Genomic DNA, 136,811 nt, shown 5'->3' with positions numbered 1-136,811 from the left:
TTAAATTACCAAGTTTTTAAGTGGTAGAGATTTTGGAGAGAACAAAACTCTGAAAAGAGAGCAAAAAATATCCACTAAATTAATTATAACTGAGACAAACATGTATGGAAAATGTAGACTATATATGTCTTATGTAAGTTTTTTTAATTAAAAAAAATGTTTTTAGCTGCACCCAAGTCATGCAGAAGTTCCTGGGCCAGGGATTGAAACTGTACCACAGCAGCGACCATAGCTACCGCAGTGACAAGGCTGGATCCTTAACCTGCTGAGCCATAAGAGAACTCCAATATATATTTTTATTTTTTTAATTTTTTTCTTTTTTGGCCACCTTGCAGCATATGGAGTTCCTGGGCCAGGGATTAGATCTGAGCCACACTCGCAATCCAGCCACAACTCTGCAGCCGGATCCTTTAACCCACTGTGCTGGGTTGGGATCAAACCTGCATCCTGGTGCTATAGAGATGCCACTGTTCCCTTTGTACTCCAAGATATATATTTTTAAATTAAAAAAAATATATATATATATTTTGTCTTTTTACCTCTTCTAGGGCTGCTTCCCACAGCATATGGAGGTTCCCAGGCTAGGGGTCTAATCAGAGCTGTAGCTGCCGGCCTACGCCGCAGCAGTGCTGGATCCGAGCCAAGTCTGCAACCTACAACACAGTTCACGGCAACACTGGATGCCTAACCCACTGAGCAAGGCCAGGGCTCGAACCCACAACCTCATGGTTCCTAGTCGGATTCGATAACCACTGCGCCACAACGGGAAACCCATAAAATATATAATTTAAAAGGTAGAGACCAGGAGTTCCCCTGGTGGTTCAGTGGGTTAACAATCTAGTATTGTCGCTGCTGTGGCTCCAGTCACTGCCTTGGTACAGGGTCAATCCCTGGTCTGGGCACATCAGCATGCCATGGGCATGGCCAAAAATATAGAATAAAGATAAAACTGAAAAGTAAAGACAAGGAGTTCCTAATGTGGCTCAGCAGGTTAAGAACCCGACATAGTCTCTGTGAGGATATAGGTTCTATCCCTGGTCTCACTCAGTGGGTTAAGGATCCAGCGGTGCTGCAAGCTGTGGCATAGGTCACAGATGTGACTTGGATCTGGCATTTACTGTGGCTGTGGTGTGGGCCAGCAGCTGTAGCTTCGATTCGACCTCTAGTCCAGGAATTTCCATGTGCTGCAGTTGTGGCTATAAAAAGAAAAAAAGAAAAAAATGTTGAGATCATATATCATAACTGTTTTTTAAAATTTATTTTTATTTTTAATTAATTAATGAATTTTATTACATTTATAGTTATACAATGATCATCACAACCTGATTTTATAGCATTTCCATCCTAAATCCCTAGCGCATCCCCCATGCCCCACCCTGTCTCATTTGGAAACTATAAGTTTTTCAAAGTCTGTGAGTCAGTATCTGTTCTGCAAAGAAGTTCATTGTGTCCTTTTTTCAGATTCCACATGTAAGTGATAGCATTGGATGTTGGTGTCTCATTGACTGACTGACTTCACTCAGCATGATAGTTTCTAGGTCCATCCATGTTGCTGCAAATGCCGTTACTTCTTTCCTTTTAATGGCTGAGTAAGATTCTATTGTGTATATGTACCACATCTTCTTTATCCATTCTTCTATCGATGGACATTTAGGTTGTTTCCATGTCTTGGCTCTTGTAAATAGTGCTGCAATGAACATTGGAGTACATGTGTCTTTTCGAGTCATGGTTTTCTCTGGGTAGATGCCCAGGAGTGGGATTGTTGGATCAAATGGTAATTCCATTTTTAGTTTTCTGAGGAATCTCCATACTGTTTTCCACAGTGGTTGCACCAATTTACCTTCCCAGAACAGTTCCCTGTTCTCCACACTCTCTCCAGCATTTATTGTTTGCAGACTTTTTGATGATGGCCATTCTGGCCAGTGTAGAGGGGTACCTCATCGTGGTTTTGATTTGCATTTCTCTAATAATTAGTGATGTTGAGCATTTTTTCATGTGTTTTTTTGGCCATCTGTATGTCTTTGGAGAATTGTCTGTTTAGATCTTCTGCCCATTTTTTGATGGGATTGTTTGTTTTTTTGGTATTGAGCTGTAGAAGGTGTTTATAACTTTTGGAGATTAATTCCTTGTCAGTCACTTCATTTGCAAATATTTTCTCCCTTTCTGTGAGTTGTCTTTTTGTTTTGTTTTGTTTAAGGTTTCCTTTGCTGTACAAAAACTTTTAAGTTTTTTGTTGTTGTTGTCTTTTCGCCTTTTCTAGGGCTGCTCCTGCAGCATATGGAGGTTCCCAGGCTAGGGGTCCAGTCGGAGCTGTAGCCACCGGCCTACGCCAGAGCCACAGCAATGGGGGGATCCGAACCGTGTCTGGGACCCACACCACAGCTCATGGCAACACTGGATCCTTAACCCACTAAGCGAGGGCAGGGATCGAACCCACGACCTCATGGTTCCTAGTCGGATTCGTTAACCTCTGCACCACAACGGGAACTCCTTAAAATAGTTTTATTGAGACTAAATCACATACCATACAAGTCACCTATTTAGAGTGTATGATTCAATGGTTTCTGGAATATTACATTATCACTTTAAAAAAAAAATCACATCAAATAATATGTAACATAAAACATGCCAGGGGAGTTCCCGTCATGGCACAGTGGTTAACGAATCCGACTAGGAACCATGGGGTTGCGGGTTTGATCCCTGGCCTTGCTCAGTGGGTTAAGGATCCGGAGTTGCCGTGAGCTGTGGTGTGAGTCACAGACATCCTGCGTTGCTGTGGCTCTGGCGTAGGCCGGTGGCTACAGCTCCGACTGGACCCCTAGCCTGGAACCTCCATATGCTGCAGGAGCAGCCATGGAAAAGGCAAAAAGACAAAAAAAAACAAACAAAACAAACAAAACAAAACAAAACAAAAAAAACCATGCCGTTTTAACCACTTACAGCAGCACCCATTCTTCATATTATTTTTAATTTAATTTAATTTTATTTATTTATTTTTTTATTTTAAATGATTTTTAATTTTTTCCATTATAGCTGGTTTACGGTACTCTGGGTATTATTTTTTTAATCAGCCCTATGGAGTGAGTCTCTTAAATCTGACATTCAGGATAAAGATGTCTTTCTCCCGAGTTTCCTAGGTATTTATGATCTTTTCTTGGCCTCCTGCCCATCTCTCTGGAATGCCCTGTTCTTGGGGACCTGCTGGAAGTCTCCGGATCACGGTTATTAAGCCCTTCCCAGCAAAGCCCTGCGAGCCACTGCCTGTGTTTCCAGCTTCGCGTGATGCAGCCCAGATCCCCATCCTGGGAAGTAGGTCAGGGTTTCAGTTCATGGTCTACTTCCGAGGACTCTGGGAATCGTGGAGAGGATGGTGAAGAAAACAGCTTGGGAACCACCAGGCAAGAAGCATTGTCAGCCGTGGCGGGCAGGGGGGAGTGGTCAGCAGCTGGTTCTCCATCCCCCAGCCCAGGCCCCCTGCTCACAGCTTCTGCCCGAATGTCTGCCCTGCGCCTCCTGCTCCCCCATGTGGGCAGGGATGTGCAAAGCCTTCCTGCAAGCGGACTGTGTTTTCGTGGTCTAGGCCAGGCTATCCTTGAACCATCAGGCCCTTGGAGCCAGAGCTCGGTGCGACCCTGAGGTGATTCTCTGGGGCTCCTACCCATGGCCCCTGCTCCGTGCCCACTGAAATCTTGGTGGCTTAAAACCACACAGATTGATTCTCTCCCAGCCCTGAGGTTAGAGGCCAACTTGGGCCTCACCCAGGCCGGGCAGGGCTGATACTTCGGAGGTTCCAGAGGAGACTCGGATCCTTCTTTTCCAGTTTCTGGAGGTGCTGCATCCCTGGCTGGGGCCGCCTCCTCCATCCTCACAGCCAGCAGTGCAGCATCTCCCATTTCTCTTTCTCTGCCTCCTTCTTGTGAGGACCTTCACCATGGGAGATGACACGTCCACAGGTCCTGGGACCAGGGTGGGGACAGTGAGGTGGGGACGGTCTTTGTTTGGGCTCTCAGTACCCTGTGGCCTTGAGACAAACTATATAAAAGGCTTGGAGTTCTCTTTGAGGCTCAGTGGTAATGAACCTGACTAGTATCCATGAGGATGCGGGTTCGATCCCTGGCCTCACTCAGTGGGTTAAGGATGCTGCGTTGCTATAGCTGGCAGCTGCAGCTCTGATTGGACCCGTAGCCCTGGGAACATCCACATGCTGCAGGTGCAGCCGTAAAAGAAAAAAGGAACCCAGGTATTGACTTTTATTGCTGCTGCAGAGGACATGCCCCTCACTCTCGTCCCTCCCTCACGGCATCAGGTGAGAGCCGAATGGGCACTGTCATGAGTTTTCTGTGTGGCTTTTCCAGGTGGCTGCGGAGAATAAGGCCCAGGGGCTGTGTAGCTTGGGGTCTGGGACCCAGGCCTTCCCACGCTCTGACCACACACACACACACACACACACACACACACACACACGGCACCCAGTCTCCCCTTGGACCCACAGTCCCTGCAACTCTACACCCATTTCTCAAAGCAAACTCACTTTTTTCCTTGCTTGGTCGTAAGTTTTAGATCGTAGAGGGCTTTAGACTTAGCACCAAATCACGAAGGGAATTGGGACCCCCTACCACACATCCACATCCGCTCCCCTCGTGCACTGCACTTGTCACAGCCCATGAGCCTGACACATCCTTCACCGATACCTATGCTTTGTCCATGTGGGGCCCCTGTGACATCCTGGCCGCCCATTTCCCTGGGCCCTTCTCCGCTGTGATGGTTCCTCCGGCTCCTCCGCTGGGTCTGGTGCCCTGGTCAGCGGGGGACGGGTGGGGAGTTTGCAGACGAGCCCCAGTGGGGGTTGGCCGGGTGTTTCTCATGGTTATCAGCCGGGGAGGTGGCTCTGGGGAGGAGCCCTCAGCCCACACCCGTCTCCACTTCTGTGAAGTCGGTTCGCACCTCCCGCTCTCGTGCACTTGGGTCCTGGGGAGGTTTCAGGACCCTCAGCAGCACTGCCGGTGTACTCTGTGTCGTCGGTAACCTAGCCCTTCCACTTTCTAAAACTATTTCATTGTGGAATGATGTATGTTTTATGCCTATTGTATGACCTTTAAAAATGAAAGGATACCCCCTGTATCGGTAATCCTAAATGAAATGTCTACCTTGTCCTGCTTTTGAACTTAAAAGGGAATCACATTCCGGAAAAAAAAGAAAAAATTAAAGGAACACCTGAGACCCCAGAATCTGAAAACAAAAAAATAACATTTTTGTGTCCTTAACTCAAGTGTTTGGTCACTTATATTTAAAAAAAAAAAAGTGTGCCCTTTCTTGGATTTCAGAAGGAAATACTTCTTTTAATCGCTGGTGGCTTCTTTCTAAGTGATTTTAAAGGAAATTGTGCGTTCTTTTTTTTTTTTTTTTTTTTCTTTGTATGTTCTTTTAAACTGAAAGCGGCAGTGCCTCGGCTGAGACAACTTTAATAGAAATTTACCCACGGTCGTGGGTCTCACGGGAGGCAATCTGCCCCCAGGGGACACTGGTGATGTCTGGGACGTCCATGGTTGTCACAACGGGGGGAGGGGCTCCTGCACTGAGCAGGGAGGGTGTTCCACCCACACCCCCCAGCGCCCTGATGGCCCCCATTAGAGGGTGACCGCAGATGTTGGGGGAAGACCCTGCTCTCGCCTGACAGAGGAGCCCCCAGGTGGGGGGTCTGTGTCTGAATGTCCCTTTTTTATGAGGTAACATCGTGTCGGACAAGAACCCCCTGACAGCACCTGTCACGACCCTGCCCCCACACAAGGTCATGTTGCATGTGCATGTGGGGTCTGAGTGGAGCCCTCCCACCACCCTCTTTGTGCACCGGTGTCTGCTGCCCCCAGAGCCTGTCTCCACCTAGTCAGGGTTGTTGGGATTCCAGCCCCATCCTCCGCGGGCACCTTTGTGTCAGACTGTGGGTTCAGGAGGCGGGAGCAGCACTTAAAAGCTTCCTTTCAACTCACCACCTCATCCCTGGTACGGGCACCGTTTTCCGAGCACTGGGAGGGCACCATCCTGCCGCCATGGCCTTTTATCTCCTGAACAGCCTGCAGCCAACCGGTCCCTGCCCCCAGATTCCAGACGGGGCACCTGGTGGGACAGGCACCTGGTGGGAGCCCTGCAAACCCCTGCCCTGGTCCCTGAAGCCAGCATGGGGAGTGGCGGGTCACTGCCCCAACACATTGCCCCCCAGGGCACAGCTGCCACCCCCCACACAACCCTACCATGGGGTCCCTGAGGGCTGCGTTTTCAGAATGGCGTGTTTCACTTGCTTCCAGAACCTTTGGCTGCCAGTAGAATATTAACGCCCTCCTTCGTTCTAACAAGGACACAGCACTGTCTCCCGTGTGGGCAACTCCAGCCCTGACTCAGGTTTGCAGAAACACTGCGTGCTGTGGGGTTTCTCGATACATGACAAAGCTCTGTCCCCACAGAGCTGGGTGCCCTCAGGAACACCTGAGTCCAGGGCCCCAGCTCCTCACACCCCCATCTGGGCAGACGTCCTGGGAACCATGAGGTCGGGAGGAACCTGGCGGGAGCCAGGGCTGCAAGGAGGCCCCCAAGTATCCTGGGCAGATGGGAATGGGTCCTGACTTGAGCCGGGTATGAGGGCGATGCAAAATCAGGAACAGTGCAGCCTCTAGGAGGAAGGACGAGCCTGATGAGGGGGCTCAGAGGCCTTCCACCCAGTGTGTGGTCACACAGGCACCTGCCTGCCTCTGGCCACTGCAGCCCCACCAGCTTGGAGAGAATGATTTCTGGAGCGTTGCCTTCATTTTTGTTGTTTAATGCATTTTTAAACTCTTTACTTCAAATAATTATAGAGTCACAGAAAGTGCAAAGAAATGCACTGGCATTCCCATACCTACCAGAACACCCTTCACCTAGCCTCCCCCAGCAGTGACCTCTTGTAACTAAGGCCACCTAGAGACTGCATTACCTAGGTTCTGGAGCACCTGAATAGTAACTAGACCCCAGGGTAAGCAGATAGTTAAGTAATCAGATTCACTAGATTACTAGAGCGCCTGGATAGTAACTAGATCCCAGACACCCAGATGTCAGGGTAACCAGATAGCGAATCCCCTGCCCAGAAGAGCATCAAATCCAGGCTGCTGCCGCTGGCACAACCCAGAAGCCCGTTTGGATCCCGCCAGTTCCACACAGGCCATTTGGTCCCATGTGCAGTTGAGAATTGCAGCTCCTGCAGTCAAGCTGCAGGAGGAATCGGCCCCTACCGGGAGGCCCACCTTCTCCCAGCCCTGCCTCCCCTCCTGCAGCTTGGGGACAAGGCAATTACTGTAGGGGCAGCAGCACAATTAAGAATATAGCAAACGCTCTTCGTGTCCGAAAAGTTTATTTCTCTCATCTTGCTTCTGTTTCCCTCATTCCCTTATATTCTGATGAACGGCACGGTGAGAGCAGGTATCTGAGCATAGGACTTTCAGACAACCGAGAAGAAAGGGAGTGTTTATGGAAACATTCTTATTATCTTGTACACCGGAGTAGTGTGTGCTGGGGAGCAGTGGGGTGATGACCACGCAGAGGGCATGGGCCACTGACGTGCAAACACCCTGAAGGGGTCCGAGGGCCCTCATAGTGGGAGCTGGTGGGAGCCGGTCAGCACAGGGACCTGCGGCTGGAGAGGGGTGCATGAGGGGCTGTGAATACTGCCACCGCCGCCGCCGCGCACCCCTCTTCCCCACCAGAAACTCGGCTGTTCCTCCAGCTTTGGTCACTGGGATGCGCAGTCAGGGGGTTTTAAATTTTTTATCAAACAGTTTCACATTTAGAGAATGAAATTCTGAGCGATGGAGAGACCGACACCTCCTGGCGTTGTCCCACTTCGTTCTAGTAAGATGGTAAAGTGAAGCCATCTGCTCCTTATCAGAAGAATTAAAAGCCGAAACACGCCCCGGTTCATGTCATAAGCAGACCCATGAACCGTGGCAAGTACAAAATAGGAGTCAACTGAAATACTAAATGCTTGCGGTTTTCACCTCTTAACCAGATCCATGACGGCCTGTTCTGTGCAATGACAGGTGTGTATGGACTCGGACAACAGCACCCAAGCTTCAGAATGGCCCCAGTGTCGGGGGTGGGGGTGGAAGTGGTGTGGAGGACGGGAGTGAGTGTTTAACGGGAACAGGGTTTCGATTTGGGAAGATGGAAAGCTCTGGAGCTGATGGTGGGGATGGCCGTACAATAGTGTAACCGTGCTTAGTGCCACTGAGCTGTGCATTTAGATGGTAAATTTAGATCATGCGTGTTTTACCACAATTTGGGGGGGGTACACCCTCGGCTCTCAGAAGGTCCTGGGTCAGGGAATCAAACCTGTGCCGCAGCAGTGACTGGAGCCACAGTGGTGATAATGCCGGATCCTTTAAGCGCTAGGCCACCAGGAAACCCTTTACCACAATTTTTGAAAACCTCCCCCATGTGAGAATTGGACACAAACAACCCTTTGAATCTACTTGAATCCACAGTATGGAACCGAGGTGCCCCTGCCTGCTGAGATACAGGTGACAGTCACCCAGATGCCAGGGCCCAGCCTAGAGAGAGGAGCCAGATCCTGCACACAGTGCTTCTGGAGCCTTTATGCAGCCATGGGTCCTGAGTGGCTGCCCAGGGGCTGCTGAGGTTCTCGGGGACTTGGCGGAATCCTTATTTCTGCCCATTGTGTCTTGGGTGGAGCAGAAGCAGGGTTGCAGTGACCCTGAGAAATCTGGATTCTTGGTGCCCCGTGAAGCACTGGCATGGACCCTGGGGGGACCGGACGGGGGTGGTCGGCAGAGTGTCCGTGTGGACGGATGAGCTTCAGACAAAGAAGAAACTTACTGCCTGGAACAATGTGAGATAATATGATAGAGGACCTTGAAGAAAACAAATAAAAGACGGTGGTAGATTACCCACGTCTGGGAGAAGAACAAGGAAACAGAAAAAAGGAGGAAAACAAATCCTCGCAGCGGCGCTTTTTTGAAATGCAGATGACACTGTGCAGCCTGCCCTGAGATGCCTAATAGTTAAAATGAAAGGCTTTTTTAAAAAAATCAAAGGCAAACAGGATGGAAACTCAACGGGGCCTAATCCCTGACTCTTTGTTGAAGAGACACTGCAGCGCACCGCCCTTTCCTGGTCTGGGGGCCGGGAGCTCGGGAGTGGAGGACGCAGCGGGCGGGAGAACAAGTGAGGGGCCCCAGCGGGTCACGTTCCTGGCAGGGTGTCTGTCGCCCCCTGATCCGAACAGTGAGCACACCGGGCAGCGTCCCACACGGTGTGGGAAAGGCTGGCTTGAAGGGATGAATTTAGAGGGGAAAAAAAAAATGTTTTCTGCAGTAAAATATACATAACATAAAATGTACCAATTTTAAGTGCATAGCGCAGTGGCATTAAGCATATCCGCACTGTCACATGACCATCCCCACCATCATCTCCAGGACTTTCCCATCTTCCCAAACTGAGACTCTGTCCCCATGAAACAATGACTCCCCCTCCCCTCCTTCAGCCCCTGCCCCACCATCTCCTGCCTGTCTCGGTGGATCTGACTCCTCTAGGGACCTCCTGGGAGTGGCATCAGACAGTCTTTGTCCTTCTGTGTCTGGCTTCTCTCACTGAGCTCAGTCCTCAAGGTCCATCCACGTTGGAGCAGGTGTCAGAACCTCCTTCCTTTGTAAGGCTGAATAACATTCCAGTGTGCGGATGGACCACATTGTGTTTGTCCATCATCCGTCGATGGACACTTGGGTCGTGTTCCCCTTTGGGCTGTTGTTCATGCGCCCATGAACACGGGTGTGCAAACATCTCTTTGAATCCTCGCTTTCCCTTCTTTTGAGGATGTACCCAGGAGTGGGATTGCTGGAGCATATGGTGATTCTATGTTTAAATTTGTGAGGACACTGCAGACTGCTTCACAGCAGCTGCCCCTTTTTACATTCCTACCAGCCATGCATGAAGTTTCTGATTTCATTACATCCACATCAACTCAATATTTCCTCTTTTTATTGTTGTTTAATACTTGCCACCCTAATTAATGTGAGATGGTGTCTTTGAACTGTGTTCTTTTTATTTTTTTTTTGGCTTTTTAGGGCCACACCCAAGGCATTTGGAAGTTTCCCTGCCAGGGGTTGAATTGGAGCTGTAGCTGCCGGCCTACACTACAGCCACAGCAACGCAGGATCTGATCTGTGTCTGCGACCTACACCACAGCTCATGATGAGATTGGATCTTTAACCCACTGAGCGGGGCCAGGGATCGAACCTGCATCCTCATGCACTGGTTGGGTTCGTTACCACTGAGCCATGACAGGAACTCCTGAACTGTGTTCTTAATATTATCACCATGCTTTCATATTTTTGGCATTTATGAAGGTGGGTTGGGAATACATAAAATGAGGACTATAAAGCGTGGTTAGATTTCTTCCTATTCCATTGTCCACAACAGCAATTTTTTCCAAAGGCTTAAAACTCTACACAAGGATTCTCTCGTAGTCCTGCAGGTCAGGAGACTAACGTGGGTCTCATGGGGTAAAAATCCAGGTGTGGGCAGGGCTGCATTTCTTCCTTGAGGCTCCAGGGGAGAGTCTGTTTCCTTGCCTCTTCTGGCTTCTATCAGTGCCTGCCTCCTCCACCAGCAACACCCCTTATCTCTTCCAGGCCAGCAGTAGCTTGAGCAGCTACATGTATGATGATCTCTGTTGTGTTTGGGAAACTGGGCCAGGCACTCCAGCTGCTGCATCGTTGGCGCTTCACTGATGTGCTGGTCAGGGGCCAAGACAGGCCCCCAGGTACCAAGTCCTGAGCCCAGAAAAGAGTGACCTTTCTTGTGCCAAGTGCACATGGCTGGTTACTGAGCTGCATGGCTGGACCTGGCTTGGGTCTCTGGGAGGAAGGTCTGGGGCGAAGACGAAAATGAAGTTCTATTCATCAGGGAGATGGCAGTGGAGGGAGAAAAGATGGGATGGGCTGACATTGGGAGCAGGCAAGACTGTCCTGGGAGTGCCACCTGACCCCTGGGTCCTCCCCTCCCCCTGCTGTGCCCCCCACCCCACCGGCCACAGCCCCATCCAAAGGCCAATGCTGACCGCTAGGGGAAGTTCTGGTAGAAATCTGCCTCTGCCAGGCTTCCTTCTCCCTTCTTTTGTTCAGGTGCCAGGTGGTGAACACACACTGGGTACAGGCTCATGGCCAGTCCTGAGACACCCCAGGGATCAGGCTAGGCCAGGCAGGGCTCCTTCTGGGCCTGCTGCAGGAATGCAATTAGTCCATGGCCAAGGGCCTCACCTGAGGGGGATTCTGCTCCCTTGGGACCCTGGGCCATGTCTGGGGACATCTGGGGTTGTCACAACTGAGGGTGCCCCTGGGCATCAAAGGGGTAGGGGCTAAGGAGGCTGCTCCACCCGCCCCAGAGCCCAAGATCCCCCACCCTCACCCTAGAGAATGACCAGCCTCAGCATCAGCAGTGCAAGGGGGAGACCATGCTCTGGCTTTAAAGCTGGTCCATGAACCATGGGGTCAGCGTGGAAAAGGCACCCGGCTCCTTACAGTTGTCAGTGGAGCCCTGGTTGAGGCCTGAAGGCCAAGTGAGGAGTCTGGGCTCCCAGGGCAGCTGTAGGGGCGGGGATGGGGGTGAACCGGTGTGGCAAAGAGCAGTTAGTACAGCAGCGCTTGAAGACCCAGCAGACGGGGATCAGGGAAGAGCTAGCAATGGTCTTGACATTTTTTGCTTTCTTGGTCTTTTTAAAAACAGCAACAGGAAGTTAACGTCATCATCGTTCAGCGGTAACAATCCCCGACTAGGATCCATGAGAATGCGGATTCAATCGGTGGGTTGAGGATTGGCCTTGCTGGGAGCTGCGGCATAGGTCGCAGACACAGCTTAGATCCCAAATTGCTGTGGCTGTAGTGTAGGGCAGCTGCAGCTCTGATGCAACCCCTAGCCTGGGAACTTTCATATGCCATGAGTGCGGCCCTAAAAAGGAAGGAAAAAAAAAAAAAAGGCAATATAAGAGTTGCACTGTGGTGGAGGCAGTTAAGGATCCGTTGTTGTCCCTGCAGCAGCCTGGGTTTGATGCTGTCTCGAGTTCAACCTCTGGCCCAGGACCTTCCATATGCTGCAGGTGCAGCCAAAAAAAAGACAATACAGGAGTTCCTGCTGTGGCTCAGCAGGTTAAGGACCTGACCTTGACTCCATGAGGATGTGGGTTTGATCCCTGGCCTCGCCCAGTGGGATAAGGATCTGGTGTTGCCACAAGCTGTGGTGTAGGTCGCAAATGTGGCTTGGATCCACTGTTGCTGTGGCTGTGGTGTAGGCTGGCAGCTGCAGCTCCAATTCAACCCCTAGCCTAGGAACTTCCATATGCTGCAAGTGTGGCCTTAAAAAGAAAAAAAAAAAAAAAGACAATACAGAAATAATACAGGCCTAGGGCAACCAGACAAACCGCAGGCACATGATGGAAGCCACCAGGCCTCTCCTCTAGTATGTCTCTGTGCCCACGTCTGGCCATGTCACCATCAGATGAGCTGGCAGGTTAGGGTTTGCTGTCTTTATTAGTAGCCTGGCCCTCTTTGGGTCCTGTGAATTGCAGGCACCTTCCAGAGCCACATGAATGTTCATCTTTGTCAGACACAGGTGTCCTGCAGGCCTCTTGAGTGTTGGCTGGGGCCTGGGTGGCCAGCTCTGGGCTGGGGCCGGGCAGGCTAGTTCTCTGCTTCAGCTGAGCAGGTCTAGCTCCTCCAGGGTCTGGCCAAAACTGCCTGGTGGAGGGCCGAGCCTACAAGCAGGAGGTGGGGGTCCCTGACTCCCTGCTCTGCCTGTTCTGGGGCTGTCAGTCTGTCTTGCTCTCCTGGGTCCCCACCTCCCCAGCCTCCCCCTCCCAAACTACAGCTGTTTGCTCCTGCAGAGGAGTTTAGCACTCTCTCTGTGGACCTTTTATCTCCTGTCCTCAGGGACTCCCTCACTGTCCCCTAGTACTAATTAAGGTATTTTCCTAAACAAGCCCACTTGCATCTCTAAAATGCGTTCTGGTGCCAGCCAGTAAGATGAATCTTTCCCCATCCATCCTCTGTGATACCGTAACGAATGACATGCTGTCCCTCGTCCGTAGGAGGTCAGTGTCTGGGGGACACATGTAGGCAAAAAATTACATTACAGCATAAACTGGCCAGGCTCTGCAAGGTGGCGCTGTCATGAGAAACAGCCCGTGGCCCAGCATCTCTGAACTGCCAAGGTCCATGTCTCATGGGCGCTAATGGGACTGGGTCCAGCATTGCTGCCCCAGAGTTCCCATCATGGTGCAGAGGAAACAAATCCAACTAGGAACCATGAGGTTGTGGGTTCGATCCCTGGCCTCACTCAGTGGGTTAAGGATCCGACGTTGCCAGGGACTTCGGTGTAGATCGCAGATGTGGCTCGGATCTGACATTGCTGTGGCTGTGGCTGTGGCTGTGGTGAAGGCCAGCGGCTACAGCTCCGATTACACCCCTAGCCTGGGAACCTCCATATGCTACAGGTGCAGCCCTAAAAATGCAATTAAAAAAATCATTGCTGCCCCCAAATTCATATCCACCCAGAACCTAGAAGGCAAGCTTATTTGGAAATAGGGTCTTTGCCTATGTAATTGGTTGAGATGGGGTCCTAATGGATTAGGCCCTAAATCCAATGACTGGTGTTCTTATAAGAAGAGGAGGACTCCTGTGGCTCAGCAGTTTATGGAGCTAGCACTGTCACTGCAGTGGCTCCAGCTGCTGTGGTGGTGAAGGTTCAGTCCTTGGCCTGGGAACTTCTGCATGTCACTGGTGAGGTCAAAACAAACTAATAATAATAATAATAAAGAAGAGGAGACACAGGGACATTCAGCAGGGAAAAGGCCATGGGAAGATGGAGGCAGAGGGAAGGGGAGAGACGTGCGGGGCAGATTCCTGCTCAGGCCCACAAAAGCAAGCAGCCCAGGCCCCACCTTGACCTCTGAGGTCTCCAGAAGTGTGAGGGGACAGACATCATAGTTGGCAGCCATGGGAACTCATCTACCAGCCGTCCACTATGTGTAGACATGTGGAGACATCACCTGTGTGTCGCCAGCCAGCATGAGGAGCAGAGCTGGTTCCCAGGGTGGACAGAAAGGGGACGAGAGGACAGGTGTGCCAGCCATGGCGCCCTGCTCACATTGCCTCAGCCAAAGCAAGTGCCCCAACCATGTCTGCATGGAGTCAGGTGGAAGAACCAGCTCCCGGGCCGGGGTCCCAGGGAGGGTTTCAGGAAACTTAGCGGAGTTGGAGGGCGAGGTGTCTAGAGAGAGGACGGCAGCCGGGGAAGGGCACTTGGGAAGGAATGCCACCTCAGTGCCAAGGGATGCCTGTGCACAGTCTTCTGCCGTGATGCAGCCAGTTACCACAAACGGTGGCTTAAAGCATAGCATCTGAGAGTTGTAGGAAGCTAGGCCTGTGGGGTTGGGTGTCCTGTGCGGGTCACCTGCTGGTAATCCAGATGTCAGCTGGGGCCGCGTTGCAGCAGAAGCTGGGGCCTTTTCCAAGCTCATGGGCTGTTGGCAGAATTCCTTTCCTGGCAGCTGCCCAACTCGTGGCATCTTCCTTCTCCACGTACCACAGCAGAGCCTCTGCAACCTCAGGAGTAACCTGGTCTCCTGCCTCTCCCCGCATGGCCAGGCCCACCCAGGAAAATCTCCCTTCTGATTAACAGCAGGTCAACTGCTTAGGGACCTGTATTCCATGGGGAACGTCCCTTTGCCAGAGTGTCACAGGGTCAAGACGTGATGCCATCACATTGCAGGTCCTACCTACACTCAAGGGCTTGAGCCATTGGAGACCAGCTGGGTGTTCTGTCTGCCACACAGACACTGACAGCGGGTGGGGTGGAGTGGGGTGGGGTGGGTGGGGTGGGTGGAGGCTGGGGTGGGGGCACAACAGCTGGAGGTGTGGCTCCTGACTGCTGGAACCTGGGCTTTTAGTAGGAGCAATTTGAGGGGTGCAGGTGCCCTTCTCATTAGGTTTTTTCTTGGCTCCCCTGAGTCACAGCACCTGCCTTTCCTCTATCTTATGTGCTGTGGGTAAGGGTCCTAATGCTGATCTGAGTAGTTGCACAGGGGTGAGGTGAGTGCAGGCGTTGTCCTGTGACAGTTTGCCAGCTGTCCTCCAAAATACATTCTCCCTCAAATAGAAGAACCTCATTTTTTTGGTCTTTTTAGGGCTGCACCCATAGCATACAGAGGTTCCCAGGTAAGGGGTTGACGTAACCCACAGCTCACAGCAATGCAGGATCCTTAACCCACTGAGCGAGGCCAGGGATGGAAACTGCGTCCTCATGGATGCTAGTCAGATTCGTTTCTGCTGAGCCATGACAGGACCTCCAGAAGAACCTTATTCTTATTTTTCTTTTTTAAAACATTTTATTGAAGGATAGTTGATTTACAATGTTGTCTTAATTTCTGGTGTACAGTGAAGTGATTCAGTTATACATATAAATACATTCCTCCCCACTTTTTTGTATTTTTTAGGGCCTCACCAATGGCATATGGAGGTTCCCAGGCTAGGGAACAAATCGGAGCTGTAGCTGCTGGCCTATACCACAGCCACAGCAATGCAGGATCCAAACTGTGTCTGCGAACTACACCATAGCTCACAGCAATGCCAGATCCTTATCCCACTGAGTGAGGCCAGGGATCGAACCTGTGTCCTCATGGATACTATTCAGATTCATTACTCCATGTATATACATTCTTTTTTCATCTTTTCCATGGTGGTGCACCACAGGATATTAATACGTTTCCCTTTGCTATATAGTAGGACCTTGTTGTTTATCCATTCTATAAGTAATACTTTGCATCTGCTAATCCCAAATTCCCAATCCTTCCCTCTCCACTCCTCCCTGGCAACCACAAGTCTGGAAGAACCCCATCCTTTTTTTTTTTTTTTTCTTTGCTGCACCCATGACATGCAGAAGTTCCCAGAATTCTTCCAGACTTGTGGTTGCCAAGGAGGAAGAGGGGTGGAGAGGGAAAGATTGAGAATTTGGGATTAGCAGATAAACCCAAGCCATGCCAAATCCTTAACCCACTGCACCACAAGGGAACTCCTGGAAGAATTCCATTCTTCTTCTTTTTTTTTTTTTTTTTTTTGTCTTTTTGTCTTTTCTAGGGCCGCACCCGTTGCATATGGAGGTTCTCAGGCTAGGTGTATAATCGGAGCTATAGCTGGCAGCCTACGCCAGAGCCACAGCAATGCCAGATCTGAGCCGCATCTGCGATCTACACCACAGCTCACGGCAGATCCCCAACCCACTGAGCAAGGCCAGGGATTGAACCCACAATCTCATTGTTCCTAGTCGGATTCGTTAACCACCGAACCACGACGGGAACACCAAGAATTCCATTCTTGATTGGGCACATGGCCCCCAGAATGAAGACAACTCTTCCAAGTGTTCCCCCTGTGGCACAAGGGGCTCAGCAGTGTCTCTGGAGCACTGGGATGCAGGTTTTATTCCTGGCCCAGCACAGTAGGTTAAGGATTCAGCATTGATGCAGTTGCAGTCAGTGTAGGTTGCAAGTGTGGCTTGGATCTGATCCCTGGACTTTGAACTCCATATGCCATGGGGCGGACAAAAAGGAAAAAAATAACAACAGCAACAACTCTCCCAGCCTGCCTGCAGCTAGGCATAGCTGGGTGGGTACACTTTGACCCATGAGATGGGGGCAGACATGGTCCATCCAGGATCTAGGTGACTCAGGCTCTCCCCCGTAACTTGGTCCCCTGCAGTGGGCAGATGGGCCTTGCACCCTCATCTCTGGAAACTGTATATGTCACATGAGATGGCAAAGGGGACTCTGGAGATGGGACAGAGGTTAGGGACTTTAAGATGGAGAGATTGTCTGGCCCGTTCACAGCAGGGAACACTCAGTAACAAAAAGGAGGCAGTCCTGGTCCACACCAGGGCTCGGAGGCCTCTCCTGGGAACCGTGCCGAGTGGGAGAAATGCAGCTGCAAAGGCTCCAAACTGCATGTTTGCATCTACTGAACATTCTCAGGATACAGAGACAGAGAAGAGTTTAGTGGTGGGGGTGAGGCATGGGGATGGGGCCTGGAGGAAGCTTTGTGGGGACTGAAATGCCCTGTATCTTGACTGGTGGTTACAGGCATCTACATACAAGGCACATCAGCTCAGAAGTCCATACACACACACACACTGCTCCCATGTCAGTGTCCTGGCCTGGATACCATACCATAGCTACAGGAAACATCACCATTGCAGGAAGCTGGGTGATATGTACAAGGGACCTCTCCGTACTAACTTTTGCAAATTTCTGTGAACCTATAATTATTTCAATATAGTAAATTAGGAAAAAAAAAACCTTCCTGGGGCATGCCCAAGTACTGAAGGAGGGAGTTCCCATTGTGGCTCAGTAGGTTAAGGACCTGACACAGTGTCCACGAGGATGTGGGTTTGATCCCTGGCCTCGCTCAGTGGGTTAAGGATCCAGTGTTTCTGCAAGCTGCAGGATAGGTCGCAAATGCGCCTTGAATTGGCATTGCAGTAGCTGTGGCATAAATGTAGGCTGGCAGCTACAGCTGCAATTTGAAGCCTAGCCTGGGAACTTCCATATGTGGCAGGTGCAGCCGTAAAGAAAAAAAGGAAAAAGGAAAAAAAAGCACTGAGGGACTCCTCCGTGTCCTGCCACTCCCACCTGGGTCCTGGCCTCACAAAGCTTCACTCAGTTCCCAGACATGCTGCGCCTCCTGCCACCCTAGGACCTTTGCACAGTTCTCTGAGCTCTGAAAGCTTTCTCCCATCCCATTCAGACATCAGGCTTTAAGGTTAGATGTTATTTCCTTGCTCCCCACCCCCGCTCACTCCCCACCCCTCCCACCAGAGAAGGTTGTCTCTTTATTATTCTCAGAGCTCCAGGCACTTCTGTATCACATTCATCAGAACCTGTATTTAACAGTCTGCACTCTGGAGCAGGACTTCCTGTTTCAAATCTTAGCTCTACCTTAGACAAGTGACTTGCCTGTTTCTATCGCAGTTTCTTGTCTGTAAAATGGCGTGCTGGTCCTCAGTGAATCCCGTCTTCAGTGTAATCCTCTCCCCTTACATCTGAGAGGGCCTGTGACTCACTCTTTATCAAGAGAATAAGGTGGAGGAGTTCCATGGTGGCTGAGCAGGTTAAAGATCTGGTGTTGTCACCGCAGTGGCTCGGGTTGCTGCTGTTTCTCGGATCTGATCCCTGGCCTGGGAACTCCAAATGCTGTAGGGTGGCCAAAAAAAACAAACCAAACAAAACAAAACTGGCAGTGTCCATTGCTGTGCTTTTTTCAAAAAAAATTAAATTATTATTATTACTAAAGTACAGTTGATTTAAATGTTTCTTCAAGTTCAGCTGTACAGCAAAGTGACGCCATCGCACACATACAGTAGGGCCCCATTCATTCAAAATATAAGAGTCTGCATCCAAAAAACCCCCAAAAGGCCCATCCATCCCACTCCCTCCCATTTCCCCCCCAAGAGCCCCGAGTCTGCTCTCCTTGGTCATGATCTTTTCCTGTTTTTTTTTTTTTTTAGATAGGATCCTCTGTTACATATGTCACAAATAAGTGATATCATATGGTATTTGTCTTTTTCTTTCTGGCTTACTTCACTTAGTATGAGAGTCTCTAGTTCCATCCATGTTGCTGTAAATGGCATTCATTTGTCTTTTTCATGGCTGAGTAATATTCCATTGTATATATGTACCACATCTTAATCTATTCATCTGCCGATGGACATTTAGGTTGTTTCCCTGTCTTGGCTATTGTGAATAGTGCTGCAATGAACATAGGGGTTCACTTATCTTTTTCAAGGAAAGTTTTATCCAGATACATGCCCACTAAGTGTAGATCATATGGTAGTTCTATACTTGTAGTTTTCTGAGGTACGTCCATATTGTTTTCCATAGTGGTTGAACTCATTTCCATTCCCACCAACAGTGGAGGTGGGTACCTTTTCTCCCACACCCTCTCCAGCATTTGTTATTTGTTGACTTGTTAATGATCACTGTTGTGCTCTCGAGAGACTTGAGCGGCCTTGTGAGCCAGGAGAGGCTTCTGGGGAAGCAGGAATGTGGAGGGGACAGCCCTGAGAGCACTTGGAGATGCAAACCCGATAGGCCCATGCTCCTGCTGACCAGTGAACTCAATACAAGCACAGGTGTGGCCACTGGTGAGACCAGAAGAACCAGGCAGTGGCAGCCAGGGAAGACTGCAAGACTGTGAGCAAATGGCATTGGCTCTCTTAGCTCATGGGCTTTGTGGTACTTTTTTGTACAGTGAGAGCCAAAACAATAGGGCCAATTACCTACCACACTGACCTTTTAAGGTTCTTGCACTAAATAATTATAAAGCTCTTAGCGTAGCCAGCATAGAGTGTGTCAGTGGTAATTGTGATTTTATTATTTTATTTATCTAATTTTTTTAGGGCTACACATGTGGCATATGAAAGTTCCCAGGCTCGGGGTTGAATCAGAGCTGCAACTGCTGGTCTACACTACAGCCACAGCAATCCTGGATCCAACTACACCATGGATCTTCCAAGATCATGCGGATCTTCCAATTACACCATGGCTCACAGAATGCTGGATCCTTAACCCACTAAGCAAGGCCAGGGTTCTAACCCGAGTCCTCATGGATCCTAGTCAGGGTTCTTTACCGCCAAGCTACAATGGAACTCCTATTTTAATTTTTTTATGAATGTAGTTGATTTACAATGTTGTCTTCATAGTTGCGATTTTATTAAACGTCTTCTCCATCAGGCTGAGTTCCCTGAGTGCTATTTTCCTCCCTGTTGTATGCCCAGTTCCTGTCACCAACCAGTCACTCAAATATTTGTTTAAAGAATAAATCTGTACCCCAAATCATCAAGATTCACAGTTGCACAAAAGGGTCTACTTCTAAAGCAGCACAAGTGACTGGCAGAGTTGCCGAGAGAACATCCTTTAACAAGATCCATCCTTCTTGGAAGCCTGTTATGGCTTTAATTAAAATTTTCCTCTGCTTGTAAAAACGGGGGAAATTTTTTTCTCCTCTTCCACTGGAAATGCATCATAACCATTTCTCTCTTGTTACTTAAGACATTTTTAAAAATAGCATCCACCGTCTTTTAGCTCACTGCACCTCTATTGCACATACAGTGGACTTGGGATTTTTTTCCACGATGTAAATGCTGCTGCCGAAAACACTGCTGCACACACATCTTTGTGCCCATCCGATTATATCCTTATGATAAATCTCTGCAAGTGGAAATTGCGGGGTTGGAGGGTCTGAAACACTTTCAAGGCATCTGACAGATATTGTCAAGTTGCTTTCCAGAAAGGTACCAATTCACATGTCCCAGCAGCCCCGAATTATGGCTGCCCATCTCCCACCCTGTGCTGCGCCTGGGCCTGATGATTTCTTTCATCTTTGTTAATTTGATGATGGGTAAAAGCGTATTAAGTTTGTCACTGAACCATGAACCAAACCAAAGATGAAAATGTATTTACACATAAACACCTAGTGAGTCAGCGTGAACCAGAACTCAATCTGGATTTTCATTCTTTTTTTTTTTTCAGTTGTGCCCGTGGTATGTGAAAGTTTCCCAGGCAGGGATCGAACCTGTGCCACAGCAACAATTCAAGCCACAGGAGGGACAACACTGGATACCTAACCCACCGAACCACAAGGGAAGTCCTGGATGTTCTTTTGTTTTTTTCTGGTTATGCCTGTGGCATGCCGAAGTTTCTGAGTCAGGGATTGAACCCCATCCACAGCAGAGACCTGAGTCACAGCAACAGCAGTGACAAAGCCAGTTCTTTCTTTTTCTTTCTTTTTTTTTCTTCTTCTTTTTTTTTTTTTTTTTTTTTTTTTTTTTGCTTTTTAGGGCTGCACCTGCGGCATATGGAGGGTCCCAGGCTGGGGGGGGGTCCAATCGGTGCTACATCTGCTGGCCTACGCCACAGCCACAGCCACGCAGGACCCGAGCTGCGTCTGTGACCTACACCACAGCTCATGGCAACACCAGATCCTTAGCCCACAGAGCGAGGCCTGGCCTCATGGATCCTAGTCCGGTTTGTTTCCACTGTGCCATGACAGGAGCTCCACAACACCACTTCTTACCAACCACACCACCAGGGAATGCCATGCTTTTCTAAAACGATGGAAATGGAAGGTTCCCAGTGTGGCTCAGCAGGTTAAGGACCTGACAATTGCTCTGAGGAGGTGGGTTCCATCCCTGGCCTCTCTGTGGGTTAAGGACCTGGCATTGCTGTGGCTGTGGCACAGGTGTGCAGTCATGCCTCTGATTTGATCTCTATTCCAGGAACTTCCATATGCCACAGCTGCGGCTGTAAAAAGAATTAAAAAAAAAACAGGAGTTCCCATCATGGCTCAGCAGAAAGGAATCTGACTACCATCCATGAGGACACAGGTTTGAGCCCTGGCCTCGCTCAGTGGATAAGGATCCAGCATTGCTATGAGCGATGGTCAGCTATGGTGTAGGTCGCAGACCCAGATCAGATCCCACGTTGCTATGGTGTGGGCGGGCAGCTGCAGCTCTGATTCATCTCCTAGCCTGGGAACCTCCATGTGCCTCAGGTGCAGCACTAAAAAATGTAACACGCACACACAAGAAGAAAAAAACAAAAACCGATGGAAGTAGGGCATCAAAATCTCATGTGAACTGAGACTCTAAGGTGTTGTTATCCACCTGGGGCCAAAACTGGGCGCCCCACTGGACACCTCGGTCCCCGAACTCTGGGCCCTTTGGACAAGCCTTGTGTGACCCAGAAACTTCACCATGCAGGCCGAAGGAGAGGCTGCACTCCCACTCCTGACCCCCAATTCTGCTTTCCATCACTTCCGGGGCGGCCAGGGGCGCAGGGAAAACACTCTGACGTGGGATCTCCCTGGCGCACTCCGTCTGCAAACCGACTCCGCACGAGCCACCGCAGTGGCAAAGGCGCGGCCAGCGGTTCCTGCTTCCCAGGTCACCGCCCACCGAAGTGGGCTATTGGCAAAACACCGCGGAAGGTTCTGGAAGGCTCTCGAGGCTTCCCTAGGGGCCGGGTGAGGCGGGGCGGAGACAGAGGGCAGCGCGGGCTTCACGGGCACGGGCAGGGGCCCGCGGGCGCACACGTGAACCTGCAGGACACAGCCACAGTCCTCGCCGCCCACCTCGCGCCCGTCAGTCAGTCTCGCGCGCGCCCGCGCACCCCCGCGCGTTCTCTCGTCACTTTGCTCCCCGCCGGGCGGAAGGGGCAGGGCCGCGGCGCTGGCGCTGGCGCCCATTGGTCAGAGGCGTGGGTGGGACTTGCGGCGCCAGGCTGGCTCCGCCCCCGGCCCGCGGGAGCGGCGGCGGCGGCGGCGGTGGCGGCGGTGGTGGAGGAGGTGGTGAGCGCGGGCGGGAGCGGGCGGCGGGGCCTGGGGCGGCGCGGGTGCGACCGCCGTTGGGCCGCTGCGGCCTCCTCGCCCTCCGCGCTGAGCTCCAGGGACGCCGCGTTGTGGAGGCCGGGTGCCCGGTGAGCCCGGCGGGCTGCGCCCTTCGGGTCGGCCGGGCGGGGGCAGAGGCGGCGGGGCCGGGCTTGGGGGGAGGGGCGGACCCCGAAAGAGGCTCTGTCGCGGGAGAGAGCCTCTGTTTATTGAATCCTCTTTTGCTCTCTCGTACCTGAATCTCTTTTCTGTTTGAACATCCCCTTCTGTCCCCGAACCCCATCTCAGCTCCCTGAACCCCACCTCTGTTCCCCGAGTCTCTCCTTTGCTGTCTGAACCCATTCTTTGATACCTGAACCACCATCTCTGCTCCCTGAATCCTCTCCTCTCATCCCTGCACCTTCTCCTCTTCTGCCTGAACCCCACCTCTGCTCCTTGGATCTTTCTTCTGCTACCTGAATCCCACTTCTCCTCCCTGAATGTCTCCTTTGCTGTCTGAACCCCTCCTCTGCTCCCTGAACCCCCACCTCTGCTGCCTGAATTGCTCTCTGCTGTCTCTTCTTCTGCTTGAACCCATCTCTACTTCCTGAATCTGCTGCCTTAACCCCTTCTCTGTCTCTACATTCCACCTCTGCTGCCTGAACTCCCTTCCTCTGCTAACTGGGCACACCCCCTCCCGCTGTGGTGAACCCCACTTTGCACAGATGAACCCCCCCACCTTTTCTTTTCTGTCAACAGCTAGATCAGCCTTCCCGATTGATGTCACGAACGGTCTGCAGCTGTCCCCGTCCTTTCTGGGACACAGCAGCCAGAAGAGCAGTCACTTTCCTCCAATTTTATTTTATTTTTTTGCACCGTGGTCAAATGTTAAGTCTCTCGTAACGAGGGAGGCTTGTAAGCGTTGATTGTTTAAAAACACCTCTTGTGCTGAGGACAGAGGCGGGCCTTTAGCACAGACATTATTTATTCAGGAGCCTTTTAAAAATAATCCAGACGGAGCCTTCGGGAGGGAACTTGGCTGTATTTTATCGATGAAAATAATCTAGGCGCTTTTCTAGTACCAAAGCCAGTCATTTCTTTTTGGCATTGAGCCCCTCAGTGCAAGATGATGGAATTGAACCATCTACTTGAGGACCCCCCCCCCCAACCTTTGCCCTTGAGAGTTATATCTGCCTTGAAATCGAAAGCAAACGATGTTGTAAACCACCGTGCACATTTTGTTGCAGGGCACATCGCGTCAGACCTTCAAGTACTTTGTTTGTGCCAAATCATTACCACTTGCCACATGAGTCTAAATCATGACGGATGCCAAGTATGTCCTCTGCAAATGGAAAGAGCGATTATGGCCTGCAAAGGTGACAGCCATTATTCTGTAATTTCAGGAATTAGAAATGACTTTCGGCTGACAAGTAAAATCTTTATCAGGAAATACCTAGGAGTTGCTTCAGTGAAATAATTGAGTCTGAACAGTTGGCGCTGCTATCTGTTGGCACTGATTCTCATTCCCCATTTAATGGGGTTTTGGTCGAGTGCTTACAAGGTTACACTTCCGGAAGTCAGTCTCTCTCTTTTTTTTTTCCACCCAGAAAAAAAATTCTTTAACAGAGTCAGCTATAAAAAGGCATGTAAGACTAACTGAAGGAAATCTCTGGCAAGGCGCCCTGAGAGTAAATAACAGGAGTATCTTGGGGAGCTTTTCCAGCAACGCCGTAGGCAGAGTGCCAGAGTGCGCAGCAAAATCCTGGGTTCTGGTCTGTGTCTGCTACTGCCCTCGTGCCTCAGTTTCCATACTTCTGAAGCTAGCTCACTTGTATACTTTAAAAGTCAATCAGCTATTGCATTTGTGTTTATGTGTGGCCACTGCATCTTGCTTTGGGTCAGCAGTTTGTTGTGTCTTAGTTACATTTTTTTTTTTTTTTAAATGTAGGTCTTGGCCGGAACTGAGAAATCAGCAAAAAATAAGAGAAAAAAGAATATTTTCCTAAACGTTCAGATACTCTCCTTAGACAAAAAGTTAAGTGTTGTGTTTTTGTTTTGTTTTTTTGTCTTTTTAGGGTTGTACCTGCGGCATATGGAATTTCCCAGGCTAGGGGTCGAATCAGAGCTGCAGCTGCCCATCTACACCATAGCCACAGCAACTCGGAATCCAAGCTGCGTCTGCGACCTACACCACAGCTCAGGGCAACCCCAGATCCTTAGCTCACTGAGTGAGGCCAGGGATCAAACCAGAGTCCTAATGGATATTGGTTGGGTTTGGGTTCCTTAACTGCTGAATCACGATGGGAACTCCCTCATGTTGTGTTTTTGTAATACTGTATATTTTTTTTCCATGTGGGATTTCTGATACCACCCCCCCACACACCCACTTCCAAAAAAAAAAAGGGAAGTTTTCTTTTAAGGGCTTCTTATCCCTTTAGTTCCTGGAAGTGCTAATAACAGCCGTAAGAGGAAAACTGGTTTTATTTCACATATGTTTGAGAAATTGAAGATCTTTGCAAGGTATTGTGTGTGATCTACAGAGAGATCAGTATAAAAGCGGAGTAAATACAGGAGCTCCCTGGTGGCTCAGCGGGTGAAGGATCTGGCGTTGTCAATGCTGTGGCACAGGTTTTTGCCCTGGCCCTGGCCCTCCCCCCCCCCAAAAAAATGGCGTAAATATAAATTATATACTAGGTGAATGGTTGCTGGGGTTCAGGTGGGGATGTTTCCTTCCCACAGATTTATTTCTGTTTCTTTTTTCCAGAAACTAGTGTGACAGCCCCATGAGTCTTGGAATGTTTGATGTTTGAGCCTGTCCTTCTAACAGGAAGCTGTCCTTTAGCATTCAGACAGCAAATGCGTGGGCATGGGTGTGGGGTAGCTTTATATTGTGATCTGGGTTGTCCTTCACTTGAAGGACATAGGTCACCAGGCACCACTGGAATGCCCAGGTCCTGTGTGACTACTGAAAATTCCCAGTTCTAAATGAAGAATAAAACCTGGTCAGCTCCCCTTCCAGCTTCCCTGCGTCCCCATCCCTCTCTCTGCAGAGCTGCTTGCTTGGACGCCTGCTTAGTCCTCAGCTCACACTTTCCCTGAGGCTGGGAAGGTAATTGAATACTCGAGTTTAAAAGGAAAGCACATCCTTTTAAACTAAAACACACCTGCTGGGCTGTAAACAGCTTCTAGTGACATTATCATCTACTCTGAAAATGTAACAAAGGAGTTATTTGTGCAGTTGAAAGTGGGATTTGCCTCATAAGAGTCACAATTTGAATTCATTTTTACTCTAAAATCCAGCCAACCTTTTTTTGTCTTAAAAGGGGAAGGGGAAAAAAAATAAAACCCTCCACATTCACCAGAGTCCTTGCTGCCTCTAACCTCAGGCGTGCGAATTCCTTGTTGGCTGTGACTTTTGGTTTAAGTGTAAGGGTGTGGAGGAAGAAAATGAATCTCATTCTTTTGTCATCTCCAGAAAAACAAGTTTGAAAACATCTTGATGGCGTCTAACGGCCGTTTCTGTCCCTGCAGAATTAAGGTAATGAACAAGAGGGCCAAGATCCTGGAGAAGTCTCACATTGAAAGCATTGCCTCCTCTTTAGGTAAGAGCGTGTTTTCACATAACCGGCAGCTTTCCACAGTCAGAGGCAGCTTGGGAGGACGCTGAGACGCTGCTCTCGTGGGGGGAGGGAGTGTACCCCATTCACCGGTTTTTCCCTGAGCCGAAGAACCAGGAGCATCTGCTTTCTTCAGCCTTTGTAGAATTTGTCCCTGGAGCCCACACTGTTCTTGACTCCTGGGGTGGCCTGCAGGGCATGCAGAGTGGGTGTGCAGCCCTGAGCGACAGGGGGAGGGTGTTCAGTCTCTGTCTCTCTCTCTTTCGCGTTTGTTTGTTTGTTTGTTTGTTTGTTTGTTTTTGCTTCTTACATAGTAAGACTGTGAAATAATTCTGTTGCTGGTGCAGTCTCTGTCCCGAGGTTTGAGATTGCCGTCCAGTGTGGATCTAAACTCCATTGCCGAGCCCCAGGGGAGAAAGCTACTACCCACCGTAGTGTGCAGGCTGCCAGCTTGGGAGCGGAGCCCTGTGACTCCTGCTCCACTGCACTCGACTTGGCCCTAGCCTGGCACACGGCCCCTGTGAGGCAGACCCAGACAGGCGAGTGCTTTCTCTCCGCAGCAGGGGCACGCTCATCCCGCATGCAGGGAACTCTTTCTGTCTAGGGACAAGCTGGCCCAGAATTCCTTCCAGCAGTGATGCAGAGTAGGGCCCGTCTCCCTGTGCCTCTGGAGGGAACGGTGGTGGTTCCCGGCTGTTTAGGTGGTGTTGGCTGCCAGCCCTGGACCACGGTCATTGCTCCTGCAGATTGTGGTATAGTGGGAAGCTGGGTGTCTGTTAATATTAAACAGGAAAATACCATGTTGATTGAGGTATTACGCCCGCTGAGCTATGATACTGCCTCCATCATCTTGTTCAAACAGATAGTGCCATGCCTGTGTGTGGCAATGAATGAATAAAACTGTTGGCAGCGGGGAGGTCAGGCTGAGAGTTCCAGGGCCTGGTCCTGTTTTCTGCTTTGAAATGCCCTTGCAGAGCAGTGTGGACATTTGCCTGGCCCACAAAGAGCCTTTGCGCTGGGCCGGTCCTCACCCCACTCCCCCCCCCCCCCAACCCGGGAGGGGAGTGTACTGCCTGCCGGGTCTTTATTGAGCTGGCCTGGGTTTTGATGGACCCTGATTGAATTTGAAACTGTAAAGCTGAGAGGATTTGAGAAACATCTGAATACATTGTGCTGGTGGCTTTGTTGTGTAACTTGGAGGAGTTTATCATTGTCACCCAATCAGGGTAGGGTCATTCACTTTTCTCTTTGGGAAAATGCAGCCTTGCAGCCCTGACCCAGTGGCTGGTGTTGGATAGCCAGGCTCCTGTCCTGGAAAGATGAAGGTGGGGACACGGTGGCCTCCAGGCCCTCGGTGCCGGACCCCGATGTCAGGGCTTTGTTCCCTCTTCTCTAGCCTCTGAGAGCGCAGTGCTGGCCGCACCCCTAGAGGAGCTGGCCTACCGGCGCGCACTTCGAGTGGCCCTGGACGTGCTGAATGAGAGGAGCTATTTGCAGGAAGAAAGCACTTCGAGGGAAGAAAGGGCCACTGTGTCTCCGAGTGAGAAGCCTGCGGAACCAGCCCCTTCACCCTACGGCCCCAGCCCCACACCTTCGCTGCTCGAGGATGCATTGGGCTGTCGCAGAGCCCAGAGGAGGGAGCGCCTGCACCAGAGGCTCTCGGGGCCGACTCCTCTTGAGAAGGACCCCACATGCCAAGTGGACCACAAGGACGGGCTTGGGCGCGGTGGATGCCCACCTGCCCCCGCACTCTCCTCAGCTGACGGTGGACCCAGAAGATCCCGGGAGAACTGGACGACCCCAAGTAAAAGGGGTAGAAGCCCAGCCCAGGAGGCCAGCTTCAGTCAGAACAGGCTTCTGGTATCAGAGGAGAACAAGGCCCTGTGTTCACCTCCCAGAGCTGGGGAGGAGGGTACCCTGGGCAGCCCTGCCACGCTTCTGTCCCCGGGACCTGTGGCCTACCCTCATGCCCGAAGCCCAGATACCCGCAGCCCAGATGGCAGCACTGTTCGGCTGGGCCCCGCAGAGGACTTTGGAAACGACCATCTCCTGGACGAAGGTAAAGGTGCTGGACAGGGGAAGCCCACAGTCAGCTGGGACGGACACTGAGCGTCTAACCAGATCCTAACGCGATCATTGAACACAGATCCCTTCCGTCCTTTTTGTTTGTCTCCCCTTTGGGTTAAAGCTTCTCCCACTGACTCCAAATCATGGTGTTTTTATTTTGTTTGGCACCAGAGGGAGTGGAGCAGACATGCGGAGGCTTTGTGGCCCTGCCGAGGCTGCATCTGCTCCCCCAAGGATTAAGTCCTTTATGCTGCGTTATCGCGGGGCCTGTGGTAATGCACCCCTGGTAAACAGGCAGGAATCTCAGAAGCGATTAACTCACTGAAGAGGCTCCTGACTTTTTAAGGATTCCTGTGTGGGTGTATTTTTGTGTGGCTCCAGCCATGCGCTCTGATTCTCTCACAGCAGCGTTAGTTTTGAAATGCTAATTCAGAAACTAATCTCTGCTCCTGCCTCACTCCTGCGTTCCTGCCTCCTTCTGCCCATCTCTCGAGGGTCCACCTCACCAAGGCCCCCTTGCTGTTTTCCCCAGGGAGGGTGGCTGCCCGCCACCTTGGCTGCCCGCAAATCTGAGGGCGCGTGAGTAGGGAACCCCCCCAACCCTGTTCCTCCTGCTTCTGTCAGCCCCTCTCTTCTGCTCTTTTTCTCTCATCAATGTGCTTTCCTCACACGCTCCCTGCCCTAGTGTGGCTGTGTAACTTTGTGCTCGTGCTCATGCATCGTGAGCTGCTTTCCTGGGGTCAGTCCCCAGGATCACGAGGGTGATGGTCTGGTCTCCGCTGTTGGCAGCCCGTCAGTCTTCTGAGGAGTCGGTAGAGTTGAATTCCGTCAGGTCTATCCTGGAGGAGGACGAGGAGGATGAAGAGCCCCCTAGGATCCTCCTGTATCACGGTGAGGCCCCAGGAGCCCTGGGCGCACTCCCGGTGGTGCTGCCCGCGGCTTTGGGGGGAGGTTTCCCGCTGCCTGGAGAGTCCTGGGTTCTGTGTCTGGAGGACAGTTCCGCAGAGAGGAGCCCATGGGCTGAGCGGGCCAGCCCCAAAACCCTGCTTCCTGCCTGCGTCCTGCTGCTCCCAGGGGGCTGAGGGTACCGAGTGAGTAGATGTGCTCTGTCCGGATGTGCTCTGTCGCCATCACTTGGGTGTGGCCTGACGCTGCTTCAGGACTGTGTCCCAGGAGGCAGGGTCTCCCGCCCCCATGTGTGCGCATTGCACCCCCAGGTGCAGCATTGGGCCCCACGGTCCTGCCCCGCAGGTCCGATGCAGCGGGCCAAACAACCAGACGAACCAGCTACAGAAAGTTGGTTTTGAACTAAGCCCTTCAGAGCTGGGTCCATTGTCAGACTCACTTTTTAACCATTTAGTGTAATGTGGTCTGGTTTGGGCGTTTTTTTGTTTTGTTGTTGTTGTTTTTGATCTCTTCATTGTGAAAGAATTAGATATTCGCAGGGCATTGCACAGCCAGTCCAGGGCGGCCTGCGGGTCCCCTCCGACTCTCTCTGCGCAACCATGTCCTGGGCGTTTCCCATGGCTCTGCTGGTCATTCCTGGTGGTGACTGGTCATCATGCACTGAGAGTGATGGGTGTTCGCTCACCAAGCCGTTCCTATCCTTTGGGTGTCTGGACGTTTCCACGCCTGGAGGCTGCAGCATGTGGGCTCTGGGGAGTGACGGTGGCATCGGCTCCCAGGGACTTACTGGGCAACGAGAAAGACACCGCGCCTCCTTGTGAAGGGTGTTTATGTCCTCATTGCCACCTGGGGTTGGTCACCTCAGCGCCGAGACCCTAGCACTGGCTTTTTTCTCTCAGTTTTGTCTTCCATATGGTTTTGGTTTTTCAGTGTTTCCTGGCTGGGCCCTGAGTCGGCTGTCTGTGCCTGTGACCCATTGTCCTTGGGGTGCCCTTATGCTCCCCTCCCCCATGTGCCACAGGCCCCCGCTCCCAGTCTCTATCCTCGCAGACCTTCCTCTTGTCTGTCAGGCGCCACAGGGCTTTTTCTTCCAGGAGACAACGGCGCCATGAACCTGAATCTTTGGTCCTGCAGCTTGTGTTACCTGATTTTGTGATATTTAAATATTAAGTATTATTTACTCATTCTGGAACGTTCTTGGTTGGGAACATAGTTAAGTCTTGTTCAGAAATAATTTGTAGTTTGGACCTGGTGTTGCTGTGGCTGTGGCGCAGGCTGGCAGCTGTAGCTCGAATTTGCCCCTGAGCCTGGCAACTTTCGCATGCTACGGGTGCAGCCATAAAAAGACAGAAAAGAAAGAAAAAAAAAATAATCTCTCATTTTCTAAAGATTACTGAAATAGTTCTCGTTCTCTCTCTCTCTCTCTCTTTTTTTTTTTTTAGCTGTGCCAGCAGCATGTGGAAATGATCCGTGCCCCAACAATGACCCAAGCCACTGCAGTGACAACACCGAGTCCTTACCTGCTGAGCCACCAGGGAACTCCTTTTTCTTGCTTTTTAAAACACCCAGTTTCTCAGACTGATGAGATTCTCAGAAATTTATCCTGGAGTTCCTGTTGTGGCACAGCAGGTTAAAAAGCTAACTAGGAGTTCCCGTCGTGGTGCAGTGGTTAACGAATCCGACTAGGAACCATGAGGTTGCGGGTTCGGTCCCTGCCCTTGCTCAGTGGGTTAACGATCCGGCGTTGCCGTGGGCTGTGGTGTAGGTTGCAGACGCGGCTCGGATACTGCGTTGCTGTGGCTCTGGCGTAGGCCAGTGGCTACAGCTCCGATTAGACCCCTAGCCTGGGAACCTCCATATGCCGCGGGAGCGGCCCAAAGAAATAGCAAAAAGACAAAAAGACAAAAAAAAAAAAAAAAAAAAAAAAGCTAACTAGTATCCATGAGGATACGGGTTTGATCCCTGGCCTTTCTTAGTAAGTTAAGAATCTGGTGTTGCTGCAAGCTGCAGTATAGGTCACAGATATGGCTTGGATCTGGCATTGCCATGGCTATGTGTAGGCCTGCAGCCACAGTTCCAATTCAGCCCCTAGCCCGGGAACTTCCATATGCCATGGGTGCAGCCGTTATTTTGTTTTATTTATTTATTTATTTATTTTAGGGCCGCACCTTCCGCATATGGAGGTTCCCAGGCTAGGGGTTGAATTGGAGCTGCGGCTGCTGGCCTGTACCACAGCCACAGTAGCATGGGATCCAAACCACATCTTTGACCTATGCTGTAGCTTGCGGCGATGCTGGATCCTTAACCCACTGAGGGAGGTTAGGGGTCACACCCACATTCTCAAGGATACTAGTCGGATTCTTAACCCGCTGAGCCACAATGGGAACTCTGTGTTTTATTTTATTTTATTTTTTTATCTTTTTAGGGCCGTACCTGCTGCATTTGGCGGTTTCCAGACTAGGGGTCCAGTTGGAACTATAGCCTCCAAATCGGAGCTGCAGCTTCTGGCCTACGCCACGGCTACAGCAACACGGAATCCGAGCTGCATCTGCCACCACAGCTTATGGCAGCATTGGATCCTTAACCCAATGAGTGAGACCAGGGAACAAACCTGCGTCTTCATGAATGCCAGTTGGGTTTGTTAATCGCTGAGCCACGACGGGAACTCCAACAAGTGCTTTCTTTATTCTGGACTAGCATGAGACTTAGAAGTTGTAGAGGTGGCACTGAGCCCCCGCCCGCCAGCACCCAGTGAGCAGACCCAGGCTCTGGTCAGCACTTAGATTCTAATGACAGGCTGGGGTGGGGACGGGTCTCAGACCTGCCCCTCGAGCTCTCGGCTCTCTTATGGGAACCACGTCAGCACCAGGCTGAGACAGCATCTCTGTAATTGTGTAGTTTGTCAAGCTGTTATGCTTGACGTTTCTCTAACTTGTCTCTTTGTTTCTTCTTTCTCTAAATTCTAGAACCGCGTTCATTTGAAGTAGGAATGTTAGTCTGGCTTAAATACCAAAAATACCCATTCTGGCCTGCCGTGGTAAGAACCCTCCTCCATCTCACTCTTGGTCAGTCGGTCCTGAATGTGAGGTCGTCCGTTCCTCAGTGTTGGGCGGTTGCCGGGGAGACAGCAGGGGCGCCCGTCCTGCAGACACGGCGCACTTACCTAAGGAGGCCTTCTGGCATAGTGGACTGCAAGGCTTTATAGGTCAGGTCGTTGCCAAGCAGACTTAGGAAGCCTGCCTCCCTAAAATGCCTGTGGTTTGCTTATTTTATTTTTGTTTTTTTTAGGGCCGCCCACAGCATGTGGAAGTTCCCAGGCTAGGGATCGAATCGGAGCTACAGCTGCCGGCCTACACCAGTCACAGTAATGTCAGATCTGAGCCCGATCTGCAACCTACACCACACCTCACGGCAGTGCCACATCCTTAACCCACTGAGTGAGGCCAGGGATTGAACCTGCAACCTCATGGTTCCTAGTTGGATTCATTTCTGCTGAGCCATGACAGGAACTCCCGGCTCATTTTAAATGTCATGCACTTTGGGCCTTTTCCCTGTCATAGCACTTTCATTCTCAGGTTGGGGTGGGGCCCTTTGTCCAAGCAGTGGCAGGTGTGTGGGGTTCCGGCCGTGCCCCCAGTGTGGTGGACACCCCTCAGCACTGCCTGGCTGCTGTCGCCCCTTCAGTCTCCTCTTTAATCCCCGCTTTGTCCTCTGTAGGCAGAGATGGGATTCTGACGGTCCTGGCTCTGGTTCTTTAATTTTTAGGAGAGAGTAAACGGGGAAGGTATTTGCCACCGTGCAGGAGCTTTTGTTGTGGTGATGAGCTTGGTCTCGTCCAGACCAGCATGGCCCCTGGCACATGACTGACTCGTTCAGGAAGGACAGGATTAAAGGGTCTGTAGGCGGAGCACAGACATGTAGGTGCAGCGCCATTTTCAAGCAGCCTCTGGACAGGTTGCAGGGGGCTGGTTACAGGGTCCCTCACCTCCCGCCCCGCCAGCACTTGCTTCCTGGAGGCACCATGTCCTCCGCCGTTGGCAGCCTTCCTCACACCTCTCCTTTTCACCAGCCTGCTGGTTGACAGGGTGCCAGTGCAGCAGAGGTGCGGAAAGCTGTGGGGAGGCCAGTTCTGAGCTCGCCTGCTTGTCCCCCAGATGAAGAGGCTCTCCAGCCAAGATGGGCAGGGATGGTGGGGCAGTGGGCCTGATCCTTGTCAAAGTGCTAAGAGCGATGTAGGTGGTTTCTGGGTGTTTCCGAGTGTTAGCTTTGTCTCTGTGTTCCCGAGCTGACTGTGCCCTTTGTCACATGCTTAATGAAGTGACGTCAGGATGGTGCCTGAAACCCACCACCTTTGGGTCCTTGACACCTTTTGTTCTTGCATTTGCCAACAGGTCAAGAGTGTCAGGCGAAGGGATAAGAAAGCAAGCGTGCTTTTTATTGAAGGAAACATGAACCCCAAAGGGAGAGGGTAATACACTCTTCTTTGTTCTTGATGAGTGCTTCCAGGGTGGGGTGATGGCTGGTGGAGGAGTACCCCTGCAGGCCCCGAAATCTGATGCCCGAAGCAAGGTCCCAGTCGGACCCTCATCGAACCCCCCGCTTCCTAGAACTGCTGCAGGAGTTGGTCACTGCAGGTGCTGAGAACAGCCTCTGCCTCAGCCTTTGTTTTGCCGCGGTTTAGTTGCCTGGTGGTCCCTGGAGTCCTGTGGTCCTGCACCATGGGGTGGAAGCGTCACCTGCCGGGCCTCGCAGACAGCCCCTGCTGCCATGGGGATGGGAGGACCAGGGACCCTCGGGCACTCCGTGACTCCCTCTGAGGAAAGGAGCTCCCAGGTCTTGAGGTGGAGTCCATTCATGTTAACCTTTTCTCTCTCTGCTTCAAGCATCACGGTGTCTCTTAGACGGCTGAAGCATTTTGATTGTAAGGAGAAGCAGGCGTTTCTGGTAAGTGAATGGTTATTGGTGCTGCTTTGAAGGCCTGGTTTGGTGGATGGTAACCGTGTCCTCCATGTGACCCTCAAAACAGTGGCAGTCTACAACCCGGTTGTGGCCGCTGCTCTGGGGACTGGTGCCCTGGGTTCTCCTAGCACCAGGGAGGGGGCTCTTGTCCCCTCCATATGGGCTTGGCTTGGAGCACAGGGTGCACCACGCTGAGGGGAGGTGACAGGGCTTCTAGCTCCTTCTGAGACCAGTGGTTCTAAGCCAGGGCCTGGGCACTGCCCACGTTGGGGAGCAGTGGACACTCTGCATGGGGCTCCTGGACCACATACCTGTGGCTCTGTGACCAGCTCTCTCATCCATGCCTTGCTCACAACCCCCTGAGAGCTGGTCTGCACTGAGTGCTGTTAACTCTGGAACACAAACCGCTGCTGGGTTGATGTGGTGGGGCCAGTCAGGCTCACTCTGAGGCCTGGTTTTCCTGGCTGCGTCAGCAGGCTCTCTGGGGTCTGTGTGGGAGATACTGTCCTGGGTGAGGGGTATCATCTGAGTTGGTTCCTCAGATTAGGGGGACACAGTGGGGCCGCCCAGGAAACCTTCTGCTGCCCACTGTTCTCAGTGCTGCCAGGCCACTGGCACAGCAGGGAGCACTGCCTCCTGGGAGTTGGTGCTGGCCTGTCCCAACAAGTCAGCAAGCCTGGCGGAGACCCCTGTGTCCTCCTCCTCCATAGCTGCCCGCCCATTTCCATCACACGCCTGTGGATTTCAGGTTAATTTCATTCATTGTCCCAGCGCAGGGGTCCTCATAGGGGTAACCACTTTGGTTTGTTGTGAGGACCATGAGGCCCAGGGTCTCTCCCCTCCAGGGCAGTACTTCTCCCGGCTGCCCCTGCTCTGTTGGGAGCAGTGGGCCTAGAGGTGTCTGCAGGTTTATTTCATGTGACCTCAAGTTTAGGGATCCATCGGCTGCACTTGGCTGTGTTCCCCACCCTCTTTTGTATGGTCTGTGGTCCTTTCAGCGCCCTCTGTGGACAAGGGAGTGGAGGACACATGTTGGAATAGCTCCCCATGGCTCCCACTGACACCCACTGTGTGGGTTTCGTTGCAGGACGAGGCCAAGGAAGACTTTGGTCAGGCCATCGGCTGGTGCGTCTCGCTCATCACCGACTACAGGGTCCGGCTCGGTACGCGGGCAGCAGCGCCCTCGCTCAGAGAGAAGGGGGACAGCAGCGTGGGGCAGAGTGCAGCCTCTTCCCACTGGCTGTCTGGCCCAGCCCCTACCAGTGTTCTCTGCACAGAGGCGGTGGGCGGGACGGGGGGAGGCAGCTGGTGGAAGCCAAAATCCTGGGTCTGAACAAAACAGTTTCTGAGTCCGAGCTGGTTTCTGCCTATCTCAAGTTCAGCTGTCAAGACTCTATAGACTGTGGTGTCGTTAGTAAAAAACCCCTGGCCTTTCTGGAGCCAGCGTATTCTCTGTGCCCCAAGTCCTCTCGCCGGGTGGTGGGGTGGGTCGCTTGGGGCCTGGACTCCAGGTCAGGGCACTTGGATGGGACCACCTGGGAAGGGATTTCCTGAGCGTCTCCTCATATGTGTGACCTGGCTTCCCCTGCCCCCCCCCCCCCCCGCAGGCTGTGGTTCTTTCACCGGCTCTTTTCTGGAATATTATGCAGCTGACATAAGTAAGTCCGCCAGAATCCTTTAAAGTGGGACCTGGAGTTCCCATCGTGGCTCAGCAGTAATGGACCTGACTAGTATCCATGAGGATGCGGGTTCAATTCCTGGCCTCACTCAGTGGGAGGGGAGCCGCTGTGGGTTTCTTCCCTGCTTTGCGTCTGGGCTGGTGGCTACCCACTCACACCTGCTGTCAGCACTGGTGGTGTTTTGTTGGCTGTACGGAGCCTTGCCTGATGCAGGGGTGTCTGGATGGTCCTTTCCTCTGCCTCCCTGTTGCTAGCAGTTGGTTGCTGGTCATTCCAGAGTTGGGCTGCATGAAATGATGCTCTTCAGTGGGGCAGGGGTGGAGGGCAGAGCTGGGGAGAGAGGCGGAGTCCTGTCTGAGGGGAACGTGGTGGTTCCTCCTGGAGCGTGGTGTCCAACCCCAGCCCTGAGTGGTACCCACAGTCACAGGAGCTTGTGCACTTCCTCTGCAGGCTACCCTGTCCGCAAGTCAATCCAGCAGGACGTCCAGGGGACCAGGTTCCCCCAGCTGAGCAGGGGGGACCTGGAGGAGCCCACAGTGGGGGGCCCGAAGGGCAGGAGGCAGGCCTGCAGGAAGGTCCTCCCTGACCGTTCGAGGGCCGCCCGGGACCGTGCCAACCAGAGGCTGGTGGAATACATCGTGAAGGCCAGGGGTGCTGAGGGCCACCTTCGGGACATCCTGAAGAACAGGAGGCCATCCAGGTGGCTGAAGACCTTCCTGAGCTCGGGGCAACATGTGACCTGCGTGGAGACTTACCTGGAGGATGATGAGCAGCTGGACCTGGTGGTGAAGTACCTGCAGGGGCTGTGCCAGGAGGCGGGCAACAGAGCTCTGGCACACACGGGTGCCGACAGGATCCGCTTTGTCCTGGATGTCCTCCTGCCCGAGGTAGGCGGCCTGAGGGACCTTCCGCACAGTATGGGTGGGGTTGGGGTCTGCAGCCGGGTCCCAGCCCTGCTTTGCCAGGGCATCGTGGAGCCAGGCCAGGTGCCTGAGTCTGCCCACAGTGTGGGGAGCTGTGGCCTTGACCCCAGTGGGTGGTTGCCTCCAGAGATGAGTTTCTCAGGGAAGGGGCTTTACCTCTGTGGAGAGCCCCTCAGCTGGGGTGAGGGTGGGCAGGGGGGCACACACATGGCTCCTCGGGCACTGCTGGGCATGTGTGGAATGTGGAAAGATACCCCAACTCAAAAATTTTAAGTTAGGTAATTGTGGAAAGTTAGAAATATATTTAAAAAATAAAACGGTGGAATTTCAGTTGTGGCACAGCGGAAGTGAATACATCTGGGACCATAAGGTTGTGGTTTCGATCCCTGGCTTTTCTCAGTGGGTTAAGGATCCGGCGTTGCTGTGAGCCTTGGTGTAGGTCACAGACGTGGCTCAGATTTAGTGTTACCCTACTGTGCGGTAGGCCAGCAGCTGTAGCTCTGATTTGACCTCAGCCTGGGAACCTCCATGTGCTGAGGGTGCAGCCCTAAAAAGCAAAAATAAGTAAATAAAAAATAAATAAAACAACGTCGTTAACTCTTCAGCGTCCATTGTTGGGCTGGAGGAATGTGCTAACATCACCAGTACCACCAGGCCCTCCTCAGGTTATTTTGGGGTACAGCCCAAACCTTTTCCATCAGTAAGTACTTTAGTGGATGTCTCTAAAACGAATAATTCCCACCCCCACCCCCCAGAGACACCAGGTGACCTCAGGGGACATCTGTGGTCATCACGACTCGGGGGAGCCTCTAGCATGGAGGGGCTGGGGCAGGGGTGTCCTTTACCCCCACAGCAACTGGACACCCCCGCGTCAACTCTGCCAAGGGGGGGCCACCCTGGTTTGAATCATGAGGACTCTAAAGTTTTTTTATTCTGTCTTTTTTTTTTTTTTTTTTGTCTTTTTGCTATTTCTTGGGCCGCTCCCGCGGCATATGGAGGTTCCCAGGCTAGGGGTCGAATCGGAGCTGTAGCCACCGGCCTACGCCAGAGCCACAGCAACGCGGGATCCGAGCCGCGTCTGCAACCTACACCACAGCTCGCGGCAATGCCGGATCGTTAACCCACTGAGCAAGGGCAGGGACCGAACCCGCAACCTCATGGTTCCTAGTCGGATTCGTTAACCACTGCGCCACGACGGGAACTCCTTTTTTTCTTTTTTTTTGTCTTTTTGCTTTTTCTAGGGCTGCTCCCACGGCATATGGAGGTTCCCAGGCTAGGGGTCTAATCAGCTGTAGCCACTGGCCTACACCACAGTCGCAGCAACTTGGGATCTGAGCCACATCTGCAACCTGCACCACAGCTCACGGCAACGCCGGGTCCTTAACCCACTGAACAAGGCCGGGGATCAAATCTGCAACCTCATGGTTCCTAGTCAGATTTGTTAACCACTGAGCCACGACGGGAACTCCCCCATCTCTTCTTTTTTTTTTTAAAGGGCCGTACTCGTAGCACATGGAGATTTCCAGGCTAGGGGTCAAATCTTCGGAGCTACAGCTGCCAGCCACAGCCACATCAGATCCACACCACATCTGTGACCTACACCACAGCTCATGGCAACGCCAGATCCTTAACCCACTGAGTGAGGCCAAGCATCAAACACACATCCTCGTAGACGCTAGTCCGGCTCTTTTCTGCCGAGGCACAACAGGAACTCCGAAAGTATTTTTTGATGTAACCACAGTCCTGTGACTCACCTGAAGCAGTTAGAAGTGATGCTTTAACATCAGACATCTATGGTGTGTTCAGATTACCACTTTGTTTTTTTTTTTCCTAGTCAATGTATGTATTTTTAAACCTGCCCCAGTTCATTTGGACGCAGCCTCTCATTCTCTGCTTTTGGTGACGTGAGCTCTCGTCTCTCATCCTAAAGAGGACCTTGTTGACCTACTTGGGAACCTCGCTGGAAGCAGAGATATGGCAGGCTGTGCTCGTGGGCCTGGGCTGCCCATGGGTCCTCTGAGCTCCCTGTGAGCCCCCGTGGCCTGGCCCGAGCCTGAGCCGCTGCCCTCTTGCAGGCCATCATCTGCGCGATTTCTGCCGTGGACTCAGTGGACTACAAGACAGCCGAGGAGAAGTACATCCGAGGACCTTCCCTCAGCTACCGGTAGGCCGCTGGCACCTGTCCCAGCCGTTGTGCTGTTGGCTGGGCCTGCGCGTTCTCCCCATGGCCCCGATGCCGTGGCTGTTTGAGGAAACAGCAAGATTAAAGCTGCAGCCGCCGCCCTGGCTGGCTGGGATGTGCTGTGATCAAGATGTTTCCCTCACATCGGTGTGGTTCGCCGCCCTTGGACTGTTGGCCTCCAGAGCCCCTAATCCCGTCTCTGGGCCAGCTGCCAGGCCGAGCAGGGAGCAGGCGGGGCCGCGTGGCAGTGACAGGCTGAAGACTCAACTAGGGCCTTAGCCTGTGGCCGCCCGGGCACAGCTTTGCTGGCCCCTCCTGGTTCAGCCTCTCAGCCCCAGGCCCGAATCCTCCCCTGGACAGGGCTCTGGGTGCTGCCCACTGGGATGCAGTGGCCACTGGAGCCTGGGCTCAGCTGAATTAGCAGAGCAGGAATGGGCATTTCCATCTCAGTCTCAGCTGTGGGCTGGGCGGCCTCCCCACCAGCACAAACGTTGTTCCGGGAGCACAAGGTTTCTGCAGGTCGATTCCTGCTTGCTCCTCTGGACTGAGGTCTCTGCAGCCCCGGCCCTGGGCCCATGGAACGATGTGCTGCACCGCAGCCGTCACTCTGCTGCCTCCGGGACATGGCTTCTCTTTGGTCCCGTTTTTGCTCCCTTCCCAGATGTGCCCACTCCTGTTCTTTCACACTGTAGTTGCTTTTAAGTGTTGTTGCGCAAACCAGTGTCATTGTACTTCTGCCCACTTGGGGCTTCTGGAACAGATTTTGTGCTGCCTCCCTTGTGGGATCTGTGAACTGCTGTGTTACTTTTACCTTGTGGGTCATCAGTTTCAGGATCACGTTCCTAGTTTCTCTCTGTCCTAAGGGGGTGGCCAGTCAATAACCGATAATGTAAATTTTTTTTATGTAGTCACTTATGGACGGTTTGATATTTCATCTTCTTTTATTTTTAGGTTTTTTTTTTTCATTGTGGTAAAATAACATAAAATGTATCATCGTAGCCATTTTTTTTTTTTTTTTTTGGTCTTTTTTTTGCTATTTCTTGGGCCGCTGCCACAGCATGTGGAGGTTCCCAGGCTAGGGGTCGAATCGGAGCTGTAGCCACCAGCCTACACCAAAGCCACAGCAACGCGGGATCTTAGCTGCTTCTGCAACCTACACCACAGCTCACCGCAACGCCAGATCGTTAACCCACTGAGCAAGGGCAGGGACCGAACCCACAACCTCATGGTTCCTAGTTGGATTTGTTAACCATGGCACCACGACGGGAACTCCCCATCCTAGCCATTTTTAAGCGCACAGCTCATTGGCATTACACATAACCCTATTGTCAGGTGACTATCCCCACTGTCCACCTACAGAACTTTCTTATCTTCCCAATCTGATTCTGTCCCCATTAAACACTTCTCTGTTAATGGTTGTTGTTTTGTTTTGTTTTTTGTCCAGGCACCATAGTATCAGTGCTGGACCCCTAACCCACTGTGCCACAAGGGAACTCCATCTAGTGTTGTTTTTTTTGTTTGTTTGTTTGTTTTTTGTTGTTGTTTTTTAAGGGCTGCACCTGATACATATGGAGGTTCCAGGCTAGGGGTCGAATCGGAGCTGTAGCCACTGGCCTACGCCACAGCCACAGCCACATCAGATCCACACCTGTGACCTACACCATGCAACATGGATTTGTTTGTTTTATCTTTTTAGGGCCACACCTGCGGCATGTGGAAATTCCTGAGTTACAGTTCCAATCAGAGCTGCAGCTGCTGTCCTGTGCCACAGCCACAGCAACATGGGATCCGAGCTGTGTCTGTGACCTACACCACAGCTCACGGCAACACCAGATCCTTAACCCACTGATCAAACCCTCATCCTCATGAATACTAGTCAGATTTGTTACCACTGAGCCATAACGGGAACTCCCTTATTCTTTTTTATGGCTGAGTAACATTACATTATATATGTACCACATCTTCTTTTTTTTTTTTTTTTTTGTCTTTTTGTCTGTGGTTGTTGTTGCTATTTCTTGGGCCGCTCCCGTGGCATATGGAGATTCCCAGGCTAGGGGTTGAATCGGAGCTGTAGCCACCGGCCTACGCCAGAGCCACAGCAACTCAGGATCCGAGCCGCGTCTGCAACCTACACCACAGCTCGCGGCAATGCCGGATCGTTAACCCACTGAGCAAGGGCAGGGACCGAACCCGCAACCTCATGGTTCCTAGTCGGATTCGTTAACCACTGCGCCACGACGGGAACTCCCATCTTCTTAATCTAATCCTGTCAGTGGACATTTAGGTTGTTTCTACATCTCAGCTGTAGTGAATAGTACTGCTATGAATATAGGGCTCATGTATCTTTAGGAATTAAAGTTGGAGTTCCCGCCGTGGCTCAATGGTTAATGAATCTGACTAGGAACCATGAGGTTGTGGGTTCGATCCCTGGCCTTGCTCAGTGGGTTAACGATCCGGCGTTGCCATGAGCTATGTTGTAGGTCACAGACGTGGCTTGGATCCCAAGTTGCTGTGGCCGTGGCATAGGCCAGCGGCTACAGCTCTGATTCGACCCCTAGCCTGGGAACCTCCATATGCCACAGGTGCGACCCTAGGAAAGACAAAAAGAAAAAAAGAATTAGAGTTTTTGTCTTTTCCAATTATTTGCCCAGGAGCGGGACTGCTGGATCATATAGTTATTTTATTGTTGGTTTTTTGAGATACCTCTGTACTGTTCTCCATAGTGGCTGCACCAATTTACATTCCCACCAACATTGAAGGAGGGTTCCCTTTTCTCCATATCCTCTGCAGCATTTGTTATTTGTAGTCTTATTAATGATGGCTATTCTTAACAGTGTGAGGTGGTACCTCATTGTAGTTTTGGTTTGCATTTTTATAACAATTAGCTTTTTTTTTGTACCTATTGGCCATCTGTGTGTCTTCTTTGGAGAAATAATGTTTAGGTCCTCTGCCCATTTTTTGATTTTTTTTTTTTTTTTTTTTTGATATTGAGCCGTAGGAGCTGTTTGTATATTTTGGAGATTAATCTCTTGTCGGTTGTATCATCTGCAAATATTTTCTCCCATTCTGTGGGTTGTCTTATCATTTTGTTCCTTTGCTGTGCAAAAGATTAAAAGGAGTTCCTGTTGTGGCTTGGCAGTAGCAAACCTGACTAGGATCCACAAGGATCCTGGTTTACTCCCTTGCCTTGCTCAGTGGGTTCAGGAGCCAGTGTTGCTGTGAGCTGTGGTGTAGGTCGAAGGTGCAGCTCGGATCCTGTGTTGCTGTGGCTATGGTGGGGGCCAGCAGTTGCAGCTCTGATTTGACCCCTAGCCTGGGACCTTCCATATGCCATGGGTGCAGCTGTAAAAGGACAGAACAAAACAAAAAAACCTTATAAATTTGATGGAATCTCATTTGTTTACTTTTGCTTTTATTTCCGTTGCTTTGGGAGACTTTATGTCTTTTAAAATGCAATTAATGACTGAAAGGAAGTTTTCTTCTTTTGTTTTTGCAGGGAAAAAGAAATATTTGATAACCAGCTCCTGGAAGAAAGGAACCGTCGGTGCTGAGGCCGGAGGAAGCTGTGTTTTGCCCCAGAGCTCTGGGGCAGGCGGGGCTCTGCCTCCGTCTGACTGCGGCTTCTCCTTTCCTGGCTCTTGTGGAAGGTACAGGTCCTAAAAGGTTTTTAAAGGACGAAAATGAATTTCTTGTGTGTGTGCTTAACATCATTACCTGTGACTGTACTCTAGGTTCATTGAAGGTGCACATTTGTTCTTTATGTTAAAAAGCATCGTATCTGACATTAAAGAGGAGCTTTAAAGACTCTAATACAAATGTACAGCCCCTGGCACATCAATGTATTTTTCCATTTGTTTCCCTCTTTTGTGTGATTGCTCCTAAGAGGACTCCTAAGTTTGTTGTGCCTCTATTTTGTTTTTGAGAAAAACCCATGTTTGAGAGAGGCAGGACCAGAGACCAGCTGCTTTCCGGTGTTCTGGCCTCTGCTGGGATTGCCGTGCAGGAGACCAAATGGACCATGATTCTTACTGGCGTCTTTCTGCTCACTCTGCGTGGGTCAGCACCCAGCCAGCTGGAGCTGTGACACCTGTGTGTGCAGCCTGGGACACAAGCTCACACCCTGGGCCTAGCACCTGCAGAAATGAGCCCTTTGTCTGGAGGCTCGAAGCACAAGATGGGTTCCCCTGATGCCCCAGGGTCCCAGGCTCAGGGCCCTGCCTTTGGAGACAGTTGTGTGCAGGCCTGGGCCCCGACGTGGTTACAGAAGTCCCGTTTTGGCCAGAGCCACCCACAGTGGGTTATTTTTCCTAAGCTGATGGGAGGTTTCATGCAGAAGGAATCAGGGACGTGAGTTGTGAGCCCTGCCCCATCCTCCTCCTCCTGGCTACACTGCTGCCCCACCGCCAGGGCTGCACCCCACGTCTAAGGAGAGACTGGCCTCCCTGAAGTCCGCACCTGACAGTTGGAGCGAGGGTCTCGTGGGAGGCACAAGGGCATGTGCCCTGAATAGAGACTGGCGTCTGAGCCTGAACGCCTTGAGTTGGAGGGCCGGGAAGGCGTGTGACATCGCTCTTGGTTTCACTTAAACCTAAATAGAGATGTCGACACGCTGGCCCAGCGGTCCTGCTGAGGTGTTCCTCCCAGGGTGGCCTGAAAGGCGTCCTTTCTGGGCTGAGCTTGGGAGGATGGCCCTACTGGCATCACCACCATGGCCTTGCACCCTTCTAGAAAGGTCCACCAACAGTGAGCCTCCTTGAAATGGGTCAGGACAGAGAGCAAGATGCTCTTGTGGGCCAGGGGTCTGCGTGGGAATAGTCTCTTATTGTAAAGTATTTTTATATATCTGTGTCCTAAGCTCTGGTTGTGGAATTGAACTTTTCAGACTGGAATTAAATGCTGTTTTGCAGCTCTGCCTGTTTTTTTCTGGGTCCTGCGGGCAGGCAACCTCGGGTGCTCTGGCCAGATGGGCTGCCCCCATGGCTGCTTCTGCAGGTTCCATCCTAAGCACCACCCCCCCCCCCCCCCCCCCCCCGTCCCCAGCCACCTGGGGAGGCGATTCCGCATCAATCAACTCAACAAAGCAGATGTCTGTAGGGTGTGCTGGGGGCTTTGCCCCTCCCCCAACCCCAGTCCTGTGCCCAGCAAGTGTCCAGTTCCCAGCTCTCACTGCCTAGGTTTTTTGTGGGTTATGAGTGGAGTTCCCTCTCTGGTGAAGTGTGTTAAGGATCCAGCCTGGTCTCTAAGGCAGCACGGGTTCGATCCCTAGGCTGGTGGAGTGGGTTAGGGATCCAGCATTGCTGCAGCTGTGGCCTAAGTCACTCTGCAACTCTGATTGGGTCCCTGACCAGGGAACTTCCATATGTTGAGGGTGTGGCCAAAAGAGGAGGGAAAAAAAACCTTCCGCCCAAGGCCACTGGGGCAGGCCATGGTGGGTTGGTGGGGGTCTGGTGATGCCCCAAATTGGCGCTGGGCAGTGTATTAGGAAGGCAGAGCAAATTGACCCGACTAGCCAGGTGAGGAATGTTCTAGAGGGGCCTGTGAGGTAGCCCCAGGCCCCCAAACCCCAGGAGGCCAATGTAGTGGGCTGCTTCTAAAGCATGAAAGGCTGGCCCATGGCTTCCACACCCCTGTCCACTACAGCCACAGCTTCCCTCCCTCTCCCCCCACACCGGGGTCGCCCCCTGGCCGTCCTGGGCTTTGCCAGCTGGAGTCACAGCTGGCTGCACCTCTCTGCATGGCCTCCCTGCTGCCCTGTGTCTTGTCCCTCCCAGGGCCTTCACCCCTGCCCTGATCACATCCTGCCACTCCCGGCCCACCCTGCCCTGAACCTCTTCCCAGCCAGACCCCAGACTCTGAGATGCTTTTCCTAAAGTCCCACATTTCTGCACAACTACTTCCTGGAACGGGGTTTTCCTTGCATAGATTTTGGCACTTTTTCAAGTTCACTTATCTAGAAAATTGACTAAAAGAAGTAATGCAGATGGAGAGAGTCTCAAATCACAGGGAAGCAAGTCTGTGTAATGTGGTCAGTCTCCCCATTCCCATGGCCAAACTCCAGCCCTTGATCCCCCTCCTGTCTTCCCTCAACCTCTCACTGGCCCTCTGGTCACTCTGTCCTGGCAGACCTGCTTCTGGTGGGCCCCTGGTTTCAGCGATCTCCTGTGCTGCCCCAGACTCTTGCCTCCCCCATCTGCTTCCTCTCCCCATCGTGCCATCAGTCTGACTACTGACCCCCTCCTAACCAGTGAGCCCGGCCCCTGGAGGCTGGAAACCTGGGGGAATTCAAGGACAGCTAGGCTGCTTTGCTGTCTCTTAAGGACTGCAGTGGCGTGTGGATCGGGGCTGTGGCATCTGCAGGCTGGTGGGGTGGGGGTGAGGGTCGGGGTGCGGGCCTCGGGACGGCTCCCAGGGGCTTGCAGGGCAAGGACCTTAGTGGAAAACAGGAACCTGAATAGAGGGGCCTAACTTGAGTTGTCCTTTAAGATAGATCCGCATTGGTCATGAATTGACATCAGTGTAAGAAGTTAACAGTAGGGGAGGCTGGGTGTGGAATAGAGGAACCGCCCCATACTATGTTTGCAACTTCTCTCTGAATCAAGCTATTCTAAACTACAAAGTTTATGTAATTAAAAAAAAAAGTCCAGCTCCACAGTATGGCCAGTTAAGGGAACTGTGAGGGGAGTCGGGTTGTGCCCTGTTCTTTTCTCCTGTGATTGTCATGGGGACGGTGACACCTCCCGGCACCCCATCTCCTCTTTTCAGGACCTCGGGCGCAGGGCTTGGCTCAGCATCCCTGCGCACCTGGCCCAGAGACAGCTTTGCTATCATCACCCGCGTTCACCAGTTCGATCCTGTTTCCCCACAGGTAAAACGGACAGAACAGGTCCCCAGCAGGACTGTCCCAATTAAACGACCTCCAAGGGGCCGGTGTTTTTGCAGACTCCGTTTTGCCAATTTAGGTGTGCAATAATGTTCGTTTTTACAGTAAGCATGGGTTCTAGTCCTACCACTTAAAAAGTATTGGAAATTGGGGTGGTGAAACGGGACGGAGGCGGGGGGCATTCGGGCTGGAATCATAGTTTTTTTTGGGCGGGGGTTACAGTTTGAGACCTTGTGCTGTTAAGTTCTCCTGCGTTGGCATAAACCAGCAGCTGAGCTCCTCATCTACAGAGTGGAGAATATTCTGAGAAGGAAAAGTCAAAATCGACCCTTTCTGGGTAAGGGAGAGCTGAGGGCAGCTGGATCAACAACGAGGCTCGTTGGGGGGCGGGGAGGCGGGTGCCAAAACACCTGCCGAAACCCGGGATCGAACCAGGGACCTTTAGATCTTCAGTCTAACGCTCTCCCAACTGAGCTATTTCGGCTGGGCGGCAGGGGTCGCCTCCGCCTCAACTCCGCCCCGTGCCGCTTTTGGCTGTCGCTCGAGCTGCCAAAGCGGGACGCGCATGCCTCGTAGGGTTGCACCTAGAAACTATTCGCAGCGCCGTCTCTGTGGCGCAATCGGTTAGCGCGTTCGGCTGTTAACCGAAAGGTTGGTGGTTCGAGCCCACCCAGGGACGGTTTTCGTTTTGTTTTGCCTCCCGAGTAAGAAAGTTGGCTAAGCTCCTGAATTTTTCCGAGATGCTCCCCGCCGCATCTCTGTTTTTTTATCCTGCGTGGGGTGTCCCGGGACGCGTGGGGGGGTGCACGGATGCGGAACGTCTCCACACAGGTTCCGGTTTCTGCGCATCGGCCGAGCCGCTTTGGGCAACGGCCCCGGATACCCGGAGCGCTACAGCGGACGGACCGTAGAGGTTGTCTGAAGGCCGAGGCCGAGATGGCGGCGCTGGCGGGTGAGCTGGTCCGGGCGGCGGGGTCGGGGTGGCGGCTCGCTCGGGGAGCCTTCTCCTCGGGGATGTGGAGGCCGGGGGTGACATAAACTCTCAGCCTCGGGAGAGCGCCAGGGTAAGGACTAAAGGGGTCCAGGCTCCGCCCGGGATGCTGCCCTTGAAGATCCCGGGAAGAGGGGGCGCGGGCTGTGCAGCCTCGGCAGACGAGGGAACTGAGGCCTGGGATGCTGCCCTTGAAGATCCCGGGAAGAGGCGGCGCGGGGTGTGCAGCCGCGATAGGCGAGGGAACTGGGGCCCAGAGAGGAGCCGCGAACGCTGGAGGTCACCCGGCCCGGCCAGGCAGAGGCGCGATCCCAGGGCACCCTGCCACTCCAGGAAGGGGACGGTCACCCGCAGAGCAGGCGTCCTGACCCGGGCTGCTTTGGGACCTTTTCCTCCTCCAATTAGAGAGTAAATGCATAGGAAGGAATCCCCAGGGTTGCAGAGGAAAGCAGTTATACTAGGAGACAGTTGTCAGGATACTGCCTTGAAGGCCGAATTCTAGCGGCTGTGTGCCTACTGCCACGATTTTGAAGGATTAAGGAGTGGGCAGGTTCCTTTACACGAAGATGGCTGCAGCCTCTATTTCACAGTTAGGAAACCACCCTCATTTCGGCATCAAACCAGCCTCGATCCCACTAATGCTGCTGTGGTTTGTCGACTACACTCAGAATTTAAGGAAAAGCCAATTTTTTGTAAGATGTTAGTAACAACAAAGAGGGTATTTCTCTTTCCTAGGCCAACTGGCCAGTCTACTGAGTCCTCACCAGCGGCCTCTTCCTAAGAATGTCTGATTCCAGAGACTAGAATTCCCTCACCTCAGAGGTGAAGGGCATTTACTGTGCCGTGAGCTTATCCAGAGCCCGAAATTTTCAGGTGGGGAAGCTGAGCTCAGAGAGGTCCAGCTCCGCACAAGAGTCTGGGGCTGCGCAGGTAACCTGGCTTCAGTGCCCAGTCTCTGAAACCCCAGAACTCCCAGCCCGGGACCTGGAGCCTCGCTGGTGGCACTGGGTTCCTTCACTTGACCAAGGCTAAGACAGAGACTGGGGGACACAGGGAGCCCTAGCATCAAGGGGGAGGCTGCACCACACATGAACATGTGAATGGAGATAGAACAGGGTGACAGGATCAAGAGGGCCTGGGGGGCTTGTATTATCCAGGCATTTGAGGCAAAACCTGGCCCATGAGAAGGGTCAGCCACATGCATGTGTGGCCAGGGTGCTCCAGGCAGAGGTAACCTCAGCAAGTGCCCTGAAGCAGGGGTGACACTGACATACCTGAGGAAAGGGGAGGGTGTGGAATATGGCTTTTCTTCTGTGGGCCGTGGGGTTTTAACGATCTGGTTCATATTCTGAAAAATCACTCTTCACTGAATGTTTGTTAAGTGGAATTTATATAGATGGAGGGTGAGAGGGAGGGTGTACCAGGCAGGGGGCCTGATGGGCAAACCCTGGGAGGCAGGACCCTCAGGCCAGTCCAGGCTTCTGGAGCTGCCCGCAACTCACTGCTGCCACCCTGTGGTTCTCTCTGCAGCTTCCGGCCTGCTGCGCCCGATCCTTGCTCTGCGGTGAGTGCCTGCCCAGGTCTCTGATCATGACCACCAGCAGTGAGGCTCTGGCTGGGAGAGCTCAGACGGGTCTGAGTGCCTCAGATGTGCAAGGGCCACTTAGCAGCACCAGGCAGGGGGCCACCTGTTGAAGGTCATGTCTCGAGTCAGAGGCAACACGGGCTGGTGCAGCCTAGATCCAGACTTGTGGCCCTAGTGCCCCAGAACTCGGTTGTTAGCTGTCGCAGGAAGGTAATCTGGGCATTGGCTTAACTGGCAGCCCCATGCAGGCTTCCTTGGGATGGGAAGGCTAGGGGCTGCCAGGCCCTCCGTGTGGACAGAGCCCAGAGATTGAACCCTGGCCCTGTGGAATCAGGGACTTGGGAACCTGAGGGGAGCGTCTTTTTTATGGAGGGGAGTCAGGGCTCTGAGGAGGGCATGGGTTTGGGCTGACTTTGTTTTGATAAGGTTTGTTTTTGGGGTTTTGGCCGAGGCACACAGAAATTCCCATCCCAGGGATCCAGTCTGCCCCATAGCTGTAACCAGGGCCACAGCAGTGACAACACTGGATCCTTAACCTGCTGAGCCACCAGGGAACTCCAAGGCTTTTTTCCTAGGAACAAAATACCTATTCACATAAAGCAAAGGGAAAATGGGGGAAATGAGAGAAGTATAAAGTGAAAACCAGGAGTTCTTGTGCCTCAGTGGGTTAAGAGCCCAATTAGTATCCATGAAGATGTGGGTCTGATCCCTGGCCTTGCTCAGTGGGTTAAGGATCCAGCACTGCCTGAGCTGTAGCGTAGGTCACAGATGTGGCTCAGGTCCCATGTTGCTGTGGCATAGGCTAGCAGCTGCAGCTCCAATTCCACCCCTAGCCTGGGAACTTCCATATGCTGCAGGTGTGGCCCTAAAAAGGAAAAAAAAAAGAATGAAAGAAAACCAGTCACCTTCTAAATCAGGGATCAGCAAACTTTTTCTGTAAAAGGGTAGATGGTAAATGTTTTTGGCTCTACCTCTGCAAAAACAGCCAGATTTCCAGGAAGTGTGTGTGTGTGTACACGTATGGCTCTGTGGCTGTGTCAATAAACTTTATTTAGGGAAATTGGCAGTGGGTGGGATTTGGGCCCTGGTCAGTTTCCCCATCCCGGCCCCAGGGTAGCTCCCTGGCCCCTCTTCACGTGTGGTCCGTCTTCCATCAGCTCCAGCATGGGCGCAGCTGTGCAGGTGCGCTTTGTCCATCCGAGTGCGGCCACGGACAGCCCAAGCAGGTGAGGCCAGCCTTTCCCTGGAACCCGTACACCCTGAAGCCCTGCCCCCCAGCACAGCTGTGGCCTGTGGCAACTTGGGTCCATCACTTGGGTCTTGTTGAGGAGGCATGTCCTGCCCCAGGCCTGGGTGTGGGGCTGCTGCAGCCTCCAGCCCCAAGGCTCCTGGAACCCACTTGGACACTCTGCAAGGCTGCTCGGGGCTGGGCGGGGCCTGTGGGGGTGGACAGCTCCCGTCTCCTGAGCTGCCTGCCTAGCTGACACCTCCCCTCGCTGTGTGTCCCTTGCCCAGTAGCCAGCCTGCTGTGTCCCAGGCCGGAGCTGTGGTCTCCAAACCCACCACACTTCCCAGCAGCCGGGGCGAGTATGTGGTGGCCAAGCTGGATGACCTCGTCAACTGGGCCCGCCGGGTAAGCCCCCACCCTATCCTCTTCGCCCTGCCTGCTGCCTGCTCACCCATGCTCACATGCGGCCGAGGAGCAGGCGGGCTCCCCGGGGTGCCCTCCCTGTGGTAGGTCCCTGTCCCCCATCAGCTCCTGGCCTGGCTCCCCACCTCTCCCTCGACCCCCAGAGAGACACCCCACCTCCCTCCCTTCATTCTCCCTGTTTTCTGTTCATCCCTATTTTCTCTTTTAACCTAAAAGTCACTTTTTAAACTAGAAATGCTGGATGAAAACAGCTCCTTCCCAGCAAATATCCAACCCCAGCCCCCAGCCCTGCCCAGCGCTAGCCATGGGGCAGTCTGCATGCTTGTGTGCTTGTCCATGTCGCCCACTAGACACGTGTCCTCTAAGGACAGTGGCTCCTTTCAGTGCCCTTGGGTGTCAGGCTGGTTAACAATCCTCCATTGACGGTCCAGTCCCAGGGCTCGGTCCCTCCAGGCCACAGCCCCACAGTGGTGATGTTTGCTGCGTCCGTGCACTGTGGGGCCCCAGCCCTGTCACCTGAATTAGGACATCTGTGGGGCAGCAGGGAGCTCAGCTAGATCCCAGGCTGGACACTGACAAGCAGAGGAGGATAGCAGGGCAGGGGATTGGGCACCCTGGGATGGGAGGAACTGTCAGAGAGCATGCAGGAGGGCTTCCTGGAAGAGGTGGTTGTGGAAACACATCCTCACGGGGGTGCTGAGCCCCAGGACCTAGCTTTGTGCCCTTTTGGCTACTGGGCACTCAGGGCAGCAAGTGCCCCTGTTGGAAGGATGACATTTAGGAGCTACTAGGTGACGTGCATTGTGTTTCTAAAACTGATTTCACTTAGTTTGGATTTTGGTTTGTCTTGGGGTCTCCTTGGTAATGTAACCGCTGGGAAGTGTTGACCCACAGGCCTAACTCACTTTGCTTTCCTATTGGGCAGACCTGGGCCGGGGCAGCAAACTCAGGCCAGTGCCAGGCATCCAGGGGGGCCTTCAGGGGCTGGAGGTCACAAGGTTGCTGTGGGAAGGGAGGCTCACATGTCCATCAAGAAAGGCTAGAAATCTGGATTTTTCTAGGTGAAATCACCTCCTTTCTTTAAACACAGTGGGCCAGTCCACTCCCTGGCTGACCACCCCGCCCTGCCCCGCAGAGCTCCCTGTGGCCCATGACCTTCGGCCTGGCCTGCTGTGCCGTGGAGATGATGCACATGGCAGCGCCACGCTACGACATGGACCGCTTTGGCGTGGTTTTCCGTGCCAGCCCACGTCAGTCTGATGTGATGATCGTGGCCGGGACGCTCACCAACAAGATGGCCCCTGCACTCCGCAAGGTGGGCCTAGCCCTGTTCCCCCAGCTCCCCACCCCCCAACACCCACCCACCCCAGGCTCCAGCCGCACACAGACCCCCGTCTCTTCCAGGTCTATGACCAGATGCCAGAGCCTCGTTATGTTGTGTCCATGGGGAGGTGAGTGCCTGGTGGGGCAGGGGCTCTAGTGACATGCTGACACGTCTCTTCTAGTCTCCCCGGTGCTTCTTTTGGATCAGAATTATCCAGAATGTGCCTTCTTGTCCAGTTACAGTCACTCCCCCACCCCAAAAGCCCAACTAGTTTGGGTCTGTTTCTCCACTTTGTGACCACATGAAGGACGCCCTGCTCTGTGGGTGCTTTGCATCCTCTTCACCATGTAGCCCACACGTTAGTTTCTTCAAATCGTTAAAAGCTGTTTGGTCACTTAGTTGTTTCCATAGAGGCAGAATTCACATACTATAAAGTTTACCCTTTCAAACAATGCAGCTCTGTGGGTTTTAGTACATTTGTGCTATTGTGCAACTTATCACCTCTGTCCAATTCGAGAACATTGCATCTCCCCAGAGAAGCCCCATCCCCATCAGCAGTCAACCCCACCCCCTCCCCAGCCCCAGCAACCAGGAACCCACTCTGTGTCTGTGGATGTGCCTGTTCTGGATGTTTCCCATCCACGGAATCCCACACTGTGTGTCCTGCCCGACCTGGTCCCACAGAAGATCTCAGGTGGCTGTTGCCTTTCTTGTGACTTCTGTGTCCCAGTCTTGCCCTTTTCTAACCACCCAGCACTTACTTGCCATTGAAGGTGGGTGCAGGTGGGGGGCAGGCAGCGAGGATGGAGGGAGGCCAGGTGGCTGGGGTAGCTCGGAGCATTCCTCATACGTGGCTCCCCTCCTCAACAGCTGTGCCAACGGAGGCGGCTACTACCACTACTCCTACTCTGTCGTGCGGGGCTGCGACCGAATCGTGCCCGTGGATATCTACGTCCCAGGTGAGCTACCCGCAACGGGAGCCCACATGGGCCCCTCGCCCAATTTATAGAATCCCCACATCCCCACTGAGACAGTCCCTCTGCCTTTTAAGAATGAACAGGGATTGGAGTTCGTGGCGCAGTGGTTAACGAATCCGACTAGGAACCATGAGGTTGCGGGTTCGATCCCTGCCCTTGCTCAGTGGGTTAACGATCCGGCGTTGCCCTGAGCTGTGGTGTAGGTTGCAGACGCGGCTCGGATCCTGAGTTGCTGTGGCTCTGGCGTAGGCCGGTGGCTACAGCTCTGATTCAACCCCTAGCCTGGGAACCTCCATATGCCGCGGGAGCGGCCCAAGAAATAGCAACAACAACAAAAGACAAAAGACCAAAAAAAAAAAAAAAAAAAAAAAAGAATGAACAGGGAGTTCCCTGGCGACTTAGCAGGTTAAGGACCTGGCATCTTCACTGCTATGGCTCTGGTTACAACTGTGGCGTGGGCTGGATCCCTGGCCCGGGACCTTCCACATGCTGCAGGTGTGGCCAAAAAGGAAAAAAAAAAAAAATGAGTAGATTGAGGTCCAAGAAAAGTGACAGCCCAGCGTTTCCGCCCGTGGAGCCTTCCCCTTCACCCAGTCCATTCTGCTCCCTCCAGCCTGCCCCCACTCCTCTCTGAGGGGCCTTACCAGCAGCCAGTGTGGCCTGGGGCCAGCAGGCAGCCTGCACTTGTCCTCTGGGGCCCCGAGCCATGTCACATGGTAGCGCATGGACAGGGCATCACAGCCCAGGAGGGGCAGCCTGGGCCTTCCCACCTGTCATCTCCTTAGCTAGTTCTCCTAGGTCTTCCCTGCAGACCTAAGGAGGGGCAGGGGGACTGAGATGCATCCTGCTCCCAGGCTGCCCGCCCACAGCCGAGGCCCTGCTCTACGGCATCCTGCAGCTGCAGAGGAAGATCAAGCGGGAGAAGAGACTGCGGATCTGGTACCGCAGGTAGTGCTGGCCATCTGGCTGCCTTGCGGTGTCTGTGTGGGCGTCATCACGAGAGGCGGTCAATAAACCTGATAAACCCACGGCCAGCGCTTGCCAGCATGGTATGGGGGCCAGGGTGGGGGTCTGGGAGGTAGGTAGGTGAGTGCTGCCGGGCAGGCTCAGTGTCTGGTGCGTGGAGACATGAAGCCCCCAAGGTGGACGGCCAGGCCTAGTGAGGCCCAGCTGGGAGCACCCACCGTGAACAAGGGGCAGGGACAGGTCCAAGCACTGGTCAAGGGTGAAGCAGACAGCACTGGGGTGACCACCTGGGCACCATGGCCCAGGGCAGATGGGAGCCAGGGTGTCTCTGTCCTGAGGCTGGAGGGGGCATTGAGTCAGGAAACAAGACACTGGACAGTCGGGGGTCGGAGTTCAGCTTGACTGGGTGGGACCAGAGGCCCTCCTAGGTGGCTTGAGGACCTGGACCTGGGGGCTGCCACCTGACCTAGTTCCACCTCCTCTGGGTACCCTAGATGCCCATGGCAGGGCGGGGAGGGCATCAGTTATTGATTGGCAGTGTCTACCCTGGGCATGCCTGAGGTCAGAGGCAGGCTGAGAGACTTGGGAGTGGAACAGCCACTGTCTCCCTGAAAGTCTGTTTAGTGGGTTTCTTTCTTTTTTTTGGAAACACAGGAGAGTAAGTGAAAACACAAATTTGTGTCCTCCCACTGATGGCCAAGCTTACTGTTAGTGTTTATTTCATCCTCAAGCCCCCAGGAGGACAGTAGTGGTGATCCCACTGCAGGGGTTGGGGAAGCTTGCTGGCCTCACGCAGCTGGTGTGGGTCTGGACAGCGACGCAAAAGGTCAGAGCCGGCGCTCCCAGCCTCGAAGGCACTGAGTTGGGGTTGGGGATCCTGCAGCCCAGAGCCCCCAGAGTGGTGTGGGCAGCTGAGCCAGAGGGCTCACTGCTTAGTGACCAGCGGTGTAATCATCTGCGGGAAGGCATAATAGCGGCAGTCGGCCGGTGGGACCAGCTCCATGACCTGTGTGCGGATGTTCTCCTGCCTGAAACCTGCCTCCAGCAGGGCTGGCACCTGCGTCTCCTGTCCAGAAGGAGGTGCCAGTCACTTCCCAGGCCCTGGGGTCCCCAGAGACACCCTGCCACCTGCCTTTCCAAGGCTTCTCGCAGGGGGCGCTCCTAGGAAAGTGCCGCAGCCAGGCCTGGCGGGGTGGGGTGGGGGGTTCCTCTCCCGGGGTCCAGATTCCTGGCTGTCAGGGCATCCCCCACACATCCTCACAGATAGAACCATGCGGTCAAAGGCCTGGGACAGAGACATCCCTGGTAGAGAAGGGCAGAGGAAGGGGATACTGGGGAGCTTGGGCTGAATCCCTGTATCCTGAAGGCACTGGGGAGCCACCGAAGGCCGCCGAGCTGGAGAGAGACCCTCCAGGTTCACAACTGGAGACTCACAGTTCCTGGGCCAGGGAAGGCGAGGGACCCCCCCCCTAGATCACAGCTGCCTCCCCACCCAAAATCGCTGCCTTAAATGGGTGGGACAGGGCAGGGACCCGCAGGGAGCACCCAGGCCCAGTCCACAGCACCTGGAACATGGTGGTGATGTCCGAGTACTTGGACTTCATCAGCTCGCCCCAGGAGGTGAGGTTGCAGTAGGTGAGGACGCCCCCTGGCTTCAGCAGGCGGAAAGCATGTTCCTGGGAGGGGGCAGTGGTCAGGAGGGAGGTGTGGGCAGAGGCATTCTCACAGGGCCTTCTGTCCTTGGACTCAAGAGAACAGCAGGTTCTCTTGAACCAGCAGGAAAGGTGCCCCCCTGGGCCGACCCCCGACCCTGGGGCTGGCGGGCGGACTCCCGTCTCACCGCAAGTGGTCCTACCCTGATGAAGTTGAACTGGTGTGTGTGCCAGGTCTCCTCAGACAGCGGGTACGTGTCATACAGGATTCCTGCTCAAGATGACAGAAACCCTGTGGTCAGGGCCAGGTGGCAGCCTCCTCAGAAGAGTGGAGGTGGCCAGCGACCCTAGGGTTTACTGTGCTGCAGCCACCTCTACTAGTCGCATTTGGCCATTCCTTGAAGTGTCCACACACCCAAGTACCAGGCCATTGTGTGTGTGTCTGAACCTGCCCCCTAGGCTCTGCCTCCCCAGTGATGCATCAAGGCACTGGGGCTTCAGAAGCAAGCAGAGGAGGGGCTGGCGGTGGAAATCCAGGCAGAGCTCTGTGCCCCCACCCAGCTCCCAGAGCCCCCTCACCATCGAAGTGACTGTCTGGCAGGGTGGGCGCCACCTCCTCCCACAGGCCTTTCAAGGGAACCACCTTGGGGCAGGGGAGGAAAGAGAGAGAATGCTGAGGGTCAGAGGAGCCCAGGATTTCCCCACCTGTTGTGAGGGAGGGGGCAGAGAGACCCCCAAGAGAAAAGACCACCTCCCCTATGACTGTGGCTGCTCCAGGTCCCCAACCTTCTCTGGGGGCAGAGCAGGGCACAGGTGGGCACCTTGTGTGGCTGCTGCTGGGCCCAGTCCTGGAGCCGCTGGAAGACGCCGTCATTGCACTCGATGATCCAGTGCTCGTCGATGGCACCCTCCTGCACCTTAGTGGCTGCGATGGCCATGCCAAACCCCACCTCCAGGACCCGGCCCCCTGGGCAGACAAAGAACCCAGGCATTACACGCCTCCCGGAATTGGGGAGGCTGCCTGGAGGAGAGGGCATAAGGGCAGGGCTTTGGCAGAGAAACATTTGCCTCAAAGACTAGACGACACAGCATAGCAGAGGTGGGGGGTGGGATAGAACACAGCAGCCCTGAGAGGGAACAGTGTTCAGGGTGGCCTGCCAGGGAAGCCACAGACTGGGCTTTGGGGCAGGCCGGTGGGGAGTGGGGGGTGGGGTCAGACCCTGGACTTTGAGCCCCAGCCCATGCTGTTTGCACTGACGGCGCTTATCTTCGATGTGGGCACTTCCCACCCCTCCTCAACAATGAAGTTAACAGAGTTTGGGCAAGGGAGTACCAAGATTCAAGGCCTGGCTGTGGAACAGGAGGGGGCAGGGGTTGATCCTCATTGGGTAAAAGGCAGAGGCGGAGAGGAACGCCCTCCCCAAGCCGGGACTCCGGTTGTGCCCATTTGCCAGATGGAAACGCAGAGGCCCAGAGGTGGCACTCCTGGCCTCCGGGCTACCTGGGGAGTCCTCAGCACCCTGTGAGCTCAGACACCCAGTGCAGGACGACCCCTGACAGCTGACTCCCGGCCTCAGCTTTCCCCGAGCTATTCTTAGCCGGTGCCCGGCTTCCCGCGACTCCTGGGCCAGAGCATTCCCCACGTGAACCTGGGTAGCACCTCGCCAGGTCGCCACCCCCGTCTCCGACCTCGCGCGGGGGGTGGGCAGCTGACTTCCGCATCTGAGGATCCATCCCCCGACCCAGACCGTTTCCATACCGGGGTCGGGGCGTCACTGCCCCAGGACAGGACGTTCTCTGGACTCGGGGAGCCTAGAGAGACCCGGGACTCCCCTGTTGCCCCCCGCGAGGAGCCCCATTTTCCAGGCGAGAAAAGAGGCACATAGAGGCTCCTATGTGCGTCGCCCGAGAGCAGGTTGGCGTCGGGTCCGAGCGGCCCCGGCTCGCCCGCCCCGCGAGGGCTACCTTTGGAGGCAGCGACGGCCGCCAGCGCGTGCATGTAGGGGGTCTCCCAGCGCTCCATCACCGGCTTGCCCAGGATCTGCAGGTGCGTGTCCGACGCGTCGTAGGCCGCGGGCGCAGCTCGCCATGCGGGGCTGCAGTTCTCGCCCGGCGCGAAGATGGGGGTCGCGGAAGGGGCGCTCATGCTCCCTGCTGGACCGCTCGCCACTGGAGCTCCGAACGCGCAGGGCTGTGTCCCTGCAGGGCCTTCTGGGCTGGGGGCGGGGCGGGGCGGGGCGGGGCGGGCCGCGAGCCGACTGCGGGGCGCCCAGAGCGGCCCCTAGCGGCCGCGGCGTGGAAGGCGGCCCGCGGTGGATCCCCGACGCCCGCGACGCCCCCTCCTCGCCGAGCCTCTGGCGCCTGGTGAGGGAAATGGCACCACCCTCAAGGTCCGCACCCTGTCTCTCTGCTGCCTCGGTGTCTTCATCACTCACCACCGCGAAAACAGCCTCCTCCTCGCTGCCGGAGCCTATGGATCTGACGATCGTCCAAGTGCTTTAGGTATTTAAAATCATTTAACCCTCAGAGGTGCTGAGGCGGGTTCTTTTAAGCCTCTTCGTTTTACAGGCGGGGAAACTAGGCTCCAGAAGCAAAGCTGACAACCTCATGGCCATGACCGCAGAGTGTGGAAACCCAGGATAAACCTCGACGACCCCCACCCTGATCACTAGGCGGACCTGCCTCTCCCCTTTTACTCCCCCAGGTGGCCTGAGACCCCAGAGGACCCCAGGGCTGGAAATGAAACGACCATCCCAGCCCTCTCGAGCCTGCCTGCGCAGCTGGAGGGTCAGCCCCTGGGGGTCAGCTGTGTCCTTTGCCTGCCACCCCTGTGACTGGCCCCCAAGCCAAGTTGGGTTGGCTCCAGGCTCTGAAATGTGACTTCTTTCCCATCTGTCTGCACAGACACCCAGCTGTGAGCCCAGAACACCATCCCTGCCAAGTGCTTTGCACAGCCCCAGGAACACATGGGGAAACTGAGGCCCTAGAGGCTGAGGTCACAGAGTTTGCCCTGAGGCAACCCTGCCCCTCTATGCCCACCTCTGGATGGCTACTCCAGACTCCTCCCCTCCCCCCTGCAGAGCTTCTGTGTCTTCCTGCCACCAGGAAGACACACTCTTCCCTCTACCTGGACGGTTCTCCTCTCTTCTGGCCTGGTTGCCTTCTCTTTCCACTTAATGCTCCAACCCACTCCAGGTCTCCTCAGGCTGGACATGGCCTGTTTGAGGCTGGTTTATCTCCGAATACCTCTCCTTGGTATTTCACTAACTGAAGGTTTTTCTTCATGGCTGTATTATCTGTTGGATGAGCTTGGCACACGGAAAATTCTTGATAAATCCTGAACACACATTGGGTCTAATATGGTCTGGATGTGACCCACTTGACTCCAGGAGACCACAGGAGGAGGCAGGATGACAGAGGCCACCAGGCACTGGGGCTGGGCTCATGCTGCTTTTTGCCTCATGTGAGTTCATGTTGCCTGGCTTCCTTACCACCACCAGCCGTCCTGGGCACTGTGGTAGGGGTCTGTAAGCATGATGCCAGTATCCTTGGGCACCCAACTCAAGTGATGCCCTGGAATGTCTGGCCTGAGATAGGAGAAGGCAGGTTGTGTGTGTAGCTATAGCTGTGTAACAGATTGCCCCGCATGTAGCTGCTGAAAACAACCTCTCAGTTTCTGTGGGTCAGGAATCCAGGTGGAGTGTAGCTGGGTCTCTGCTTCACAACCTCTGGCAACACTGCAGTTGAGGTGCCAGCCAGGGCTGAGGGCTCATCTGAAGGGTCAGCTGGGGAGGAGGCCCCTTCCAGGCTCACTCATGGCTGTTGGCTGCATTCAGTTCCTCGCCACGTGGGCCTCTCCATAGTGACAGTTTGCTCTAGCAAGGCCTGTGGATTAGAAGCCAGGTACACAGGGTTAGGGATGGCAGGAGGCCATGGATACCAAGAAGTAGGGCCACTCTTGGAGGCTGCCGCCCACACAGACACTAAGAAGAAGACTCTCCTGCAGCATTGGTACCCAGAAGATAAGGAACCTCTGGGGTCTGGTCAAGCTGCCACCTCCCAGTGGTCACCTACATGCAACCTGGACTCCATCCCTAAAAGTGGCTGAAGGAATCATGCAATCTGCCTGGTGACTCAGCCAAGGGCTCTCTGTTCCAGCTTCAGAGTTCTCTTCTCTAAAAGGTCTGACCACTTTTGCCCTGCTGATGTCTGTGAACAGATGACTCTTCATTCCTCGCGTCCACTCTTCCTGCGAGACTCTAAAGTACGCTGTTGTTATCTGCACTTCCCAGACCCGGACTCAGAGAGAGGCGGCTTTCTCAAGGACCCACAGCCCATCAGAGGCAGAAGGGATGGGAACAGGCGTATGTCTGACTTCAAACCACAGTCTTCAAAGATTTTTAAAAGGAAAGAAAATCTTTTTGTTCTGATTAGAAAGGTGACATATTTGATCAAAACCTTCCAATGTTACAGAGTTGGCAAACTCTGGCCTGGAGGTCGCACCCCCCTTTTTGTGTTTTTGGTACAGCCTATGAACCAGGAATGTTTTTTATTTTTTATTTTATTTATTTTTTGCTATTTTAGGGGCATACCCGTGGCATATGGAGGTGCCCAGGCTAGGGGTCGAATTGGAGCAACAGCTGCTGGCCTACACCACAGCCACAGCAATGCCAGATCTGAGCCATGTGTGCAACCTACACCAGAGCTCATGGCAATGCTGGATCCGTAACCCTCTGAGTGAGGCCAGGGATCGAACCTCCAACCTCATGGATCCTAGTTGGGTTCATTAACTGCTGAGCCGCAGAGGGAACTCCTATGTTTTTTTCCTTTTTTTTTAATGGTTGGAGAAAATCAAGAGACTTTTTGGAGACACATGAAGGTTATATGACAGTCACATTGCTGTGTCTGTAAATAGTTTCTAGTCACGACCGCTTGTTTACAATGGATTCTGGTGCTTTCTGGCTCCAACAACACAGAGTCATTGCTACAGAGACCTGATGGCCAGGAAAGCCAAAAATATTTACTGTGTGGCCCTGAGCAGAAAGCTTGCCAACCCCTGTTACAGAGAAACCCACTGCTCCTTCAGAGAACATGAAGGTCACCCATTTATTCAGCCCTATTGAATTCCTCACCACAAGGTGGGGGGAGCAGTCACCGGAACCCACTATGTGCTTACAGCCTATTGGGGGGATGGACAAGAGTAAGTACATGACTTAATGACAAGTCATGTGGCAGTTGTGACAGAACAAGGCCCCCTTGCCTCATGGCCAGGTATCTGCTTTATGTCCATATGGCCATATGTTTTCTGTGTAGACAGTGTTATACGTAATTACAATTGTTTTTGGTGGTGCCTGAGACATGCAGAAGTTCCCAGTCCACAGATCAAATGCATGCCACAACAGTAACCAGAGCCAAAACAGTGACAACGTTGGATCCTTAACCTGCTGATCCACCAGGAACACGGTGTAATTAAAATTTTAAATTAAAGGGAATCAAATGCCCCTCCATGTTTGTAGTAGCATTATGCATAATGGCTAAAAGGTAGGAACAACCCAAGTGTCTATCAATGGGTAATGGGTAGATGCAGTGTGGTTCCTCCACATACTGGAATATTATGCAGCCACAAAAAGGAGAGAAGCACTGACACCTGCTACCACGTGGATAGACTTTGAGAAGAGACACAGAAGGACAAATATGGTATGACTGCGATAACATCAGGCCTTTAGAGGAGTCATATTCACAGAGACAGGAAGTAGATGGTGGGGCCAGGGGCTGGAGGAGGAGGAGGAGGAGGAGTTGGTGTTTCATAGGGACAGAGTTTGGGAAGATGAGAAGGTCCTGGAGACAGAGGATGGGAATGGTTGCATGACAATTTGAATGTGCTTAATGCCACTGAGCTGCACACTTAAAAAATGGTTACAATAAGGAATTCCCAGGTGACTCAGCAGGTTAAGGATCTGTGGTGTCACTGCTGTGGCGTCGGTCAATGCTGTGGTGTGGGTTCCATCCCTGGGCCCACCCAGAAAAAAATGATTAAAACAACAAGGGAGTTCCCGTCGTGGCGCAGTGGTTAACAAATCCGACTAGGAACCATGAGGTTGCGGGTTTGATCCCTGCCCTTGCTCAGTGGGTTAACGATCCGGCGTTGCCGTGAGCTGTGATGTAGGTTGCAGATGCGGCTCGGATCCTGCGTTGCTGTGGCTCTGGCGTAGGCTGGTGGCCACAGCTCCGATTAGACCCCTAGCCTGGTAACCTCCATATGCTGCAGGAGCGGCCCAAGAAATAGCAAAAAAAAAAAAAAAAAACAAAAACTACCAAAAAGAAAAAAAAAGATTAAAAAAAGAAATTAAAAAATGGTTACAAGAATAACTTTTATGGTGAACCACACACCAAAAAAGGCCAAAACTATATTCTGTGTATGGCATTATGCCTGAACCCACATTAGGAGAAAATTCAGGAAAGTGTGCACATACCTGTTTTTGTCCCACCATTTGCCCTGAGATGGGAGGGAGGAAGTGAGTGAGGAGGAGGGAAAAACAAGCTGCCTAGTTCATCTTTTTAAAAAGATCTGAAGCAAACATGACAAAAATGCCAGCGTTTTTGTTCCAGTGGCAGGTACATGGCTGCTTGTTATTTTATCCCTGGTAGGTGTCTGTTTTGTAAAGTATATTATTTTAAACTGTTTGTGTCTGGCTTCCTTCATTTGACTGCATCCTGTGCATTTCATTCACACCCTTTGTGGTTTATTTATCCAGTCACCAATGGAGGGACATGTGGGTTGATGCCAGTTTTCTGCTCCTCTAATAATGGGGTGGGCTGTGAGCATCTTGGGGCATGTCTGTCTGTCTGCACTCAGCCCAGCATTTGGGGGTTGCTGAGCTTCCACTGTTGGAAGGATAGTGGCAGCTGGCCCCCCATTTTTGCTCACTTCCTCACTACACACCCCTCAGCTTTCCCCTAGCACACTCCTCTCCATTCACCACGTTTGCGTTCCCCCAGAGTAGGGAGCCAGCCCCCACCAAGTGTTACTGTTCTTTTCTGACCTGGAAAACTTAAGTGTCCTCCACCCCCACTCCTGGGCAAGAGAGAACACCTGCCTCATGCCACCTAAGGCCAATCCTTCCTCCTCTGCTGAGCCTCTGCTTCTCATTTGCAAGTGCAACTCATGAGTTATCCTGTTCAGAGGCTACTGTAATTGATGATATGGATGCCAAAGTGCTTTGCAAACTGTAATGTGATGGAAGGAAGGTGCATTTTAAGTGTTTTATGTGTTACTGCTTACCTATGACCTAGTTCCTTCATTCCTCACATTCATGTAATTTTATGGTGAATAAATTAATTGTCAGGCTATCAAGACGTTGAGACAGTGAGTGGAAAGTCACTAGGCAGCATGACCACTATCTGACACCACCATACAGATCAGCTTTTAATAGGGTCATTGTAGACCTGGGTTTGGCGTTCCCTGCCCATTGTAGGATATTTACCAGTCCCTGACCTCCACCCACTAGATGCTGGTAGCACCCCCTCACCCAGTGGTGACTGGCATGGCTCAGTATCCCCTGGACGAGAGGGAGGCTGAATCATTCTGGATGAAAACCACCGGTGTGGACAGATGAGGGCAGGACAATGCTTGGCACATGGCAGGGACTCAGTATGTTTTCATAATCATTGGATTTACAGCCAACTATTGGATTTGATTCCAGTTCTTCCCTTGAATGGGTGACCTTGGGCAGATAACTGAGTCTATCAGACCGTCTGTATCTTCTGGGAGACTGGGGCGGGGGTGCAGAGCGCGCAACCGAGGTGCAGGTGCAGAACTTGGCCTCTAGCGGCTCCGCGGGGGTGTGGGCGTGGCCTCAGCTCACGGCCGACACCGACAGGCCTCCGCCACCTCCCACTAGAGACTGAACAAGGAAGCCGCAGCCGCGCCTGCGCCCCGCAGTGCCTAGCCCCGAGCGCCTGGCCGCGCACGCGTCCCGCCGCGCACGCACGCACGCAGCACGCGCACGCCCTCGGGGCGGGGCCGGCGCCGCCGCCGGCGCGCAGGACTCCATTTCCCAGTGTGCCCCACTGCGACGCTAGCAGCCCTCGAGGAGAAAGGCCGACTTGCGGTTGCCGAGCTGCGGTAGCGAGGGCCCCGGCGGACGCACGCACGCACGCAAGCACGCGGGCGCACCCCTGGCCCCGCCCCCGGAGGCCCCGTGCGGGAGCGCGCCCGGGTGTGCGCAGGGCGGCGGCGCGGGCGCGGGGGCGCGCGGTGACCGTTGGCGCTGAGGGGAGGAGGCAGCGCGGCCGTCGCCGTTGCGCAGATCCGGGCCGCGGCTGTGGGGAGGGTGCTGGGGCCAGTGACCTTCCGGAGGCGGGAGCGAGCCAGGGGGCCCGGACGCCGAGCGCCGCCGCCGCCGCCGCCGCCGCCGCCGCCGCCGCCGCCATGAACAACTCGGGCGCCGACGAGATCGGGTGAGGACGCGCCGGCCCGCGCCGCTGCTTCGGCCGGCCCCCGCCCAGACCCGCCCGGCCCGTCAAGGTCACGCCGCGGGGCCGCGCCGAGCCGGCTGCTGTGGGGCAGGGGGCTGCGAAGAGCGGAGGGAACCTTGGGGGCCGGACGCCCCGCCGCCTCGTGGCCGGGCACCCCAGACAGGAAGCTAGGGTCCGAGGAGTCTTGAGGGGGAGAGCGCCTTGCTACCTCGTGGCTGGGGGTCCGGGGAGTCGGGGGAGGTGTTCAGGAGTCCTGATAACCTCGTGGCCAGAGACCTCGAATGGAAACTGGGAGTCCTGAGGGTCTGGGAGTCCTGAGGGTCCGGGCGTCCCGCCGCCTTGTGGCTGGAGACCCCGAGCGGGACCCGGGAGCCCAGGGAGTCCTAGCGGTCTCAGCGCCCCGCTGTTTCCTGGCCGGGAACCCAGAGTGGAAACCTGGGAGCCCTCGCAGTCTTTTGCCGGGGGCGGACCCCTCCTCCAAGCTAGAGTTTACGGCTTGGCTGGCGGACCCCCAGTTAGGAACCACCTTGTCTGCACCCGGGCATGCCAGGGTTTCCCTTTGGGGGCCCCGTGCTCCTGTTTCTCCTCGGGGACCTCGAAAAGAAACCCAAGGGATCCAGGGCACCCCCAGCCCGTGCACAAACTTGGCGCGTCAGCGCACGTGGCGGGCCGGGGTGCGGGGGGATCCAGTTCTGCCGCCGCCCAACTTCTCCCTCCCGGAACTCGAGCGATGGTCCCCTTCACCATCCCCTGTCCTCCTAAGTGAAGGTTTGCAAACCGAAGGCTGAAGGCCAAGGTCATGGGGCCGATCTCTGGTTGGCACTCCTCGTGCCCTGTGGTGCCCACCGTCTCAGCGCCTCCACACCACCTGATGGGTTGTTTGCAACTGTTTTTTGTTGTTGGAGCCCCTTTCTGCTTTGCCCCCAGCTAACCCCCATGGGTGTGCTTAAGATAAAGAGAAAGGGAAACGGCGGTGGACAGACAGCTTTGCTTCAGAGGTCTTTCTCTTTGGTGCAGCTATTAGAGGAGGTTTGTTATAGCTAGGTTTTCCCTTTTAATTATAGCTTTGCCTAATGCTAAACGGGCTGTAGATGAGAGAAGTGATCCCAGAGGAACCAGAAAATCCAATTCTGCTCTGGTCTAGGGGTTTGGTCTAGTTTTCTTTGCAGAGACTGGCTCCTACAGCATCAGCGTAATTTTACAGTTAAATTCTGGGAAGATGGCAAAACAGCCTGGGCTGGGTTTCCGTGGCCTTGTGTACATTTTTCAGTGGCCTTAGCTTTGAACAGATGAGGTGTTTACAAAATGCTTGATTTGGTGAGTAAGTCATTGTTTGCTGGTGGGTGGCTGGCCTCACTGAGCCCCTGCCTGGCTCCAGCTGCAGGTTATACCAGAGGACATCAAATGTGATTTGTGGCCTCCCCACTCCAAAAACCCCCTCCCACTTAGAGGACCAGAAGGAAGGCGTTTAATTCCTGGCCTGGTTTCTTTAGGAAACAGCTCCAGGCACTTGAAGGGTGAGTTGTATGCTTTGGGTAAATGACAGGCTGCAGCGTGCTTCCGATGGGAAGCTAGGAAGTAAGGAGAGAGAAAGAGCCACAGAAAAGGGGCAGAGTCTCAGGGGAGAGTCAGTGGCTTCACAGCTGCTCCACATGAACCAAGGAAGAGAGCCCTGGATTGGTGTCCCCTTGAGGAGGAGACTGCCAGATGGGGTGTCTGCCATTTCTCCCCAACAACTTGCAACAACTCCTGGGATCTAAGGCTGTCTGGAGGGTTCCACCCTCAGCACCACAGACCCACAGGCAACTAGGGGAGGCTGCACAGCAAGAAGTAGAACCAGGTTGGGGATTAGGGGCTTGCCTGGCTCTGTTCCCCTCCCCATCCTGGCAACCTGAGTAACCTGAATTTTAAAGTTGTCGATCTCAGATGTCCCAGAAACTTTATTGCTTTGTCTAAAAGAATTGACCAGTTTCAGTTTTATGTAGGAGCCTTGTTTCTGTTTGATGTTGCAAGTCCAGATTCACTTGACTTCAGTGCTCTGTGTAACTGTGCTCCTATAGTGCCTGTGACCCCGTCCAGCTCCCTGACGACAGGCCACATTGGCATTTCCTGCGAGGGGACCATAGTTGCTGACCTTGGGGTGGTCACCGTGTGTGTGTGTGTGTGTGTGTGTGTGTGTGTGTGTGTGTGTGTGTGTTGTGTGTTGTGCTTGGATGAAGTGATGGTGGTGCATGTTATTAGGATGTGACGCTCTGCGTCCTGATCCCTGATGACACCCACCCTCACCTCACACCACCTCTGCTTTGGTATCTGGTCAGCCCCTCCCAAGGCAGAGGGGCTCTTCCCCTTTCCTTGACAGGGACCCACATCTTCAGGAAGCTTGTGCCTGGGTGCTGTTCCCTTGGGTTGGGGATCTGCACTTTTGAGTTTGAGTCTTTGTTTTGTTTTTTTTTAGGTCCGCACCCATGGCATATGGAAGTTCCCAGGCTAGGGGTGAAATCAGAGCTGTAGCTGCAGGTCTGTGCAGCAGCCACAGCAACACCAGCGTCAGAGGTTTAACCCACTGAGCAAGGCCAGGGATTGAACTCACATCCTCATGGATACTAGTCGGGTTTCTTACCACTGAACCATGACTGGAACTCCCTTGAGTTTGAGTCTTTGAAGGAAAACCTGGCTTAGCGATGAGCGAGGCCTTGAGGGGAGAACAGAGTTGGTGAGACCGCTGCTAGGGGTGGTTCATGGTTTCAGTGTCCTGGTTGTCACTGTTGGCCAGATCAGAGCTGGGCTGGGTCTTGAGGGCAGTGGGACGGTAGGAGCAGCAGGTGTCACATGTGGCCTCAAGAAGTCAGGGTGCAATGGGCAGGTGTCCATCTTCCCTCCTGGGCCATTGGGCAGGACAGGCACTCACCTTGCTGGGGGCTAGGCAGCAGCCAGGGTTGTGTCCTCACTGTGGCCTTGGAAAGTCCAGAAGAGCTCCCTGATTCAGACCCTTGGTGCCTTACAGAGGCCTCTTGCTGCTCACCAGTGCTGGGGGCAGACGCTTTCGGCAGCTCCAGGCCTTGAGAGAAGTCTGAGGGAGGCTTTATCTGGCACGTGTGGTTCTGCTGGGCCACCCTGGGCTGGTGAGACTGGGACACCTGGCCGTGACTGGGGCAGGGGGAGAGCCCCAGGGCTGGGTTGGGGGAGCAGCACTGGGGAGCTGTCTCAAGGAGACAGGGACAATATAGGCAGGTGCCCAAGCAACTTCAGGAGGTGGAAGGGTCCTGAGGAGGAGCCTGTGCACCTTTCGGGGTCAGTCTCTTTCTGGGATGGTCAATTTGCAAGGGCTTTGAATACAGAGGCCCTGTGTTTGAGCTCTGACTGGGCCTGGAAGGGTGCAGACCAGGAGCACACAGCTCACTTTGCTAAGCCTGTTGTGTGGGCACCTTTTGAGGGGGGAGAGGTGATTTACTGTGGGGTAGGGATGGGGTGCTTCTCTCTGGGGCTCCTCTTTAGCATTTTGAAGGTGTCCTGAGCACTGCGGGGTGTGGAACAGCATGTGTTCCAGGGGTTGTCCATGACTTTGGGAGGTACTTTGCTTGACCTGGTGATGCACAGGCCCTCCATGTGGCAGCTGGTGGGTGGTGGCCCCTCCTCAGAGCCTCTGCCATAGGCCCTGATGGACCTTTGTAGTTCTGGCTCTAACTGTTCTCTCACAGGGCAGGGCAGACTGGGGCTTAGGAGGGTCAAGGAACGGCAAGGGTCATTCCCTGGATGGCCAAGCCAAGCAGGGAGCCGGTACTCCTGGCGAGCTGGCCCACTGCACCCCTACTTCCTGCTGTGGGGGTGCGGCATGCCTTCTCCAGCCAAGGTCTGGCAGGGGGCAGTTGTCCGTCAGAGGCCCTGGGCACCGTGGCCCTGCCTGGGGTACTGAGTGCCTGCCCCTCTCACAGCCTGGCCTGGTGTTCATGTGTTATGGGATGAGAGGTGATCTTAACTGCTGGTGGAGGGAGGTCCGGGTTGCAAGGTCAGTGAGGGGGGGCTTTGGGTGTGGCCCCCAACAGCCACCTTGGGGCTTCCTGTCTGTCACAATAGAAGGGCCCGGAAGTGGGATGGCTCCCTGACTGCAGGGTGGCAGGACCAGTGTGGCGAGGTGAGGAAGGGGCGGACACAGGCCTTTGATGGAAGGGTGCAGGCGGCCTGGGCAAGGGAACCTGCTGGAGATTGACTTTCTGGTATAAATGCCACATGGTTGCCCTAAAGTATGCAGGGCAGGAACAGAGTCATCCAAAACCAGTTTTCAGTGTCAGCAGGTGGAAGAGGGTGAGTGTTACCCAGAGCCTGGTGTCTGGGCACTTGTATAGAGCCCCTTCCAGGAGGAAGTCGGCCACCCCACTCTTGGGGTGCAGGGGTGGGGTGGGAGGCAGTGTGCTGAGAGCAGACCACCTCTTGCGGGTCCCCTGGGTGACAGAGCCTGACTCTGGGTCACCAGGTGTGGAGGAGCGTGATGGAGCCAGGAGGTCCCCTTTGGATTTGTGGGGTGTGGGGTCTTTGAGGGGCCCTGACTTCCTGCTTCAGCTGAGTGGTGGCTCTGGTCCCCTTCAGAGCAGGGCAGGGCTGGAGGGGGGAGCTGGGGTTGATCAGCTGGTCTGTTCATCTGCGTTGCCTGTGGACGCCCAGCAGTGCCTGGGGTTACCGGGCTCTGAGTGAGTCTGTCTAGGCTCCCCTGGCAGTCCCTGCCACCTTGAGTCAGTGAGGTCTCTTGAGGTCTTCTGGACCCTTTGGCCTGCGCTTTGCAGACCAGAAGCAGGAGGATAGAAAATAGAATCACGAAAAGCACCCAGGACGGCACTGGCATGGCATTTTCTCTACCCTGAGCAGTCTTCATCTAGTGGTTTATGTACGCTGAGACTCAGCAGAGCAATGACAAGGATCGGAGCACAGGTCCCTGCATCCTCTTCCCAGGGCAGGACTCAGACTCCCATGGGCCAATGTGCTCCTTTTGCCCGTGCCTCAGGTGCAGGTTACAGGGGAAGCCAGCTCCAGACACCTCTGTGGACGCTCCTATGTGTCCTATTTCTGAAAACAGGGCAGCACAGTGATAAAATCAGGAAACATGGTATCAATACCGTGTTGTACCGTCATTCCTCCACTGTGTTGTACCATCATTCCTCCACTGGGCAGATTCTGGTTTTGTCAATTTCGGGGATGATGGCATTTCTAGTTGTTTCCCCTTAATGTTTGATTTCGAAATGTAAATGAGGGCTGGAACCTGGACTGGTCAGACCAGTTCCTGCCTCCTCCACAACTGCGGCTCATGGGGGTTGGGTTGCCTAGAGGGACACCTGCTTCATGCCTGGGTCAGATACAGGTGAATTGGGGTGTTTTGGTTTTGTCTTTTGAGAATGCTTGCAATCTCTCTTCTCTGCCTGGAACTGTTTTTCCACAGCAAATTCAGTTGTGCCTGTGCTGAAGGCCTGGGTGGAGAGGCATCAGCCAGCTTCGAGCTTGCCCTCCTGGGTGTGGCCCTGGGGGAGTGGGGAATGGACAGAGGCCCCAGGCCCCAGGATCAGTGGGAGGCAGGAAGAGGCCTGGCCTGACTTGGTGCGTAGGATGTAGAGAGAGGAGGCCTGAGTGTGAGCCTTCCCCTGCTGCCCTGGTGCTGGCCCTTCTAGAGCTCCCCGACAGCTCCAGACACCCACCTTCCTTGTCCAGGGGCTCTGCAGCGCCCTGTGTGTGCGGGGGTGGGGGTGGGGTGTTGAGGTGGCAGTGGGTCCCTGTCTGGGGGCAGAGACACTGTTTCTTACACACTGAATTTCCCAGAGAGAAGGCCACAGTGGAAAAGAGCCCCCAGTCACTCCTTAAGGCATCCCAGAGACCGTTTTGTCTTGGAGCCAAGCGAGGTGTGGTTGGCTGGGAATGGGGCTAAGTTTGGGCCATGCACCAGCATCTGAGGACCCTCACTTAGCACGGGGATCCAGCTCTGAGTATGATGGCCTTGCCCCTTTTCCCTGCCTTCTCTGTCATATTGGCCCAGGGCTGGAAAAGCTGCAACACAGGGGACCTCTTGGGACATGCCAAGTGCCTCTGTCCACTTGGGCCCAGCCAGCTCGAGTGGCGGGCAGTAGGAGGGCACAGTGGGTTCTGGACGTGCCCAGCACCACGTAGACACAAGGCAGCATGACCACTAGAACTTTTCCTCTCAGACATTCTAGAGTGTCTGCCCAAATGGACAGCCCAGTCCACCCTGTTGTGGCTGAGCTCCAGGGACCTTGCCTGGGATCTGAGGGGGTCCTTACACATGACCACTGGTAGATATCCGAGGCTTGGTCCTACAAGCCTCCACCCCACCCGCCGCCTTTCTGGTTGGATGTGATTTGAGATCTGGACTTCTAATTCACAGTATTTACGAAGGTAGAAAGGGAACCTGGCTGTAACCCACCCTGGGGCCAGCATGGTGGGGGATCCCGTTGTGTCTCCTGCAGGAGCCCTTTTTCTTACTGTGGTAAAGGTCAGCATGCACGAGTGACTCTGGATGTTATAATACTCGCTCCCGCCATGTTGGCAGATCTCAGAGTCATTTTTCAATGCCTTCAACTGACAAAGCCATGCCAGGGCCATGCCCCTGGGTTACCACCTTCAGCTGGGCCAGATGGGCAGCACCTCAGGCAGAATCATCTTGACCCTCATTTTCTTGTTGAATTACAGGAAGCTCTTTGTGGGCGGTCTTGACTGGAGCACCACCCAAGGTAGGTGCGGACGGGCAGCCGGCTTGTGACCTGGCTCTTCAAGTGCATGAATTTGTTTCTTTAGTTCTGGCTCTCTGTGTTGTCTTAGTTCCTGAGGAGGGGGCTTGGGATCTGGAGTTAGCTGAGGCAGAGAGGAATGATCATTGGCTTTGGAACTTGATCTCATGTTAAGGTTTCAGGACAGGTTCCAGGGAGGAATTTGGAGGGCAGTTTCCTAGCTCGGGGTGGAGGGTGGAGCAGGCAGGGCTCAGGAAGAAGCTTGTGACAGCAGCCTGGAAGTTGAGGCGATCTGCCCTATCTCCTAGGGCCCTGCCTGCTCAACTGGACCCCTCCCTCCTCCATCATCCCCATATCAGTTGAGTGGTTGGTTTAAAGGTTACTAGTGGTGGGCTTTCCAGGTCAGGCTGCCGGGTGGGGAGCAGTGTGTGCATGCACACTGGCCTTGACCCTGCCTAACACCCTGGTGTATGTGTATGTCTCTCCCGGTCTCTGAGCAGAGACGCTGCGCAGCTACTTTTCCCAGTATGGCGAGGTCGTGGACTGCGTGATCATGAAAGACAAGACAACCAACCAGTCTCGAGGCTTTGGGTTTGTCAAGTTCAAAGACCCGAACTGCGTGGGCACTGTGCTGGCCAGCAGACCACATACCCTCGACGGCCGAAATGTGAGTGTCCGCCCCTGAATGAAGCTCTCCCTGTCTTTGGGATGGGGGAGCTTTTTAGGGCCATACCTGAGGCACATGGAAGGTCCCAGGCTAGGTTTCAGATCAGAGCTGTAGCTGCCGACCTATACACCACAGCTCATGACAACGCCAGATCCTTAATCCACTGAGTAAGGCCAGGGATTGAACCCCTATCCTAATGGATACTAGTTGGGTTTGTTACCCCTGAGCCATGGTAGAAACTCCTCTCTCTTTGGTGTGGCTCCTCAGCTCAGCTCTGTCCCCAGCTTTGGTAGTGTTTGTGTTGAGGACTGCTTTCCTGTGGGGTTTTATTTATTTTTATTTTTTATTTTTTGTCTTTTTAGGGCCACACTCGCACCATGTGGAGGTTCCGAGGCTAGGGGTTGAATTGGAGCTGTAGCTGCTGGCCACGGCCACAGCCACAGCCACGCCAGATCCAAGCCCTGTCTGCAATCTACACTACAGCTCACACCAACGCCGGATCCTTAACTCACTGAGTAAGGGCAGGGATTGAACCTGCACCCTCATGTTTACTAGTCAGATTTGTTTCCGCTGAGCCACGATGGGAACTCCTGCGGGTTGGTTTTAAAGGGTCAGGCTTAACCAGGTTAAGGATCTGGCATTGTCACTGCAGTGGCTCTGATTGCTACTGTGGTACATTCAGTCCCTGGCCTGGGAACTTCCATGTGCCATGGGTGGGAAATGGGGAAGGGTCAAGCTTGGGCTGGACTCTGGGCAGAGTGTACCCCAGGTGATCTGATGGGGCCTGGGCCCCTTTGCTGTGCTCTTGGCTGTTGCTGCTGAACTTCTTTTCGGGGGAAGATAGCTTCGTGTTCACAGATTGGCTCCTTTGAAACTTCCAACAGATCGACCCAAAGCCATGTACACCTCGTGGGATGCAGCCGGAGAGGACACGGCCGAAGGAAGGATGGGTAAGGGACTGGGGAGCTCCTCCCTGCTTGTTCCGTAGCCGGGGTGGAGGAAATATGTGCCTTTGGTATAGTGCTCTTACTCATTAAGATTGAGAGCCGCAGAGGCCTTCCCTTTTAACATTTGAGCAGCTGAAAATTGCTGAGATTTACTAGACATTGCAAGTTTTTTATCTTGTAGCCAAGAAGGTTCTTAGTAGTCTACCTTAAAAATGACAGCTTACAACCCAGTTGTCATCAAGAGCCTTCCAGTCCTCCCAAGTGGAAGGACTACCCCAGCCTGCCCAAGTGTTGAGGCACCCTCTCCGCCCCACTCACCTCTCTGCTTGGAGGCCCAGCTTCCTCAGCTCTCTACTGGCCTTTACATGTCCTGCTCTGCTGACTGTTCCCCTCCAGGGCAGTTCAAAGTCCACCTCAGGGATTTTCTGAACTATGTGTGGCCCCTGGTATTTGGCCATCTGGAACAGACCCACCCTCTGTCACCCAGAAGGCTCCTGTTCTTGAAGAATGCCCTGCTGGATAGGGCTGGGCTGGAGCCTGGGAGCCTGCATTTCTAGTAGGACTCCCATTTGTTGATGCTAGATAGGGGCCTTAGACCAAGTTTTATTTTCCAACTCTGTTATAAAGTATCAAATACAGAAAAATTAAAAGAGTAGTAGAGAGAACACCTAAATAGGCTTCCCAGAGTCAAGAGTCATTAATTGTTAGGATCAATTACCTGTACAGTCATCCCTGTACAGTATCCGCGGGACTGTTCCAAGACCCCCCCCCGAGGATGCTAGGATCCACGGATACCCAAGTCCCTTCTGTAAGCAGCATGGCATTCTCCCACATACTGTAACCCGTCTCTAGGTGATTTATAATAACCTGGTACAGTGTAAATGCTGGAAGTTGTTGGCTGGCACGTGGCAAATTCAAGTTTTGCTTTGGGAATTTTGTGGAATTTTTTTTTCCCCTCAAAATTTTTGATCTGCGTTGGTTGAATCTAAGGATGCAGAACCCAAGGCTCCAGAGGGCCAACTGTGCGTATACCCATCTCTGCCTGCATGTTCCACACCTGCCAACACACCTGCCACACCACCCTGTCCCCACACCTGAGATGCCTTCCCGGAGTCAGTGTGTCCACACAGCCAGCTGTGAGACTTGGTTTGTTCACAGGCCTGTCTTAGCTCTTCTCTTGAGACTGGGGTCCAAGCAAGGTTCAGGTTCCATGCGACTTTGATTCTCCAGTCTCAGCAGCTTCAGGAAGGCAGAGGAGCCCTAATAGCTGCACAGGCGATGGGCCTCGAGCCCTGCGTGCACCCCTACCCCCAGAGTGCCCAGAGTGCAGTCTCAGAACCCCTGTGGCTGGGGGCTGAATAGTGGGAAGAGGCGGTGTTGCAGGTTGTCCGCAGAGAGTGGGGTCTTGGCAGGGAAGGCGAAAGTGAGCCTCAGTCACTGGAACTTTGCACCATCCTCTTTAGTCTCAGTTTGCCTTGTACATGCCACCCTGATTTTCCTTCTTTGCTCCGAAAGCTCTTGGTTTCATGCCACAGAGCTCGACAGTTCTGCAGCTCTGAGTATGAGGCACTGAGCCCTGCTGTAGCCCTGGAATCTCCAGGTGCTTGGTTCTGGCCTTCAGAGGCTGCAACACCCAGCTGTGGGGAGCACCCCAAGGTCCCCATGTCACACTTCAACTAACCATCTTCTCCTTCTTGAAACAGCAGAAAGGACCCAGGAGTGATAACAGTAAATCCAATAAGATATTTGTCGGTGGAATCCCTCACAACTGTGGTGAGACAGAGCTCAGGGAATACTTCAAGAAATTTGGAGTGGTGAGTCCTCCCTGAGCCAGCAGCTGCTGGTCAGGGTGGGAGTGGCGGGCCTGTATCCTGTTCCCGGATCCTTCCCCAGACCAACTGTACCAGAGGCCACCTTTCCTTTCATGGCCACTCACATCCCAGGAGTCTTCATGGCTCCTCTAGGCACCTGGAAACCGGACAGACTGGCTTCCAGGGAGGCCCCCAGTTGGCTGCAGCCCCCATGGAGGGAAGTGCTGGACCAGAGAGCAAGAAAGGGCTTCAGTGGGCTGTTGTGTCCATCATTCCCCAGCCCCCAGGACCAGAGGTGGTCTGGATTTCTGGAAAAAGCTGAATCCTCTAGAATCTTATGTGGGCTCAGAGTTCCTTGGGGGGTCATGTAGGGAACTCAGTTCTGGTTCCCTAAGGTACACGGCTCTTACCTCTCTGCTGAGGACCCTGAACCCCTGGTGTCCCCACGCCCCCGCCCCACAAGCATCCTCCACCTGCTCGAGGCCCCGTGGGCCTGCGTCCTCAGACACCCGTCTCTCTTCCAGGTCACAGAAGTGGTCATGATCTATGACGCGGAGAAGCAGAGGCCTCGAGGTAAAAGAGATCGAGTTTGTCCTTGACCTTCCCTCTCAGATGGCAAACTATTTCACAATTAGGTGGTGGTTGTAGCGAGCATTGCCTCAGAAAAGGGTGATTTGGAGACAAATGATTAAAGTGTAGTCCCTCCCCACGCAGCCCCCAGCCTGTCTGCTTCCTAAGGTCAGACGGTACAGTCTTTTTGTTTTTTAGCTCGGTCTTTTGAAGTTTTTACAACTGGACATGAATTTCAACATGGTTTCTGTTTTTAAGTGTATCCTGAAAGATTAGTGTTTCTTTTAAATCGTGAACTTCCTCACTCCCGACCTCTCCTATTTTAAGTTCACTCCCACAAAGTCAGGAGTCCCGTTTCATGTCTAGGTCTGCCCAGCTCGGCTTGAACGTGGTTTCCTTGATCCATCCCATGCTTTTTTCTTGTTTCCTGGTTCTCTTTCCCCTAAGTCAGTGGGGCAGGCAGGGGGAGGGGGAGGGCTGCCTGGCACACCCCACCAGGCTTCCCAAGCTGCCCACACTTGCACGTCCAAATTGGTTTGCGGGACTGGGACACTGGGCACCCAGTTTCCGTGCCCTTTTTTTTTCTTTTTTCTTTTCTTTACTCTTTGTTTTCTTTTTTCCTTTTTTGTTCTTTTTCTTTCTTTTTAATTTTTTTTTTCCTTTTGTGGCTGCTGCTATTTGTCCCTGCCTCTATATTTTGGTTCCTGAACGGCTTTTGGACCAGCAGCCTGAGCTGATCTGCGTCTAGGCTCTGCAGCCCGCCCCACCCCTTGAGGCAGCCGAGCCTGAGCCGGCGCCGCCCGCAGCATGCGCCCGCCATGCTGGAGAATAGTTTGCCATTTGAACCTCATCTCCTCTTACTCCATGATTAAGTAACATATCCTCACTTCATGTCTATTAAGCTGTTAAGTCTTAGGCTTAATTTTAACGTAGACATACTTGCTTAGTGACATACTTAAGTGTTTATAGTAAAGTACAGTAATGTTAAGTAAGTTGTTTTTCCTTTTCTCTCTGTGAATTGTTTGTGATTAACGATATCTCTTTAGATTTCTCTTCTCCAGGTGCTAAATTATATCACACAGGTACAGGCCAGTCCCGCAGTCAGAGGAGGGAACGGGCTTTGCTCCAGTGGGGTGTAAACGAAGTTTCAGTGTGTTTCTGTTCCGCTCCTCAGCGGTGATGTCGCCTCTTGACAGACAGACGCGTCCCTAGAGGCCCCACCCCGGGGTCCTTCCCCACGACTCACCGCCTCTTGCGCTATCAGGACCGGCCCTGTGGCTTCAGACCCTCCTGCACTTGGAGAGAATGTTCACTTTTTAACCTGCCGCTCATCACCCATGTTGTGTTCCACCATTTGCCTCCGATCTTGAGATGCCTCGGGATGCGGGGATCCTGAGGCTGCTCTTAGATTCCCCACAGGGCTGCCTGTGGTCCTCATCCTCACCTGGGCCCCGGGGGCATGCCAGCCACCTGACTGGGGATCCAGGCAGGAGGAAGCCGGCAGTGAGGGCGCATGGGCGTGACCCTTGGGGCTGCGTTCCTGCGTGGCTCATACCGTTTGACCGTGGGGCCCCCAGTGCTAGGCAGGAGGGGCCAGGAGCCAGGCCAAGAACAGCAGCTGGTCAGTAGGCACCCTAGAAGGCTCACCCTTGCTTCCTCCCCTTCCCCAGCCCCCTCTGCAGTCTCCTCTCCCATCCCTATCTCTCGGCCCATCTGAGTGTTCCATCCCATGACTTGGTCCCTGGCCACTGTCCCCACATTCCTGCCACTCTGGCTCCTGTCTCCTCTGTTGTGTTCATCATCCTTCCTCCGCTGTGTACAGGCTTCATATGCGTGCGTGTCACACTCAGGCACACATGTGCAGAGAGGATGTGGTCCTCCCTGTGAGCCTATCACTCATGTTTGATCTGCCTTCTCCTTGTCTCCATCTTTCTACCACCACAGTTCTGCCAGGAATCTTTCCATGTGGTCCCTACAACTGTGGCCCACACCCCTCTTCACCCAGCTTGAGCTCCTCCCTGGGCCACTCCCCTCCCCCACGACCCTCTCAGCCCTTGGCCCTTCCCTGGCCAGTCCTTTGTTGTTCGGGGTCTTCCGGCAGCTGCCTGCCACCAGTTTCCTCTAGTGCTCAGTGCAGATGGGCCCCAGGGAGCCAGAGCAGCAGGCTCAGGACTGGACATGCCATGTAGCCGGGCGGCCGAGCTCACCAGACCAGCAAACTTCGTTTATACTGCACTCTTGTGTTTGGAAAACGCTAAATTGTTTTCCCCTTGAAAATTGTCTTTTTGATGACATGATGCCTCTTGCTCTTGCTGCCGACAGCAGTGTTTGACCTGCTGGAACCCGTTGTGGCCTGTATCTCTGTGTATTTATTCACGTAGACACGTACAGATAGATACCTGCATACATACGTACGTTACCTTGGCAGGACTCCTCGGGCTTACCCAACAGCGTTGGGCAAGCTTGGCGAGGCTCTAACTGGTAGAGACGTACCTCTGTTTAATGCGCTAGAGCGATATACGGCTGCTGTCAGCACTAGCTGCAAGTGATTGCAAGCCGAGGGGGAGGACCTGGGTTTCAGAAAAGCGGAAGCGCACCCACCACACACTCCATCAGTGTTCTCTGAACCACCCGGGCCCTCAACACCCCACTGTCCGGGCCGTTGCTTTCTGTGACATGCCCTGGGCTGTCCCGAGGTGGGCTCTGACGCGGAACTTTGCTCAGGGCTGAGATCTCCTGGTTGCTCGGAGCCTGGCCCTGTGGCTTCACACACTGGCTTCGCTGAAACCCTCGGTCGATCCCTCGGCCCGTCCCTAATACTGTTCATCATCCTGTTTTGTGTCACAACACCCTGCTACCTTGATTCACTCTTCGTCGTTGGCTAGGTTTTGGATTTATTACTTTCGAGGACGAACAATCAGTGGACCAGGCTGTCAACATGCATTTTCACGACATCATGGGCAAAAAAGTGTGTAGTTGTAGTTTTATTTTACCTTAAGACCAAACCAAGTCTTAGGCAACCTAGGGATTTCACTGGAAATGAAACTCCCTTAACAGAAGGGCCAGGCTATTCATCCTGGGACCCTGTCACAGCTGTGGGTTGGGCCTGGTTCTGCAGGAGCAAGCTTTGCGCTGGAGCCCCTTGCTCTGGAGTTCCTGGGGGGCAGGTGGGCGGGCTGGCGTCCAGTGAAGTCACAGGTTGCCTCAGGCTCGGTTTCACTGACCACTCCTTCAGATGTGTGTCCCCTCCCCGATTGTCCCGTGTGGCCCGAACTGTGCTGGGCAGCGAACCTCTGAGAACAGGTTCCGTGTAAAACTGAAGGCATCGAAAACATCCTGAAGGATTGGTTTCTAAATTGGGTCACTTACTGTGAACTCGGTACCGACCACACGCTCCTGGTAGTTCTTAACTCCATGCAGTCAAGTGACCTCTGGTTGTTTCATCTTCATACTGTGTTGCTGCCAAGGAGGGAACCTCGGAAGGTGGCCCAGCCCCTCATTTTCCCCAGTCCCGGGAGCTTGTGAGACCTTAGCTCTTTAGTGAGCCACCGCTGGGGATTCTGCAGTTTGCAGAGGCTTTGGCTCCCCGGGACCCACTTGTCATGCCCAGCCCTTCTGATGAAGCCCTGGCTGATGGGTCAATTAAGGTGTGGAGGGGGTCTGGCCCCATGGGTGTCCCCCAAACCCCATGGTTTGCAGACACAGCAGCAGGCAGGGCTGTTTTTTACATAAAGGAGGCTGAGTTTCAGTTGTAGGTTTAATCAGTTCCATTTGAACCTGGCCATGAAGGAAGCACAGTTGTGCTTTTGGTTTTAGACATTCGTTGACACTGAATTATAAGTTAGTGTGCTGATTGTATTTATTTATTTATTTTGGTGGAAGTTCCCAGGCTAGGGGCCAGATCGGAGCTGTAGCCGCCATCCTGTGTCACAGCCACAGCAACATGGGATCCGAGCCATGTCTGCGATGTACACTGCAACTCACAGCAACACTGGATACTTAACCCACTGAGCAAGGCCAGGGATCGAACCCTTGTCCTCATGGATACTAGTCAGGTTCATTACTGTTGAGCCATGATGGGAACTCCAGCATGCACATTTTACGGATGTGTGCTATTATGAATGCAGGTGCAGAGACTGTGTCCTGTGCTATAAGGTCCTGTGCATTTACTGCTGGGGAGTGAGGGCCTTCCAGGCAGAGAAACCTGCAGAGCGCAGGGATCTGCTCCCAGCCCAGTTTTGCAGGACCCAGCTGTGTCCCAGTCTGGTCTGCATGAGACGAAGGCTGAGCCCTTGTCTTGAGTGCAGGTATCTGCATTCATGTTCCCATACAAAGAGTAGGAGAGGTTTTTTTACATCACAAGGGCTGCTTTGTTTTGTAAGCAGTAACAACATTCCAATAAGGAAAGTGTGAAGACTCATTAGTTTGAGTTGTTTGAAATGGGTCCTCTGGTCCTGCTGTCACACATCCCTGAGCTGTGGGGAGGGGGGAGGGTGTTCCTATCCTTTGAGCATCTTTGGGGCATCAGAAGGTGAGGTCTTTGTGCCTTAGTCCACCACATGTCTGTCCTCTCACAGGAAGGGGTTCAGGCAGCATCGATAGGATTCTGAGTGCATGGTCCTTGGCTCACCAGACTGTGAGACTCCAGGGACGGAGGACTCCAGGCACATCCATTGTCTCTTTCTTCTCATTAAATTTATCCTACAGACAAGAAAAACTGGGCATCTTGAATGCCGAGGCAGCCCTGCATTTGGGGTTTGCCATCATCTGCCCGCATTGGAAAGGCTGTGTGAGGGCACCGGGCAGCCTTGGTGCCCAGCCCCAGGGGGTGGGCAGGCCTGTCCATCCCCCATCTGGCCCCTTGGTACTGGCTACCAGCACATCCAGAGGCAGGGTCCCGGGGCTGCTGACCTAACACAGTATGAAGATTGCTTACTGATTCAAATGTCCATTTTATTGCATGTTTGTTTACTTTTTTGTTAGATGTAATGTAAGATTCTCTTATCACATCCATTCCCTCTGACATTTTGAGTTAATTGAGATTCTTTAAGCGTTAGCCTGGGGAAGGTAAGTCTTTATCTTCCATTAGACATTTTAAATAAAAACCTAAGTAAACCAATTGTGTTTCTCAGGTATGAGCTGAAGGCGCAAGGCAGGGTGGGGGCTCTGGAGGGGCCAGTGTGGCCAGAGATGCCTGTGGCAAGGGCTGCAGTTGTTGGGACAACCCTGGCCTCTGTCCCCAGGCTTATGAGGCCATTGAAGGAGGATGAGCGTGGCCTTGACTTGACTGAAAGACCCCTTGTCACGCTCACACCTCAGGGGCTCTTGGTGCCCAGCCCTGCTCTGCAGTGGCAGGGGCTCTATGTGTCTTACAGTTGTATCTGTTGTACCTGAGAAACATTTTTTATAAACAAAATTTTTTTAAATTTTTTAAGAAAAAGTTAGTGGCCTAAATAAGGTTAATAGTTAAGTATTTAGTTTTAAGTCATAATAAGATGCTAAGTGTAGTTGTAAGTTACCTGAGGGTGTGTCTGAAGGGAAGGGGGTCCAAGACGCTCGGTGTCTCCCTAAACCAGAGCTCGGTTTGTCTAGGTGGAAGTTAAACGGGCCGAGCCTCGGGACAGCAAAAGCCAAGCGCCAGGACAGCCGGGTGCCAGCCAGTGGGGCAGCCGGGTCGTCCCCAATGCCGCCAACGGCTGGGCAGGCCAGCCCCCACCCACGTGGCAGCAAGGATACGGCCCGCAAGGTAAGGCTGCTGACTGCATTGAGTTGTCGGGCTCCCTCCCCATCCAGCCCTGAGGTCCCCTGCCCAGCAGAGGTACGTGCTCTTCCTAGGAGCTGGCACCATCGCTGCTGGTTTGTGGAGCAAGAAAGGGGATATGCGGCAAAGCCATCCTGGCTGTTGGGTCCTTACCTAGTCCATCTTGAGGGGTGTGAGACCCTGGCCAAGGGCCAAGCAGCTGAGTAGGTGGGAATGCTGGGCAGGGCCTCGGTGGCGTCTACCCCGACTGCAAGCAAGTGAAGCTAAGTGACCAGTGGACTTGGCCTTACCTTGGAGAAGAGTGGGATTTTCACCCAGTGGGAAGGAAGCAAAGAATCCGGCTTCTTGGGCCCTTTGGTTCTGTTCCTGCTCCCTGGGCTGTAGGTCCTCACTTTGGAGTCGGCAGAGCTTTTAGGGACAACTTCATGGGAGGATTGGGGTGGCCAGGGTCCCCAGACTAGGAGCCTCTGTCCCATCCCTGTTTCTGTTTCCACCCCTGGGGAGGCCTGGTGCCCCAAGCTCCCAGAGCCAGCTTGAGACTTCAGCTCTGGTCTCTCCAGAGCTGGCTTTTTTTTTTTTTTTTTTTGGTTTTTTTTGGTTTTTAGGGCTGCACCCGTGGCATATAGAAGTTCCCAGGCTGAATCGGATGGGTCAAATCAGAGCTACAGCTGCCGGCCTACACCACAGCCACAGCAACGCAGCATCTGAGCCACATCTGCAACCTATACCACAGCTCACAGCAACACCAGATCCCCAACCACTGAGCCAGGCCAGGGATTAAACCTGCATCCTCAAGGATACTAGTTGGATTCATTTCCACTGCGCCACAATGGGAATTTCCAGAGCTTTTATAGTGTTGCGGTTCCCTGGTGGTACAGCAGGATGTGGCATTGTCCTTGCAGTGGCTCAGGTTGCTGCTCTGGCTTGGGTTCAATCCTTGGCCAAAATACATATGTTTATATATAAATGTAAATATATATATACACACACACAAATTTATATACATATAATATTTTATTCCAGCTGTAGGAAACCATCTGGTGAGACCAGGTGCCCCCACACCCACCAACAGGCAGAGAGCCAGCACTTGGCCGCAGGCCTGCCCTGGATCCTGTCCACTAACCCCCAGCCCAGCCCAGGTCCCTGATCTGTGGGCATCCCCACTCTCTCCTGTGACAAATTCTCTTGAACAGCTGAGGGCCTCTAGGAGGCTCGGAGCTTCTCGGATGTCTCCCCTCCACCCAGGATATGTCAGGACACCAGGTCCCACAGGAGGGGTGGGGCTGGGGGGGTTGGTCCCCAGCCACCCCCATGTGGCTGACAAGATACCAACTCCTCTTTGTTTCCTGTGCAGGAATGTGGGTGCCAGCAGGACAGGCAATAGGTAAGTCCCTGTTTGGAGAAAAGGGAAAGAACAGCCTTGGGGGTGGGGCTATAAGCACCTGCCTGTCTTCATCCTGCTCTGTCTCCCCGTACTCCAGGTGGCTACGGACCGCCCCCTGCGGGAAGAGGAGCGCCCCCACCACCCCCACCCTTCACTTCCTACATCGTGTCCACCCCTCCAGGAGGGTTCCCCCCTCCTCAGGGCTTTCCCCAGGGCTACGGCGCACCCCCGCAATTCAGTAAGTGCAAAGGCCTGCGGCTGGGCCAGGTGAGCCTGGCTGGGTGCTCCACTGCTCACCTGCCAGCTGGCCCCAGTTGGAGGGTGGCCTGGGACGTGTCACAGCAGAGATTCCACTCAGGTCGGGGTGTAGGGCTCACCCTGTACTTCAAGTTGAGGGGGTAACACATGTGCTCTGTGCTGTGGGAGAGCCGAACATTAGTCTGGGGCATCCCTACCCCACTAGCCCCTGTGGTGACCAGTTGCCCAGTGGGAATAAAACGCCTCACCTGACCTGGTAGGGCCAACAGGTGATCGATCACTTGAGTATGTCATTGGGCCATTGGAAAGTGTCGCCATCCTGCCTTCCCTCAGTCCTTGGGCAATGTGCCCACTCAGCCCTGCCACAGTTAGACCCACCAGAGTTTGCAGGCCTTTGGGCCACCTGACAACAGTGCAGCCCTTACAGAAAGGCTTTGCCCACTCCCAGTCCAGATCAGAGCTGGGTGTCTAAGGGTGGGCATGATGCCTTCAGTGACAGCTCATCCTCTTACCGTCTTCCCAGACCACGTGGTTTAAAGGGTGTCCCTGCGTAAACCACCATCTCTTGCTGGGGGATGTGCCCTCTATCCGCTTTGCCAGGCTGGTTGCTGGTCATTCTCTGCCTGGCCAGCGGGGTTTGTTTCCTGGGGCTTGGGGTCCAGCCCATGCATGTCCTCGGGGCCTAACTGCCCCCCCGCCCCACCTCCCCCCAAAAGTTGTCTGGGTGGCTCCAGAGGGCTGGGCTTTGGGCCTGCACTATGTCTTTGTCTTTCCTGTCTGCAGGTTTTGGCTACGGGCCTCCACCTCCCCCACCAGATCAGTTTGCCCCTCCAGGGGTTCCCCCTCCACCGGCTACTCCAGGGGCAGCGCCTCTGGCCTTCCCACCACCTCCTTCTCAAGCCGCCCCGGACATGAGCAAACCACCGACAGCCCAGCCTGACTTCCCATACAGTCAGTATGGTGAGTGGCCTCCCTTCCTGAGTCAGCTGTTGGAGGGCTCGGGTGACCTTGGCTCCATCAAACCTGAGACAGGAAGGCTCTTGGTGTCTCGAGCCTCTGCTAGGGTGCTGGTGAGGAGCAGCCAGGCATGGCAGGTGTCTAGGGCCTGTGAGTTTGGGCCCTGCAAGCCTTCAGCCTGGGGTATCTGGGTCTTCCAAATGCACAGTGCAGGGCAGGCGGGAATGTGCTTTCTGTACCAGGCTTCTCCAAGGGTGCTCATCCAGCAGATGCTCATCCAGCAGATGCTGCAGCTCATGGGAGGAGCTCATGTGGGTCAGGTTGGGCTCTGGGTCTCCTGACCTGAACAGGTGCCCCAGAAGCCCTAGGTCACATACTCTTGTTCCCCTGGGGACCATCCCACCCAGAGCAGGATGAGTCGGTGGCATGTGAGTGTCGCTGAGAGCAAGCGTGTGCCCCTCCCTGCCCCCACCTCTCTGCCAAGGCCCCCTGGGGCAGTCACCCTGGTCTCATCTCTTGCCAGGCCTGGGTACCTATTCTCCAGACCTGCCAGGCTTCGGCCCACACTTTGTTTACACTCTTATGGTCAGGCTGAGCAGTGATGTGGCCTAGGTAGGTGGCACCTCCTCCTTGGTCCCCACTGCCTGCGCCCAAGCACGGACGCCACCTCCTCTGCTGCCCTGGGCGGGGGTGGACCCAGCTGTGCCCTCGGGGACGGGCCGCCACTGCAGGGCAGCACCACAGGCCCAGTGGGCAGCCAGGACCCTGAGACGGGCCTACTCTGCCATGAGTGAGGGGGTCTGGTCCTGCTTGGAGGAGGGGCCTGCCTGACCTGGGCAGGTTTTACAGGGACCGAACTCTGTCTTCCGCTGGTTTGTGATGTTTTCTCAACTCCGAAGTTATGGTGAGGAGTTCCCCTTGTAGCTCAGCAGTAAAGAGTTCGATCGGTATACAGTGAGGACGAGGGTTCAATCCCTGGCCTCGCTCATTGGGTTAAGGATCTGGCGTTGCCGTGAGCTGTGGTGTAAGCTGGCAGCTGCAGTTCTGATTCAACCCCTAGCCTGGGAACTTCCATATACGCAGGTGCTACAAACCAACCAAAAAGTTACACTGAATTTACTGTGTGTTCCACTTGAGAACAAGCTTTCTAGAAGGCCAAGGTCCATCAAGGCAGGCCAGTTAATCTGTCTCAAGCTCAAAGGCCCTTCCAGTGGCTGCATCTGCTGCTAGGTCCCTAGCCCTGAGCCTGGGGAGTGAATGAGTGGGAAGGGGACAGACTAGTGGATCCACAGGGTCTGGGCACTGCTTTTCTTCCTGTGAGAGAAAGCTGGCCAGGTCTCCCAGGTGGGCCCTCCACCCCCTCTCCCTGCTCCATGGATGCCAGGGCAAGCAGAAGCAGCCCCAGCTCACCGGGCTCTTCCCCACAGGTTACGGACAGGATCTGGCCGGCTTCGGACAGGGCTTCTCAGACCCCAGCCAGCAGCCCCCCTCCTATGGGGGCCCCTCAGTGCCGGGCTCGGGGGGTCCCCCTGCAGGCGGAAGTGGCTTTGGACGCGGTCAGAACCACAACGTACAAGGATTCCACCCCTACCGACGCTAGCTGCCGGCGCCTAACAGACGTCAGGCAGCTGAGACCCAGGATTCAAACTTGTGAACTCGTGACAATCACAAACTTGGCTGAAATATCAACTCGACCTTGGGGGGAGGGGGGGACGAGAAACTTTTGGAGGTGGCTGTGGGTGTCTGGACTGAAGTTTTTAAATATATTTCTTTCTCTAACCCATCAGCACAATAAAAAAAAAGTCACTGGTTCAACAACAGGGTTTAAAAAAAAGTCTTCAGCTTTAATTCAAATCTTCAGGTTTCTTTTCTTCCTTTTTTTTGAAATTATTTTCCTGAGCCTTTTGTTTTACCGTATATTGTAAACTTTTATGTTAAAAGAAAAAAATATACATTTACAAATTGTGAGATTTTTAAGAGAAATTTTCTACGATGTATACTGGCTTATTTTTTAATTTAAAACAGGGTTTCCGTCGGCACTGGTGGTGGTGAGGGGCAATTTTAGTCTCTCACTCCTGGCTTTGAGGGTTGGGACTTTTTGGTCCAGAAACTCTGGGAGCTGAAAGAAGAAATCTACTGAGTGTGTTTTGTTTTTTGTTTATTCCTTGGTTTTGTCAACTGGCGTGCCTGGCAGTGTCTGCAGGTGCGCTGTGGGGCCGCACCCACCTGTGTCCGACCCAGCATCAAGGACCAGGAGGCCTGGCCAGCTGATCTCCCACGCACGTGGCTTCAGGGCGTCCCCGCTGACCAGTTTGAATAAAGAAAGTGCATTTGGATTAGAAATCCACGTTGTGTGTGTTATTCCCCCTGCTGGGAGGAGCCCCTTCCCACGGATGTGGGGGGTAGGGCAGGCCTCCCCTCTACAGGCCTGGGGGGGGGCTGATCAGAGCTGCAGGTTGACTGCGGGAGCCCCTGGGTTCCAGGGTTCAGTGGCCACTTCCTGGGCATCTAGACAAATGTGGGTGGGGTTGGCCAGGCCTCCCCCACAACTGCAGGAGTGAAACCTGGACTGTGGTTGGACAGGACACTCCACAGACTGGGCAGTTAGCATGGGTAGAGTGGGTGTCAGGACCCCACCAGCCAATGTTCACAGGGTCCGAGGGGCAGCTCAAGTCCAAATGAGGCTGGATCCCAGAGATGCAGAAGGAACTCCAGGGCAAGGGAGGTGAAGCGGGACAAGTTCCCACCTGCCAAGTCCCCTCTGCCACACGAAGTGACATGTCCCCAGAGCAGGACCTCTTTGGGGGCCATTCTGTCATAGAAAGCACAATCAGAATTTTAGAACAAGGAGTTCCCCTCATGGCACAACAGAAACAATCCAACTAGTATTCATGAGGATATAGGTTCAATTCCTGGCCTTGCTCAGTGGGTCCGGGAATCCTGCATTGGTGTGAGCTGTGTTGGTTGCAGACGCAACTTGGATCCCACATTGCTGTGGCTGTGGTGTAGGCCAGCAATTGTAGCTCTGATTTGACCCCTAGCCTGAGACTTCCATATGCCACCAGTGTAGCCCTAAAAAGAAAAAAGAAAAGATTTTAGAACAAAACTGATTCGTCCAAGATGCCTTGGATGGCTTCAGTGTGCCAGACTTAGGATGATGTAATGAACAAAGAAAGCCAGAAAGTCCCACCCCTGAGCTCGCTGCAGGCAGGAAAGTTGAGCTCAGCTCTTAGAGCCAGCTAAAGTGGACCTTCCCAGCCAACATCCTCCTCTTGTCCACTCCAGTCCTCATCATGTGTCATTGTTGCATAAGAGTTAGCTCCTTACATTAGCAAGATTAATTCCCTGCAGAATTCCAGGTCTTGGCCAAAGGGCACTATGCAATCAGTGAAGGGATTTAGAGCCTGCTGAGAGCTCCCAGGACCAATTTTGCCCCAGTGAACTTGGGCAAGCCTGTGCCATGCCACACCCTGAAGGGCACTTCCTGCAGCCCCAAACAAAATGCTTGTGCTTCCCTAGGTCAGGGAAAGACACCCCCTCATTTGCTGGAGTTTAGTTGGCTCTCCTTACCCCTGCCAGGATTGTGGAAATGTCTGAGGAAAGCTCAGATTTCTTGTTCCCTCCAGGCCAGCCCCACTCCCCACAAGGCCATTCGGCTGAGCCAAATCCCACCCAATGAACTGGGCAGGATGGGCAGGAGGGGACTGGAGGCTTGGTTGCCACCTGCCTGACAGAGTATTGAGGCACAGTGGAGTCATGTTGGGGGCAGGGGAGGGCATTGTCCTTTCCCTTGTTTTTTTTGTTTGTTTGGTTTTTGTCTTTTTGTCTCTTTGCTGTTTCTTTGGGCCCCTCCCGCGGCATATGGAGGTTCCCAGGCTAGGGGTCTAATTGGAGCTGTAGCCACTGGAGCCACTGGCCTACTCCAGAGCCACAGCAACGCGGGATCCAAGCTGCGTCTACAACCTACACCACAGCTCACGGCAACGCCGGATCATTAACCCACTGAGCAAGGGCAGGGACTGAACCCACAACCTCATGGTTCCTAGTCGGATTCTTTCACTACTGTGCCACAACGGGAACTCCTCCTTTCCCTTGTTTTAGCAGCTCATTCCTCCCTCAGGGCCTTTGCACATTCACTCCTTCCAGATGGAACCCACCAAGCAGAGCTGGTTGCATCCTCAATCCACTGTCAACCATACATGCTTGGATTTACCTCTGCCAAACATTTCACTCTGTTCTGTATGTCACATCTTTCTGTTCTTGTCTCTAGTAATGCTTTCTCTTGCATTGAGTATTTTCTATTGCAGCATTTTAATTGTTTTAAGGATTTTTTTTCATTGTTTAGAGTTTCTTAGGAGTTACCTAAGAAGTTTACCGCATACATCTGTTTGGTGGTTGTTTATTGTGCACGATATGAGATTTGCCATTTTTAACCATTTGTTGTTTGTTTGTTTAGGGCCGCTCCTGAGGCATATGGAGGTTCCCAGGCTAGGGGTCTAATCAGAGCTACAGCTGCCAGCCTACGAGCCACAGCAAATCTACTTTCTGTCTCTCTGGATCTGACTCCTCCAGGAACCTCTTGGTAGTAGAATCAGACAGTATCTGTCCTGTGTCTGGCTTCACTCACTGATGTTCTCAAGGTCCATCAACATTATGTGTCAAAATTTCCTTCCTTTTTTTTTTTTTTTGTCTTTTCTAGGGCCACACCTATGACACATTGAGGTTCCCAGGCTAGGGGTCTAATCGGAGCTGTAGCCACCGGCCTACACCAGAGCCACAGCAACGTGGGATCCCAGCCGCGTCTTCGACCTACACCATAGCTCACAGCAATGCTGGATCCTTAACCCACTGAGCAAGGCCAGGAATCAAACCCACAACCTCATGGTTCCTAGTTGGATTCGCCAACCACTGAGTCATGACGGGAACTCCCAAAATTTCCTTCCTGTTTAAGGCTGAGTTATATTCCAATGCAGAGGTGGACCACATTGTGTTTATCCATCAACCATGGATGGACACTAGGGTTGTTTCCAATCTTTTGGCTACTGTGAATCACGCTCCTGTGAACATAGGTGTGCAAATGTGTTCTAATCCCTGCTTTCAGTTGTTTGTAGCATTGCCTGGCCACATTCCACCACAAACACCTTAATGTACCAGATTCACTTTCTGATGGAGTACACCTATATAGTTCTAATCCGTTGTCCCATTCTTGCTATTATCCTTAAACATATTACATCTCTGTGTCACAACCCTAGCACTGCAATGTTACAGTTGCTACTTTTAAAATTTTGTCTGTTAAAGGCTGGCTGGTCCCTATCAGGAATGCCTTTTCTGACCATCTGTGTGAAGCCCGTGTCCACCGCCTCCAGACTTTCCTCTTGTCTCAGATATCTGTATAACCTTGTTCCTTATGTGGCAGCTTCGCCCACTGGGATGTGAGCTTCCTAGGGAAGGGACAGCCCTGAACCCCCCAGCCAGCGCCTACTGCAAACATTATTTGTTTTTTTTTTTTTTAGGGCCTCGCCGCACTCGCAGCATATGGAGGTTCTCAGACTAGGGGTCGAACTGGAGCAGTAGCTGCTCGCCTATACCACAGCCACAGTAACGCTGGATCCGAACCGCTTCAGAGATCTACACCATAGCTTGCGACGTCAGATCCTTTAACCTACTACGCGAGGCCAGAGATCGAATCATCATCCTCATGGTTATTAGTCGGGTTCTTAACTCGCTGAGCTACAACAGGAACTCCGCCCACTCTTCCTAGGTGGGGTTCGCTATGGAAATTACAGAGCACGAATATGAGTCTCCGAAAGGGACCGCGATGTAACCCATGTTTCCCAGTTGAGGAAAGAATCCCCAAACACTAGGCTACCGGCCCCATGCTGGGGATCTGAGCACCCAAGAAAGGCGGGGGCTTCTTTATTCCTCTCAGCCAGCACTCTGGCCTCCGGACAACAGAGGACGCCCGTCCTCGGCGGGAAAGCGGAAGTGCGTTCGCGCGCACGGCCGGGGGCGGGGCACGTGAAAGGCCGCGCGATAACTACGCAGGCGTAGCGGGAGTGTTCCTTTCCGAAGAGCCGACGGGATGGTGAGTGTTTGTGCTTGGTGTGTTTGTGCCGGATCCATCCGGTGCCATCCGAACTCTGGCCGCCTCGCGGGGGTCAGGATCGGGCTGCGCGGCTGCGGTAGCCTCCAACAGGCCTCCGGAACCGCCAGATATGGGGGCGCGGGGCAGGCCTGGTGGGGGTTGGGACGACCCGGGGCGGGGAAGGCCTGTGTCGGCCCGCATGTCTTAGGCGAGCCCCTGTAGCCCCGGGCCGTGCTTGCCGCCCTGCCTGGAACCGGCCCGAGAAGATCTGTTCCTGTCGGCTTTCGTACTCCAGAGCTTCGCGCGATTCTCGGCGGGAATTGCGGGCCCCGTGACCCCGCTGCATGGGTGGGAGGTGGGTGTCGGGGTCTTGCTTAGCCCCTTCCCGGGCTCGCGCAGGCGGAAGTAGAGCAGAAGAAGAAGCGGACCTTCCGCAAGTTCACCTACCGCGGCGTGGACCTCGACCAGCTGCTGGACATGTCTTAGTAAGTGGTGGCAGGAGGGGACCCGAGAACTGGGGTTGCAACTTAATCTGCAGCCGAGGTTGTAGACCCTGTGTAAACGAGTGGGCGGGGCTGCGTGCTGATAAAAGTTTATTTGGGGGCGTGGAGTGTGGAATCTAGTAAGAGTTCTGCTTGTTCTCTTTGGATATCGGCATCCGCTTGGACATGTAAAGGCTGTCTTAGGAGTTGCCCTTGTGGCTCGGCGGGTTAAGGACCTGACATTGTCTCTGCGAGGTTGCGGGCTTAATCCCTGGCCTTGCTCAGTGGCTTAAAGAGCCGGTGTGGCTGCAGTGTAAGGCCTGCAGCTAAGTTCCTTAACTCGGGAACTTCCATATGCCACAGGTGTAGCAGTTTAAAAAAAAAAAAAGGTTATTGTCTTTTGTTAGCGAACTTTACAGGCTGGAAGCTTAGCCAGGGTGGTTGCGTTATTCAGGCCCCCAGATGGGAAGGGAGGCTTAATGGTAGCCAGGGACAGTTTTTTCTCCTGGAGATACACCCGTGGGCCTGACTGGGAGGGGCCCACTTCTTGGAGGGCACAGCACAGGGCCCTGTTACTTGCAGTGCTCCTGGGTTCTTGAGGCCTTAAGCACAGCAATTTGCTTGCAAAGTTCCAGTCGTTTGGCCTCCTCATCTGATCCACCCCCCTTCCTGCCTCGGATTTCCTTGTTTGACATAGCAAAGTAGAGGTCCTTGAGCTGGAGGGCTTCATCCAGAGCCTTTGGCCTGGGTACTTGGTTCGTGAGCGGGTCAGGTGCATCGCTTTGGGGGCACTGCAGGAAACAGACCTATTAGTGGGTGGACCACGGGGACTGAGCCTCCAGTGCTCTGCCCCCAGCGAGCAGCTGATGCAGCTGTACAGCGCACGGCAGCGGCGGCGGCTGAACCGAGGTCTGAGGAGGAAGCAGCACTCGCTGCTCAAGCGCCTGCGCAAGGCCAAGAAGGAGGCGCCACCCATGGAGAAGCCAGAGGTAGTGAAGACGCACCTGCGAGACATGATCATCCTGCCCGAGATGGTGGGCAGCATGGTAGGTGTCTACAATGGCAAGACCTTCAACCAGGTGGAGATCAAGGTACGTGTGGCCTGTGCTGCCCTGGGGCAGGCCTGGGTGGGTGGGGGCTGGCCACCCACACCTGCCTGACCACCCTGCTCCCTTCTCTCACAGCCTGAGATGATTGGACACTACCTAGGCGAATTCTCCATCACGTACAAGCCTGTGAAGCATGGCCGGCCTGGTATCGGGGCCACGCACTCCTCCCGCTTCATCCCCCTCAAGTAGTAGCCTGCTGGCCAATAAAGGCAGCCTTCTCTAGTCCTGAGTCTGACTGGTCCTTTTCCATGTGTTGTGTCCAGTCAGTCCCTCAGGGAAGAGGGGTGGGCAGTGGACCAGGGCTAGGCAGTGTGTGCCCCTGGGATTTCTGCTGTAGATGCAATGCCAGCCTAATTCTGGCAGGCTGAAGCTAGGGAAGGAGTGAGTGGGGCGCTACATGTGACTCTGGCCCTGTAGCAAGTTCAGAGATGTCCAGGGGCCTGTGCTCTTCTCTGGCCTGTAGTTGCTTGGCAGCTCGTGGGTGCTCTTTGGCCCATTCAGAGGCAGCTGCTGCCTAAGCCGCCATCCCCCTCTGCAGTCTCTCTTCCCAGGTTCCCACAGTGGATCAACAGGAACAGTGACCTTCCCACCCCCCGACCACACACCTTCTCAGCATTCCTCAGTGCTTTGGACACTCACCATGTTCCTCCCCTGTTCTCTGTGCTCCTGATCAGCTTTCCCAAACCATGGGGCCCCAGCCTTGGATTGAGCCTTCCTGGGGTATCCTGTGTGTGGAGTTGGCCCCCATGGGGTTTGATTCAGAGAGGTCTTTACCCTGTTCCTAAGGTGGCCCTGATGGTTTCTTTCATGATGGGCAAGACCTGCAGACCAAGGAGGAAAGGATGTTCATGCTTCCGCCCAGGAATGGGGGCAGTGGCTGTCTAGGCAGCATGAGATCCTGTAGCTCACTGAGCTGGTGGAAGTCAGCATCAGCCATCAGTCAAGGTGGTAGAGCAGAGGGGTGGCCAGAGTCCAGAGAGAAACAGGCAGAAGGCAGAGGAGAAAGGAGACTTGTCCTCTCCCATAGTGGCTGTTGCTTAGGGTTCCTTTTTTCTGGAATTTATCTCAGTTTTAACATGATTTACACATACTGAGTTACCTCTTTTTAGGGCTGCCTCTGCAGCATACGGAAGTTCCCAGGCTAGGGATTGAATCAGAGCTCCAGCCTACAGCACAGGCACACCAGATCCAAGTCACATTTGTGAATTACACCACAGCCCATGGCAACACAAGATCCTCAACCCACTGAGCAAGGCCAGGGGTTGAACCCTCATCCTCATGGATCCTAGTCAGATTCATAATCTGCTGAGCCATAACAGCAACTCCCATACTGATTTATCTTGATTTGGAGTTAAGCTGTTGAGAAGGGAGCATGTGTCACTGTTAACATCTGTTGAGTGTTGGTAACTGTTGGAGGACAGGTTGCAGGATCCAGTTCAGCACAAGAACCCAGGTGCTGTGGTCTAGTCTGTGATTCTCTGAAGGCTCTTTACAACCCCAAAGAGCAGCCCAGAAGGAACGGGCAGAAATCAAAATGCTGCTAGATCTCCCTCTTCTAAAAGTCCCCGTGCAAAGAGCCAGGGCCTTGCAGAAAGCCTGGGTTCCAGTGGGCCTGGGAAAAAACAGTGCACTTAGCAGTGGAGAAGGATGAACTGGGGGGGTGGGGGGTCAGCGTTCAGCTCACCAGACAGCACAGGTGACCTCACAGGTGAGGTTAGAACAATAAAGGGACAATAAAACTTGGAGGCAAATCCCTGAAACTGACTGGGCTTCAGTTTGTGTCAGTTGAGATCATTAGCTCTGTGTTTAAAGGCCTTTGTCAGCTGCCACCTGGAAAGGTCTCTGGGCAACATGGCCAGATGGTCTTCACTCAGAACATAAACTGATTGCAGGGCCCAGGATTCCCAACTTGGGAAGGAAGGAGTAGGTGAGGGTTCACTGTAGGCTCCATTGTCTCTTGGAATTTACATAATTAAAAAAATACAATTGCCGAAATATTTTTCAGGTCACATTGGCAGAGGGGAGAGGGATGGCCCGAGCAAATCCACCCCTTGTAGGAAGGTGGCTGTATGAATGCACAGAGCTGGAAGTGGCTACCCGCCTTCCCTACCAGGAGCCAAATGCAAGTGCCAGGGATGTGAGTTCCTCTATCTTCCAGGGTGGGGAGGCCCTGGTGGGAATGGGAATAGGTGCCCAGGTGAGTCTCACTTGGGGGTCTGCAGACATTGCTCTCTGTAAAGTTTTATTGGCTCACAGCCATGCCACACCAGGGGGATCCTGCAGAGCCACATCTGTGGCATACGAAGTTTCCTGGCTGGGGTTCTAGTCCTAGGCCACAGCAACACTGGGTCCTTAATTCACTGAGCAAGGCCAGGGATCAAACATCCTCATGTATACTAGTTGGGTTCTGTTTTTTTTGGGGGGGGGGGATCTTTTTGTGCTTTTAGGGCTGCACTTGCAGCATACAGAGGTTCCCAGGCTAGGAGTCTAATCAGCTGTTGCTGCCAGCCTATGCCAGGACCATAGCAACACCAGATCCAAGCTGCAACTGTGACCTACACCACAGCTCACAGCAATGCCTGATCCTTAACCCACTGAGCGAGGTCGGGGATTACACCTGTATCCTCATGGATGCTAGTCAGATTTGTTAACCACTGAGCCACGACGGGAACTCCACTAGTTGGGTTCTTAACCTGCTGAGCCACAATAGGAACTCCCCAAATTAATGGGGGAGATGTGGCTCACATCCTGCATTGCTGTGGCTATGGCCTAGTCTGGCAGATGCAGCTCTGATTCGACCCCTAGCCTGGGAACTTTCATATGCTGCAGGTGCGACCATAGAAAGAAAATAATAGGCCACACCCTAAAAAAGCATATGGAAGTTCCCAGGCTAGGGGTTGAATTTGATCTACATCTGCCCACCTACACCACAGCCACAGCAACATGGGATCCAAGGTTCATCTGCAACACTGGATTCCCAACACAGTGATTGAGGTCCGGGGTTGAACTGCTCTGGCATAATGGGAGCAGAGCTGGAATTACTGACTAGACTTTTTTTTTTTTTTTTAAATACAAGATGTTAGCTGCGCTGGAAGCATGCTAAAGTTCCTGGGCCAGGGATCAAATCCATGCCACACAGCAGTGCCAGGTTAAGGGTCCCTACCCCACTGCCCCACAAGGGAACTCCTTGACAGGAGGGACCTTTAGCAGAAAGTTTCTTTCTTTTCTTTCTTTCACGAGTTCCCACCGTGGCGCAGTGGTTAACGAATCTGACTAGGAACCATGAGGTTGCAGGTTCGATCCCTGACCTTGCTCAGTGGGTTAAGAATCCAGTGTTGCTGTGAGCTGTATAGGTTGCAGACGCAGCTCGGATCCGGAGTTGCTGTGGCTCTGGTGTAGGCTGGTGGCTACAGCTCCTGTTAGACCCCTAGCCTGGGAACCTCCATATGCCGCGGGAGCCGCCCTAGAAAAAGCAAAAAGACAAAAAAAAAAAAAAAAAAAAAAAAAATTTCCTGTGTTCTGTAAAACTGCTGCCTGAGAACACTCCCTGGGCCAGCAGCATCATGCCCATCCTACATGTCCCATCCATACCGTTGTGTGCAGTGCAGCCGCCAGGTGGCGCCCTAATCCAGGGCGGGAGGTGTCACCGCCCGGCCCCTCTCCTGTCTGGTGGCTCAGGCTCTGCCTTTAGGTCGCGCTCACGTTCCTGCCTCTGTCCTGTCCCTCCTGAATCCGTCCCCTGGTCCTACTCCCCTGGGCTCCAGATCCAGAGTCCATTTCCCCCAAGCCTGCCTGCCATCTCCATCTACGATCATCCCCATCTTAGAAGCAGCTCTGGGACTCGGGGCTTGATTTGCCTCTCCCACCACCCCACCGCTACCACCATCTTAAGGCCTCTATCTCCACCATCTCCCACTTGGGGTCATTTATTTTTATTTCTTTTTCTTTTTCTTTTTTTTTTTTTTTTTTTTTGGACTGCACCCGGGACATATGGAGGTTCCCAGGCTAGGGATGATAACCGCCGGCCTACGCCACAGCAACACCGGATCCAAGCCGCATCTGCTGCCTACACCACAGCTCACAGTAACGCCGGATCCTTAACCCGCTGAGCGGAGCCAGGAATTGAACCCGTATCCTCATGGATACTAGCTGGGTGCATAAACCGATGAACCACAATGGGAACTCCCTGGATATCAATTTAAACGCAACGCTTGTCACCCTCCTCTGAGTGCCTCTGCGTCTTAGTATCTCCTGTTTCCCACCTCCCAGCCTTCCCACGGGCTCTGCTTTCTGCGCAGATTCCCTTCCCGATGATTCACCGCACCTGCTTGCGCAGCCCTGCCTTCACCACCGCCGCCAAAGTAGCGCCCTTTTCTGGCCGCTTGTTCTTTACTCTTCAGGACTTAGCAGAGCTTGTGATAACTCCCCCTTTCAGACCACCGTCTCGTCCCATCATCCCTGTCCACCATCGCCCCACCATTTCCCCCTTAATCCCCCACACCATCCCCCTCACCCCACTCCTGGACCAGCACAGTCCACTCCTGTCTCCCCATGGCCTGTTCTCCCCCAAGCCTCCCAGGGAGCGCATCCCTGCTCTGCCCTCAGGGTGACAGCTGAACCCCCCAGCGCCCTCCGTGCCTGCAAGGCCTGACTCACCCATCACCTCGTCTTTACTCCCTCCCTTTGTGCTGGCTCTTCCTCTACCGGGATGCTCTTCTCTCCAGGTATCTGTTAAAGTGTCTTTCCTGGAAGTCCCTCTCATCCCCTACCCCGCTGCTGTTTCCTCCACAGGGCCCACCTCTAGCCAACTTGTCCTCTTGTTGACTGTCGGTCCCTCTCCCTCTCTGCCCAGTGTCAGCTTCGCAGGGCAGGGGTTTTGACTGGTTTGTTCACTGCACAGGGCCCTGGCACACAGTAGGTGTTTAATAAATGTTTGGTAAATGGCTGAAAGTTTGTTTAGGTTTGGTGTCTCCCTATTAATCCCCTCTGTGCCCAGCGCCCAGCTCAGAGGCCAGCAAACAGCAGACGCTCAGCCAGTGTTTGCTGAATGACTAATTGCGGAACGCGCGGCCAGGGCCTGAGAAGGCGCTGTCCAAACGGGCAGCCCGCTGTTGCCGAAGGGCGGCGCCCCACTCCGTCCCTCAGAGATTGTACCCTCTGTGGAACCCCGCCTACCCGGAGCCCATTTCCCAACACCGGAACGCCTCCCCAGCTTCCGTGACAACCCTTCTCTGCTCTTCTCTCACCCCAGAGACCCCTCCCTCACCTCTACGGTTCCCCAACCCTTCGGAGTCCTGCCTCTACCCTTAATTCTCTGCTCACTTTTGTCCCTTCTCCCATCTCTCTCACCCTGGATCGCCTCACGCCGCTCCTCCCAAGTCTCAATCCCTCGAGACTCCCATGCAGGTCCCCTAGACGCCCCTCAAGCGCTCCTTTAGCGTTAGAATCCCCTCCTAGGCTCCTCTGTGCGACCCCTCCCCGCCCCTTGCTCTGCGCAGGCGCAGGGCGTCCCAGCCGGTTACCCCCCCCACCCCTGGCTGCCGAGGGGCGGGGCGCGGGCTGGTCGAGGCAGCCGCGGCTCCATGGGGCTTCTGGGGCTGCTGAGCTTGCTGCACTCGGCATTCTTCCGGGACCAGGTAGGGCGCGGGTGTTTGGGCCGCGGGGAGGAGGAGTCTGGCTTTGGGCGCGGCTGGGGCTGGAGAGCCGCAGCCCGGGATGGGGTGAGGACCGCAGGAACGGTGGTCGCGGAAGCAGGAGGCTCAAGGGTACGCGCAGTCTCGACGGGTCTGGGGTCTGGTGCGGTCGTTGTGGAAACCGTTGCCAGGGAAACCGCCTCTGGAAGTTCTCAGGGCTGGGAGCCCCTCCCCCGCACCACAGCGACAACTGCCATGGGTTTGCGCAAGCGCCGTCTTGCCGGGCCCAGGATTCCGCATCCGAGGGAGACCCAAGACCCCTCCTCATTGCGTGGTCCAGGAGACTGGCTGGGGCAGGGGTGTTGCTGCGGAGAGAGGCTGCGGTGGGGCCTCTCTATGCCGAGGCTCCGCCCTGCACAGGAGTTGGGGGTGGGGGGTGGGGGTGGGGGTGGGCCGTGCCACGCCCTACACCTCTCCAGGCCTCAGTTTCCCATCTGGATGCCTAGAGTAGGACCGACTTAGAAGTTCACCTAAGCTGATGTCCATAGTAATATCCATCTGAGCACTTTGCTGGCTTCCGAAATCTGAATCTGGGGCTACAACATCCCTTCTTTACGAGGAAACTGAGGCTAGAGGTGCAGCGGGGAGCCCAAGGTCACGCCTCAAGCTGGACTGGAGCCAGAGCCGGGGGTGGAGGCGCCCGCAGAGGACACTTCCTGAAGGCCGGTGGGAGCTGTCCACGGTGCTGACCGGGCCGCGCACCGGGCCCCTCTGGGAAACTGAGGCCCAGAATCCTGATCAGACGACTAATCCTGGGCCGGGATGCGAGGACGCCGCCTGAACGGGCCGGCCCCACCCCTCCCCCACCTCCAGTGGCATTCCTTCTCACCTGTCAGGGCTTTGTCAAGTCACCCAGCCTGAGCCCATCTCTGTGATCTCATGTCTACACCGTGCCTTCCTGCTCCCCTCCTCAGCCATCCGTCTCTGAGTTAGGTGATGCCCCTGGTTCTGCCCCTAGCCCCTGGCACAGCGGAAGCTCAGTGGGGATCAAAGGGGCAGAGATGTCTAGGGTCAAGCTTAGAAGGCCCAGGAGTGAACCTGGCTGTATTCAAGGCCCAGTACTGAGGTGGGAGGTTTTAATGGTGGGGATGGGGAGAAGCAAGCCCTTTGTATTAGGGGGTAGATGATAACAGGGTGAGAGACTGGGAAGGGGCCCCCACTAGGCCTGGGCACTGTGTTTCTCAGCCACCCCCACCCCCAACCCCAGATTGGACCTGGAGTCCTCGCAGGCTCTGAGAGTTCCCAAGGCTCTTGTGGTTCTAGAATTTCCAGTGATGCCCGAGTCTGGCTGTGGTTCAGAGATTTACAGGGTCAAGGATTTGTGGTGTTGTCAGGGACATGATGTTTCAGAGGCTTGTGGACAAGGGCATTTTGCCTTTGGGACCTCAGCTCCCATGTACCCTCAGCTTTCCAGGCTCCAGCCACCTTCGGAGGGGTGAGGAACACCCAGGGAGGGTCTGCTGGGGCTCATGCATGAACTCAGGCAACAATGTGCTCCCTGCCTGAGCCTCAGTTTTCCCCCCATATGCGTTCATCTCTAAGGTTCTGGCTGAGAGGGGCCTGAAGAGCAGTGGCATCTAAGACTGGGTAGGGGGAGCTGAGACTTGGTTCCATGGGGGGTGGGGGCAGGAATTCTCCAACCTGCCTCCCAGTCAGCAAAATAGGAAACTGAGGCCAGAGAGAGACTTAAGGTCATGCAGAGGAGTCAAGGTGGAGCTGAAGTCTGGGCTCTGAGCTCGGGCCTCTCCCCACCCTATTCCAGCTTTTCCCAGTCTGCCCTGCTTTCCTGTGGTCAGCTCAGCCCCAGGCCTCCTCCAAGGGGACTGCTCCTGCTCTAAGTGCCTCATAACCTCCCTAGTCCAGACCCGCTGCCCTCTGTCTTCCATGCCCCTAGAAGTCCATATTTCCTAAGTGCGTTCTGATCTCTCCTGGTTCCAGGCATTGCATGTACTGTTCCCTAAGCCTGGAATGCTTTCCCCTCCTTGATCCCATGACCAGCTTATTCATCCTGGAGAGGCCCAGCACAGTGTCCTCTTCTCAGTGCAGCTTTCCCAGCCTCTGGAAAGAGCCCTTCTGCCCACTGAGCCCCCTTTCCAGCCCCACAGGCTGAGGGCAGCTGTGTCAGCACTGGAGGTGCTGGAACAATCATGTCCGAGCCTTCTGGGGTTCCCAACATTGTTGTCCCAGGATAGGACACATGGGGCCTCTTGCAGCCAACCCAACAGGAAACAACAGGGTCCCTATGTCCTTGGCTGCCCCTCCTGTCCAGTGCTTCCTCTCACCAGCCCTTACAAATGCTGCAGCCCCCTCCCCATTTTAGAGAGGAAGAAATTGAGAGTCTCGAGGTAAATAACTTGCCCTGACCCTGCAGCCAGGAGAAGACAGAGGCAGGCCTGAACTCATGTTTCCTGGCTCCGGTTCCTCCTTCATCCTTTGGACAGCAGGTGGCCTGAGTCACAGCTACAGATTCTCTGGGGGTTAGGCCCTCAAGTGGCCTCTGGGGATCCACTGAGGATCTGAGACAGCTGGGGACAGGAACTCCTGGGACCCCAGACCCTTCCCTCCTCTGGCTTCCCTTATGCAAGAGTGAATTATGGGTTGGACAAGGGACAGAGACACAGAAAGACAGATTCAGAGAAAGCAAGGTCTAGAGGGATGTTGGGAGGGACATGGAGTCACAGCAGATGCCCATGGAGGCACTGACGTTCTGTCAGGGAAACGGAGAAATGCAGGGTCTTAGGTGCTCTCCAGTGTGTCTGGCATTCCCCACACTCACCTCCCTATGCCAGCCAGGACTCTCGAGGAGGAGGGTACAGCTGGATCCCCAACCCTGGCCTGTCCTGACCCGTCAGAACAGGTTCAGGCCGACCTGTGCAGAGGGGCTTCCTGCCCTGCCGCTGGAGCTTCCCTCCCTCCACCTTAAGATTCTGATGTAACATCCAAGGCTGGGTGGTTTACTCTCAATTTCTGCAGATCCAGCCAAGGGAGGTTCTAAAAGGCCATTTCACCCTGAAATGGAGTGGAGGACACGAGGTCGTGATCCATGGGACTCCCCTTCCCTTAAGGGGGTTCATTCCTCCCCCCCCCTACGCACACGCACACCCCCCTGAACTCGCGCGGACGCCCAACGCCCCGCGGCCGCTGGCAGTCCCCGCCCCGGGCCACCATTGGCTGTTGCCATGGCACCAGCCCATCTTCCCGCGCCTCCATTGGCCGCCGTGCCTGCATCCCGCATCCCGCATCCTCCCCCGCTAGTGGTGGTCTCGCCCAGCGCCTGGAGCGGCGGCGCCGCCTGGCGAGGCCCGGACCGGGCTTTGTCCGCCCCGGAGCCCCCTCCCTGCGCCGCCAAAACCTCAGAGCACGCGCCCTGCGCCCGCCCCAGCCCAAGAGCTCAGGAAGGGCCGGCGGAGCTGTGCGGAGGGAGAGGACGACCCAGGCCCTAGGTGCCCCAGCCTGCCCAGCCCTGGTGAGATAAAGTAAGCAATGGGCGCTTTCCCTGGGTGGAGGGCAGGGGGTGACGGCCTTAGCCTCTGCCAGGAGTCTCCATCCTTCTCTCTGCCTCGCCTGTCAGCAGACAATCTGGAGCCTTCCTTTTTCAGGGTGGAGCCAGAGGAGAAACTGTCCCAGGGAGGTGGGCGTCTGCGTTGCAGCAGCTGGTCCCATGCAAATACCCACTCACAGGTTTCCACACCCAGGCCTCCCAGAGTCTGTGGGTAGGCCTGCTGTGTGCCTTGGGGGATGGTGCTGCACCTGAGTGTCAGTCAAATTAGAGGAAATGCGGCTTCTCACTCCTCATTCAGACACCCCTCTCCCAGCTATGGCTGCTTTCCTATTGATGACATAGATCTCCGACGCAGTCTCCCGAGGCAGCCTAAGAGTGAGGGGCAGGCAGGAGGGCTTCTGGAAGGAGGCTTCACTGTGAGGGATGACAGGAGTCAGGAAAGGCTCCAGGCAGAACTGCACGTGCAAAGGCCTGGGGGAAAGAGAGCCACCGGTGGCAGTGATGCAGGGTGTATGTGGAGGATTCATATCTTATGCTGAGGGCACTGGGGTTTCATGGAAGCATTGACGTAGGGGAGAGGTTGAATCCAACTGTGACATTCCAAGTGTCCTCTGGATGTTAATAAGTGTACCATGGAAGTGGCTGGCGAGGAGGCTTCCCCAGGAGGGTCAGTTGGGGAGTGTGGGGTTGGGGACTCAGGTTGGAATGAGAGGGAGTCTGGGAGGGACCCCTGCTACCAAGTTCATTCTCATGGGGACACTGGAGTGACTGCTGGGTGTGGGAGTAGTGAGGATCCGAGGCTCAGCCTTGGGCCATTCCAGAGAAACCCCATGAGGGCAGCCCCAGGAGAGGCCCCTAGGGGAGATCTGGGTTTGGGGAGTGGGAGGGGTATGCACTGGATTAATGCTCACCCCTGGCTGACCATGGCGTGGTGGTGGTGGTGTCTTCAGCCAGGACAGAGGACTCCCAGTTTGACCTAGGATCTTGCTGAAACCCTAGTCAGCCCTGATCCCCAGCTGGGACCCCTGCCTGAGCCCAGAGGAGGGTGGTATCGAGGCAGGGAGAGAAGGCTGTAGTCCTCAGGTGGCTGGCCTCCCACACCTGAAGTGCTATCTCCCGTGGGCTGTCCTGTCTGCCTGTGGCTTGCAGTTTGCTCCATGACCACCACCCCGCCTGGCCCTCTCATCAGCCCACAAGACAGCCCATGAAGTTCTTCCGTTCCTCAGATGTGCAAACAGAAGCCTGCAGAGGGGGTGGGGCTTCTATGCCTCCAGCACTGCCTGGATACTGAGCACTTCCAGGGCAGTGTCCACGTTCCAACATGCCTTGGGCATCCGCTCAGCCTCAGCTTCTCACTCTGGGAACAGTCTGATGGTGGTCCCTGAGGCTCAGGATTGTGACAAGGATCCAATGATGGGGGCAGATGTGCAGTAGAGCCTCTGAGTGGCTAGAATGGTCTGACTCCATGCCTATATGGGGCCAAGCTCCTCCCCCACTCCAGATTCAGCTGTGTCCTTGGGGACCTGAGGGAGGGTGGGGGGTTCTTAGAGGGGAGGGGAATGAGTGAGCAGATGAATGAATGAGTGCAGCCAGGTGGTGGAGGCAGAGAAGGGCCAGGTGCCCCCCTGTGGGCAGGGGACAGCTGACCGATTTGGGGAGGGAGTTCAGGCGGGCAGGAGGAGGGGACTCCCAGGGAGGAGGTATGGAAAGGATGGGCTGCCATTGGTGCATCTCAGACAAAGGCGGAGGGAGGGGGTGAGGACTGATGGGAAGGGAACAAAGAGGGAAGGGGGGCCAGTGGTGGGACTGCTCAGTTGGGAGGGCCAAGCTAAGGGAGGAGGCACTGGCCAGCTGGACAGAGGGAGGAGGCTGGGCCAGAGTGAGAAAGGACAGCCAGACACACAAAGAAGCCGGCAGCAGTGGTGGAGCTGCCCCAGGGAATGAGACATGGGCGGAGGGCTGCAGGGGCAAGCAGGGGGCTAACCGGAGGGGTCCAGGCCCAGCAGGTAGCTACTCTGGACCGAACCACTGATGAGAGAGGGCAGCATGGTGTCCAGATTGTGATTGTGGTGGGATTAGGTCCATCTATCCAGCTTCAGGTTTCCACCGCCTGTCTGTCACTCTCTTAGAACCTTCATGGCATGGCAGTCTGTCCACCCAGCCTCTGGGCAGCTGTGCTCATTCAGAGAGGGACTTGGCTGTCCATCCATCTGTCTGTCTCTTGGCTGTGAGTGTGTCTGAGCCTGGTGGCATGGGGCTGGCCAGTCCGCATGCTAGTTTAAAATGTCAGGCTGTCCATCTGTCCAGCCAGCTGTTAGTCTGTGTGTCCAGGAGCCCCTGCAGGGAGGCCCCATGTCGATCTGTATCTTTTTTTTTTTTTTTTTTTTGATCTGTATCTTGTCTGTTGGTCAGTTTGGCTATCTGTCTGAATACTTCTCTGTCGCTCTGTCCCTCTGTCTCCTGTTGTCCCTACCTATGTCTGTCACTCCATCTGCCAGACATCTGTCCCCCAGCTTCCCTGGGCCAGCACCATCCTGCCTGCAGCTGTCCACACCAGCTCCTCCTGCCTAAGACCCACCCTATGGCTAGGGTGGGGGGGCTGTGGCTTAGGTCAGGGGCCGTGGCCCTGCCACCAGCCCCTTGAATCCCTCCTTCCCGTGGCCCAGGCACTGCAAGAGCTGAAGATGACAAGCTCTATGGCACCCTACGAGCAGCTGGTGCGGCAGGTGGAGGCCTTGAAGGCCGAGAACAGTCACCTGAGGCAGGAGCTTCGTGATAACTCAAGCCACCTATCCAAGCTGGAGAATGAGACGTCAGGCATGAAGGTGTGGGGGCAGGCTGGGTGCAAGATGCAGGCCGGGGTCTCAGGGACCAACACCAGGGCCCTGGACCCAGGGGTGGGCAGGCAGGACTGGGACATCTCCCGGGGCAGGGGGGTATGGACCAAGGGCAGCCAGGGCAGTGGGCAATGCTGGACGCTCTTTTTGCTGCCTCCACCTTCAGGAGGTCCTGAAGCACTTACAGGGCAAGCTGGAGCAGGAGGCCCGAGCGCTGGTGTCCTCGGGGCAGACGGAAGTGCTGGAGCAGCTGAAAGGTGAGGGGTCGGCCTGGGGTCCCCTCTGCACACTGGGGCAGCACAGAGGGAGCTGTGCAGAGCAGAGGCAGGGAGCAGCACTGACTTGGCCTCCCCCTCTGTGCCCATCCAGCCCTGCAGATGGACATCACCAGCCTGTACAACCTCAAGTTCCAGCCCCCGGCTCTGGCCCCTGAGCCTGCTGCCCGGACCCCTGACGGAAGTCCGGTACACAGCTCCGGGCCCTCCAAGGACAACTTTGGGGAGTTGAGCCGGGCTACCATCCGGCTGCTGGAGGAACTAGACCGGGAACGGTAAGATGGCAGGGCACCTTACCACGGGCAACTGTCACGGAGCTCTACCCATAGCGGTTCCACATGTGCCCTCCCCCACCTTGCAAGCCCCTGCCGGCACCCCACTGCTTTGGGTGCCTCAGCCCCCTTTCTCCACAACTGACTTCAACTGGAGGACCAAGAGGAGGGGGGCGTTCCTGGCAAAGGGATAGTCTCCTGGGAGATGTCCCCAGGGGTCCCGGACATACAGGCGTTGCCAGGGACAGGGCAGTCTCCAATGCCAGGGTTCATAGTGAGGCCTGGAGCCAGAGGGACTCAAGGCAGCCTTTGTGGAGAAAGGGCAGTAGCCCAAGAAACCTGGGCCTGAGGCCAGTAGGAGGAGGCAGGGTCGTGGTGCCTACCTAGCTCAGTTTGTGTGGGTTGTGTGGGGTCATATCCAGAGCTGGCTGGACTTGAATTCATGCTTTGCTGTCTGAGCTCAAGTAAGAACCCTAGCCCCCCACCCCCAGCCTCAGACTTCTGCTCTGTAAAATGGGAATAGCGGTGTCTCTCCACAGGGTATGAAGAAGGAAACTCCATTGCACCTGTGTTGGTCAGAGCCTGAAGTTTGCCCTGGGTAGGCTAGAGTGGGATTAGCCAGTGTTGGAGCGGTTTAGAGTTAGAACAGCCTCCCCAGAGGCTCTTTTTCTGAGGACCAGAATTTACAAAGGAGTTACCTCCTCTACCTGCAGTTAATTTCTGCACCCCATCCCCAGCGCCGTGAGTGCCACTGGCAAGACTTTGCCACTTTGCTTATTAAACTTGGCACACAGCAAGCAGGCCACAAATGATTAGGAAAATCAGAGTAAACACACATATGCCACAGCTCCGCTTTGAGCCTGTGCCCACTGACCTGCCCTCCCCCAGGTGTTTCCTGTTGAATGAGATTGAGAAGGAAGAGAAGGAGAAGCTCTGGTATTACTCGCAGCTTCAGGGCCTGTCCAAGCGTCTGGACGAGCTCCCACACGTGGAAACGGTGAGTACACGGGAGTACCCCGCTCAGTCCAGCCCATGGCGAGGGGAGCGGAAGCGAGCTCCTGCCCCCCACCCGGGGGCCCCCCTCACTGCCGCTCGCCCTCCCCTCCCAGCAGTTCTCGATGCAGATGGATCTGATTCGGCAGCAGCTAGAGTTCGAGGCCCAGCACATTCGCTCGCTGATGGAGGAGCGCTTCGGCACCTCGGACGAGATGGTGCAGCGGGCACAGGTGCGGCGGGGCAGGGCTTTGGGGGCGTGGCCACGCACGGTGGGCCAATCAGCGCAGATATCTTAAATGGTCTGGGTTATATGCCTGCGGGCGAAGCGGAGGGCGGAGACTCTTGCGGGTGAGGTCCGGCGCGGGACGCGAAGCCAGAGCTAGAGCTGGTTGAGAGGAGCCAGAGGGGCTTAGGGCAGAGAGGACAGTGCGAGAAACTGAGTTTCATAAGACTCGGGCTTTGACGGTCAAATGGCGAGACCAAAGCAGAAAGACGGCTCTGGAAGTGTGGCTCTGGAGTCTAAGTAGTGGGCGGAGCCGGAGGTTAAGGATTGGACCTCGGGTGGGGCCAGTAAGTGGGTGCACTCAGATAACTGAGTAGGGTATAGAGGGACCTTTCGAAGGAGGGGGCGGGGTCAGAGCCAAGGGTGGAGTTTGGGCAATAGGCGGGACCCTACGTAGAACTGGGCAGAATCAGCACCGGGCAGAGTTTGGGCTGGGACACGGCCACTTTGGGGGCGTGGGCAGAGCCAGGGTTGGGGGCCTGCAGCATGAATTTATCCTGCGCAGATCCGTGCCTCCCGCCTGGAGCAGATCGACAAGGAACTACTGTCCGCGCAGGACCGGGTGCAGCAGACCGAGCCCCAGGTATGAGAAGGGTGCGACGCCAGGGCCCTACCAGGTGGTGACAGACTCAGACAGCAAGGGGACCCCCAGGGCCTTGCGCAGGGTGCAGGAATCTGTAGCCCCCACCACATCGTCATGGGCGTGCAGCTGGCTTCAGCAGCTTTGTTGCTTTGTTGCTTTTTGGGAGGTCCCTGAGCCAAACCTCCGGGCCTTGCGTTCTCCCCACAGGCCTTGCTGGCAGTGAAGTCAGTGCCAATGGACGAGGACCCTGAGACTGAGGTCCCCACTCATCCTGAGGATGGTGCCCCTCAACCTGGCAATAGCAAGGTGAAGGGAGTCGAGGTGGGGGGATGCAGAGAGGCAGGGTGCGGAAGTGGCGGCCACATTGAAAGGCCCCTACCTCCCAGGCCTGCCTGAAGCGAGCTCAGGTGTGTGAGGGTGACCCTGAGCTGGAGCGCATGGTGAGGCTAAGTTGTGGACTGGAGCCTGGGGGAGGTGGGTGTGGATACCTGTTTTGTGTACTTGGAGGGCACTCTAGACTTAGATGTTGGGGCCAGCCCTAAGAGCACTGGGTGAGGTCGATGGGGTGGGAATTTGGCCCTCATGCGCTGGGGGCATCTCTGCAGTGCTGCGTTGTTCCAGGGAGGATGCATGGGGAGAGGGGTGGGAGAGCAGGATATTCTCGCAGGCCGAGGACATGGGACTCCCATCTATTTAGGGGGAGTCATCAGCGGCATAGGGGGCAGCCCCTGGCTCGGGTTTATGGGTGGGCTGGCTGGATAAGGTGAGCCCTGACATCCCCTGCCCCTCAAAGGTGGAGGTGGTCTTCTGGCTGCTGTCCATGTTGGCGACGCGTGACCAGGAGGACACGGCACGGACGCTGCTGGCTATGTCCAGCTCACCTGAGAGCTGCGTGGCCATGCGCCGCTCCGGCTGCCTGCCGCTGCTACTGCAGATCCTGCATGGCACTGAGGCGGGGGTTGGGGGTCGTAACGGAGCCCCAGGGGCTCCAGGAGCCAAGGACGCGCGCATGCGCGCCAACGCAGCGCTGCACAACATCGTCTTCTCCCAGCCGGACCAGGGTCTGGCGCGCAAGGAGATGCGCGTCCTGCATGTGCTTGAGCAGATCCGCGCCTATTGTGAGACCTGCTGGGACTGGCTGCAGACCCGCAACAGCGGGCCAGAGGGAGCCGGCGCCGGCGGTGGTGAGTGCACAGTCTCCGTGCAGTGGGCCCACTGCCTGGGCTTCCTGGGAGGCTGGGTGGTGGCGGGGACAGCATGGTTAGCAGTAAAAGCTGGCAGGTGCTCAAGAAATGGTCGCTGGGAATTCCCCAGTGACTCAGCGGGTTAAGGATCTGGCATTGTCATTGCTGTGACCCTGGTTACTGCTGTGGCACAGGTTCAATCCCTGGCCCCAGAACTTCTGCAAACTGAGGGTGAGACCAAAAAAAAAAAAAAAGTAAAAAAGAAACAGTCACTGAATATATGTGTGGATTGTAGGCAATGGGTGCAGTTTGAGAGTCCTAGTTTTTGCAACTGGTTGCAAAGTTAATAGATTCTGAGCACCAGGCTGGGTGAGGCTGGCACTGCCTTCCTTTACAGAGGCCCACTGCCCTGGGAGCATTTACCCATATACACATGCCCAGCATGCAGCAGTTTAAAAAGCTCTGGGGGTAGGAGTTCCTGTGACTCAGTGGGTTAAGAATCTGACTGCAGCTGCCCCTGTCACTGTGGAGACCCAGGTTCCACTTCTGGTCCAGTACAGTGGGTTAAAGGATCCGACATTGACATAGCTGTAGTGTGGATTGCAGCTACGGCTTAGATCCAATCCCTAGCCTACAAACTTCCATATGTGGTAGGTGCAGCACAAAAAAAAAAAAAAAAAAAAGAAAGAGAGAAAGAAAGTAAGTAAAAGAAAAAGCTCTGTAGGGATCGTCTTCCCAGACCTGCAGGGTGGAGATCACAAGGTGGGGCAGGGACGCCCCAGATGACATTTCCTGGAGTCAGAGAGTTCTCACGCAGTCTCTTCACCCACAGCTCCAGTCCCCATTGAGCCGCAGATCTGCCAGGCCACCTGCGCCGTGATGAAGCTGTCCTTCGACGAGGAATACCGCCGCGCCATGAACGAGCTGGGTGAGTGCCCCTTGCTGCTTCCATGAGCTGTAGCCACCCGTGCCACCTGGCCCCAGGCTTCACTGAGCCTCACTGGGCCCAGGGCAGGATCTCAGCCCTTGTGGTCCTGGGGCTCAGAGAACAGGGGAGAGGCCAGGAAACCAGGAGCAAAGGTGAGCTATGGGGGGTGGCTGTGGCAGGGCCACCCTGTGAAGTTTTAGGTTTGGGAGCACTGCAATGTCTCTTTTTCCACATAAAAGTAATGGAAAATTGGGAAAAGGAGATGCCAATGGCCAAAAAATCACATCTCTATGCTCCATTTTACTCTAATTGTTACAAAATGAAGCACTATTTCTCACTTGGCAGATGGCCCAGCCCTCAAAGATTCTGCAGGCTCTCTAGTGGTCTGGGGTCCACAGGCACAGCCTGGAGGGGCAGACGCTAGCAGAAGGCACACCTCTTGAGCTTTTCCTTCCCCAGCTGGGAATTGAACCTCTGGCTGGATGCAGAAAAACAAGAAACCCAAACAAAACCCAAATCTGGAAACAGCCTAAGGGTCCAATGGTAGGGGGCTGGTTAAGTGCAGTGACATATTAGGCAAAGGCTTAAGTTCTGGATGAACTGATGGAACGGTAGAGGAAACAGTGTGTGTGGAATGCGCCATTTTCCCTCCAGATAAGCAAAAGATAGGAATGCTTCAGGCTATGCCTCCTCCGGCTGACCAGGCCAGGAAAGGAGAGTTGTATGTTTCCTCATTTCCTTAAAAGTCTTCTGAGAAATACTGGTCCTATAAATGCGTGTCGCTTTCATGTGATAAAACAGTGGTTCTCAAAGTGTGGTCCAGGGACCCCTGGGGGCTACCACCATCCTTCGAAGAGGTCTGCAAGGTCGCTATTTTGTTGATAATTCCACAAAGGGGTGATTTGCTTTTTTCACTCTGGTGTGCATGTGTGTTCACTGGAGTTTCCTAGGCACTCCTACCCTGAGGATGACTGGGCTAAAAAGTGGTGTTAGAAATCCTGGTGTTAAAAAGTTCCTGCTTTGGAGTTCCCATTGCGGTGCAGCAGAAACGAATCCAACTAGTATCCATGAGGATGCCGGTTCAATCCCTGGCTTCGATCAGTGGGTTAAGGATCCGGGATTGCCGTGAGCTGTGGTATGGTGTAGGTTGCTGATGCAGCTCTCATCCTGTATGGCTGTGGCTGTGGCTGGCAGCTGCAGCTCCTCCGATTTGACCCCTAGCCTGGGAACTTCCATATGCCACAGATTTGGCCCTAAAAAGCAAAAAAAAAAAAAAAAAAAAAAAAAAAAAAGTCTCTGCTTTAATGAGAGCTGTAACTTGGGTGAATGAAAACTCTTTGGGGTCCTCAAAAATGTTCAGAATGTTTGAGGGTCCTGAAACCAAAATGCTTGCATGCCATTTGTGTCCACCAGGACACCAAGGCAAGCCAACCCTTAGTTCCAGTGAAAATGCCCCGCCCACGGCTCTCTTTATTTTGTTCCTTTGTGTGGGTTCTGGGAGGTGGAGTTTCCAGGTTAACAAACACTCCCCCCAAATCCTTTTTTTTTGTTTGTTTTTGTTTTATGTTTTGGCCATGCCAGAAGTTTCCCAGCCAGAGATCAAACCCTTGACATGGCAGTGACCATGTCAGATCCTTAACCTGCTAGGCCACCAGGGAACTCTCCCCCAGTCCAACTTCTATGTATTTAAACATTTTTTTTTAAATGGTGGTAAAATACACATAACATAAAATTTACCATCAACCGGACTTACCGTTGTGGTGCAGTGGAAACGAATCTGACTAGGAACCAAGAGGTTGCAGGTTCAATCCCTGGCCTCGCTCGGTGGGTTAAAGATCCGGTGTTGCTGTGACCTGTGGTGTAGGTCACAGACACGGCTCGGATCTGGCATTGCTGTGGCTGTGGTATAGGCTGGCGTCTACACATGGCTCTGATCCTGTGTTGCTGTGGCTATGGTCAGCAGCTACAGCTCAGATTCGACCCCTTGCCTGGGAACCTCCATATGCCATGGGTGCAACCCTAAAAAGAAAAAAAAATTTACCATCAGCCATTTTTAAGTGCACAGCTCAGTGGCATTAAGCACATTCACACAGTTTTGCAACCATCCCTACCATCATCTCCAGAACTTTTTCATGTTCCTAAACTGTCCCCATTAAAATTTCACTTCTGGAGGTCCCTGGTGGTTCAGCAAGCTAAGGATCCAGCATTGTCACTGCTGTGGCTCCAGTTCTTGCTGTGGCATGGATTCAATCCCTGACACAGGCCATGGGCATGGCCAAAAAAACCAAAAAAGAAAACCCATTCACTCTCCATTCCCCCTACCACCACCAGGAACCCACTCTCTGTCTCTGTGGATGTGTCTGTTCTGGACGTTTCCCATCCGTGAAATCCCACACTGTGTGTCCTTCTGTGTCTGCTTCTCTCACTGAGCATCATGGTCTTCAGGTCTGTTCACGTGGCAGTGAGTGTCAGGGCCTCTCTCATTTTCGTGGCCGAGTGATGCTCTGTGTGTGGAGGACACAGCGTGTCTACTGAGGGACACTCAGGTTATTCCCACATTTTGGCTGCTGTGACTCGTTGCACAGGTTTGCTTTGGAGGCTTGGAGGTTTGTGTTGCTAACTTCCTTCCCCAAAGTGGTCTCCCTGGCATGCCCATCAGAAGAAGTGCTTCCTTTGCCCCGGACAGTCTCCTTCCTGAGTGAGGGGGAAGGGCCTGTGTTCAGGTTCCTGCAGGTTCTTTCCCTTCTTTTGCTCATCATTTCCCCCTACATTCCTTTTTTTCCTTCCCAAAGCGATTTCTTTTTAAATTAAAAGTTAAGGTCCTTATTGATTGTCTATTTTATGTATGGTAGTGTGTACATGTTAATCCCCAGTTCTTAGTTTATCCCTTCCCCCCATTCTGTCTGGTAACCATAAGTAAATTTTTTATGTCTAAGCCTGTTTCTGTTCCGTAAATAAGTTCATTTGCATCATTTGTTTAGATGTCACAAATAAGTGATATCATAGGATATTTGTCTTTGTCTCACTTCACTTATGAGAATCCCTAGTTGCATCCATGTTGCTGCAAATGGCATTATTTGGTTGTTTTTAATGGCTAAGTAGTCTATTGTGTTTATACACATCTTCTTCTTCTTCTTCTTCTTCTTTTTTTTTTTTTTTTTTTTTTTTTTTTTTGCTTTTTAGGGCTGCATCTGCGGCATGTGGCAGTTTTCAGGCTAGGGGTCTAATCGGAGCTACAGCTGCAGGCCTAAGCCACAGCCACAGCCACGCAGGATCCGAGCCGCATCTGCGACCTACAACACAGCTCATGACAATGCTGGATCCTTAAGCCACTGAGCAAGGCCAGGGATCAAACCCGAAACCTCATGGTTCGTAGTCGGATTTGTTTCCACTGCGCCACGATTGGAACTCCCACACCACATCTTAATCCATTCATCTGTCAATGGGCATGTAGGCTGCTTCCATATCTTGGCTATTGTAAATAGTGCTGCTATGAGCAGTGGGTTGCATGGATCTTTTCGAATTACACTTTTCCTCAGATAGATGCCCAGAAGTGGGATTGCAACATCCTTTACTTTTTTTTGTTAAGTGAAAGCTCGGTTTCCTAAAGAATCGTGTATGGGAGCCAACATCAGTAGCTCCTGAGTACATGCCATCCAGATCTGTCCTGGGGACACAGCGGGGCACAGTCACCTGGCCAGGCCCTCAGCAGCTCACTGTCAAATGGTTTTAGTGGTTTCTCGGTTGGGGAGATGAGAGGCTTCCCTGAGGAAGTGAATTTTGAGCAGAAGGGGACCCAGGCAACTGGGCAAACAGCAAGCAAGAGCATTCTGGGCAGAGGGAACAGCACATACAAAGGTGCAGCAGCCAGAGGAATTGTGACTAGAGGCTGAGGGCAGAAAAGAAGTGGACATGGAGGTGCAGGACACCCAGGGGACTGGGCCAGTTTGGCAGCAGGCTGCCTGGAGGTGTACTCAGAGTCCAGCTTCAAAAGTGGACTTGAGGGCAGATCTGGGGGTGGGACAGAGGGGAGGACATCTAGGCAGAGTGACCTGTGTGGGCAGAGGCTGAGGTGGTTTGGGGTGCCCCCCTGCCCTCAGCTCTTCTGTGTCCCCGTAGGTGGGCTGCAGGCTGTGGCGGAGTTACTGCAGGTCGACTATGAGATGCACAAGATGACCCGGGACCCTCTCAACCTGGCCCTGCGCCGATATGCTGGCATGACCCTCACCAACCTCACCTTTGGGGATGTCGCCAACAAGGTACCTGGGTGGGCAGGCGGGCAGGCGAGCATCCCCCAGTCTAAGCTCCTCGGCATCATCCCCACTTCCAAGCAGCACTGGGAGGTGGGACCAGATGTCCTTAATTTACAGACTCCCTCACCCCGGCCGTGGCCTCTTGGCTGCTCTGCTGCCTCCCATTGTGGGGGCCTCTGGCAACGGAAGCCGGTGTCTGTGCCTCCCTGAACCTGTTGCCTCTTCGGACTGATAGGGTGACTACTTTCCCCTGTGTGTGCTGGTTAAGATGGGGTTGGGGGCTCAAGCTCTAGCACAGAGTAGGTGCTGGGTAGTGCTCCCTGCCCTGCCTGCTGCAGCCTGACTCTCCCGTGTTACCCACAGGCCACACTGTGTGCCCGGCGGGGCTGCATGGAGGCCATCGTGGCCCAGCTGGCATCTGAGAGCGAGGAGCTGCACCAGGTACCCAGAAGGGCCCAGGCTGCTCCACAGGGTGGTGGGTGGCCCCCTGTTTCTGCAGGTGGGCACAGGGTCACCCTGGGAGCCTGCCCTGGGCTCACTTGCCTGTGCCACACCCACCCAGGTCGTTTCCAGCATCTTGCGCAACCTGTCTTGGAGGGCTGACATCAACAGCAAGAAGGTGCTGAGGGAGGTGGGCAGCATGACCGCCCTGATGCAATGCGTCCTTCGAGCCTCCAAGGTGAGCACCCAGCCGGGCAGGGGCTGTGGGAGTGTGCCTGGGCCAGGGAAGCCTGCTGAGTGCCAGCCACAGTGCCAAGAGGCACTGGCAGCAGGCGGGGAGTTCTGCAGCTTGGGAGGAAATAATGCCAGACTGCCCACCACTTGGCAGGTGGTCTAGGCCTGGACCCTGCAACTCAAAGATCCTGCAATAGCAGGAGTTCCCATTGTGGCGCAGTGGAAATGAATCTGACTAGGAACCATGAGGTTGTGGTTCAATCCCTGGCCTTGCTCAGTGGGTTAAGGATCCGGCGTTGCTGTGACCTGTGGTGTAGGTCGCAGACATGGCTTCGATCCTGCTTGCTGTGGCTGTGGTGTAGGCCAGCAGCTGTAGCTCCTATTCAACCCCTAGCCTGGGAACCCCCATATGCCGCAGGTGCGGCCCTAAAAAAAAAAAGGCAAACAAACCAACCAACCCATAGATCCTGTGACAGCAGATTCCATTACTTTTCGCTTTTATTTGAAGAAGCACTGGGGTGCATGTGGTGGCGTCTATGGAGAGGGCCCCCCACCCCCAACTGACCCCTCCCGCTCTGCCCCGTATCCAGGAGTCCACCCTGAAAAGCGTGCTCAGCGCCCTGTGGAACCTCTCGGCTCACAGCACAGAGAACAAGGCTGCCATCTGCCAGGTGGACGGCGCCCTGGGCTTCCTGGTGAGCACACTGACCTACAAGTGCCAGAGCAACTCACTGGCCATCATCGAGAGCGGCGGTGGCATCCTGCGCAACGTGTCCAGCCTCATCGCCACGCGGGAGGACTACAGGTGGGTCCCGCACCTTCAGTGGCGGCGGAGGGGTGGGGGTGGGGGAGCTGGGCAGCAGCCCCAGGTGCAGACTGGGAGGCAAGGCAGCTTGGCTCCTGGTAAACCAGGGAAGCCCACCCGCACTGTCCTCCTTCCAATGGGTGGTCCCACTGGTCCCCAGGCGCTTGATGTTTTCAGTATAAATATATCCCAAATACTGCACAGGATAGACTTGGAATAAATTTTAATTTAGCAAAAATACATTGAATTTTGTAAATACTATTAATAATAAACACTTGTTCTTTATTAAAATATTCACTATTCACTTAGTTTTAATAGGTAAACAATATTCATTAACATAAGCATTTATTACTAGGTAACATAGATTAATGCTTCTCATATATGAAAATACATAGAAGTTTTAGTATAAATACATCCCCAATACTGCATGGTATATACTTGTAATGAATTTTAAATTAGTAAAAATAGAATTTTCTAAATATTAATAATGAATATATTTTTATTAACATATTTTATTGACCAAGTAATTTTTTTTTGGCTGCATTCGGTGCATATGGATTTTCCAAGGCCAGAGACTGACTCCAAGTCTCAGCATTTTCTAGACGTCAATCCTTGTTTTTTATTAAAATATTCACTAAGGGAGTTCCCGTCGTGGCGCAGTGGTTAACGAATCCGACTAGGAACCATGAGGTTGTGGGTTCGGTCCCTGCCCTTGCTCAGTGGGTTAAGGATCCGGCGTTGCCGTGAGCTGTGGTGTAGGTCGCAGACGCGGCTCGGATCCCACGTTGCTGTGGCTCTGGTGTAGGCTGGCGTCAACAGCTCCGATTAGACCCCTAGCCTGGGAACCTCCATATGCTGCGGGAGCAGCCCAACAAATAGCAAAAGACAAAAAAAAAAAAAAAAAAAAAAAAAAAAAAATCACTAAGGAGTACCCACTGTGGCACAGTGGGTTAAGGACCTGGCATTGCTACAGCAGTGGTGTAAGTCACAATTAGGGGGATTGGAATTGCCCCTTCCCTGGCTAAGAAACTTCTATATGCCACAAATTGGACCAAAAAAAGAAAATAGTAATAATAAAATATTCATTAAATAAAATTCTTAAATAAATAATACTTATTTTTAATAACATAAGCGTTTATTACTTATTAGGTAACAACAATAATAATAATGTTTCCAAGGTGTGACAATCCATAAATTTTTAAAGTATAGCCCAAATATTGCATGGGCTATACTTTAATTAAAATTTTCATCATAAGTATTAAAAATTTATTGGAGTTCCCATCTTGGCTCAGCAGTAACAAACCTGACTAGGATCCATGAAGATGTGGGTTCAATTCCTGGCCTCACTCAGTGGGTTAAGGATCTGGTGTTACCGTGAGCTGTGGTGTAGGTCGCAGACATGGCTCAGATCCCACCTTGATATGGCTGTGGGGTAGGCCAGCAGCAGGAACTCCGATTCTATCCCTGGCCTAGGAACCTCCATATGCTGCGGGTGTGGCCCTAAAAGACAAAAAGACCAAAAAAAATGTTTTAAATTATTTTCTAAATAACAATAGTAAAAAGGAGTTCCTACTGTGGTACAGTAGGTTAAGGATCTGGTGTTGCCACACTGCTGCCCAGATTCTATCCCTGGCCCAGGAACTTGCATGTGCTAGAGGTGCAGCCAAAAAAAAAAGTAAACACTTGTTCTTTATTTCAAATAAATTACTTATAAGTTAATGCTAATAAATGTCTAATGTATGAAAATACATAACTTTAAAAAATATACGTATATCCCAAACGTTGCATGTACACTTGTGCTAAAGATTTTACCAGTTAAGGAGTTCCCACTCTTGGGCAGTGGGTTAATGATCAGGCTTGTCTCTTAGGAGGCACTGGTTCAATCTGGTCCAATCCCTGGCCCAGAGCAGTGGGTTAGGGATCTGGCTTTGCCCCAGCTGTGGCACAAGTTGCAGCTCCAGCATGGATTTGATCCCTGGCCAGGAAACTTTCTTATGCTGTGGGGAAAGTCAGGAAAAAACAAAAAGATTTTACCAATTCAAATAAAACATTTATATACTAATAATGCTCATAATTAACAAGCAATACACACTATTTTTAAAAACAAACTTTTTTTTCTTTTTTGGCCACATTCATGTCATATTATATTCCTGGGCCAGTGGTTGAATCTGAGCCACAGCTGCAAACTATGCCACAGATGCGGCAACGCCAGATCTTTTAACTCACTGTGCCAGCCCTGGCCTGGAACCTGTACCTCCACAGCCACATGAGCCACGGCAGCTGGATTCATGATCCACTGAGTCACACCAGGAACTCCTAAGTAATATTAATGAGTAAACAACACTTCATTAACATAAGTGCTTACTACTCACGAGGTAACATTCATAATAAATAATGGTTCTAACATATGAAAACACATAAAACTTTTAGTATATCCCAAATACTGCATGAGATATACTTCTGCAGATTTTTAAATTTATAGTAAAAATATATGTAATTTTCTAAGTAATATTAATACTTGTTCCTTATTAAAATATTCACTAAGGGAGTTCCCGTCGTGGTGCAGTGGTTAGCAAATCCGACTAGGAACCATGAGGTTGCGGGTTCGGTCCCTGCCCTTGCTCAGTGGGTTAACAATCCGGCGTTGCTGTGAGCTGTGGTGTAGGTTGCAGACACAGCTCGGATCCCGCGTTGCTGTGGCTCTGGCGTAGGCCGGCAGCTACAGCTCCGATTCGACCCCTGGCCTGGGAACCTCCATATGCTGCAGGAGCGGCCCTAGAAATGGCAAAAAGACCAAAAAAAAAAAAAAAAAATTCACTAAGGCGTTCTCACTGTGGCACAGTGGGTTAAGAATCTGGAATTGTTGCAGCTGTGGCATAGGTCACAGTTGGGGATGGGATGTGATCTCTGGCCCAGGAACTTTCATATGCCATGGGCAAAAAAAATGGTAAAAACTTGTTATTAAAATAAATTACTTATTAGTTAATACTGATAATAAATAATGTTACTAACATATGAAAATACGTAACTTTTTAAAGTATACATGTATCCCAAATGTTGCATGTACACTTGTGCTAATATTTTACCAATTACAGAGTTCCCACTGTGGCACAATGGGTTAATGATCCAGCTTGTTTCTATAGAGGCGCAGGTTCTAGCCAGGTTTGATCTCAAGCCCACTGAGGTGGGTTAGGGATCTGGCATTGCTTCAGCTGTGGCACAGGTTGCAGCTCCAGTTTAGATCTAATCCCTGGCCTGGGAAGTTTCATATGCTGTGGGGGCAGTTGAAAAAAAAAGATTTTCCCAATTAAAAGAAAACATTGATTTACTAATGCTCATAATTAACAAGCAATACTTCCTATTCTTAGTAGGAAACAAATCTTATTTTCCTTTTTTGGCTGCATGAGTCATGTGGATGTTCCTGGGTCAGGGGTCCAATCTGGGCCATAGCTGTGAACTATGCCACAGGTGTGGCAACACCGGATCCCTTAACTCACTGGGCCAGGCTACGGATCAAACCCACACCGCCACAGTGACCCAAGCCCTGGCAGCTGGATTCTTAATCCACTGATCCATACTGGGAACTCCTCACTAAGTAATATTAATGAGTAAACAATTTTTATCCTTCATTAACATAAGTGTTTAACTCACTAGGTAGTATTAATAATAATGCTTCTAAGGTATGAAAATAATTTTTTTAGTATAAATATGTTCCAAATACTGCATCGGATATACCTGTACAAAGTTTTAATTTAGTAAAAAATACAAGGAATTTTCTAAATAATATCCATAATAAATACTTGCTCTTTGTTTAAATATTATTCATTTAGTATTATAAGTAAATAACTTATTCTTCATTAACATAAGTGTTTGATATTTACTAGGTGACATTAATAATAAATAATGCTTCTAACATATGCAAATGCATAAAACTTTGAGTAAGTATATCCCAAATACTGCATGGAATACATTTGTACAAAATTTTAAATTAATAGTAAAAAATACGTAATTTTCCAAATAATAATACTTTTTTGTTTTCTTTTTAGGGCTGCACCCACATAGCCTAGGGGTTCCCAGCCTAGGGACTGAATTGGAGCTGTAGCTGCCAGCCATAGCTACAGTCACAGCCATAGCGGATCTGAGCTGCATCTGCAGCCTACACCACAGCTCATGGCAATGCTGGATCCTTAACCCACTGAGCGAGGCTAGGGATGGAACCTGTGTCCTTATGGATACTAGTCAGATTCCCTTCTGCTGAGCCATGATGGGAACTCCAATAATACTTGTTTTTTATTACAACATTCACTATGGGAGTTCCCGTCGTGGCTCAGCAGTTAACAAACCTGACTAGCATCCATGAGGGCACAGGTTCAATCCCTGGCCTTGCTCAGTGGATTAAGAATCCGGCATTGCCATGAGCTGTGGTGTAGGTCAAAGACGTGCTCAGGTCCCAGGTTACTGTGGGTGTGGTGTAGGCTGGCAGCTTCAGCTCTGATTTGACCCCTCGCCTGGGAACCTCCATATGCCTCTCAGGTGTGGCCCTAAAAAGATAATAAATAAATAAAACATTCACTATGGAGTTCCCACTGTGTCACAGTTGGGTTAAAGACCTAGATGTGCCACAGTTGTGGCGTAGGTCACACTTGGGACTTGAATTTGTTCCCTGGCCAAGGAACATCCATATGCCTCAGATTTGGCTGAAAAAGAAAAAAAATATTCATTAAGTACAGTAAGAAAATACTTTTCTTATTACTGATTAGGTAATGTTAATAATTAATGTTTCTAAGGTATGAAAATATCTGAATTTTTAAAGTATATCTTAAATATTGCATGGGATATGCTTATACTGAAATTTTTATTATTATAATAAAATTATTTTCTAAATAATAATAGTAAAAACTTGCACAGTAGGTTAAAGATCTGGTGTTGCCACATTGCTGCTCAGATTTGATCCCTGGCCAGCGAACTTCCATGTTCTGTGGGTTTGTCAAAAAAAAAAAAGTAAAAACTTGTTCTTTATTGAAGTACTTATTAATAATAATAAATAATGTCTAATGTGTGAAAATACTGTACTTTAAAAAATATACGTATATCCTAAATGCTTCATGTACAAATGTGCTAAAGATTTTACCAATTAAGGAGCTCCTGCGTAGGGCAGTGGGTTAATGATCAAGCTTGTCTATTAGGAGGCACTGGTTCAGTGTCGGTTCAATTCCCTGGCCCAGCGCAGTGGGTTAGGGATCTGGTTTTGCTGCAGCTGTGGCACAGGTTGCAGTTCCAATTCCAATTCACTCTCTGGCCCAGGAATCTCCAAATGCTGTGGAGGCAACCAGAAAAAAAAAAAAATTTTACCAGTTCAAATAAAACATTTATTTACTAATGCTCTTTTTTTTTTTTTTTTTTTTTTTTTTTGGTCTTTTTGCTATTTCTTTGGGCCGCTCCCGCGGCATATGGAGGTTCCCAGGCTAGGGGTCGAATCGGAGCTGTAGCCACCGGCCTACGCCAGAGCCACAGCTACGCGGGATCCGAGCTGCGTCTGCAACCTACACCACAGCTCACGGCAACGCCGGATCGTTAACCCACTGAGTAAGGGCAGGGACCGAACCCGCAACCTCATGGTTCCTAGTCGGATTCGTTAACCACTGCGTCACGACGGGAACTCCTACTAATGCTCTTAATTAACAAGCAATTTCTTATTTTTAAAAGCAAAGATAATTTTTTTTTTCTTTTTTGGCCACGTTCCCATCATATGGATGTTCCTGGGCCAGGGGTTGAACAGCTGCCCCACAGCTGTGACAACACCCGATCCTTTAACCCACTTCGAGGGCCCAAGGATCAAACCTAAACCTCCACAGAGACGCACCACTACCGTTGGATTCCTAACCCACTGAGCCACCCTGGGAAATCTGTCACTAAGTGACATTAATGAGTAAACAATACCTGTCCTTCAGTAATAGGAGTGTTCATTACTTACTAGGTAACAATAATAAATGCTGCTTCTAACATATGAAAACACATAAAACTTTTAGTGTAAGCATATCCCAAATACTGCGTTGATACATTTGTACAAAATTTTAAATTAATAGTAAAAACTTTTTGTCTTTTTAGGTCCACACCCACAGCATATGCAGGTTCCCAGGCTAGGGGTCAAATCAGAGCTACAGCCACTGACCTACATCACAGCTCACCACAACGCCCCATCCCCAACCCACTGAGCAAGGCCAGGGATCAAACCCAGGGATCAAACTGGTCCTCATGGATACCAGTTGGATTAGTTTCTGTTGAGCAACTGACAGGCACTCCTATATGTAATTTTCTAAATGGTATTAATAATAGTTTTTTATTAAATTTTCTTTTGGTCTTTTTTTCTTTTAGGGCCACACCTGCAGCATATGGAGATTCCCAGGCTAGGGGTCTAATGGGAACTATAGCCGCTGGCCTATACCATAGCCACAGCTACAGGGGATCCAAGCCATACCTGCAACCTATACCACAGCTCATGGCAACGCCAGATGATCCTTAATCCACTGAGCGAGGCCAGGAATCGAACCTGCAACCTCATGGTTCCTGGTTGGATTCGTTTCTGCTACGCCATGACAGGCACTGTGAAAATACATAACTTCTTAAAGTACACATATATCCCAAAAGTTGCATGTACACTTGTGCTAAGATTTTAAGGAGTTTCCACTGTGGCGCAATGGGTTAATGATTCAACTTGTCTCTGTGGCGGCACAGGTCCCACCTGGATCGATCCCAAGCCCAGTGAGGTGGGTTAGGGATCTGGAATTGCTTCAGCTGTGGCACAGTTTGCTGCTCCAGTTTGGATTTGATCCCTGGCCTGGGATCAAATGCTTCCACATGCTGTGGGGACAGCTGGGGAGAAAAAAAGATTTAACCAATTGAAATAAAACATTTATTTTACTAATGGACATAATTAACAAGCAATACTTCCTATTTTTAAAAACAAACAGGAGTTCCCATTGTGGCTCAGTGGTAACAAATCCGACTAATATCCATGAGGATGTGGGTTCGATCCCTGGCCTTGCTCAGCGGGTTAAGATCAAGTGTTGCTGTGAGCTGTGGTGTAGATTGCAGGCTCAGATCTGGCGTTGCTATGGCTGTGGTGTAGGCCAGAAGCTACAGCTCCGATTTGACCCCTAGCCGCCTGGGAACCTCCATATGCTGTACCCAAGGCCCTAAAAAAAAAAAAAAAAAAGCTATGAACAAACAGATCGTTTTTTTCTTTCGGTTACCCCCTCGTCTTACAGATGTTCCCATGCCAGAGGTCAGAGGTCAAATCTGAGCCACAGTTGTAATCTATGCCACAGCTGCAGCAATGCTGGATCCTTTAACCCACTGTGCCAGCCTGGGGATAAAACCTGCTACCTCCACAGCAACCCAAACCACTGCAGTTGGATTACTAACCCACTGATCCACACTGGGAACTCCTCACTAAGTAACATTAATGAGTAAATAATACTTATTCTTCATTAACATAAGTGTTTACTACTCACTTATGTAACAATAACAAATAATGCTTCTAAGTATGAAAATAGATAAATACTGCAAATACACTTGTGGGAAATTTTTTTTTTTGGTCTTTTTAGGGACACACCTGAGGCACATGAGGTTCCCAGATTAGGGTTCAAATCAGAGCTGTAGCCACTGGCCTACACCACAGCCACAGCAATGCCAGATCCGAGCCACGTCTGCAACCTACACCACAGCTCACGGCAATGCTGGATCCTTAACCCACTGAGCGAGTCCAGGGATTGAGCCTGTGTACTCATGGTACTAGTCAGATTCATTTCTGCTGAGCCACGACAAGAACTCTGAAATTTGTTTTTTGGGTTTTTTTTTTTTTTTTTTTTTGCTTTTTGGTTTTTTTTAGGGCCTCACCTATGGCACATGGCAGTTTTCAGGGTAGGGGTCAAATCAGAGCTACAGCTGCTGGCCTACACCACAGCCACAGCAACCCGGGATCCAAGCCAAGTGTGCGACCTACACCACAACTTACAGCAACACTGGATCCCCGACCTGCTGAGTGAGTCCAAGGATTGAGCCCTCATCCTCATGGATACCAGTCAGATTCATTTCCGTTGCACCTCAATGGGAACTCCCAAAATTTTAATTTAGTAAAAAATACATGGAATTTTCTAAATAATATCTATAATAAATACTTGCCCTTTGTTAAAATATTATTAATTATACTAATAAGTAAATAATCCTTATTCTTCATTAACATAAGTGTTCCTTACTTATTAGGTAACATTAATAATAAATAATGCTTCTAACATATGAAAATGCATAAAACTTTTAGTATAAGTATATCCCAAAACCACATGGGACACATTTATGTGAAATTTTAAAATAATAGAAAAAACGTCTTATTTCCTGATTTTTTTTTTTTTTTTTTTTTGTCTTTTTACCATTTCTTGGGCCGCTCCTGAGGCATATGGAGGTTCCCAGGCTAGGGATCGAATCGGAGCTGTAGCCGCTGGCCTACACCACAGCCACAGCAACTCAGGATCCAAGCCGAATCTGCAACCTACACCACAGCTCATGGCAACGCCGTGATCCTTCACCCATTGAGCAAGACCAGGGACCAAACCCGCAACCTCATGGTTCCTAGTCGGATTCGTTAACCACTGAGCCACGACAGGAACTCCAATTTCCTGAATAATATTAATAATACTTTTTTTTTTTTGGCTTTTTAATCCTGCACACTCAGCATATGGAAGTTCTCAGGTTAGGGGTTGAATCAGCGCTGCAGCAGCCAGCCTACTACTCCATAGTCACAGCAACCCTGCAACCTATGCTACACCTGCAGCAATGCCAGATCCTTTAACCAAATGTGAGGGCCCAGGGATCAAACCTGAACCTCCACAGAGATAAGTACCCCTACTGTTGGATTCCTACACTGAGCCACACTGCTAAGTCCATCACTAAGTACTTTTAATGAGTAAACAATACTTATCCTTCATTAACATGTGTGTTCCTTATTAGGTTATTACCTAGTAAGTTACCTAGTTAATAATTAGTTATTATTAATGCTTCTAACATATGAAAATGTATAAAACTTTTAGTATGGGTATATCTCAAATACTGCATTGGATACATCTGTACAAAAATGTAAACTAATATTAAAATATATGTACTTTACTAAACAGTATTAATAATACTGTTCTTTACTAAATTTTCACTAAGAAATTCTTGCTGTGTCGCAGTGGGTTAAGGATTCAGCATTGCTGCAGCTGTGGTGTAGGTTGCATTTGGGGCTTGGTTTCTATCCTTGGCTTGGAACTGCTATATGTCATGACTTCAGTCAAAAAAAAAAAAAAAAAAAAAAAAGTAAAACCTTGTTTTTTATAAAGATAAATTACTTTTGGAGTTCCCGTCGTGGCGCAGGGGTTAACGAATCCGACTAGGAACTGTGAGGTTGAGGGTTCAATCCCTGGCCTCGCTCAGTGGGTTAAGGATCTGGCGTTGCCGTGAGCTGTGGTGTAGGTCGCAGACGCGGCTCGGGTCCCGCGTTGCTGTGGTTCTGGCGTAGGTTGGTGGCTACAGCTCCGATTAGACCCCTAGCCTGGGAACCTCTATATGCCGCAGGAGCGGCTCAAGAAAAGGCAAAAAGACAAAAAGGAAAAAAAAAAAAGATAAATTACTTTTTAGTTAATAAATAATGATTCTAATGTATGAAAATACATAACTTTTTAAAGCATATGTCTATCCCTAACATTGCATATATACTTGTGCTAGATTTTTGCAATTAAAATAAAATATTTACTAAAAATGCTTATAATTAACAAGCAATACTTTATATTTTTAATAGCAAACAGAATTTTTTTTTTTGGCTGCACTTACAGCACATGGAAGTTCCGCAGACGGGTATTTTAATCCAAGCCACAGCTGCAACCTACAATGCAGCTGTGGAAACGCGGGATCCTTAACTCAATGAGCCAGGCTGGGCTTGAACCCACACTGCCCAGAGATGATGCTGGATACTTAACACACTGTGCCACAGCCGAAACTCCAGAAATCTATCGTTAGCAAAGTAATACTGATAATTAACAAACAATACTTCATACATTTAAAAGCAAACTGAAATCTGTTTTAAGTATATCTCAAACTTCAGAAGATTTAGTTCTACTACAATGAGATATACTAAAACTAAATTTCTTTCTTTCTTTTTTTTTTTTTGCCACCACTATGCAAAAGTTCCCAGGCCAGGGACTGAACATGTGCCATAGCAGTGAAAATGCTGGATCCTTAACCTGCTAGGCTACCAGGGAACTCCCCAAATTCATTTTAAGTGATATGCTTCATTAATGTACTATTAGTATGCTTAATAAATATATTGACAGTAATAAATAAAAGTTTCAGCACTAGTATATCCCATTCGATATCTAGGATATAATTATACTAAAATCTTACCACTTATTTTGAAATTCTAAATTACCTGGGCATCCTGTTTTCACTCGCTCAATCTGGCCACCGTACTCCTGGAGGGTCAAGACCGCTGTCCAGCCTGGGCAGTGGAGCCTGACAAGCTCCCTTTGCCCCCAGGCAGGTGCTGCGGGACCACAACTGCCTGCAGACACTGCTGCAACACCTGACTTCGCACAGCCTGACCATCGTGAGCAATGCCTGTGGCACACTCTGGAACCTGTCTGCCCGTAGCCCTCGCGACCAGGAGCTACTGTGGGACCTGGGCGCCGTGGGCATGCTGCGCAACCTGGTACACTCAAAGCACAAGATGATCGCCATGGGCAGTGCTGCCGCCCTGCGCAACCTGCTGGCCCACCGGCCCGCCAAGTACCAGGCAGCTGCCACTGCCATCTCCCCTGGCGCCTGTGTGCCCAGCCTGTATGTGCGCAAGCAGCGGGCTCTGGAAGCAGAGCTGGATGCGAGGCACCTGGCACAGGCGCTCGATCACCTGGAAAAGCAGGGCCTTCCTGAGGCCGAGGCTGCCTCCAAGAAGCCACTGCCACCCCTGCGGCACCTGGATGGCCTCGCCCAGGACTACGCCTCTGACTCGGGCTGCTTCGACGATGACGATGCACCCTCTCTGGCTGCTGCCGCAGCCACTGCCACAGCCGAGCCTGCCAGCCCTGCCATGCTGTCCCTCTTCCTGGGCAGCCCCTTCCTGCAGGGGCAGGCACTGGCCCGTGCCCCCACTGCCCGCCGTGGTGGCCTGGAGACAGAGAAGGAGACCGGGGGGGAGGCAGCCGTGGCAGCCAGGGCCAAGGCCAAGTTGGCACTGGCAGTGGCGCGTATCGACCGGCTGGTGGAGGATATCTCTGCCCTGCACACCTCGTCTGATGACAGCTTCAGCCTCAGCTCTGGGGATCCTGGGCAGGAGGCCCCACGGGAGGGCCGTGCCCAATCCTGCTCACCCTGCCGGGGGCCTGACGGTGGACGGCGGGAGGCCAGTAGCCGAGCTCACCCACTGCTGCGGCTCAAGGCAGGGCACACCAGCCTCTCCAATGACAGCCTTAACAGTGGCAGCACCAGCGACGGGCACTGTCCACGTGAGCACTCGCGGCCCTGTCCTCTGGTCACACTGGCTGAGCACCGAGAGGGGCCTCCGTGTGGTCAGGCACGGCCTAGCCGGCTTGACCTTGGCCTGGCCAATGGCAAGCCTGAGCCGGCAGCCCGGGACACCACAGCTACAGATGCCCATGTGCGCACCATCAAGCTGTCACCTACTTACCAGCATGTGCCACTGCTTGAGGGCACAACCAGGGTGGGTGCAGGGTCCCTGGCCCCTGGGGCCCGTAAACAGGCCTGGCTGCCCACAGAGGGCCTAAGCAAAGCGCCTGAGAAGCTGGCAGTGGAGACGGCACCTCTCAGCCTGTCCCACTGCAGCTCCCTGTCCTCACTGTCCTCGGCCGGCCGCCCAGGGCCCAGTGAGGCTGGGGACCTGGACGACAGTGATTCATCCCTGGAGGGGCTAGAGGAGGCCGGTCCCAGTGAGGCAGAACTGGAGGGGGCCTGGCGGGGGCCAGTGGCTGCCTCCCTGCCCATGGCCATCCCGGCACCCCGGCGGGGCCGGGGCCTGGGGCTGGAGGACGCCACACCCTCCAGCTCATCTGAGAATTGCGTGCAGGAGACCCCACTGGTGCTGAGCCGCTGCAGCTCAGTCAGCTCACTGGGCAGCTTTGAGAGCCCATCCATTGCTAGTTCTATTCCCAGCGACCCATGCAGCGGGCTGGGCAGCGGCACAGTAAGCCCCAGTGAACTGCCCGACAGCCCTGGGCAAACAATGCCACCAAGCCGCAGCAAGACGCCACCGCTGGCCCAGGCACCACCAGGCGAGCGTGAGGCCACCCAGTTCAGCCTGCAGTGGGAGAGCTATGTGAAGCGCTTCCTGGACATTGCTGACTGCCGTGAGCGCTGCCGGCTGCCATCGGAGCTGGACGCAGGCAGTGTGCGCTTTACTGTAGAAAAGCCCGATGAGAACTTCTCCTGTGCTTCCAGCCTCAGTGCATTAGCTCTGCATGAGCTCTACGTACAGAAGGACGTGGAGCTGCGGCTGCTGCCCCCCACCTGCCCAGAGCGCAGCAGCGGTGGAGGTGGAGGCCCTGGACACCGGCGGCGGGATGAGACTGGTGGTCGCCTGGAAGGGCCACCATCCACAGACCAGGAGCTGGAGCTTCTTCGCGAGTGCTTGGGTGGGGCCGTGCCCGCCCGGCTCCGCAAGGTGGCCTCAGCACTGATGCCTGGCCGCCGTGCGCTGCCTGTGCCCGTCTACATGCTTGTGCCTGCCCCGGCCCGGGAGGACGACTCTTGCACTGACTCGGCTGATGGCACACCTGTCAATTTCTCCAGTGCCGCCTCACTCAGCGATGAGACGCTGCAGGGACCCTCTAGGAACAGCGGGCGTGTGGAGGGGGAGAAGCCTGCAGGCCGCGCCACCCCCTCCAGGCAGCCTACTGGGCACCGGCACAGGGCAGGAGGTGTGGGCCGCAGCTTGGAGCAGCCCCGGGGGGCTGGCAGAAGCCGGGCAGGGCTGGACCTACCCCTCCGCCGGCCCCCGAGCACCTGTGGGGATAAGGATGGCTCCCGCCCAGGCCAGGTGCATGGGGATGGGGCCCGGCAGTCTCTGTGCCTCACGACACCCACTGAGGAGGCTGTGTACTGCTTCTATGGCAATGATTCGGATGAGGAGCCATCCACAAGGGTGGCAGCAGCGCCCCCGCGGAGGGCATCGGCAATCCCTAGGGCAGTGAAGAGGGAGCGCCTAGTTGGGGGCAGGAAGGAGGTGCAAGCTGTGCCCAAGGCCGCGCCCAAGGCCGCACCACCTGCCCGGGCTCAGCCTAGCCTCATCGCAGATGAAACACCACCATGCTACTCCCTGAGCTCCTCAGCTAGCTCCCTCAGTGATCCTGAGCCCTCTGAGCATGCAGCCAACTGGTCCCGAGCCCGTGAGCCAGGGGTCACCAAAGACCCGGGCCCAGGGGGCAGGAGGGATGGCTCCCCCAGTCCTCGGGCAGAGGCAGAGCTGCTGCGGCGCTGCATTGGCTCAGCCATGCCCAGGCGCCAGCCCCAGGTGTCCGGCCCCAGGCGTCGCCAGCCCCAGCCCCAGCCCCAAGCTGCACAGTCAGAGGAGCGGCCGGCAGAGGGGCCCCGGGAGCTGGGAGAAGAGGCGGCGGGCTCCGACCGAGCCTCAGACCTGGACAGTGTTGAGTGGCGGGCCATCCAGGAGGGCGCCAACTCCATTGTCACCTGGTTGCACCAGGCCGCAGCAGCAGCCACCCGAGAGGCCTCGTCTGAGTCAGATTCTGTTCTGTCCTTTGCATCGGGGCTGTCAGTGGGCTCCACCTTACAGCACTCTCTGCACAGGAAAGGGCGACGGCCAAGGGCAGAAGGCCAGGCAGGCAGTACCAAGCGGCCAGAGAAAGGGGACACGGCCCTTGCCCAGCGCAGCAGCGGCCCAGAGAAGCCACGTGGCACTCAGAAGACTGCATCAGGGGTGCCAGCTGTGCTCCGGGGACGGACAGTGATCTACGTGCCCAGCCCAGCCACCCGGGCCCAGCCCAGAGGTGCCCCCGGCCCCCGAGCTGTGCCGAGAAAGATGGGAGCCCCAAGCGCTGTGCAGCCAGCAGCCCCTGGCCCTGGACAGCAGCGGTCTCGGAGCCTGCACCGGCCAGGCAAGATCTCGGAACTGGCAGCACTGAGCCCCCCTCAAAGGAGCGCCACGCCACCGGCCCGCCTGGCCAAAACCCCTTCATCGAGCTCCTCACAGACCTCCCCCGCCTCCCAGCCTCTGCCCAAGAGATCACCCCCGGCTGCCCAGGCTACAGGGCCCCTGCCTGGCCCTGGGGCCTCTCCAGTGCCCAAGACTCCTGCACGAGCCCTGCTGGCCAAACAGCACAAGACACAGAAGTCACCCGTGCGGATCCCCTTCATGCAGAGGCCTGCCAGGCGGGGGCCGCCACCACTGGCCAGGGCAGCCCCGGAGCCAGGCCCCAGAGGCCGGGCAGGGTCTGAGGGAGGCCCGGCCACTAGAGGGGGCCGCCTGGGTCTGGTGCGTGTGGCCTCCGCGCGCTCCACCGGCAGCGAGTCCTCGGACCGCTCTGGTTTCCGGCGGCAGCTGACCTTCATCAAGGAGTCGCCCGGCCTGCTGCGCCGTCGACGCTCTGACCTTTCTGCACCGGAGGCCCCCACCCCCGCCACCCAGGCCGGCTCGCCCCGCCGTGGCCGGCCAGCACTACCCGCCGTCTTCCTCTGCTCCTCGCGCTGTGACGAGCTGCGGGCCCCCCGGCAGGCCCCGGCTTCCCAGCGTCCCCCCGCAGCCCGGACAGGCGCCGGCGAGCGGCCGCCCCGACGCACAAGCTCCGAGAGCCCTTCCCGCCTGCCAGTCCGCACGCCGGCAGCCCGGCCCGAGACAGTCAAGCGCTATGCCTCCCTGCCTCACATCAGCGTGGCCCGCAGGCCCGACGCCGCCGCACCCAGGCCCGTGGTGGACGCCGCTCGCCGCAGCAGCGATGGGGAGGCCCGGCCGCTGCCCAGGGTGGCCGCGCCGGGCACCACGTGGCGTCGCATCCGGGACGAGGACGTCCCGCACATCTTGCGGAGCACTCTGCCCGCCACTGCCCTGCCACTGATAGGCTCCTCGCCCGAGGAGGGTCCGGCCGGCCCACCACAGCGCAAGACCAGCGACGCCGTAGTCCAGACAGAAGACTTCGCTGCCACCAAGACCAACTCCAGCACTTCCCCCAGCCTGGAGAGCAGGGCCCCCCCTCAGGCCACGGCCGGTGGCCCCACCTCTCTACTCGGCAGCGATGTCGACGGGCCAGGCCCCACCAAGGCGCCCGCCACCGCCCCCTTCATCCACGAGGGCCTGGGGGTGGCTGCAGGGGTCTTCCCCGCCAGCCGGCACGGCTCCCCCAGCCGCGCAGCCCGCGTTCCCCCCTTCAACTATGTGCCCAGCCCCATGGTGGCCGCTACCACTGACTCGGCCGTGGAGAAAGCCCCCGCCCCCGCCCCCACAAGCCTCCTGGAATAGCGGCCAGGGGTGGCCTTCCAGAACATCCTCTACAGGCTCAGGGCCCGTCTGGCTGCCCAGAAAGTGGTCCCAGGACCCGCTTGCCCGCTGGGGCCCCCTGCCCTCCGGGCCTCACTCCCGCCCGCATGGGCTTCACACTCACTCGTAGACGCTTGCTTCTGTGCCGAGGGGGCTCAGGAAGTGAGCTGTAGGCCAGACTTCGAGTCCCCGCCACGGAGAGCCCAGGCCCCAGCCTGAGGCTGTCCTCATTGGTGCCCTCCTGGGCTCCCGACCTCCCGGGGCTCAGCATCAGCTCGACACTTACCTCCCCTTATCCTCCTCTCTCGACTGCTGCAGGGCCGACAGTGCCCGCCGTGGTCGGGGGCGGGGCTGGGGAGGGCGGCGCCAGAGGGAGCTGCTAGCTTGGGGGTGAGGCAACGCAGGCGCAGGAGGAAGCCTGTAATTACGGGCAGGGCCGGGTAATTTGTTAATTACGGTTTAGCCAGTTTGTTTGCCTTGGCAGCGGCAGCTGGGCGCTTGAGGAAGGGGTGTGGCTGAGCAGCACCGAAAGGCAATCCCCACCCCAGACAGCGAGGTGTAGGGAGCCTGGAGCGCCCCCACAACAGTCCTAGGGAGCAAGGAGAGGAAGGAGTACAGAAGGGAGGACTCTGGCTGACGCCGGCGAGGTACAAAGGGGAGGAGGCCAAGGAGACTCTCGGCAGCGTGAGCCCCGGGACCTGGCTGGCCGCCCTCGCATCCCCCGCCAGGACCGCACTCTACCCGAGGAGGTCTCGGCAGGCGCCGGTCCAGCCACCCGACTTTCCCTTTTCAATCTCATTCTCCTTTTCGACGCTTGAAGCCCTGCATCTGTGGGTTCCGTGCCGGGCGGGGCCTCCTCCCTGTGGGACAGCACGGCTGCAAGAATCGGAGCGTGGAGCCTGGAGGCCTGGAACCAAAGCCCACAGAAGATAGAGGAGGTCCCAGAGGAGAGAGCGGGACCGGAAGGGGCCGCCCCAGGGGGTGTGGTTAGTCTCCACCCCAGCGCATCTTCTGCAGGAAAAGCCGACCATCTCTTCCTTGCTGAACCGGGCTTTGAAAGGGAGCTGCTACCCGCCTGCGAACCTGCTGTCACAGCTGCCCTGCAGAGCTAATCCTGGGGGACAGGGGACAATGTGACAACTTACTATCCCTTCTCCGGGAGGAGGGGGAGCGGGGTTGAGTCAAAAGAAAATGCTCAAGGAGTCCCGTCTCCACCCATAGGCACCACTGTCCCTACGCATCCCTCGGACACTGCTGCTGCTTAAAACACACAGACCATGCTGCATCCCCCCCGTCACAGGCATCAGGGCTCTGGCTGGGGGCCCAAAGACAGGACATGGGAAGGAACGGCTGCAGGCTGCACCAAATGCTCCTCCTGTGACCTCGACTATGTCTGCTAGGGCATCTCCCAGGGCAAGCTGGCAGTGTGTGTGTTTGCACACTTGTGTCTGAGCAGGCTGCTGCCAACCAACCGCCACCACTGATCCTGACCCTGGCAGGATCAGAGCTTCTCAGAAACTGCCCATCCTTGTCCCCATCAGTACCCTGAAGGGCAGACCTGGCTGGTCTTCTGAGCTCCTTCAATTTCGGGGTTGCAGGGACACTGGCTCCCCCCCATCACCATGGGCCAGGCCAGCCTGCCCTGGAAATGGGGGGCCCACTGCGGCTCACCCAGCCATAGGAGCAGCCACACACTGTGAGACAGGGGCGGTGCTCTGGCCACCGTGTGCCTGCTTCCCTGAGTGGGCCATGGGGAGAACTCCCAGACCTACCTCTCTGGCCAGCAGAGCAGCTGCCGTGACTGGTGGCAGAGGACCCTCCTGGCCGCCCCTCTGCCTGCCTTGGGCATCCCTTCTGTAGGCATAGGCAGGGCCTGGCCCACCCTCGTCCAGCAGCCACTTCTGCCTTCTCCACTCCCTTGCACTGGGGCCCAGCCATGCCTTGTAGTCCAGCCCCGGGGGCCAGTGGGGGCCTGGGGCCCTGGGTAGAGTGGATTCCTGAAGGAGGCAGTGCAGGCAGTCGCTGGACAAGCAGCCTGAGGCAGATAGGAGCTAGAAGACCAAGGACTAAGGGCCCAAAACGCTCCCAGTCAAGTCTGGACCCCTTAGGACACTGCTTGGCCACCTGCCAAGGCAACCCGAGCCTGGGAGCTCAGCCCAGGGGCAGATGGACACCATGAGCTGGGTGCTGAGTTCGGGGCATTACCTCACCCCCGCTGCCCCGCCGGCTGCTGCCTGAGCCCAGCTTGGCTTGCCCCCGCCACCCTGCGTCACCTTCCTGGGTCCTGAGTCTTTGCAGTGCTGCAGACGTGTAAATACTTACAACCCAGCTACAGACATGTGTAAATACTTACAACCCATCCCCTCACCAACGTAAAGCCATTGTCCGGCGGAAAGAGGTTGCGAAACCAGGCGTCTCACGTGCACCTTTAATAAACAGCTGTTGAATTGCGCTGCCACTGGCTGTGGCTGTCTCGAGATGGGTGAGGCCAGGGTGGGGTCGGGGGTGGTGGGGAGCTTTGCGGGACTTCCATGCTGGCCACCTCCACCCCAGGGCCACGTGCTGCTAGCCTGGCTCCCTACGACTGTGAGGACGCGATGGGAAAGAGACGCCTTAGGGCTGAGCCCTGGTGTGATCCAGGGGTACGGGGAGAGCTCTCACAATAGGTATGGGAGAGGGACAGGCAAGAGGTCAGTGGACTATCTCTGCCTGAGCCCAGGGGCTCTGGAGGGTAGACAGTGCCCCATCAGAGGCTGGGTGGGAGGGTAAGGTGGGCTGAAGCACCTCACCAAGGGCAGGCTGTCAGCAAGCCAGCCTGGCATCCACTGCCAGACCTGGGGCCAAGCCTGCCCGTTTCTTAACACCTGTGTGCCCAAGGTCAGGTTTCCAGTGCAAAGGCCTCTCAGGGTTAAGCAGGCATTCTTCTACTTCCTGGACGAGCTGGGTCTCCCACGTCAGGGCCCCTTCAGGTGGGTACCAGTGCTGCCCTGAGCTAGTGGGGATTCTGGAAAGCAGTGGCTCACGGAGGCACCGTTCAGGCAGCCAGACACATAGGGTCCCTTCTGAGAGGTTCAGTGAGGTCACCCACAGCAGGCCTGGCCCCAGGGCCACCTCCCACAGGCCTATTGCTTCTCTCATCTCTCAGGACTGATTTTTAGGGTGAAAGCCCAGCAAGATCGTCTCCTGCCCCACAGCCCACCTGCCCACGTGCTAAGGAGCAAGGACAGGAGAGGGAAGGGTGGGGGGCTGACCACGTCCTCTCACGGGAGCCCAGGCCTGGACCCACTGACAAAATCCCACAGTCAAGTGCCTGCGATGAGGGAGCACCCAGGCCTTTTATCGGGGTGCCTAGGGCCCTGAGGGGTGCACCCACCCTGAGACCCCATCTCAGATCTGGACTCTGGGAGGCCATCGCTTCTCACACAAGCACAGCCACCACAGGTGAGGGAGGACACTGACCTCCCTCAGCTCCTCCTAGAATCTCTGGGACCCCCAAGTCACACCAGACCAGGGGTGAGTTCCACCAGCTCAGTCTAATAGGTGGTCAGTGAAGCAGGGTCACCTGAGGAAGGGAGGGGAGGACGGATGGCTGGCCCTTGGGGGCTGGGCCCACAGGAAGTCCAGTCTGGGCTCCACGCCCCAGACCCCACCCTCAGGGAGGCCCACACCCAGCTCAGGCTCAGGCTGAGACCATCCCTGCTGCAGACACATACCCTGGGCGGCTGTGTCCCCTGGGGTCTCTGGGTGCTAGAGCTGCCGAGGCTGGAAACAGACAGCCCAGACTCTGCTTCTGAGACCCAGGGGCCCCTGTGAGATGTGGGCCAGGCCAGGTGTCCAAGCAAGGACCAAGGTTCCAGAGAGCCAGGGGCGAGGGGTGGGGGGGTGCTACCCAGTTGAGCCTTTGAACCAGGTCAGCCCGAGGAGGCAACCACAGCACCCGGCAGAGCCACCTGCCCCACCTGGCTGACATCCAGTTCCAGGTCCTCGCCGGCTTGCCGCAGCCCCTCACACTTCTGCTTCAGCTGGGCCCCCGCCTGACGCAGCCTCTGGTTTGTGGCCACGTAGTCCCGACTCTGCTGGTAGAGCTGCTCTCGCTGGGCCTCAGCATCTTCAGCCCTCCAAGAGGGGCCTGGGGAATCTGGGGACAGGACAAGGCAGCATCACTGCCCCCAGGTCACAGAGAGGACCCAATTCACCCCCCAAAGAAAGCAATGAACTGGAGGGGACAAGTCACAGAGGAGGCCTGACTTCACCATCCCACGGCCCTGCCTAGGGGTGAGCTCTATCCAGCTTCTGGTAACCCTGAAGCTGACAGCAGACTGGCTCTCATCTGTGCTCTCCGTGGCTGTGTGTGACACTCAGGGGGTCGGGAGGTGGCAAAGAGGGAACAGACATATATTTCCCAATGACTCTGCTTCCTAAAGGGTGTGCCAGGGGAGGAGCAGTGAGCACAAAAAAGCACAGATTTCAGGGCCACTTGGAGACATGTCAAGGTCCTCTCTGCTCTGCCTGGTCCCCTTGTCTATAAACAGGCCCAGAAACAGCAATTTGATTAAAAATCACTTTATTAGAGTTCCCATTGTGGCATAGCAGTAATGAGCCCAACTAGTATCCATGAGGGTGTGGGTTCAATCCCTGGCCTTGCTCAGTGGGTTAAGGATCCGGCGTTGCTGTGAGCTGTGGTGTAGGTCGCAGATGCTGCTCAGATCCCACATTACTGTGGCTGTGGCCTAGGCCAGCAGCTGCAAACTCCAATATAATCCCTAACCCAGGAATGTCCATTTGCTAAAGGTGCAGCCCTAAAAAAAGTAAAAATAAATCACTTTATCACCTGCTTTAGTAACAAGGTAGGACAGGCCAGACAGTGCACATGGAGGCCAAGGATGGTCCTTGACAGGAACACAGGCCAGCAGAGAAGCCCCCTCTCCCTAGAGTGAGCCCTGGCACTGCCCATTCCTCATGCCCTCAACCTCTGGATGCTGGGAACCTGGACCCATGATTTCTTTTTTTTTTCTTTCCTTTTTTTTTTTTTTGCTTTTTTAGGGCAGCACTCGTGGCATATGGAAGTTCCCAGGCTAGGGGTCGAATTGCAGCTGCAGCCGTCAACCTATGCCATAGCCACAGCAACACAGGATCCAAACCATCCATGTCTGCAACCTACAGGACAGATCACAGCAATGCTGGATCCTTAATCCACTGAGTGAGGCCATGGATCGAACCCGAACCCTCATGGATGCTAGTCAGCTTTGTTACCGCTGAGCCATGACGTGAACTCCTGGACCCGTGATTCATAAGGCTGGGATTCAAGCAGCCTCCGATGACCCAACTGTGAGCCAGGGATAAACATGGCTCCTGTTGCTTGGGCTGGCCTCTCAATCGCAACATTCCAGGTGATGGAAATATCCTCCAATGTAGCTATCCAATGCAGCAGCTGGCACAAGCGGGCTGCTGAGCACTTGAAATGTGGCCACGTGTAACAAAGAACTGAATTTTTTTCTTTTTTTTAATGGCTACACCAGTAGCATATGGAAGTTCCCAGGTCAGGGATCAGATCCAGGCTGCAGATGCTACTATGTCCTAGCTGTGGCAACGCAGAATCTTTTAACCCGCTGTGCTGGGCCAGGGATCAAACTTGAGTCTTGGCACTGCAGAGACACTGCCTATCCCACTGTGCCACAGCGAGAACTCCTATTCTCATCTTCTAGAGTCCCACAAGCCTTATACTGAATGTCAATACCCACTAGAATGGAGCAAGGCAGACACTTTAATCTTTTTGTTCGTTTTTCCACCTCAGTGCTTAGAACAGATTCCGGCCCATAATACGGTCTCAATGAAGGTTTGTTTCTTTGCTTTTTTTTTTTTTTTTAAGGGCCTCACTCGTGTCATATGGAAGTCCCCAGGTTAAGGGTCAAATCTGAGCTGCAGCTGCCCTCCTACCTCACAGCCACAGCAACACAGGATCCGAGCTGCGTCTGCGACCTACACTGCAACTCACAGCAACGCCGGATCCTTAATCCACTGAACGAGGCCAAGGATCAAACCGGCATCCTCATGGATCCTAGTTGGGTTCGTTAACCGCTGAACCACGAGGGGTCACTCCTCAATGAAAGTTTGTTGAATGAATAATGAACCTCATAGAGCAGAACACAAAATTCACCCTACAACTGTATGCCCAACCCTGAAGTCACGGATCTGCTTCCATCTTCTGAACAGGGGCGGACACACTTTTTCTGCAAAAGGCCAGATGCAAGTATTTTTGGCATTTCAGGGCTAGATAATTTCTGTCCTGAATACTGAACTCTGCCCTTCTGTCTTAAAAGCAGCCAGGTACTTTTCCCCACCCCTTCCTGCTGGCCTCTCGGGGTCGCCTCTCCCCTACCTTCAGGAGCCAGAGCGGTGAAGACGGGGTCCTCGGCAGGGGCCCCCCGCACGTCCTCCAAGATCTGCTCCACTGTAGGGGGCGCCGGGCGGGTGGGCAGCACCACGCGCTTCTTGGTCTTGGAGCTCATCCCGGTAGACCGGAGAAGGAAGTGTTGACGGGGTTGTTCCTCGCGCCCAACGAATTTCTACACACGCTCCAGTTCCCCGCTCCTGGCGAAGCCCTTCCTGCCCTGATCCTCCCAAGGGCTGAACAACACGGAGCCAGGGGCTTCAGCGTTCCCCTTCACTCAAGCCTCAGTTTCCCGCTGAGGCTGCTGCCGCCAGCGCCAACTCACCTGCACCGCCTCCGCGGCCGACCGACCATTTCCGCTTCCGGTCACGGTACAGTCCCACCCTACTCGCAAGAGACACACGCTTCCGGCCGGATCCTCCCCGGCTCGTGAAAGCCACGCCCCCTTAAAGAGGCCGCTCCCTCCAGGGTTCTGGTGCGATCGAAGAAACGATTGGACCAGAACCAGAAAGGATGAGACTTCAGCCTCTCCCCCGAGGGGTGGGCGCAGGGTCCTGTTCCCGGCTCTTCTCTCTGCCTAACAAAGCATCTGAAGCCCGGTTTTTTGCAAAAGGGAGACGCAGTCCTCAATCTACGTGGCTGTCGTAGCAACAAATTTACGGTGCAGTCTCTCACCACGTAGCGGGCCACCAGTTCCCAGCGAGGTGGCCAACCTCCGGGATCCCTCTCAAGGTTGCCTCTCCCTTGTCTAAAACCCCCTCCCTACCTGGGTGGGGCCGTAGCTCTGGAGGGTGATCTTGGCCCCCGCCTCTTGGCTAGGACGTGAAGACCACCACAGAGCCCAAGGAGGGCGTTTTTAAACAGCTTTATATAATTTACATACTATAAAGTCCACCTGCTTAAAGTGTACAATTCAATGGTTTTGGAATATATATAGGAGAGAGACAGACAGAAAGACAGAGAAGTTGTGCAACCATCACCGCAGTCTAAAGCCAGAACATTCCCTCATCCTCATCACCCCATCCCTTAACAATCCACTATGTTTATGAATTTGTCTGTTCTTGGCGTATCACATTCATGGAATCACACAAGTGTGCCTTTCTCTGAGCATCGTGGTCTCAAGGTCCGTTCACATGGCAGCCAGTGTCGGTGCTTCTCTCTCTTTCATGACTGAGGGATGCTCCTGTGCATGAAGGGACCATATAATGTTTGCCCATCATCCAACAATGTTGTTTCCATATTTTGTCTGCTGTGAATCATGCTGCTGTGAACATTCTTACAAGTGTTGTGTGAATGTGTCTTTAGTTTTCTTGGGTACATACTTAGGAGCAGAACTGTTAGGTCATATGGTAACTCTATGTTTAACTGACTATGGACCTATTTCCCAAAGTGACTGCCCCAAGCTGGCATGTTTTGGGCATTTACTGTGTGCCAGGTGGGAAAATTACCTCTTGACCCTCAAGAGTATTTGGTGAGGCAGGTGCCAGACTTCATGCTGCTGCACAGGATGGCTACGGAGGCTCTGAGAAGGCAGCCAGGTGCCTCTGGACACGCAGCCTGGATTTGCAGAGCCAGACACCACTTCAGGCCTAACTCCAGAGCTGGGCAGAGCTGGGTGGGACTCTAGGCATGCAGGCAGGTCTAGGAGAGCAGATGGCTGTCTCCTCCCTTACCCACCTCCTGCTTCCAGTGGGTCCAGCTGCAGCCCTAGACAGAACCTGAGTCCCTTGAAGGCTTGAGGCTGCCCAACCCAAGCCTGGTAGCCAAGCAGATTCTCAGATGACCAGGGGCACTGGAAGGGTGTGTGTCTGGACTCCTGCTACAAACCAGGACTACCCCCTTGGAGTCCAAGTGAAGCCCATGGTCAAGGCAAAACCAGCCTCCACTCCTTTGTGGAAACCACCTTACGGCTCTGAAAATCAGAAGGAACAGGTTGCCACCCTATTGATGTATGTGAGGACAGACTAGATACTTTTTTTTTTTTTTTTTTGGTCTTTTTAGGGCCGCACCTACAGCATACAGATGTTCCCAGGCTAGGGGTCAAATCAAAGCTGTAGCCACTGGCCTACACGCCACAGCCACAGCAATGCCAGATCCAAGCCACATCTGCAACCTACACCAAAGCTCATGGCAACCACAGCCAGATTCTTAACCCAATGCGGGAGGCCAGGGACTGAACCTGTGTCCTCATGAATACTAGTTAGATTCGTTTCCCTTGAGCCATGATGGGAACTGCCAGAGTAGAGACTCTTAATAGTTCCATAAACACCCTTTTCCATCCTTACCCTCCCTGCACTTCAGGATCCTCCTTGGGTTCCGGAGAAGTAGAGAACCCACTTTCCAGATGGGGACGTTGAGGCCTGGCTGGAATGAGAGCAATGTACCTTCAGCCCATAATCCCCTCAGCCTCCCCTACGACCTCAGAGACTAGAGAAAAGTATAATTATTGGAAGCTAGTGGACAGGTGAATTGTCATTTGCAAGCCGCACTTGCTAGTTCTCAGTGTTAAAGGGAAAGTCACCCACAAGGATGGAGGAGTTAGAACTGCAGCAGGTTATGTCCTGGGT

The 136,811-nt window shown here is 53.8% G+C and overlaps 7 protein-coding genes, 2 long non-coding RNA genes and 2 other non-coding genes across 87 annotated transcripts; 7 read left to right on the top strand and 4 right to left on the bottom strand.

Annotated features, from left to right (window-relative positions):
• The first annotated feature begins 21,918 nt into the window (after positions 1–21,918).
• On the top strand, positions 21,919–43,684 carry PWWP3A (PWWP domain containing 3A, DNA repair factor). Of its 50 annotated transcripts, none has more exons than XR_014837897.1 (15): positions 22,384–22,424; positions 23,693–23,821; positions 24,394–24,479; positions 25,977–26,047; positions 27,459–28,121; positions 28,919–29,020; positions 32,002–32,072; positions 33,427–33,503; positions 33,919–33,979; positions 35,082–35,157; positions 35,602–35,652; positions 36,124–36,560; positions 38,672–38,760; positions 42,275–42,425; positions 42,702–43,684. XR_014837897.1 is itself a non-coding variant. In XM_085013476.1 (14 exons), the coding sequence occupies exons 2-14, from the start codon at positions 23,765–23,767 to the stop codon at positions 42,327–42,329; spliced, it is 1,896 nt and encodes a 631-aa protein (XP_084869602.1). In that variant the 5' UTR covers positions 21,919–22,103; positions 23,693–23,764; the 3' UTR covers positions 42,330–43,684. The 50 variants fall into 50 exon arrangements, 37 of the variants coding, with proteins under 37 accessions (XP_084869602.1, XP_084869619.1, XP_084869608.1 ...); XR_014837896.1 differs by having other exon boundaries at positions 22,384–22,427; XR_002341707.2 differs by having other exon boundaries at positions 22,384–22,555.
• Positions 43,685–46,069: 2,385 nt separating this feature from the next.
• On the bottom strand, positions 46,070–46,142 carry TRNAF-GAA (transfer RNA phenylalanine (anticodon GAA)). The gene has a single exon. It is a non-coding gene; the product is annotated as a tRNA-Phe (tRNA).
• A 121-nt stretch (positions 46,143–46,263) lies between these two features.
• On the top strand, positions 46,264–46,337 carry TRNAN-GUU (transfer RNA asparagine (anticodon GUU)). Its single transcript has one exon. It is a non-coding gene; the product is annotated as a tRNA-Asn (tRNA).
• A 216-nt stretch (positions 46,338–46,553) lies between these two features.
• On the top strand, positions 46,554–53,283 carry NDUFS7 (NADH:ubiquinone oxidoreductase core subunit S7). 12 transcript variants are annotated; one of them, XM_085013536.1, is made up of 9 exons: positions 46,554–46,610; positions 47,385–47,579; positions 48,180–48,213; positions 49,392–49,460; positions 49,753–49,867; positions 51,021–51,200; positions 51,290–51,336; positions 52,080–52,168; positions 53,041–53,214. In XM_085013536.1, the coding sequence occupies exons 4-9, from the start codon at positions 49,399–49,401 to the stop codon at positions 53,136–53,138; spliced, it is 591 nt and encodes a 196-aa protein (XP_084869662.1). In that variant the 5' UTR covers positions 46,554–46,610; positions 47,385–47,579; positions 48,180–48,213; positions 49,392–49,398; the 3' UTR covers positions 53,139–53,214. The 12 variants fall into 12 exon arrangements, with proteins under 12 accessions (XP_084869662.1, XP_084869661.1, XP_084869663.1 ...); XM_085013535.1 differs by having other exon boundaries at positions 49,750–49,867; XM_085013537.1 differs by having other exon boundaries at positions 49,750–49,867; positions 52,972–53,214.
• Positions 53,284–53,842: 559 nt separating this feature from the next.
• Positions 53,843–56,989, bottom strand: GAMT (guanidinoacetate N-methyltransferase). Of its 11 annotated transcripts, none has more exons than XM_005661394.4 (7): positions 56,770–56,989; positions 55,626–55,825; positions 55,384–55,447; positions 55,008–55,075; positions 54,718–54,897; positions 54,285–54,437; positions 53,843–54,107 (listed from the first exon to the last, which is right to left on the bottom strand). In XM_005661394.4, the coding sequence occupies exons 1-7, from the start codon at positions 56,948–56,950 to the stop codon at positions 54,078–54,080; spliced, it is 876 nt and encodes a 291-aa protein (XP_005661451.1). In that variant the 5' UTR covers positions 56,951–56,989; the 3' UTR covers positions 53,843–54,077. The 11 variants fall into 11 exon arrangements, with proteins under 11 accessions (XP_005661451.1, XP_005661454.1, XP_005661453.1 ...); XM_005661397.4 differs by having other exon boundaries at positions 54,718–54,828; XM_005661396.4 differs by having other exon boundaries at positions 55,626–55,771.
• Positions 56,990–57,385: 396 nt separating this feature from the next.
• Positions 57,386–61,488, top strand: LOC146405546 (uncharacterized). Its single transcript, XR_014837935.1, has 2 exons — positions 57,386–58,346; positions 58,560–61,488. It is a non-coding gene; the product is annotated as an uncharacterized LOC146405546 (long non-coding RNA).
• Positions 61,489–63,031: 1,543 nt separating this feature from the next.
• Positions 63,032–84,705, top strand: DAZAP1 (DAZ associated protein 1). 6 transcript variants are annotated; one of them, XM_005661387.3, is made up of 12 exons: positions 63,032–63,264; positions 69,970–70,010; positions 70,508–70,674; positions 71,559–71,624; positions 73,328–73,435; positions 73,957–74,005; positions 76,888–76,970; positions 79,595–79,748; positions 81,118–81,147; positions 81,245–81,385; positions 82,189–82,365; positions 83,790–84,705. In XM_005661387.3, exons 1-12 carry the CDS (start codon positions 63,236–63,238, stop codon positions 83,960–83,962), a joined length of 1,218 nt encoding a protein of 405 aa, XP_005661444.1. In that variant the 5' UTR covers positions 63,032–63,235; the 3' UTR covers positions 83,963–84,705.
• Positions 84,706–88,845: 4,140 nt separating this feature from the next.
• Positions 88,846–90,266, top strand: RPS15 (ribosomal protein S15; the record flags this gene model as incomplete). Its single annotated transcript, NM_214334.1, is given in 3 exon segments — positions 88,846–88,932; positions 89,786–90,020; positions 90,114–90,266. Coding segments are annotated over 3 exon segments (436 nt in total), but the record flags the coding sequence as incomplete, so codon positions are not given.
• An 8,747-nt stretch (positions 90,267–99,013) lies between these two features.
• On the top strand, positions 99,014–127,893 carry APC2 (APC regulator of WNT signaling pathway 2; the record flags this gene model as incomplete). The annotated part of the gene is given in 15 exon segments (NM_001206431.1): positions 99,014–99,192; positions 101,901–102,058; positions 102,237–102,327; positions 102,440–102,620; positions 103,506–103,614; positions 103,727–103,843; positions 104,402–104,479; positions 104,687–104,785; positions 105,273–105,663; positions 106,496–106,591; positions 110,711–110,850; positions 111,208–111,285; positions 111,407–111,523; positions 112,110–112,324; positions 122,891–127,893. Coding segments are annotated over 14 exon segments (6,798 nt in total).
• On the bottom strand, positions 112,531–128,181 carry LOC110259375 (uncharacterized). 2 transcript variants are annotated; one of them, XR_014837927.1, is made up of 4 exons: positions 128,140–128,181; positions 118,803–118,927; positions 117,456–117,641; positions 112,531–114,321 (listed from the first exon to the last, which is right to left on the bottom strand). It is a non-coding gene; the product is annotated as an uncharacterized LOC110259375 (long non-coding RNA). The 2 variants fall into 2 exon arrangements; XR_002341706.2 differs by lacking the exon at positions 128,140–128,181 and having other exon boundaries at positions 118,803–119,452.
• Positions 128,182–130,267: 2,086 nt separating this feature from the next.
• C2H19orf25 (chromosome 2 C19orf25 homolog) lies at positions 130,268–134,602 on the bottom strand. The gene is made up of 2 exons (XM_003353978.5): positions 134,233–134,602; positions 130,268–131,991 (listed from the first exon to the last, which is right to left on the bottom strand). Exons 1-2 carry the CDS (start codon positions 134,360–134,362, stop codon positions 131,765–131,767), a joined length of 357 nt encoding a protein of 118 aa, XP_003354026.1. The 5' UTR covers positions 134,363–134,602; the 3' UTR covers positions 130,268–131,764.
• Positions 134,603–136,811: the final 2,209 nt, after the last annotated feature.

The sequence above is a fragment of the Sus scrofa genome, chromosome 2, assembly GCF_054392235.1.
Source record: "Sus scrofa isolate SSC_HxYL_T2T_F1_AM1 chromosome 2, Sscrofa_HxYL_maternal_Yorkshire_Landrace_v2.0, whole genome shotgun sequence".
NCBI lineage: Eukaryota > Metazoa > Chordata > Mammalia > Artiodactyla > Suidae > Sus > Sus scrofa.
Note: the sequence above shows the minus strand (reverse complement) of the source record. Positions and strands in the feature narration are given on the sequence as shown.

Excerpts from the sequence above, each read along its gene's own strand:
- GAMT (XM_005661394.4), bottom strand. The coding sequence starts at position 56,950 with ATGAGCGCCCCTTCCGCGACCCCCATCTTCGCGCCGGGCGAGAACTGC. Across the intron at positions 55,826-56,769 it reads GGCCGTCGCTGCCTCCAAAG|GCAGCCTCCCCAATTCCGGG; the intron begins GTAGCCCTCGCG and ends CCTCTCCTCCAG. Across the intron at positions 54,898-55,007 it reads ACCAGTTCAACTTCATCAGG|TCCAAGGACAGAAGGCCCTG; the intron begins GTAGGACCACTT and ends TGTTCTCTTGAG.
- C2H19orf25 (XM_003353978.5), bottom strand. The coding sequence starts at position 134,362 with ATGAGCTCCAAGACCAAGAAGCGCGTGGTGCTGCCCACCCGCCCGGCG. Across the intron at positions 131,992-134,232 it reads CACCGCTCTGGCTCCTGAAG|ATTCCCCAGGCCCCTCTTGG; the intron begins GTAGGGGAGAGG and ends TCCTGTCCCCAG.
- DAZAP1 (XM_005661387.3), top strand. The coding sequence starts at position 63,236 with ATGAACAACTCGGGCGCCGACGAGATCGG. Across the intron at positions 76,971-79,594 it reads ACGACATCATGGGCAAAAAA|GTGGAAGTTAAACGGGCCGA; the intron begins GTGTGTAGTTGT and ends CGGTTTGTCTAG. Across the intron at positions 81,386-82,188 it reads CGGCGCACCCCCGCAATTCA|GTTTTGGCTACGGGCCTCCA; the intron begins GTAAGTGCAAAG and ends TCCTGTCTGCAG.
- NDUFS7 (XM_085013528.1), top strand. Across the intron at positions 48,214-49,391 it reads CGCCCGATCCTTGCTCTGCG|CTCCAGCATGGGCGCAGCTG; the intron begins GTGAGTGCCTGC and ends GTCTTCCATCAG. Across the intron at positions 52,169-53,040 it reads CGTGGATATCTACGTCCCAG|GCTGCCCGCCCACAGCCGAG; the intron begins GTGAGCTACCCG and ends TCCTGCTCCCAG.
- PWWP3A (XM_085013476.1), top strand. The coding sequence starts at position 23,765 with ATGACGGATGCCAAGTATGTCCTCTGCAAATGGAAAGAGCGATTATGG. Across the intron at positions 28,122-28,918 it reads CGACCATCTCCTGGACGAAG|CCCGTCAGTCTTCTGAGGAG; the intron begins GTAAAGGTGCTG and ends CGCTGTTGGCAG. Across the intron at positions 29,021-32,001 it reads TAGGATCCTCCTGTATCACG|AACCGCGTTCATTTGAAGTA; the intron begins GTGAGGCCCCAG and ends TCTAAATTCTAG.